The sequence below is a fragment of the Miniopterus schreibersii genome (genome assembly GCF_964146895.1).
Source record: "Miniopterus schreibersii genome assembly, chromosome: 2".
Taxonomy (NCBI): Eukaryota; Metazoa; Chordata; class Mammalia; order Chiroptera; family Miniopteridae; genus Miniopterus; species Miniopterus schreibersii.
Window position 1 is genome coordinate 21,362,892 of NC_138102.1, and position 144,179 is coordinate 21,507,070.

At 35.8% G+C, this 144,179-nt stretch overlaps 2 protein-coding genes across 4 annotated transcripts in view; both read left to right on the plus strand.

Annotated features, from left to right (window-relative positions):
• Positions 1 to 543: 543 nt before the first annotated feature.
• LOC308553267 (A disintegrin and metallopeptidase domain 3-like) lies at positions 544 to 99,828 on the plus strand. 3 transcript variants are annotated; one of them, XM_081129075.1, is made up of 21 exons: positions 544 to 724; positions 1,265 to 1,347; positions 3,413 to 3,468; positions 8,733 to 8,811; positions 18,196 to 18,272; positions 18,740 to 18,917; positions 28,398 to 28,463; positions 41,356 to 41,427; positions 41,654 to 41,820; positions 50,178 to 50,259; positions 57,429 to 57,565; positions 60,951 to 61,137; positions 69,936 to 70,034; positions 73,896 to 74,091; positions 74,832 to 74,922; positions 75,214 to 75,397; positions 84,812 to 84,898; positions 86,595 to 86,712; positions 94,050 to 94,215; positions 96,530 to 96,584; positions 99,657 to 99,828. In XM_081129075.1, exons 1-21 carry the CDS (start codon positions 667 to 669, stop codon positions 99,666 to 99,668), a joined length of 2,250 nt encoding a protein of 749 aa, XP_080985201.1. In that variant the 5' UTR covers positions 544 to 666; the 3' UTR covers positions 99,669 to 99,828. The 3 variants fall into 3 exon arrangements, with proteins under 3 accessions (XP_080985201.1, XP_080985202.1, XP_080985203.1); XM_081129076.1 differs by lacking the exon at positions 84,812 to 84,898 and having other exon boundaries at positions 99,657 to 99,817; XM_081129077.1 differs by lacking the exons at positions 73,896 to 74,091; positions 74,832 to 74,922; positions 75,214 to 75,397; positions 84,812 to 84,898 and having other exon boundaries at positions 99,657 to 99,817.
• An 11,113-nt stretch (positions 99,829 to 110,941) lies between these two features.
• LOC308553269 (A disintegrin and metallopeptidase domain 3-like) overlaps positions 110,942 to 144,179 on the plus strand; it is a 98,638-nt gene continuing 65,400 nt past the window's right edge. Inside the window, exons 1-7 of the mRNA XM_081129086.1 lie at positions 110,942 to 111,117; positions 111,658 to 111,740; positions 113,804 to 113,859; positions 127,086 to 127,164; positions 136,436 to 136,512; positions 136,983 to 137,160; positions 142,324 to 142,389. Coding sequence (XP_080985212.1) covers positions 111,060 to 111,117; positions 111,658 to 111,740; positions 113,804 to 113,859; positions 127,086 to 127,164; positions 136,436 to 136,512; positions 136,983 to 137,160; positions 142,324 to 142,389 — 597 coding nt within the window. The 5' untranslated portion in view covers positions 110,942 to 111,059. The remainder of the gene's footprint in view (positions 111,118 to 111,657; positions 111,741 to 113,803; positions 113,860 to 127,085; positions 127,165 to 136,435; positions 136,513 to 136,982; positions 137,161 to 142,323; positions 142,390 to 144,179) is intronic.

Genomic DNA, 144,179 nt, shown 5'->3' on the forward strand with positions numbered 1-144,179 from the left:
ACAAGGAAGAAATAATGAGAATGTAAAGTTGTATTTACAGGATCACTTCATACTTGTGACTTTTTCTGCTTGATCCTTACATTGTAACTTCATAGTGAGGGATTCAAACAAATACATACACTCATTTCATATTTAGTTTTTTACTTAGTTTGACCAAATATCTTTCTAAGAAACGAATTTACTGGCAATTGAAGAATTCATTTATATATGTTTTAACAACACCTCTTTATGTTCGTGGGTGCGTGTGTACTTGTTTAGACCCGAGACTTAAGCAGAAATCTGGGAGTAGATATGATTACAATAGGCAGTTGTCTGCTACTAAATCTAGCTTGAATTTCTACTGTCTTTTTCCTTCACTACAGTAATTCAGCTATTGTATGAGAAAGCTATGACGTGAACTCTTACAGTTGCCAAGAAATCCCGTCAAGAGCTGCTTCCAGAGAAAGCGGCTTCAGAGCCTAACGGAGGCACCTGGCGGGAGGCGGGCCACCGCCCCCCAGGAGCTCGGTGCGCGCGCAGCGGGCCGGCTGGGCGGGCGGCCTGCGGTGGGCGGGGCCGAGCAGCGGCGTCCCGCGCCCGCCGCCAGTCCTGCGCCGCCGCCCCGCGCGAGGCGCCACGGTTACCCCGCCAACCGCCCTCTCCGCGGGGAGGCTCAGCGGCCTCGCAATGCTGTTTCTCTTGCTGATCCTCTCAGGCCTAGGCCGGCTGACCTCCGCGGACCACTGTAAGTGGGGAACCGGCCCGGTGAGGGCGGCCAGGCGCAGTGTCCCTGGACGAGGCCAGTGTCGCCCCTGTTGCTGCAGAACCTCGGGCCAGGGGGGGATTGCCCCGGGTGCTGCTGCCACAGCCGCCTGGTTTCAGGGTCCTGGCGCGCCGGGTGGTTGGAGGGCTCAGAGCAGGCCTGGGACAGCTGGTCCTCACTCACCTGTCTCTGCGCTGGCGGGAGAGGGCGCCCTGCTCCTTGCGTGGTGGGGACCCAGCGAGCTGGATGGGCCCTGGGACCAGCCCTTCTTCACCTAGTCAGGGCTGAGGTGGGCGAGGCCCAAGTGCCTGTGCGCGGTGGTGGGTGATGCTCTCGCGGGAGGAGTGTCTTCCTGGAATCGCACCAAGTATGCGTGTGTGAGTGTGAGTGTGAGTGTGCGTGCGCGTGCGCGCACGGTGGGGCCTGGGGGTTCAGAGCGACGTGATAGGAGAGGTCATGTCAGCGAAGAGGAAGGATGCTCTGCACCCTGGGAATGCTCACACATGTGTTTTTTTACTGCAGACTCTGAAGCATCTCATCTGCAACTTACAGTGCCACGGAAGCTGCGAACCAACACCAATAATGGGGATCTGTCAGAAACACATGTAATTAAGAAATGACTTTTTTTTTTTTTTTTAAATGAGTAATTCTATTTTTCCTGGACTGCATGACACAAGTTAATTCATGAATAGCCCTTTGTGAAAAATTGTGTTCTAATTACTGTGTTTAAGAGCCATTTTGTCTGAATGAGAACGTGTGTTGATTGTCGTAATTTGTCAAGTGATATGTGAACATTATGACACTATAAAGATACTCGGTGATCTGACAGGAATTCAAGGATTGGAACCTCAGTAGCAGTGGCAGAGAGGAACATTGAATTGCCAGCTGGAAAACTATTAGGCACTGATATGAGGCAGGTGTTCCACACTGAATGCTCTACCTGATTGTCTCACTTTATGGCACCAGAAAAATATCTAGTGATTGTGTGTTTATAAAAGCTACTACACTAAAAATCTAAGTATCCAGAGAGGCTAAAGTTTTAGGAAAGTTTAGCATATACTGGGATAATGGAAACAAAAAGAAAACATGAGTATCCACAATAATAACAGAAAAAGAAAGCATTTACTACACTCAAACAAACTTAATACACTCAACACACACAACATTATGAGGGATAAGCATTATTAAAATATTAAATTAACTAGGAAGAGATAACAATTATAAATTTCTACAAATGTAATAAATGCCCTCAGCACATATAAAATAAAAACTGATAGAGGGAGAAATTTTCGAATCCATTTCATAGTGAGTCCATAGAACGTTTTCCTCTTAGCATGATACCCTCTTAAGTCCATCCATGTTGTCACAAATGGTAAGATTTCATTCTTTTTGATGGCTGAGTAATATTCCAGTGCCTCCCAAATCATACGCATTTCATGATGCGTTTTCATGATGCATTTCATGAGGCGTTTTGTGACTATATTTGTATATATAAAAATTATGTAGAAAAACAATAGATTTGAGTACTACTTCTTTTAGTGTCCTATCTTTATTTCATTGTTTGAGAATAAGCCCTGTATAACTTGTCTGCTACGTTGTGGAAAATAGATAATGTGCGAAACCCTGGAAATTGCAACTTGCTTTTATCTTTCAGAAAGCATCTCTAAATTTTAGATGGATATGTAAAATTAAAAAATAAGTTATTTCATCAAAGTAGATCAAAAGGTAAAATAAAATAGTGAAAACATCAAAAGTAAGTTGTTGCAACTATACTAATATCAGAGTAGAATTGAAAGTAAGAAGCACTTCTAGAAGTAAAAGCTACGTTATTATTGATAAAAGAATCAGTTTATCGTGAAGATATCAACATGTTAAATCTGTTTGCACCCACCAACAAAGCTCCAAAAAATGCAAGACAGAAAACCTACAGATTAAAAGAAGAAAGAAACAATGTCACAATAATCTTGGAAATGCCAACACACCTTTTTCAATAGGCTACAGAAGACTGAACACTAACAGGTTGAAAATGACATATACAGAAAAGTGCACCCAATGACAAACTTCATGTTCTTTGCAAACTTGGAATGTTTAACAGAACTGAGTATGTGCTACCCCATAAAAGGGCCTATGTTTTCTGATGATGTTCCCGATTGGGTTCTTTGAGCTGCGATCCCTGAGGGGATTTGTGTAAATTAGGGTATGTCCTTGTGATGGGCCCTGTGGAAGGGGAGGGGAAAAAACAGATGCTTCTGACAACTATGGATACTTCCTTCAACCTTAAAAGGGGACCTGAATTGTTTCATTTGAATTTTCAATTTATTTGTGCTAGAAACTGCAAAGTTAGAAAAAGGATAATAAAATTTAAGTTTTTTCAAAGGTTCCTCAGCATTTCCAAATGTAACCATTTTAAATTAAAACTTGATTATGATATGTAATAAATGCCAGTGACTAGTGTTCTTAATTTGAAATAGATTTAGACTTCTTGAATTTCTATCATACATTCCACGATTAAAGAAAGATAGCAATATACGTCTATGTGTACATATAATTTTGACACATGCATAATACAGTCTTTGTTTATATAAAAGAGTCAATTTTAAAAATTATGTCTTGACTTTTAAGAATTTTACATTTCTAATAATTACTTTCTTTCTGAATACTTTGCTGTAGGTCATTTATACCATCCAAATTAACAGGAAAACATACACTCTCCATCTTGAAAAACAGTAAGTGGCCATTCTTTTATTCATACAGTTGTTTCTGGTTTCTTAAATTAGTACAGTCACTCCCCTAAATTGAGACTAAACAAAAGCATGAATATTACATTTATTTCACGTTATATCTTCTTCCTGATTCATGTCAGATGAGAATTTCATTCTTGCTTTTGAGATTTGAAATTTAACTTTCAAGCCAAATTCTGACTTGATGTAAATATTGAGGTATTTTAGATAGATTAAAACTACTCTGCATAACTCCTTAAAATGTAATCACAGTTGCAACAAGGAAGGGAATAGTTTTATTTGACTATGTTTAGCTTTGTTTGTCCTCATGTTATTTCATATATTTAAATTATTTTAAGCATTTTACTTGATAGTCTATAATATTTTTCTCACTTTGCTATAGTATTTGTAATGTCTTAAATGCTCAGTTTTCTATCTTCACTCTAGAAGATCAATATTAATAACTTTGTGTGTATCTTTTCCCAATTTTCCAGTTAAATTTCACCCTTCTTTTAAATAAAACCTACCCCAAATTTTGTTTTTACAAAAATGGGTGTTGCAACTGACAGGTCTTATTAAATAATGGTGCTTGTTTTCTTGCTCTTTGTATATGTTGTAACTCATCCTTTAATAGATAACATTCCACAGTGTGTAATATTGATAGGTAATGAGGTTCTCTCCAAGGATTGTCACTATTGAGTCCTGCAATGAACATGCTTGTATGTATATTTTTATGTAATATAGATTTTGTTTTGTAGCCTTGATATCAAGAAATAGGTTTCTGGATCAAGAAGTATGAATAATGTAATAGTGATAATAATAAAAAACAACAAAAGTAATTGACATTTATTGAACACATACCATTTGCTGGGCATATTTCTAAGCAATTTGCATGTAGTCACTGATTTAATACTCACATTTTGTAGTATATTAAGATTTTGAGAGACATTCCCAGTGTCTTTCTGAAAAGATGGTAGCAATTTAGATTTCCAAAAGCCTGCATGATGTGCTAAAATATTCTGTTTCATCTGAACATCAATTTGTATTTCCCTCAATAATTACTCTAAACATTTATTGGCTATTTGCATTTACCTGTATGAGGCTTGCCTATTCATATAGTTTTCTCATTATTTATTATTTTAATTATACTTTATTTTGTAGAGCAGTTTTAGTTTTACAGCAAAATTGACTGGAATGTACAGAGATTTCCCATATGCTCCCTACCCCCCACATATGTATAGCTTCCCTGTTATCAACAACCCCCATCAAAATGATATATTGTTAAAATTGATAATCCTAAATTGACACATCATTATCGCCCAAAGTCCATAGCTTACATTAGTTCAATATTTTTTATGCTGGCTTTTTTCTTTTGAATGATAAAAAATAAAATGGATAATTCTGAGAATAATTTAAACAGTTAGTGACACACATATAAGCGTTGTGCCTACACTGTTTTAAAAGAAGTGTATTGTCCATGGCCTGTAATACCGAAATCTGTTATTTGCATAACCAGACCTATTAATCTCTCTCACTCCCCATTGCTAATCACAATTATAATATTGACACATGTTCTTCTGTCATATTTTTATCTTCATTCATTTATATGTCGAGAGAGCAATAAGAATCATGTTTTCAGTATTTCTTAATAGTTGTAAAGACTCAATACTGTATATTCCATCAATTTATTTATCTTAATATGGTGGGCCACAAAAGTGACCCCAACACTACCTTTTCCTATATCTTCACTCTTTGCCATGTAACTAACTCTGTGTGTGTATCATCAAGAGGTAGGATAAATACGTTTCCTTCAGTCCCTCTACTCTCCAGCCCTTGGATCTGAATTTACGTTTGCAAGGCGAACTTCATGATGTGTGCTCTCACAGGGCCTCATGGTTGGAAGGGCCCTGCGCTTGGTTTAATGCTCTGCTGTTGCTGTCCTGAGATTCTTAGTACTTTTGGGCAAGAGACCTCGCATCTTTATTTTACCTGGGGGTCCCACAAATTGTGTAGCCCATTTTGTGGCTATGTGACTTCTTTGGCTAAAAAGATACTACCTGTCTTGATTCAAACAGAGGTTTGAAAAAGCTCTCATGCTTTTCTGCCTTCTACCTTGTTTGTTTATATCTTGTATGAGAATATGCTTAGGCCAGCTTGCTGAAAGATAGATACATGTGGAGTACACCCAAGGTGCTCTAATCATTCCTAAATAGGGCAACATTCAGCTAAATCCAGGACCATTGATCAAGCCTAGTCAATCAGCAGAACTACCATGGCTCCCCACATGTGACCCAGAAGTGTGAGCAATAGATACTTATTAGTCTGTTGTATGTGGTTGTGGTTTGGTGGTTGTTTTTAATGCAACACTTTGCATAATGTTATTTTTTTGAGATTCATATTGCTGTGTGCAAAATAAATTTTTTAAATACATATGCAGCCATCAAATGAATATATCTCACTTATTAATTATCCACCCATGTTTATAGCAAGGAAAGCTGGTATCCCTGGCCACAACTGCCTGGGCACCAGTGACACTGATGGGTTATATGTAAGAAAATTCTTATGTGCCATATATATATATAGCAAATTTTTTACTTCAAAGGGTTATACCAGTTTTCACTCACACCAGCAATCCAAAAGGTTTTCTGTACTCTACACTGTGAACAAAATGAGTATCTTTACTCATTTATTTTGCTAACTAATGGGTGAGAAATGCTATTTTATTGTTGTTTTGATATGCACTTCACTGGTTATTAATAACTTGTAGTATCTTTTCAGATGTTTCCCAACCGTTCTAACTGAATTGCCTCTCCCAAGATTTTGTTTTTTCTTTTGGATTTTTATTTTTATTCATTTGCCTTGTGTATTTATTTTCAGTCTGTGGCTCATCATTCTGCTTTTTTTCTTCTACTATGATCAGTTTTTGGGAACTTGTGTTTACTATAGGTATTAACCCTTTATCTGTTCTATATGTTGCAAATATGCCATCCAGCCTATTGCTTGTGTTCTTCCTTTGTTTGTGGTATGTATTGCTATAAAAATGAAATTTTTATATAATCATTATATTCATATTTTCCTTTCTAGGTCCTCAGATTCCTCCCTTTTGCCTCTCACATTCACTATAGGAGTACTATAATATTCCTATAGTATTTTTAAAATTCTATTTACATTTAAGATGCCAATCCAGTGCTTTCTGTTACTTAAATGTCTTGCATTAGTCCAGTTTTATCAGTGCTTCATTTTTTTCTTTTATTGCAATTTTATGCTGACTCAAGGAATGTTTAATTAGAATACTTTCACATTATATGCTTTAGATAGAATATGCAGATGGAAAGCTTTCCGAATCTGCATATCTGCAAAGGTCTCTTGTTTTCCTCATTGAGTAACATCTTCGCACTGTGTAGTATTTGTGAGACATATTCCTTTGCTATAAATTTTTATACTTTGATATAGTCCATTGTAAGTGAATTTTCCAGTATGTTCTCTCTGTGTGTGGTGTTATATTAATCCTCCCTGATATATCATAAGTTCCTTGATTTTTTAATTTTATTTTTAAGTTCCTACACATTACTTATTCCACGGGAAATCTGTGGTTTCTTCCTGGGTCATTTTGTTCTGCCCTGTGTATCATAGTTTTTTCTATAACTGTTTCAAAATCTTTGTTTTTGCCGTGTATTTTACCAGGATCTGTTCTCTTTATTGGCTGGGCCTCTTGTCTATTCTCAGTAACCAAATTCTCTTTGGCGCATTTATTAAATTAGTCAGCTTTGCCTGTCATGTATTTTAGAGTCAGAGTGTTCTTTTTTTTTCCTTCTTCAACTGATATTCTTTGACAGCTTGTTAACTTTTCTTGAAAATATGATTATTTTCTTCAATTCATGCTACTTCATTAGGAACTAACTTTCAAGTGTTGCTTTCTTCTGTTTTGTTGTTCATTTTCCTTACAATGGGTCTCGTTTTTCTTTGAATGGTCGTTTGTGTCTTTATTTCTTCACTGATTAAGCTGGACTGTTTTGTTGTTTCACGTAGAAGCAAAAAGTATATTTTGAGCGCCCAGGGTGAAGAAATTTGCAAACTAAAGCTTTATCCTTTTAATTATGTTTGTAAGATATCTGTTAAGTTTTTCCCCTCTGATTTCTTTTTCTTGGGGACTGCTTGGATTCCCATTTCCACCACCTCCGTGGAGATGCCTACAGATATTAACATGGCACTCTGCCTTGGCCCAGAGTTCATGCTCCAGGCACTTGCACCTGAACCAGCCCAGGCCATTCAGTTTTTCCTTAAGTGTGTGTGTGTGAACTGATAAATATCTGTCTTTCTTGGGGGAAGCTCTCTAGTTCTGTTATTTGAATGGAGGAAAAGGAAAAGTTATCAGGAATGAGAGACAATGAAGCAGATACAGAAAGAGAAGTCCTGGTGACAGAAAGTATGATGTGACTGCTTTAGTCTCTTTGGATTCTGGCCTTGAAATGCCTTTTGGTGTTTGGAATCCTTGAGAAATTCCAGTCTCCCTACAATAAATAATGCTGTTAGATTGTTCCATGATCATCACTTTTTTCCTGGTAAGAAGATTAAACTTCTGTTTATATTGGTTGGTCTACAGGGATCCTTTAGGTTAGCTTAGGAAATGTGAGCAGAACACTAGTATCCCGCTTCTAAACAAAGGCTTCACGAACTGTTGAGCACTTCTACAATTTTTTTCTCTTTCTGCCACAAGAAAGGCGAGTTCCTAGGAGGGGTCATGTCTTTTCCTGGGTTCCAGAACGAAGGTAGTGTGGAGCTGAACCTGCAGTCAACTGGCAAAGAACATCCATTGCTGTTTTAAGGCAATAAGAATATTGGCATTCCTTTTTACCACAGCATAACTTCATGAAAACTAATGATAAAAACATACATTTTTTGGTCTTCATCAGTTGAGGGCTACTTGTTAGAAAATTTTAACTAGCATGTTTAAGCTATTAGATTTATTGATGGTTAAATCTAAAATAAAACTTTGTTGTGGGAACCTGGAAACTCTTGTTTTTCTACAGATAAAGCTGTGTCATTACAGCATTCATACTGGTATCTGGTTATAGTGATTACTGTTGTCTCCTGTATACACATTATGCTATCAGAAAGCAAAGTAGATAATGGAGAGATGAGTCCATTTAATTTTTTGGATATTTGAGCTTGTATAATTGAAAATAAATTTTGTTTAATTTAATGATTCTGAAAGTTACTTTTGTTAATGAAGTTATTACAATGAAGTATCATTATCTTGGTTGAATTAGGTCATTTTTAGACCCTCATTTCCTGGTATATGCATACAACAAATCAGGAACATTGTATCCAGATTCTTCATTTAGAAAGGTAAGTTTTGCTTTTACTCCGTGTAGATTATATTTTGTATGTGGTTAAAGTGCCATTGTTGGAAAGAAAAATTACGTGTTTTTTAATCCTCACCCAAGAATATTTTCCCATTGCTTTTTCAGAGAAAGGGGAAGGGTGAAAGAGAGACAGAAACACCTATGTGAGAGGGACACATCTATTGGTTGACTCCCGCACGCAACCCGGCAGGGGTAGGGATCAAGCCTGCAACCATGTTATGTGCCCTTGACCGGAATCGGTCCCGAGACCCTTCAGTCCATGGGCCAAAGCTCTAACCACTGAGCTTTCAGCTAGGGTGAAAAATAATGTTTTATACTCCACAGAATTATTAGGGAAACAGGTCACAAGTCCAAATATAATGTGGCAATTAACAATGAAGTCTTATTGAATAGAACAACTACTTTAAAAATAATTTTTTTTCTTAAATATATCTATTGATTTCAAAGAGAGAAAGGGAGTGGGAGAGGGAGAGTTAGAAACATCGATGATGGGAGAGAGTCACTGATCGGCTGCCTCCTGGACGCCCCCTACTGGGATTGAGGCTGCAACCCAGGCATGTGCCCTGACTGAGAATGGAACCAAGATCTCCTGGATCATAGTTAGATGCTCAACCACTGAGCCACGCAGTCTGGGCAAGAACAACTACTTTTTAGATTTAAAATTCAGGAACCACTTGTCCAAGAAGGACATTTAAACTATCGGGAAGTATCGATAGGAGTTTGAAAGGAAACGAACAAAAAAAAAAAGTGAAAGAACTAAAAAAACCCTAAACACATTGAGTAGTTTAAATTGATATATCCTAGGACCTCAGTGGTGGGGGTAACCTTGGAAATTATAGGTGAACTACTGGGAAAGTCAGGACACAAAAGTATACTGGGTACAGAAAATGAATATGTTCACATGGGAAATGTAGGAATTTCAACTGTATCCCAAAATGCAGGTAGGAGTCAAGAAATTTTTAAAAGCATGTGAGAAAGTTAGCTTTTAGTCGGTAAGGTTCTCATTTTGCCAGAAACTACGATTAGGAAGAAGCCAGTGTTCGACAAGCCCAGCTTGGGGTTTAGACCCCAGAGTTCTCAGTGGGACCCCCATAGCTGAGGTATGTGTCTGGAACTTCAGCTGCTGCTTGTGGGAGCCTGGCCAGCCCTCTCGCTCTTCCACACTTCCTACCAATCTGTACTTTGCATTCTTGGTTATAAGGGTTCTCTCCAGCTAGTCTTCAGTTGATTATTCAGGATGGGTTTTCTATATTTTAGTTGTAATTCAAGTTTGGTTCTGGGAGTGTCAGTGTAGCTTCCACTTAACCCACCACCATCTTGGAATCTCTTCAAAAGTAGGTATAATTCACACCAGATGGCTACTGTTGTGTTGGCTGTTGTCATTTTTTTATTTGACAACCTAAGGGAAAAGAGGTCAGTGCCCCTGACTAAATTGTCAGGTATTACATGTTTAAAAAATTCTTGCATCATACTGTTTGAAAATCATTGCTCTAGGTCAAACAGTGTTGAGAGATAATGGATTTCTCAGTCCAGGCAGCATAGTGTGACCAGGCATTCAGCTGAGACCAGAAAGGCTAATCCTTAGGAGAAAAGATCTAGAGTAAGAGATATTTTTATCACCCCATGGCCTGAAGCCCAGCAATGAGATGAGTAAGGAGGGTTACCATTAAATTATTTGCTTTCCTATACAAAATGCAATACTCTATAAAGGGTTACAACATTGTAGAGGAAGACAATAATGCACATAAGGGCAGAAATCAATGAGATAGAAAAAGGAAAAAGAATGGGAACAATCAAAGCCCGGAAATTATTTCCTTTTTAAAGGGACTAAAAATTAACAACCTTAGTAAGACTTCTTGAGAATGAAAACTAATTCCATGAATATTAGGGATGAAAGGAGATATTACTAGTCACAGAGAAAAATAAATATTTGGGAGTATTATAAAAGCTTTACACCAATAAATCTGATAGATTAAATGAAAAGTAAAATTTTACTTCTCTGGAATACATACCCAGGTAAACGACTGGCAGGCCAAATTGTAAGTGTATGTTTATATTTTACAAGAAATTACCAAATATTTGTCAGAGTGATGTACTATCTTACATTTCCACCGGCAATGTCTAAGAGATGAGTATGTGCGTTCTTAAGTCTGTTTGATTGCTACTCAGGATTTAAAAAAGAATTACCCGTGTGATAGATGTATAGTGGTGTCTCCTGTGATTCTGATTTGCATTTTCCAATGACTAATGATGTTGAACATAATTTCATGTGCTTCTTTGTGCCATTTTTGTGAAATATCTATTAAATGTCTTTTACCCATTTTCTAGTTTGACTGGTTGGTTTTTGTATTGTTAATTTTTGAGCAATTTATGTATTCTAAATACAGATATGTATTACGCAAATATGTATTCTGCCAGATGTGTGTATGCAAATATTTCCTCCCGTGTTGTAATGTGTCTGCTCATCCTTTTCATAAGGTCTCTCACTGATTAGTAATGTTTGCATTGTTGTCTTGGCCTCAGTGAGCATGTTCATGAGAGTTCATTTTAATTCTCTGTCAGGTAAACCATTTAACGTCATTTCATTAGGGTCAGTTTTGGAGATTTATCCTATTTCTTTTTTTGGACATCTTTTCCTGATTACTTTGTTTATTTATTTATTTTTTGGTGTCTGCATATTAGAAGACTCTCCCAGTCTTCACTTTGTAGGAGTATACAGAAGACGATTTCACAAAACATCCTGGAAAGTGATTTTGGGGGCCTCTACTAACACTTTTCCCTCTCCAGGGAAAAGCAGGCATCTATTTTTTTCCTGCTTTCTCTTGTGCTGGTCAGGAGAAAGAATCAGTGGCATTTACCATCCCAAGCTGCTGCCTCTATTCTTTCCCTGATAATTAGATCGTGCCAGACCCTTCAGTGCTCCAGGACTGGTGAGAAAGACACTAATTCTTTGAGCAATTTGGGGGAAGTGGAGGAACTGCCTGCTTGGATCAACTCTTTCCTACCCCAGGAGGAAGCAGAGAGCTGGGATTTTTTATCCACTCACTCTGTGCAGAGTTGGGGTGGGGATGAATCAATGGTGTATAGTAAGCACCACCTGGATTGCTGCCTCAGGGGCTTGACTGTGCTCACTGGACTTGTGAGCAACCACTTTCCTCCCCTGAGTCAAGGTGAGAACTAGAGGGATTCTTTCTGGTTATATGTCAGTGCTCTGGAGCAGAATCTCTGGTGAAGCCTATTCCAGACCTGCCTACTGGCTTTGGTAGGTCGGATTTTGCATTCTTTCAGGGCGTGCAGGAGGTTTTCAGTTAGTTCCTGGTTTCTCACAAAGGGAATTTGTCTGTGAATTATTGCTGAATTGTTGTGTTCATTGGGGTATGGAGGAGCCAGGACTTCCTACTGTACCGTCTTCCTGACCAGAATTTCATTTCATTTTTTCATTGAAACAAATTTTCATAGCTGTTTTAAAATCTTTGATAGTTTCAGCATGTGGCTCATCTCAATATTGACATCAGTGTTTACCTTTTCTCATTTTTTGCTGTGATTTCCTTGGTTGTTGGTATAGTGTGTGGTTTTTAGTTGCATGCTTCACATTTAAATAATCTAAATTTGAAAGCAATCACCCAGTTTAAGTGTCGATTTAGTGTGTTCTATTGTTCTAATGAGTAGTTAGCTTTTTGGGGTCTTTTGCTATTATTTTATTGTGCTCTGCTGGAACTTCAGCTGGATTTCTCCCGATAGTGCAACCTATAGTGGTAAAAGGTACTTTGCTGGGCCAACTTGTATTGCTAGGTGGAGTTGGGTGCTGAAGAACCCATGATATGGAGAGCATTTTCTTTGGCTGTTCTCCAGCCACTGGATGTCAGTGTGTTTCTCATTTGATCTCTGCCAGTGTATCTTAGTTAAGAAAAATCCTAACTGAGAAATCTCTCATGAGGATCCTTTTCTCTGTTTGGATGCAAGACCAGGCGTTGAGAATCTGAATTGCCCTCTGCTGCTGTGTATAGTTTGGGAAACTCTCTACTTTGTGAAGGGCTTGTAGCTACAATGGCTGCTGGCACCTGTACTGGCATGTGGAGATAGCTCCAACTGTTGCTTAGCATGGAGCAGGGTATGTTCAGCTGCTGTCAGTGGGTGGGGGATAGTGGTTAAGGCTAGTTTTGAGAAAAAGCAAATGGTTACTGATGGAGATGTATCTCTGGGAATTTAAAACGCATAAGCAAATTCATAGAAGAGAACTGGATACTAGTAAAGTTTTAATACCACAAGACTGACAAAGGAACAGGTCTGATTCTAGATATCACTAGACTTTTAAGGGAAGAAAAGGTAATATTTACTGAAAGAGAATATTGGGGGAGAACCTGGGGAGATTATTGCTATGAAAGTCCGTAGAGATGAGAACTTGAACTAAGGATGATCAAAAGGTGAAATATTAAAGACAAAAATCATTAGGAAATGTCAGTTAAGGTACTTTTGAGCACCTTAGAAAAACCAAGTGAGATGTTCACATTTGAAATCAAACTAATGTTAATTACATGCAGTTAGCAGTTATAGATCATACATTGAAGAAATGCAGCTGAGAGTCCTGATTTGCTTCTGGACTCTGGGTTTGGAAAAGTAGGCCTTGGAGCGTATCTTGGTGTTGCCCAAACACAGTCAGCCCTACCAGAGCAACCACAAGCTGTGGAGTGCAGAAATATTCAAGCCAGTCACAAACAGCTTCTGAATTGCCCTGCACCAGAGACCATCCAAAAGACTGGTAGTCCTAGCAGATCTACCTAATGCATAGAAACAAATACAAACAGGCAGCCAAATGGGGAGACACAAAAACAAGCCCAAAATGAAAGAACAAAAAAATTCTCCAGATACAGAGTTCAGAATACTGATCATAAGGACGCTGAACAGTATAAGAAAAGGAATGGAAACGCTGAAGGAAATTAAGAATGACATAGTAAAAAAAAAAATTGGAAGGAATAAACAGCAGAGTAGTGGAAGCTGAGAATCAGGTCAGCAAATGAGAAGACAGGGTAGAAAAAATAACCCAATCAGAGAACCAAAAAGAAAAAAAAAATTAAAAAACAGGAGGACAGTTTAAGGGACCTGTGGAACAACATGAAATGTAACAATATTCACATCGTCGGACTGCCAGAAAATGTAGAAAGGAAGCAAGGGTTAGAGAAACTGTTTGAAGAAATAATGGCAGGAAACTTCCCTAACCTGGTGAAGGAAAAAGTCACACAAGTTCAGGAGGCACAGGGAGTCCCAAGCAAGAATCCAAAGAGGCCCATGCCCAGACATATCATAATTAGAATGCCAAAAATTAAAGAGAAAGAATTTTAAAGGCAGTAAGAGAAAAGCAATATGTTACCTACAAAGGAGCCCCCATAAGGTTGTCATCTGACTTCTCATCAGAAACTCTTCAGGTCAGAAGGGAATGGCATGAAGTATTCAAGGTAATGAAAAGCAAGGATGTGAAACCAAGACTACTCTGTCCAGCAAGGCTATCATTTAAAATAGATGGTGAAATAAAGAGCTTCCCAGACAAAAAAAGGATAAAGGAGTTTATCACCACCAAACCAGCTTTACAAGAAATATTAAAGGGACTGCTGTAAAAACAAGTTGAAATAGAATGTGAAACATAGGGATAAAGGAATGACATCGCAATAGATAAGTATCCATCTATAATAACCTTAAATATAAATGGATTAAATGCCCCAATCAAAACATAGGGTAGCTGAATGGATAAAAAAACAAGACCCAAACAAATGTTGTTTACAAGAGACCCACTTCTGATCAAAAGTTTCACATAGGCTGAAGAAAAAAAAAACCCCACAGAAAACTCTGGAGGACTTAAAGGAGAGATAGACAGCAATACAGTCACAGTAGGGGACTTTAACACCCCACTGACTTTACTGGATGGATATTCCAGACATAAAATCAACAAGGATACAGTGATTCTAAATGACAAACTAGATCAGATGAATTAAATTCGTATTCACAAAACATTTCACCCCAAAGCTGCAGAATATGCATTCTCCTCAAATGAAGATGGGACATTCTCAAGGACAGACAACACATGAGGACACAAAACAAGCCTACAAATTCAAGAAGATTGAAATCATATCAAGAATCTTCTCAGACATTTATACCTTGGAATACTATGCATCTGTAAAAACGAGGGATCCCTTCCCCTTTGAGACAGCATGGTGGGTCCTGGAGAGTATTATGCTAAGCAAAATATGCTAGTTGTAGAAAGACAAGTATCACATGATGTTACTCATATGTGGAACCTAATGAACAAAGTAAACCAATGAACAAGATAGATCCAGAGACATAGAAGCATGGAACAGACTGATGAATCTCAGAGGGAAGGCAGGTGTGAGTGGGTGGGGAGAAATTAACTTAAAAACTTACGTGCGTATATGCATAACACATGGACACACAATAGTGTGGTGAAGGCCTGGTGACAAGTGAAGGGGGGAGGGGATCAATGGGGGAAAAGGGAGGACATTTGTAATACTTTCAACAATAAGTATAAAATTTGAAAAAAGAAATGCCAGTGAGGAAGAAAACATAAGAAAGCTTATGCTAAAATATTTTATTTTATTAATTAATTAATTAATTTATTTATTTATTCATTCATTCATTCATTCACTCATTTATTTAGGCCGGTATTGATATAAACACTTGAGTACAAATTTTTATTAGAAAGCATGCTTTCAATTCCTTGGGTATATGCTTAGAAATAGAATTTCTGGATCATATGGTTATTCTAAGTTTGTCTTTATGAGGAACCTCCAAACTTTTTTCTAAACCAGTTGCATTTAATATTCCCTTCTGCAATGTTCAAGAGTTCCAAGCACTACTAATGATTTTTCTTTTTTTAAATGTATCTTTATTGTTGAAAGTGTTACAGATGTCCCCCTTTTTTTTCCCATTGACCTCCTCCTTCCCACTCCCTTCCTCTCCCCAGGACTTCACTGCACCATTGTCTGTGTCCATCATATGCATATAAATTCTTTGGTTAATCTCTTCCCACTTTCCCCCTGCTCCCTTCCTTCTGAGAATCATCAGTCTGTTGCATGCTTCCATGTCTCTGGATGTATTTTTTTTTGGTCAGTTTATTTTGTTCATTAGATTCCACATATAAGTGAGATCATCTGATATCTGTCTTTCTCTGACTGGGGAACTGCCTTTTGACCCATTGATCCCACTTTTAGGAATTTATCCTAAGAAGACTGAAACACCAGATAGAATATACGCACCCCTATGTTCATAGCAGCATACTTGACAACAGCTAATATGTGGAAACAGCCCAAGCGCTCATCAGTGGATGAGCATATAAAAAAGCTGTTGTGCATTTACACAATGGAGTACTGTGCAGCTGTAAAAAGGAAGTATCTCTTATCCTTTGAGACAGCATGGAGGGACCTGGAAAGTAGTATGCTAAGCAAAATACTATTTTTCATTTTAATTGATTAGTGTAGTGAATATGAAGTGGTAACTCACTTTGGTTTTTACTTGCATTTCCCTAATGATTGATGTTTGATATCTTTTCAAGTCTTTCTGTTGGCCATTTTCATATGTACTTTGGAGGAATGTTGACTTAAGTCTTCTGCATGTTTTTGACTATGTTATTTGTCTTTTTGATGTTAAGTTGGACACTAGACCCTTATCAGTTATACGATTTGCAAATATTTTCTCCCATTTCTTGTGTTGCCTCTTTCTAGACAATGGCCTTTGATGTGCATACTTGTTTCTAATTTTAAGGAACTCCAGTTTATTTTTTGTTGTTTGTGCTTTCGGTGTCAGATCTCAGAAATGATTACCCATTGCCATATTCAAATTTTTGAAGATTTACCCCTATAATTTCTTGTAAGAGTTTTATAGTTACAGCTGTTATATTTGGATGTTTGATCCATTTGGACTTAATTTTTGTATATAATGTGAAGTCATGATCTGATATTATCTTTCGCATACAGATATTCAGTTTGCCTAGCACAATTGGTTGACAAGACTCTTCTGTCTACATTGAATAATCTCAGAAGTCTTGTAAAATATCTATTAACTATAGATGTATGAGGTTATTTCTTCACTCTTAATCTATTGCATTGGTCTATATATCTCTCCTAATACAGTACCACACTGTTTTGATTATTGTAGCTTTATAGTAAGTTTTTATTTTCAAAAAGTCTTAATCACTTTTAATTGGGTTATATATCTTTTTATTACTGAGTTGTATTATCTGTTTTTATATCTTTGATGCAAATTCTTTTTAAAAATGTATGCACTGTACCTATATACAAAACAGACATAAATACAGAACAGACTGATGCTTTCCAGAGGAGAGGAGGGTTTGTGATACTGGGCAGAAAAGGTGAAGGTATTAATATGCACAAATTGGTAATTACAGAATAATAACAGATATGTAGGGTACAGCATAGAAAATATAGTCAATAATATTGCAAAAGCTATGTATGGTGCCAGGTGGGTACTGAAAACAACAAGGGAAACACATTGTAAAGTATAACTACTATGCTCTTCACTGATACTGATACAAAATAATATTAATATAAACTGTAATTGAAAAATAAAATTTAAATTAAAAATAAATAATGAAATAAAATATGTGTATTGTGAACCATTTCATCTAGTCCATGGCTTGTTTTTTTATTTCCTCCATAATAGCTTTTAAAAAAGTAATAGACCTTATTAGTTTCAGCAATATTAGCTTTAAGAAAGATGAAGTGGAAAGTACAGAGTTCCCCTTCACCCTCCGAACTTCTTAGTTACCCTATTATTAATATCTTGTATTAGTATGGTATTTGAGTTACTATTTATAAGCCAATATTGATACATCACTATTAAATTAAATCTTATAGCTTACATTAGCTTTTATTTTTTCTGTTTCTGTTCTGCTTGTTTGCTTATTTTATTTTCTAGATTCAATTGATAGATAAATATTTATTGCCATTTTATTGTTCATATTATTTTTCTTTCTTTTCTTCTTTTTAAAGAAGAAGTATTACTTTCACGTATTACATTTCATGTAACACTGGTTTGGTGTTGACAAACTCCTTTAGCTTTTTCTTATCTGGGAAGCTCTTTATGTGTCCTTGGATTCTAAAAGCCTCTTTCACAATTATAGAATTTAGAATTATAGCAAGGATTATTTGGGGGGATTCATAGGCAGAAGAGGGTTAAGAGAAAGAAATTGTAGGTAGATCAAAAGGAAATGGGATATCTGGTGAATAATATTGGTTAATGGCTAAATGTGCATGTTTCATAATGTCTACGAAGTGAGTATAAAAACCAAAACTTTATTTACAAATCATTCATGAATGTACCTTTATGTACTCCTGTTTAGGGACACTGCTTTTATCAAGGATATGCTGCAGAAATTCCAAAATCAGCTGTGACACTTAACACCTGTTCTGGACTCAGGTAATGGCATATTCCAGATATGTGCATGATTGACAATCTTGTGTAGCCCCTTAATTTTTTGAAATTCCTTGAATGATAGAGTGAAAGCAAAGAAAATACAGGTTTGATTATATTTCTTCTCAGATATTTTCTTTTCCTCATCCTCCTCTTACATTTTTTATATATTTAGTTGTCTCTATCCTAGGCTTACTGTCATAAAATTTATTTAGAAAAGGTCCACTAGTATAAATAATATTCATATGTATTAGCCATACTAGAACCACAGTGACTTGTAAATGCTATAATAGACAGGAGGTATAAAATTGGGTTGAAAGTTAATTTGAGTAAAATGGGATGATTCTTAGATTAAATTAGACCTTAAAGACCACTATCAAATTTCTATAAAATGTTTTTATTTAGCATTGATTTATATTTCTCAGTGCGAAAAGTATATTAATTACCATATGTCTTTTTATATGCTTATTCAGGGGATTATTGCAATTGGAGAATATCAGTTATGGGATTGAACCATTGGAATCTGCAGCTAAGTATGAGCATGTTCTTTATCAAATAAAGAATAACAAAGTTGATTTTCTCCCCTTACAAGACAATTATCCTATGATTCAGTTGGGAGATCAGGCCTACAGGATTCTGGTGAAGTCAGAAGTAAGCAACCATTTTCTGAAATCTCCATTTTTGCTACTTTTGATAAACTTACATTGAAATTTGTTACATTTGGAAAACAAACAAACTGATATTAATTATATTAAAATCTTCTCTTATAAGATATTTATTTTAAATATTGTGTAAATATATGAATATGTTGACTCATATAAAATTTAGAAATGAAATGTAAGTCAACTTGAAGAATAGTGAATGAATGTAAAAACATTCAGATAAGACCATATGCATTTTCTGTGCTGTTTGTACCTGAGGTATATAACGTTTTTATTCCTGAATTTATTTAAAAAAACTGAAATGCACATAGCCAAGTCTTGAGATACAAGATTGAATGTGTATTTCTTAAAAATACAACTTTGTGTTGTACTTTGAAATAAATGCTTTTTTTCAAAAGCCAAAAAAAGAAAAAGTAATAGATATAAACACACATTCTTACATTTCCCTATTTGCAAGTATTGTTACTGAATTTGCATCTTACTAATAGAATGATACTCAAATTTGCTGATTATTACTTTTTCAATATTTTCCTTGCCAATACTTATTTTATCTTTGTAAAAAAGTAGTATTTTGACAGAAAATTTAAAAGCAGAAAAAATTCAAGATGTTGTGCCAAATATCATTATCTAGAGATAGTGCTTTTAGAATTTTGATCCAATTCTTTAAACATAGCTACTTATAAATGTGGATTTATAAATGTATACATTGTTTTAAACAAAAAATGACCTATGTATGTTTCTTTGAAATTTTCTTTTTGCTCTTAAGGGGACATGCAGTTTAAACATTTAATTATTTAAATTTAATAAAGTCCAATTTAATTATTATATTACTTTTGCACATATTTTAAATAATATTGGTTAACATTGATAAAAATATTAAATATATATATAAATAAGAAAAGTAAGAATGGGCCACAATGCCATTGCCTAGAGGTAAAAGTCATTGTGGAATGCACTGCAATCATTTTGATATATACTCTCTTATACAATTTTATATATTTATGCATAAACTTAAAATTTATATACTTAAAAAATTATATCATATTTTGCATATCTATAATTTTATTTAATCAATACATGGACTTCATGAATGTGCCAATTTTTTTTTTTTAATGTTCACCAACGGATATTTTTTCCATTGCTTTCCAGAGAGAGTAGAAGTGGGGGGTTGGGAGACATCGATGTGAGAGAGATACATCAACTGGTTGCCTCTAGCACAGGCACGTCCAGGGTGGGGATCAAGCCTACAACTGAGGTATGTGCCCTTGGCCAGAATCAAACCAAGGACTCTTCAGTCCGATGGCTGATACTCTAACCACTGAGGCAAAGGGCTAGGGCAATGTGACAAATTTTTTAAAACTAACACTTTGCCTATAAATAGTTGCATGTAAAAGTAGACATTATTTTCAAAGGTTTTTTGACTTCCTTTTTAACCTTCCTCCTTAAGAATATTTATACAATTTTTCATTTTACCGTTAGTGGTTAAATAAATCACATGTTCTCATCAAATTGGATCTCATGTTAAAGAGAAGCCAAACAAATAGCAATGAATAAAACGGGAATTTAATTTACGATAAACTGCCTCTCATTGTTGCTCTAATTTGCTTTTATTTATTTTGGCAAAGGTATTGGTTCCAGTACAATTAATAAAATGGTTGTTTCAGAAATCCATAAAAATGATGAAACTTAATCATATGTAGAGACAAAAGTTTCATTTTTAATGAAACTAAGATTTGACCCCAACCCTTATGGCAGCTCAGGAAAATACCTGCATGTTGCAATACAACACTGGACACAACTTAAGGCAATTATGCAACTGAAGTAGAGCTCTATCACATAAAGTAGTTAAAAAACCTTTGAAGGATTCTATGAAGACTCTTCTGTGGCAAAGGGAATACCTGAAGGGGGAACATGCTTTGGGAAAGACAAATAATACTTCTCTTGCAGCTACCCCACTCCAAAGAATCATCAATAAGAGAGGGATTGAAAGAGAGAGAGAGATATAACATATAGTCCCAGCTGCCATGGTTTGAAATCCCAGTCTGTCAGTCCATAGCCACATTAACTTGGGGAGTAAAAAAATCTTCCTGTGTTTACATTTTCATCTCTAAAAAGCCAATAAGGAAAATAATATCTAACTATTACAATTATTTCACAGGTCAAATAAGTTTATAAATGGAAATAACTTAGCATAACATGTGGAGAAAATAAGCAATCAATAAATGTCACTCCTACTACGATTAATATTTACTAGCCATATTTTCTAATGTAGTAGAGCAAAATAATTGGAAGTAATTAGAAGGGTTCAGATATAAAACTAAATGTAATCTTTAAATAAAAGAGAGACAAGAATTTCACAACCTAGACGAAACCAGGGATATCACTGCAGGAATGGAGATAATTAGGTGTTGGCATGTGTTTTTGAATTCGTTCTCACACAGGGGAACTCAATAGTTGCTTTTCATTCTGAATTTGATAGGCTTAAATGTATAGGCTTAATTCAGCATATTTTACATGCACTAGTGCTTTAAATAGCACAAATAAAATGAACATTTTTAATATAATAGGTTTTTTAAAGAAATAAAATAATATAAAAAGCTATATTTTAGGCACCTTTTACATTTATGAAAGGAAACACAAACTTAGAAACAGGGTGAATAATTTCATTATAACCACAATTAAAAATGGAATTGAAATCAAACAAAATGCAATAAAAGTATATTGGACACATGCGTTTACCACTGCCCTTAAAGCCCACTAAAGTAGAAAGGGATTTTTTAAATGGCATAAACATATAAACAGAAACAGAATAGGAGATGAGTAATAACACTGGAAGTTGAATATCAGAGGTAGCTAGCTGATTTAGGCCCCCAAAATTGGAATCATAAACTGGCAATTGGGATAAGCTATAGGAAACTTGATATATACTGCAGTACTACTGAAATATTTCTGGACTTGCATGTCCAGCTTCCTTAGGAAGTGATTTTAAAAGTGGACCTATGAAGAGAATTGGTTAAATATAAGTTCTGTAAGTATTTAGGGATCCTGATTTCTTCCCCTAATCAATGTCTCTGTTGTAGGCTGATAGGTAATTAAAGGCTGTTTCCTTTGGGGAGTCTGTGAAACAGGACACCAGGCAAAAATGTCCTATTGTATCTCACAACAGAGGAGAAATACCAATCTGAAACTAGTGTGACTAAATTCAACTTAGCACACTGGATGTTTGGACCCAGGCTTACACATTCTAAGAAGTGTATTGAAATTACCATTCCAGGAGGGATCACATCAGCCAAGGAATCAAAATTGACCACATTGAAAGCAGGGTTTTTCCAACATACAACACAGACAAATTATGCTCTGTGAAGACAACAGCTCCTAAACTCTGTATGTGGTCAAAGATGTTGGTAAAAGCTGGTAAATGCTCAATTCCTGATATGAAGGGGCAGCAGACATATGATGAAACAATTTAATGTGGAAGATAGAGACATGAAAAAAATAAAAATTTTAAAGGTTGAGACTCCAAAAAATGTAGAAGGTAAAAAAAAAAAAAGGAAAAAGGAAAATAAAAGATTCTTAGAGAGGTAAGGTAAAATATTTCATTATAAAATAATAACAGTATAAAATGACATTCAGCAGATAACAGTTCTTGGAAATTAAAAACATAATAATAGAAATGTACAAAGTCAATATAAAGTTCACAAGATAAAATTCTAGAGAGCACACAAAAGGTAAAGTACAAAGATAAGTGCAGGATCTGGAAATCTGATAGATAAGAAATTAAATTAAAATATAAATATGAGTGATATAGTAGGAGTTCCAGTCATACTGGAGAAAATTGATTTGAATAAATTAGAGAAAATTCACTTGAGAGATTAAAGATCGTGGCAGACTGAGTCAAAGCTAGACTGACACTCTCCCCGGGGCCAATCTGGATTTACAACTAAAATATAGACAAACCGTCCTGAATAATCAACTGCAACTGAAGATGAGCTGGAGAGCAACTTCATAACTAAGGAGGAAATGTGGAGACTGCATAGAGGCTGGTGGGAAGTGTGGATGTGAGAGGGCTGGCTGGGCTCCCACAGGCAGCAGCTGAAGGTCCAGAGGCATATCTCAGCTGTGAGAGGTTCCCAGTGAGGACTCTGAGGACTAAACCCCAGTCTGGGCTTCCCAGCCAAGAGCACCAGAACTGAGAAAGGTGCCCAAATAACATCTGGCTGTGAAAAGCAGCAGGGTTTCTATCAGCCAGGGAGAGGCAGCTGGAAATGCAGGCACCCTCTTAAAGAGCCAATGCACAAAGTTTCATGTGCAGCCACTCATCTTGGGGTCAGGCAGAGTGGACTGGAGCTATGTGAGGAGAATCTAGGGTTGTGGACTCTGGAGATAGAGCTCAGAGGGCACCCCTTTGGATTCCTGTGCAAAGTCATTTCCCCATTCTACAGAGGCAGACATTCACCTTCCAAGCAGCTTTTGCCTGAGGGAGAAGCAATTGTCCCACACTCTGGAAAGCCTCTTGCCCTCCTCCGTGGAGTTTCTACAGCCTGAGTCTCATTAAGAGACTGATAACAATCAGCTGCCCCACCCTATGGAGTGTCTACAGCCTGAGGCTCTTTAAGAGAATCATATTAATCATCCTGCAGGCAGAGGCAGAACTCAGAGTGGTTTGAATCTTTGCCTGATCTGCTTCTGGACCTGGGCGTTGGAAAAGGAGACTTTGGTGTGCATCTTGGGCCTGTCCAAACGCACCCAGCCCCAACAGAGGTTACCTCAAGCGATGGGTTGTTGGTAGCTCCAAACGGGACGGGGTACTCAAGGCCAATCACAAATAGTGTCTGACATTGGCCTGCACCAGAGACCATGCAAAAACACTGAGAGTCCTAGCAGGTCTGCCTAATACATAGAAACAAACCCAAATACCCAGTCAAAATGGGGAGACAAAAAAAAAAAGTTCCAAATTAAAGAACCAGAGAAGTCTCCAGAAAAAGAGCTAAATGAAATGGAGATAAATAACCTATCAGATATAGAGTTCAGAATACTGAATGTAAGGGTGCTCAACAACATGGAAAAAGATATGGAAAGTATGAAGGAAATGAAGAACAACATAGAAATAAAGAATACATTGGAAGAAATAAATAGCAGATTAGAGGAGGCTGAGGATCGGATCAGTGAATTAAAAGACCTGGTAGAAAAAATCAATCAGAGATCTGAAAAGAAAAAACAAAGGTCAGGAGGACAGTCTAAGGGAGCTGTGGGACAACATGAAATAGAACAATATTCACACCATAGGAGTGCCAGAGGAGGTCGAAAGTAAGCAAGGGTTAGAGAACCTGTTTGAAGAAATAATGCCAGAAAACTTCCCTAACCTGGTGAAGGAAAAGTCACACAAGTTCAGGAGGCACAGAGAGCCCCAAGCAGGAAGAATCCAAAGAGTCACGTGCCCAGACACATCATAATTAAAATGCCAAAAATTCATGACAGGGAGAATTGTAAAGGCAGCAAGAGAAAAGCAATCTGTTACTTCCAAAGGAGTTCCCATAAGGCTGTCAGCCGATTTCTCATCAGAAACTTTACAGGCCAGAAGGGAATGGCATGAAGTATTCAAGGTAATGCAAAACAAGGATCTGAAAGCAAGAGTACTCTATCCAGTAAGATTATCATTCAAGATAGATGGTGAAATAGAGCTTCCCAGACAAAAAAAAAAAAGGGTAAAGGAGTTTATCACCACCAAACCAGCACCGCAGGAGATGTTAAAGGAACTGCTGTAATTAGAAGTAGAAATAGAAGCATTGCAAGAAATGTTAAAGGGACTGCTGTAGTAAGAAGAAATAGAGAAATATAGGCATAAAGAATTAGAATGGCAATAAATAAGAACCTATCAATAATAACCTTAAGAACTTTAAGGGAGAGATCAACAACAATACAGTCATATTCATGGACTTCAACACCCCACTGTCTTCACTGGATAGGTCTTCCAGACAAAAAGTCAACACAAACAGTGATTAAATGGCACACTAGATCAGATAGATTTAATTGATATTTACAGAACATTTCACCCCAAAGCTGCAGAATATACATTCCTCTCAAGTGCACACGGGTCATTCTCAAAGATAGACCACATGTTAGGACACAAAACAAGTCTCTACAAGTTCAAGAATATTGAAATCATATCAAGCATCTCATATCACAAGGGCATGAAATTAGAAATCAACTACAGAAAAAACACTCAAAAACATTCAAACACATGGAGGCTAAATAGCATGTTATTAAACAATGAATGGGTTACCAATAAGATCACGAAAGAAATAAAAAACTTCCTGGAAACAAATGAAAATGAACACACAACAACCCAAAGTCTACAAGACACAGTGAAAGCAGTCCTAAGAGGGAAGTTCATAGCACTGCCGGCCTACCTCAAAAAGCAAGAAAAGTTTTTAGCAAACTCTCTGACGCTACAACTTAAGGAATTAGAAAGCTTCCCTATGAAGCCGTCTGGAGCAGGGCTTTTGTTTGCTGGGAGTTTTTTTTATTGCTGCTTTGATTTCATCAGTTGTTATTAGCCTATTCAGGTTTTCTGATTCTTCCTGATTCAGTTTTACATGATCTCACTCATATGTGGAATCTGTTAAACAAAACAGACTGAGGAACAAAATAGATCCAGAGACACAGGAGCATGGAACAGACTGATGAATCTCAGTGGGAAGGCGGGGTTTAGGGGCTAGGGAGAGATGAATCAAGGAACTTATATGCATATATGCATAATCCATGGACACAGAAAATAGTGTGGTGAAGGCCTGGGGTGTGGAGTGGATGCAGGATGGAGGGGACCAATTGGAGAAAAAAACAGATATGTGTAATATTTTCAACAATAAAGATAAAAAAAATTTCAGTAGAGTAAATCAGAAAACAATCCAAGAGGAATTCTCAGAATTATTTGAGTTTTTTGACTGATATAAAAAAACCTGGTTTCTTATACACGAATAAGATACAGAATGGCATGAAATTTCTCAGCAGCCATACTGGAAGCTAAAAGGCAGTATCTCTCCAATTCCTTAAAATGAGTCAAAGTAATTTCCAGCCTGTAATTCTGTACCCGGCCAGAACTACATAATTGCGATTTTTAATTTTTTATTTATTTTTAATTTTATTTTAAAAAATATATCTCTATTGATTTCAGAGAAAGGAAGGGAGAGGGAGAGAGAGAGATAGAAACATCAATGATGAGAGAGTCATTGATCTGCTGCAGCCTGCAACTCGGGCATGTTCCCTGACCGGGAATCGAACCCCGATCGCCTGGATCCTAGGTCCAGGCTCAACCACTGAGCCTCGCCTGGCTGGGCCATAATTGCAGTTTTTTAAAATTGAAACCACTCTTTCCTCCCTAATGTGAAATGTCTGTCCTTCCTAATGTATAAAACAAATAAACCACAGATAAACTTAAAAGTAAATATTCTAATGTCATCATGAAGGAGAGCAGTAGCCAGCCACAATCACAACCAAATTTACAAAGAATAGTTGCCAAATACAGTGAACTTTTAACCAAGTGAAAAGGTAGAACAACTGTGTAAGCAGCTGCCCTCAATCTGTATTGTTCATGAGAATCACTGTTGGGTCAAATACCACTACATTTTTAAGCAAACAATGTCCAGCCCTCAGTGTGTAACTTAAAGCTCATGTCTTTATTTTTAAATTTTTTTAAATATATCTTTATTGATTTCAGAGAGAGGAAAGGAGAGGGAGAGAGAGATAGAAAAATCAATGATGAGAGAGTCATTGATTGGCTGCCTCCTGCACGCCCCCAACTAGGGATTGAGACTGCAACCTGAGCATGTGCCCTGACCGGGAATCGAACCCCAATCGCCCAGATCCTAGGTCAATGCTCAACCACTAAGCCATGCCGGGGCGGGTGGCTCATGTCTTTTTAGTGCAGAGACCAAGGTGAATAAAATTCTGGTTGATTCCTTTCCTGGCTTTGACTCAAGGTCCCTAAGAGTTCCCCACTAGACTACATGAATGTAGTCAGAAGTAAAGGGAAAAGAGTAGTTCTCCACATTGATACATGTGAGCTAGGACAGCTGTTCTCATTGACATCTCTTCTCTTGGAGATGGAGCAAATATCATTCTTGGATAAGTGGCCATTTCTTATACTGTAACCCAAAGTATAATATGTCACTAATCTTTCTTTGTTCAAGGAAGGTTTGACTTGAAGGAACTCCATGTATTCTAAAATATAAACTATAATCAGAAGGAAATAAACATGGCCCATATGGATGAATATAAATTCAAACAATGTAGGAAAATACAGAATTTAAAGCGAATGAAAGCCAATGTTGATATTATTTTATATTCAAATACTGCCTGATAGGTGCCGCGTATTGTTTTAAGAGTTTTACATATAACCTGTTTTTCAAAATCTTTCAACGATTCTAGAATTAATACCATTACCAAATGTAGGCAACAATGTGAAACCATTGGCACTTAATTCTTGGTGAAAATGCAGAATGATCAAATGACTTTAGCAAACAATCTGGCACTTTCGGATCACTTTACACACCCACAATTGTTATATGACTCAGGTATTCCATTTCTAAGTACCAAGAAAAATGAAAGAAAAAACTGCACAAAGACTTGTATAAATATTAATATTTATAACAGCTTTATTTATAATAGCTAAACTGTCTGCATAAGCCAGATGATCAACAGGTAAATGTATAAACAAGTTGCAATGTATATCTTCAATAGCACACTACTTAGAGCAAAACTAATGAATTACTAATAATCACAACACATATGAATGCAGAATGAAAGAAACCAGATAGAAATGAGTACATGCCATATAATTCTATTTATATGAAATTCTAGAATAGATCGTTGTAACCTATGTTGAAAAAAGCAGATCATTGGTTTCCTTGAGCCATGTAGGCTATTGACTTGGAAGAGGGTAATGGGATCATTCTTTGTTTTACTTATGGAATAGTTACATGGCTGTATACATTAATACCAATGCATATAACTGTGTACTTAAACTGGATGCATTTTATTGGGTGTCAGCCACAATAAAGTTAATATAAATAATTAAAAGTATAAAAATAATGAGAAAATAGAGGCAGTGCTTGGTGGAAAGTTGATGGGAGTCTGTTAGCTTGAAGGTTGGGAGAGGAACCTAGAGGAACGTTTTGAGAGGAAGGAAATATGACTTCTCCCTCATTGCAGTAACTTTTTCTGAGGATTCTAATTATAAAAAATATAAAGTAAAAGCTTCTGACTTGTTCCTAAAATATTTGTTTGGAAGCTCACCTGCTTATTTAGTTAGCATCCATCCTCTTATTTTCCTGTTATCTGTATCTTTATGTATCTGTATTTATCTATCTATTCATCTATACCTCTCTGTGTGTATGTATGTAATGTACATAATTACAAACAATATAATAATTTTAAAAATGTTTTATTTAATTCATGTCCCGTTTCACAGAAAAAATCAGATGTTGCACTATTGAAAAGAACTCTGAAAATACAAGTCATTATGGATAAAGCCTTGGTACGCATTATTGATACGTTTCATCATATCTTTGTTTTGTGTTTAAATGCAGAGGGAATAAGAAAAAGAAACATGCTTTCTTTGCAGTACAGATATATTTTACTGTGTTCAAAATATGTACCTCAGTACAGCAGGGCATAAAGAAATGTCAATCTCCTCTTCATCGAAATAGGGGACCAGTATTTACGGTATTGACATCTAAATCAGTATAGAATTCTAGTAACAATGTATAACTTGTATGTCTGGAAGGCTTCTACTACACTATAATCTATTGGATTATAACTAGCTGCAGATATTTCTGAATCCACCACAAATTGTGGTGAAATTTTCTTTCTTAAATTGATTTCTGTTTTAAAACAAGCTATTTCATGTAATACTCAATTGGTGATCCTTGTTATTGAGTATTTTATAAGATTATTTTATGCTTTATAAACATTTGGGTTCCCCTGTGGAAGTTCTAGATGTGAATGACAGGAAGACTTATTCATAGGAATGTTCATTTAGTTATGGAAATTTTTCACAAAGTCATATGGATAGGAAGTAAAAACATCTGATTTGTCCATTTATCACTGACATTTTTCCATGAGATCTCTCAATGACTGCCATACTGTTCTATATTTTGTTCATAAAAGGAAATATTAAGAGCTTTAAATAATGTTTAATAAAAACAGTAATAGGGAAGAATAGATGGACAAAATAATGAAGAACAAGTAGGTATAATTTTATTTTCCAGGAGATAAATTACATGCATATGTTTTCCTCTTTTAATAATACACGCAGTGTGTATATTTTTGTACCTTTGCTTTATTTTATTTTTTAATCCTCACTCGAGGATATATTTTCCATTACTTTTTCTGAGAGAGAGAGAGAGAAACATTGATGTGAGAGAAACACACCAACTCGTTGCCTCCTGCACGCGCCCTGACTATGGCCAGGGAATGGAACTCAGGACCTTCAGTCCAGGGACCAGTGCTCCAACCTCTGAGCCAAACTTCCCAGGGCTCAAATACCTTTGTTTTATACATGCTATTTTGTAAACTATTTTATGCGTTATTGATGTGTTACTTCAATTTAATATTAATGTTTATATATTGTCCAATCAATATATTTAATATAATTTAATCTGTTTTATGAGCTAACCCCCTTTGAAGGCATTTAGATTTTTTTGTTGTTGTTACATGGGAATAATACTATTTGGCACCCAAACCAGGATCATAGGCATTGGAATTATGCTATACCACAGCCACCCCAAGAGGTTGCTAAAATTAAATCTAGACAGCTTACTTTCCTGTTTCCAGTAGGTATATGCCTTCTTACTGTTCCAATAACAAGAGAAGGCATTTTGAATGCAAATATTATCCTGCAAAAAAACCTCTGAAGAGTTTTGTGTTTGTTTTTTTAAAATAATATCCCTCTTTTTGTGTTCAAGTTATCTGTCTTTAATTTTAAAGTATGATTCTGTAAACAGCCTATTGATAGGTATTTTTTCTCTACCCCATCAGATAATCCCTGCCTTTTCATTAGAAGATTTAGTTGACTTATGTTTATTAAAAGTGCTGATACCTATGGGTATAGGTGAAGTACTACTCTCCTACTAGTGTTCTCTTTGTTCAATCCATTGTTTACTACTTTGTTCCTCCTTTGCTACACTTGGATTAGTGGGTTATTTTAGCATTTATTTTTCTCTCTTGTTTGTTTTCTACTAAAGCTTTTCATTCCCACCCCTCAAACCAGTGGGTTCTCTACAGCAGGAGTGGGGAACTTCCAGCCCACGGGCCATATAGGGACCACAAAATCATTTCATCTGGCCCTGCCAAGGCAACTGCAGATGGGACTCAAAATTCACTAAATCTAGGAGTAAATGATGTTAAAATATCCAGATGGCCCTTGGCAGAAAAAAGGTTCCCTATCCCTGCTCTAGAGGTTCCAATGAATATTCCTTACTTATCATGATGTAGAATTAATGTTACAACCCTTCATATATAATGTAAAGCCTTTACAACAATAAAGTTCCATTTAGCACCTTTGTGATGTTATTATATTTTACTCCTCCATGCATTATATACCACAAAATAAATTACTTGAAATTGAACTTTCAGTCGTGGCATGTATAAAAAATTTAAGGAAATAAAAAAAGTATTTCATTTTTTTTCACATATTTACCATTTCCAAAACAATTTATTTTTCTTCTGGTTCTTTGTTTCTGATATTTCCGTGTAGCCTGTTGAATTATCTTCAGCTTTTGTTCATCTAAGTTATCTTTATCTTCACTTTTAAGAGGTTAAAAAGTTACAAAGATTAGATTAACACAAAGAACACCTATATTCTCTCTACTTAGATTTATAAATATGGTATCCCATTATCACTTGTGCTCTCTCCATTTGCAAGTTGTAAATAGCATCATGGAGCTTAATTTTTTTCCAGTGTAAATTTATGTAGAACAAGATTATTATCTTATATCATCACAGTCTAGTTATCCTTCTAAGTAAAAATAACATTGTCAAAATACTTATCAAGTCTACTATAACTTAACTGCACTGTGGTGGAAAATGTGATCTACATGATACTATGTTTTATATCCAAAGACCTGTTTTTTGGCCTAATATGAGTCAGTAGTTATAAAACTTTCACGTATATTTGAAAACTATACATTTCCAATTGTTTAATTTAAGCTTTTATATATGTATATTATTTCCAAAGTTTGTTTGAGTTTCCCAATTACAGTTAACATACAATCTTACATTATTTTCATGTGTACAAAATAGTGATTAGACATTTATATAACGTACCAAGTAATCCCCTCTCATAAGTCAAGTACCCATGTGATACCATATATAATTATTACAATATTACTATGTTCCCTATGTCAACCAATGTTTTTTGGCATCAATTCAACACCAACTGGAATCCCCAATTTGGGGTGCAGTGAAGAAGAAAACTTTATTCAGTGCCAAACAGCTCAACTGTAGTACAGCACAGCTGTGAAAACAGCACAGCTTTGAGGCAGCCCTGGGGCCAGGCAGCCCTTGGGGCCAGGCCCCTCTCCAGCTTGTCGGCTCTTCTTTGCTCTGCTCCTTGCCAGTCTCATTGCACTGCACTGTGTTCCACTGGGCTTTGGTCTGCTGCATTCTGTGCCAGTCTGCTCTGGCCTATGCAAGTCGGCTCTGCTCCAGCAAGACATTTTAGGTTTTTCAGTTCAGCCAGGGAAACACAGTCTTCAGTCTTCCCTGGAAAAGGAATGTGCTTCCTGAGCCAGAGGGGAGCTGGCTTATGTAGACAGAAATGGTCTCCCTTGGTCCCTGATTATTCCATCCTCATGCAAATGAGGATTCCAAATCCTTGCAGTTTGATTGGTCCAAAAGGCATTGTGCTCATTGGTCAGAATAGAGCCACACTGGTTGGTCAGAGCTGCACAGCTCTGGGTTGAAAGGGGATTCCAAGAACTCCTTTATAAGGGCTGGCTCAGATGGTAGAATCACAATTCATGCAGGTTAAGTTCAGACTTCTCTCTGAAGTGCAGTTTGCATGAGAGGTCCCTGTGTAGAAATGGCTGCTAGGCTCTGTTTTTTAAAATCTGTGCCTAGTTAGCCAACAGGAACCCTTTTTAGTGCGTATCTTCTTTCTCAAGTTTCACACCTATGCGGTAGTTTATATCCCTATGGTTGCTGTTTTTTTAAGTGGCAATTTGTACATTGTAATCCCAACCCACTTTAAACTCATTTTTTCCCTCCCTCCAAACTGGCAACCATCAATTTCTTTTCTGTATCTAAGAGTGTGTTTCTGTTTTGTTTATTTATTTATTTTTTTAGATTCCACTTGTAAGTGAAATCATATGGTATTTGTATTTGTGTGAATTATTTCACTTATTTTTTAACATTTATTTATTCATCATTTTTGCTAATTAAAAATTTTTAATGTTGATATATTGCAGCTGTCCCCCATCCCTCTCTGTCTTTGCCAACCTCCACCTACCACTGTCTCCCCCCTCCCTTGGCCTTCAGTAAACTATTTTCTGTGTCCGTGCAGTATGCATCTATGTTCCTTAGTGAATCCCTTCACCTTCTTTATGTAGTCACACTCTCCTCCCTCCCCTCAGGCACCCGCCACTTTCCACAACACTTTCTAGGTCCACCCATGTTGTAGCAAATGGCAAGATTTTATTTTATATTTTTATTCCTGAGTAATATTCCATATTCCATTGTATATATGTAACTCATCGTTTTAAAAAAATTTTTATCTTTACTGTTGAAAGTATTACAGATGTCCCCCTTTTTTCCCATTGACCCCTTTTATTCCCACCCCCCCCAGGCCTTCACCACACTATTATCTGTGTCCAGGAGTTATGCATATAAATTCGTTGGTTAATCTCAAGCCACCCACCTACCCCCGCCTTCCCTGTGAGATTCGTGTCTGTTCCATGCTTCTATGTTACTGGTTCTATTTTGTTCATTAGTTTATTTTGTTCTTTAGATTCCACATATCTTTAATCATTTATTTGTCAATGGACACGTAGGTGCCTTCCATATCTTGGCTATTGTACATAATGTTGAAATGAACATAGGCATGCAAGTATATTTTCAAATTACTGTTTTGGATTTCTTTGGATCAGTATACCCAGAAGTGGAAATGATGACCATATGGTAATTCTATTATTTAATTTAATTTATTTTTTATTACATTTATTGGGGTGATATTGCTTAATAAAATTATATAGGTTTCAAGTGTACAATTCTATGATACATTATCTGTGTGTTGCATTGTGTGCCCACCACCCCAAGTCAAATCTTCTTCCATCACTATGTATTTTACCCCCTTTACTATACCCCCTTCCCTGTGGTAAACACCATAATGTTGCCTGTGTCTATGAATTTTTGTTTGTTTGTATTTCTTGTTTGTTCATTTGTTGCTTTCAGTTTTATATCGCACATGTGAGTGAAACTATATGGTTCTTTTTCTATTTGAGTAATTTCACTTAGCATGATACTGGCAAGACCCATGTATTTTTAATTTTTTGAGGAACCTCCAAACTGTTTTCCATTGTGTTGTTGATCTATTGATGTTGGCAGTTCTGACAGGTGTGAATTAATATCTCGTTATGGTTTTAATTTACATTTCCTTGATGATTAGTGACGCTGAGCATCTTTTCATGTGTCTATTGGCCATCTGTATGTCTCCTTTGGAGAAGTGTCTATTTAGGTCCTCTGCCCATTTTTAAATTGGATTTTTTGTGTGTGTTAAGTTGTGTGAATTTCTTATATATTTTGGATATTGACCCTTTATCAGGTCTTCATACATTCAGAAGGTTGATTTTCATTTTTTTTTTTTTTTCCTTCCTTTGTTGTGCAAAAACTCTTTAGTTTGATATAGTCCTATTTGTTTATTTTTTTATTTTGTTACCTTTGCTTGAGGGGATATTTCCGAAAGTATATTACTAAGAGTGATGTCAAATAGTTTACTGCCAATGTTAAGTTTAAGGTCTCAGATTTCAGTCTTTAATCCATTTTGAGTTTATTCTTGTACATATATGCTATAAGAAAGTGATCCAGTTTCATGTGTCTGTCCATTGATTCCAGATTATTTATTGAAGAGACTGTCTTTACCCCAATATATATTCTCGCCTCATTTGTCATAGATTAATTAATCATATAGGTGTGGGTTTATTTCTGGGCTCTCTATTCTGTTTCATTGATGTATGTGTCATGGAGTACAATGCTGTTTTTATTACTATAGCCTTGTAATATAGTTTAATATCAGGTAGCATGATACCTCCAATTTTGTTCTTTCTTAAGATTGCTTTGGCTATGAAGGGTCTTTCTCATTCCATATACATTTTGGGATTTTTCTAGTTCTCTGAAAATGCCATTGGTATTTGGGTAGGAATTGCATTGGATTTTTAGATTGTTGTGGGTAGTATGGACATTTTAAGATAATAATTCTTCCTGTGCATGAGCACGATATATCCTTCTAGTTATTTGTATCTTTTTCAATTTCTTTAATGTCGCATACTTTTCTGAGTACAGGTGTTTCACCTTCTTGGTTAAATTTATCCCCAAGGTACTTTATTCTTTTTTATGCAATTCTAAATGGGATTTTTTAAAAACTTCTCTTCCTGTTACTTTGTTATTGGTGTATAAAAATACAACCCATTTCTGAATATCGATACTGTATTTTGCTACTTTACTGAATTCACTTACTAGTTTTAAAACTTGTTGGTGGATTCTTTAAGGTTCTCCCTATATAGTATCATGTCATCTGAAAATAATGGTAGTTTTACTTCTTTCTTTCCAATTTGGATGCCTTTTATTTCTCTTTCTTGTCTGATTGCTGTGGCTATGTCTTCCAATACTATGTTGAATAAAAGTGGTGAAAGTGGACAACCTTATCTTGTTCCTGATCTTAAAGGAAAACTTTTCAGCTTTTCATGGTTGAGTTTGATGTGAGCTGTGTGTGTGTCATATATGGCCTTTATTATGTTGAGGTTTGTTTCCTCTGTCCTTGTTTTTCTGAGAGTTTTTATCATAAATGGATGTTGGGTTTTGTCAAATGATTTTTTTAAACTTTATTGATGTGATCATAAGATTTTTATCCTTCACTTTCTGCATGTGATGTATCACGTTATTTGATTTGCAAATATTAAACCAGGCTTGCATCCCCTGAAAAAATCCCACTTGATCATGGTATATGACCTTTTTAATGTATTAATTTATTTTGCTAATATTTTATTGAGGAGTTTTACATTGATGTTCATCGGGGATAAGATAGCCATTTTTTGGAATGTCTTTGATTTTATTATCAAACTAATGCTGGCCTAGTAAAATGAGTTTGGGAGCCTTCTTTCCTCCTGAATTCTTTTTGGAATATTTGAAAAGACTAGGTATTAATTATTTGAATGTTTGATAAATTCACCTGTGAAGCCATCTGGTCTAGGTCTTTTGTTTGTTGATAGTCTTTACTGCTGATTTGATTTCATTAGTAGTTATCTGTTCAGTTTTTCTGTTTCTTTCTGATCCAGCCTTGGAAGATTGCATGTTTGTAGGAATTTGTCTGTTTCTTCCAGGTTGTCCAGTTTGTTGGCATAGAATTGTTCATACTATTCTTATATAATCCTTTGTATTTACATGGTATCAGTTGTCACTTTCATTTCTGATTTTTTTAAAATTTGCACCTTCCCCCCCTCCATTCTCTCTCTCTAGATTTTGTCTAATTGCCCATAGATTTTGTTTATCTCTTCAAAGACCCTCCTTTTGGTTTCCTTGATCTTTCCTATTGTTTTTGTTAAGACTATTCTTTGTTTACTTTCACTGTGATCTTTAATATTTTCTTCATTTTACTCACTTTGGACTTTGTTCTTCTTTTTCTACTTGCTTGAGGTGTAGTTACATTGTTTACTTGAGATTATTCTTGTTTCGTGAGTTATGCCTCTATTGCTAGAAATTCCCCTCCTAGAACTACTTTGGCTGTGTACCATAGATTTGGGGTCATTTTGTTTTCATTTTCATTTATCTCAATGTATCTTTTTCTTTTTTTATCTCATTGTTAATTCACTTACTGTTTATTATCATGTCATTTATCCTTTATATGTTTTGTGTTTTTCAGTTTTTTCCTGTTGATTTTTAATTTCATACAGTTGTGATTGCAGAAGACGCTTGATGTGATTTTAGTCTTCTCAGTTTTCTTAAAAAGTCCTCACCTGAATATATGTTTTTATTGATTTTTAGAGAGAGAGTGATAGAGAGACATCAGTGAGAGAAATATCGATTGTTTGCCTCCCATATGGTCCCTGATCAAGGATTAACTCATAACCCTTTGGTGTACAGGATGATGTTCCACCAACTGAGCCACACAACCAGGGCCAGTCTTCTCAAATTTATTGAGACTTGTTTGTGGCCTAACATGTGGTCTGTTCTATGAAATTATCCTTGTGCACATTAGGGAAATGTACATTCTGCTGCCTTTGGGCAAAATATCCTAAAAATATCAATTAAGTTCATCGGATTAATGTGCTATTTAAGGGCACTTTTACCTCACTGATATCAATAATGTGTTAAAGTCCCCTACTATGACTGTATTACTTTCAATATCTCCCTTTATATCCATCAATATCTGCTTTATATATTTAGGTATTCCTATGTTCAGTGCATAGACATTTATGAAAGTTACATTCTCTTGTTGGATTGCTGTTTATTGTTATGAAATGTCTTTCTTTGTCTCTTGTTACAATCTTTGTTTTGAAGTGTGTTTTTTCTAATGTAAGTATTGCTATTCCAGCTTTTTAAAAATTTTCATTTGCAAGAAATAACTTTTTAAATCTCTACTTTCAGTCTGTATGTCTTTTGATCTGAAGTGGGTATTATATAGGCAGCATATATATGGGTCTTGTTTTTTTATCCATTCAGCCAAACTATATCTTTTGATTAGAGCATTTAGTCCAATTAAATTTAAAGTAGTTATTGATAGGTATATAGTTATTGACATTTTATTAATAGTTTTCTGTCTGTATTTCTTTTTTTTTTCTCTTGCTGTCTTCTCTTGTGTGTGGATTCTATAGTGTGTGTTTCGATTCCTTTCTCTTTATTTCTTGTATATCTCTTGCTGATTTTTTGGTTTTTGTTAAGTTGTGTTTCCTATATAGCAAGCTAAGTTTTGAGAAATCTATTTTAATTTCATGGTCGCTTAAGTTTGAAAACCTCCTAAATTCTCTACAATTTTACTCACCTCTCCAAGTTTATGTCTTTGTTACTATTTTTTTACTTCCTTTGTGCATGTATGTCTGTGTGTACACCTTAATTTCTTGTGATTACACATGATCTTCCTATTTTGGATTTTTAACTTTTGAGCTTTAACATTGGTTGAACCACTGCCTTTATTAAGTGTTTGCCCTTGTCATAGAGAATTTTTTTCTTTTATATATTTTCTTTCTTTTGCCAGACAAAAATAACCAAAATAATACATATATGTGTATTTGAATCTCATATGCATGAGAAAGTTAGAGATCCTACATGCAGAAGAGGTTCAGAGATAGAAAGGGGGATTCACATTTGACATTATGACATTTGAACTAGGGATGAGGTAATATGCCTTTGGGGTTTCGAAGGTCACTGCAGGATGATAGTAAGAGCAGGTGTTTAGTAAATAAAAGTTTTCCTTGCCATGTCAGTGAGCTAAAAGGTTATTACTGTTAATCTCTGATATTTATATTTTTGATCTTGTGTATTCTTCTTAAAGAAAACCTTTTAACATTTTTTGTAATGGTGGTTTAGAAGTGATGAACTTTTTTATTTTATTCTCGTCTAGGAAAGTCTTTATCTCTCCTTTGATTCTAAATAATACCTTTACTGGGTAGGGCAATCTTAGTTGTAGGTCTTCGTTTTTCATAACTGAATATTTTGTGCCAATCCCTCTGGCCTGCAAAGTTTCTGTTGAGAAATCAGCTGACAGTCTGATTTACTTTGTAAGTAACTAACTGCTTTTCTCTCGCTGCTTTTAGGATTCTCTCTCTGCCTTTAACATTGAGTATTTAATTAAGGTGTGTCTTGGTGTGGACCTCTTTGGGTTCATCTTGTTTGGAACCCTCTGCGCCTCCTGGATTTGTATGTCTACTTTCTTTACCAGGTTAGAGAACTTTTCTGTTATTTTTTTCCCCAAAAGCTTTTCAATCCTTGCTCTCTCTTTCTCTTTCTTCTGGTACCTCTACAATGTAAATGTTAGTATGCTTGATGTAGTCCCAGAGGGCTCTTAAACTACTTTTTTTTTTTCTTTTCTGTGCTGATTGGGTGTTTTCCCTGACCTTGTCTTCCAGACCACTTACTTGATCCTCTACTTCATCTAATCTATTGTTAATTCCCCTTAATGTATTCTTTATTTTCAGTTATTCTTCATTTCTTACTGATTCCTTTTATGTTTTCTATCTTTATTTTTTGTTTCTTATCTCTTTGTTGAAGTTTTCCCTGAGTTTATCTATTCTTCCTCTAATTCACTGAGCATTCTTATAACCAGTGTTTTGTACTCTTCATGTGGTAGATTGCTTTTCTCCATTTCATTTAGTTCTTTCTCTGGAGTTTTGTTCTGTTTTTTCTTTTGGGACATGTTTCGTGTCTCCTTGAATTAGCTAACTCCCTGTTTGTCCATGTTTTAGGTATTTCAGCTATGTCTCCTACTCGTAGAAAGCCTTTATCTAGTAGGTGTCTTGTAGTGTCTACTGACTAGTCTCCATGGTTACCTGAGCCAGGTGCTCCAGGGGTTTCTTTTTTGTGGGTTATGTGTGCCTCCTGTTGAAGTTAACCCTTGATTGCTGTTGGCATTTCAGTGCATGGTATTGACCTTTAGGCTGACTGACTTTGAGGAATGGTAATAATCTCAACAGATGAGCTTGTTCCAGGACTATCCCCACAAAGTGAGATTTGCTTTTGCAGGGCTCTGGTGCTTGCTGTGTCTGCCCTGTGGGTTTGTCTTTTTTGAACCTGATTGGGTGGTGTCCTGCTGTGATCTAAAGCCAGCCATTGGGTGTGTTGATTCTGGAGTCTCATGAGAGGGACTCTTGTGCAGGCTAATGTTTGCCACTTCCTGTGTCTTTTGGGGGCCACCTGGCAGGATGTACAAAGTGACCTGCAGTTGTTTGCCTGTGCTGTGCTTGGAGGCACCTGGGGGTGGCCAGGCTTAGAACTGAGGCTGAATTGGGGCCACTTAGCAAGATGTATATGGCATGCCCAAGGCCAGCTGCCAAGGAGGGAGGCTTGTTTGGAAAAGCTGTTGGGAGAGTTTCAGGCAGGATGTGTGAGTCTTGTGGGGTGGTGTTTCAGGGAATCACCAGCGTGGGATAAAGGGTGTTGGCCAATTTAATGGAGAAGTAAGATTTGGCACCTGTGTATACCTGCTGGGTGGGTAAAGAAAGAGCTCAACAAAGGAACAATAGTGTCTTCACTCTGAAGTTAGTTAATTCAGCTCCTCCTTGTAAGTTCCTGGCCCTTTGCAAGTTGCTGTCCTAGTGCTGGAGTTCAGAGAGGATGAATTTGAGAGTGATTGAGTCCGCTGCCAATCCCGTTAAAATCTGCAGCTTCTAGATCTCCAGCCATTTTCTGTTTCACTCAGTTGCAATTCACACTGGTTTTCACTGCCAAATGTCATGGGGACTTCTCTTTCTAGCCCCGGAGTCCTAGACCCGGAAGATTGTGTGATGCTGCAACCCTTTGCTCCTCAGAGGGGACCTCCTTAGCTGAGAAAACCCCCTCGTTTTGTAACTGCACACTGTGGGTGTGGCACCAGCCTGTTCAGCATCTCTGTTCCTCATACCACTTTTGTCATGGCTTCTTCTTTTTATCCTTAGTTATAGGACTTGTGTTCTGTTAGTCTTCAGGAGGTTCTCTTTGATGGTTGTTCTGTCATTTAGTTGTAATTTTGATGTGGTTGTGGGAAAAGGCATGCTCAGCACTTACCTAACCTGTCACCATGACAGCAAGTCAGCCTAGATTTATTGATTAAGGGAACTATTTAAAAATCCCTTACTCTGATAATTACTTTCTATTTATAATTCGGTTTATGTTATACATTTTGTTGCAATGCTATTAGTTACCAGCAAGTTTAAAACGCTGCCATATTTCTGATGAATTTAATATTTTATCAATATTCAATTATATTGATAAATATTATGTTTATTTTTGCTGTAAGCTTCCTTATATTAACCCTTTGCGGTCGTATTAAATTTGGACATGGGTGTCGTACTGGTTGGAATTAATTTCCATTGAAAGAGCAGTGATACATAACATGCAAGATTATGAAGGATAAACAAGAGAAATTATGAACTGATACATGAATGAATAGAGTTAAGATTCGTATGGTTCCTTGCTGTGGTGGCTGAGAGCAGACACACGACTGGAACGGTAAAAAAGCTTTGGTGGCTGAGAGTAGACAAATGACCGCAAAGGGTTAATGTAACTATTATATTAATATAACTATATATTATATGACATCTGCTTTATGTCTAGTAGTTTTCTGGTATATATTTTCATGCTTTTAATATTTCTATGTCTTTGTAATGTAGATGTTTTTAAATTTTTATTTGTACATAGTGGCTTTTTAATAGTCTTTATCACTTGGAGTATTGTGAATTTGTGATTATTGATGTATGCAGACTCATTTCCATAATCACATTTTTATTTCTTTTCCCTTGTTTTTCACATGTTTAACCTTACAAAGGATCACCTTCACTCATACCACACACATGCCACATTGGGTAAATTTACAATGTGATTTGTTGAGAAAGGAAATATACAGATAAATAGAAAAGTACAGACAGTCTCTATAGAGCTAGGAGAATAGCATCATCTTTTTTGTCTATATCAGAGAACTCTGACCATTGCATTTTATTTTCTGTCATTAATCTTCTACAGACTTGCTGGAGATTATTGAAAACCTCAAACTGCCAGTTCTTATCCTTTCCCCAAACACTTAGAAATAAATGTATGTGACCTCACAATAAGAAGGATTTCATGTAAAATATGATTTTTGTTCCTTTAAATAAAGAGATATTCTTAAAATTGTTCACTATTATGGTACTCAGAGCTCTATGTTAGACCAAAAGACTTAGTGGTTTTGTGAGAGATTTCATTTCTGGTTCTTATCTTTAGCATTTTTAACCATCTTGGAATCTTAACTTTTGACCCTTAATTTCTATATGTGTAAACAGGAAGATAATCATAACCCTGTCATTTTGATATTACTGATTAATATGTAAAGGCCCTAGATTTCTGCCTAAAACTTATTAAGTATTTGATAAGTTTTAACCTTCTGCTTTTGTCCTTTCACTTAAGCACTTATTGTAACATTTTTTATCTACTGAAAATGTGGTAACTTAGTAATTTTCACTAGTGATTAAGAAACAGAATTTGTCTTTCAGTATGATTATATGGGCTCTGAAGTGGCGGTTGCAACTGAGAAAGTTGTCCATATCTTTGGTCTTATCAACACTGTAAGTGTTCGTTTCATATTTCAAATAAGAACCATTCTATTAATGCAATAACATTCTATAAATAGCATTTACATTTTTATAAAATGTATAGTCCTACCAACCAGTTTCACCACCAATGGATTTCATCTCAAATAACAGTAAATTGAATATATTGGCATTATGTATAGAGATGTAATGTTATATTTGTGATTGCCTAAACTGTTTGTCATGCATTCTTTGTTTTCAGATGTTTTCCCAGCTGAAAGTGACTGCTATGTTAACATCTTTGGAACTCTGGTCAGATCAGAATAAGATTTTATCTACCGGGGATCCTAATGAAGTACTACAAAGATTTGTGTTATGGAAAGAAAAAGTTTTGTTTCAAAGGTCCCATGAGGTCACATTCTTATTAATGTAAGTACCTTATTCACATTGATAATGGGGTTTATCAAATTATTTGATATATTAGCTATCAAAACCACATAGAAAATGTTATGTATAATGATAAAGAGTGTATGAGTACAGTGTTGGCAAAGTACAAAATGAAAAGATCAGATAACAAGCTAACATAATAAATCACGGTAGGGCGTTATTCTCAAAGTGGGCTATTTACCTATGGAAATGTAATGAACTTGAAAATATAGGAAGTGTTGGGATAAACTTGGGCCTCTGAGGTTTTAAATGTTTTCTTAGATGCAAATAACTGAAACCACTTCTTTAACATTAAATAAAATACAATAAGTTAACAGAATGCAATAATTGCACATAAAGCTGGTTACAATTCAAAATATTAAAATGACAATGTTGTTACCCTCTATTATTCCTATATTAATCTAAGTAGTAGCTATTTAATTACTTGCAGTATACTTTCAAGAGTCTATATATAGTTTTTGTTTTAATAATTCAATTATTTTACATGAAAAATCCCCACAATTCTGAACACTTAAGCAATATTGGGTACATTTATAAATCTGTTGGTGGCACCTGTGGAATCTAAGGTCAGGTTTGGGAATTCACGAGCAATCTTTACTAAGCTAAAATGAGTGAGGACAGTTTGTACATCCTATCTTTTTTTTAGTGAGTTTACTGCATATTCTCTCTCTCTATTTGTCCTCCAATCCAACCTTTTCACATACTTAAAGATTTGCTATGTGCAAATCATGGCAGTACGTTATCTTGACTTTTATATCCTAGAGTTATATCCACCAAGTGGTGACAAAAGTGTTGATTAACTTTTTGGAAGGATTGGGTACTATTGGATATCAAATAATGTTAAAGAACCTTTTAGAACCTAACTTTGTAGAAACTATAGATTACCCAAACAAAAATGATTAAACACATTGGACTTGATATGTAGTATTCACATTTTAAAGCAAACATAGCTTGTCATTTTCCAAGATGGTGACAGATTGACTGGAAGCTACACTGACACTCTCCCAAGACCAAACTGGAATTACAATTAAAATATAGAAAAACTTTTCTTCATAATCAATTGCAACTAAAGACTAGCTGGACAGCCCCCTCATAACCAAGGACAAAAAGTGGAGATGGCATAGAGACTGGTAGGAAGTGTGGAGGTGGGAGAGGGGTGACTGGGCTCCCACAGGGAGCAGCTAAAGGTCCAGAAGGATATCTCAGGTATGGGGGGGAGTTCCCACTGAGAACTCTGTGGCCTAAACCTCAAGCTGGGCTTCCCAGCCCAGATCACCAGAACTGAGAAAGATGCCCACATTACATCTGGCTGTGAAAAGCAGTGGGGTTTCTGTCTGCCAGAGAGTCACAGCTGGAAATGCAGGCACCCTCCTAAAGGGCTAACACACAGTTTTGTGAGCAGCCACTCACCTTGGACTCTGGCAGAACAAAGGCAGAGTGGACTAGAGCTGTGTGAGAAGTATCCAGGCGAGATGGCTGGGGGAATAGAGTTCAGAGGATACCCATCGAGTCTCTGGTACTGAGTCATTCCTCCATACTGCAGAGGACATCTTTCTCAGGCAGACATTTACCTTCCAAGAAGCTTTTGCCTGGGTAGGATGCAATTGCCCTACCCTGCTGGAAAACCTCTCTCCTCACCCTGCAGAGTTCCTATAGCCTGAGACTCATTAAGCGACTGATAAAAATCAGCCGCCATCCTGTGGAGTTTGTACAGCCTGAGTTTCATTAAGAGACTGAATAACAACCTCTGCCTGCTTTGAGTCTTTGCCTGATTTGCTTTTGGACCCAAGCCTTCGAAAAGCAGACCTTGGTACACTCTTGGTACTGTCCAAACACACTCAGCCTCAATTGAGGAAACAGGCTGTGGAGTGTAGAAAACTTCAAACAGGGTACTCAAGGCTAGTCCCACACAACATCTGACATTGGCCTTCACCAGAGACAATCCAAAAGACTAGGAGTCCTAGCAGACCTAGCTAATACATAGAAACAAATACAAACAGGCAGCCAAGTGGGGAGACAGAAAAACAAGCCCCAAATGAAAGAACAGAAGAATTCTCCAGAAGAAGAGCTAAATGAAATGGAGATAAGCAATCCATCATACATAGAGTTCAGAATACTAATCATAAGGATGCTCAACAGCATGAGAAAATATATGGAAACTATGAAGGAAATTAAGAATGACATGGTCAAAATAAAATTTTAAAAAAGAAGGAATAAACAGCAGGTTAGCCGACGCTGAGGTTTGAATCAGCAACTTAGAAGACAGGGTAGAAAAAAAATAAGAGAACCAAAAAGAAAACCCAATAAAAAAATAGGAGGAGGATTTAAGGAAGCTGTGGGACAACATGAAATATAACAATATTTGCATCATAGGAGTACAAGAAGGGAAAGAATGTAATCAAGGATTAGAGAATCTGTTTGAAGAAATTATGACAGAATATTTTCCTAACCTGGTGAAGGAATAAGTCACACAAGTTTAGGACGCATAGAGAATCCCAAGCAGGAAGAACCCAAAGAGACCCATGCTCAGATAGCATAATTAAAATGCCAAAAATTCAAGACAAAGAGGGAATCTTAAAGGCAGCAAGAGAAAAGCAATCTGTTACCTACAAAGGAGCTCCTATAATGTTTCAACTGATTTCTCATCAGAAACTCTACAGGCCAGAGGGAATGGCATGAAGTTTTCAAGGTAATGCAAAACAAGGATTTGAAACCAAGAATACTCTATCCAGAAGGCTATCATTAAGAATACATGGTGAAATAAGGAGCTTTCCAGACAAAAAACAGCTCAAGGAATTTATGACCACCAAACAAACATTTTAAGAAATGTTAGAGTGACTCCTGAAATAAGTTGAAAGAGAGAGAATGAGAAACATAGGCATAAAGAAATAAAACAGCAATAGAGAAGTACCCATCAATAATAACCTTAAATATAAATAGATTAAATGTTCAAATGAAGAAGTATTGTAGGAGGAGATCCAAGATGGCGGCGGACTGCGTAGAAGCTACACTGACACTCTCCCGGGGCCAATGTGGATTTACAACTCAAACATAGAAAAAACATCCAGAAAACCAAGTGAAGACTAGCTGGAGAACACCCTCATCACCAAGGAGGAAAGGTGGAAAGTACATATGTTGCGGAACCGGAGACATTCACCTTATGGAAAGATCAAGCAGCAGTCAGAGGCTCAGGGTTCAGGTGGTGTTATTTTATGCCATTGGGCCCAGAGGAGTCCAACTACAAAGTATGAGCCCACAGCACAATCTGGCAAGGAGTTATATATCATACATGCTTCTGCCTATGTGGCAGCTATACCTTGCTTAGGGCAAGGAAAGGCCCTTTCTGGTTTGGCATGCATGGAAACATAGCAGGATGGCAACAGGGGAAGCCCCCGGGGGAGGAGGGGAACTGTCTGTCATTTTAGACCGAGTTTTCACTTCTCACAAAGCGATTGGTAGGAAGTGTGGACCCAAGAGGGCTGGCTGGGCTCCCAAAGGCAGCAGCTGAAGGTCCAGAGGGATATCTCAGCTGTGGGGATTCCCACTGAGAACTCTGGGTCCTAAACCCCAGGCTGGGCTTCCCAGCCAAGAGCCCCAGAACTGAGAAAGGTGCCTACATAACATCTGGCTGTGAAAAGCAACAGGGTTTCTGTCAGTCAGGGAGAAGTAGTGGGAACTGCAGGCACTCTCTTTAAAAGCCAACACAAAGTTTTTTGTGCAGCCACTCAGCTTGGGCTCTGATGGAGGGGGAGTGGAGCGAACTGGAGCTGTGTGGGGAGAGTCCGGGGTTGCGGGCTCTGGAGAGTGAGGTCAGGGGACTCTGGTCTAGATTCCTGTGACAAAAAATCAACAAGGAATCAGTAAACCTAAATGACACACTAGATCATTTAAGTGACATTTACAGAATATTCTACCCCAAAGCTGCAGAATACAGACTCTTCACAAGTGCATACGGGACAGTTCTCAAAGACAGGCCACATGTTAGGACACAAAAGGTGTCTCTACAAGTCCAAGAAGACTGAAATCATATCAAGTATCTTTTCAGACCACAGTGGCATGAAATTAGAAATCAATCACAATGAAAACACTAAAAAACATTTAAACAAATGGAGGCAAAAAGCCTGTTTTTAAACAATGAATGGATTACCAAAGAGATCAAACTAGAAATCAAAAAGTTCCTGGAAACAAGTGAAAATGAACACACAGCAACTCCAAATCTATGGGAGATAATGAAAGCAGTCCTGAGACGGAAGTTCATAGCACTACAAGCCTACCTCAAAAACAAGAAAAACTTCTAATAGACTCTCTAATCCTACAACTTAAAAACTTCGAAAGAGAACAAGAAGAAAAGCCCAGAGTAAGTGAAAGGAAACAAATAATAAAGATCAGAGCAGAAATAAATGACATTGAGACTAAAAAAACAGTACAAAAGATCAATGAAACCAATGGTTCTTTGAAAGGATAAACAAGATTGATGAACCTTTAGCCAGACTCATCAAGAAACAAAGAGAGAGGACACAAATAAACAAAATCAGAAATGAAAGAGAGGAAATCACAACTGACCCCACAGAAATACAGAGGATTATAAGAAAATACTATGAACAACTATATGCCTTCGAGTTGGACAACCTGGATGAAATGGACAAATTCCTAGGAAATGCAACCTTCCAAATTCAATCAGTAAGAGTCAGAAAGCCTGAATAGGCCAGTAACTGCTGGTGAATTTGAAGCAGTAACCAAAGGGCTCCCAGAACACAAAAGCCCTAGCCCCGATGGCTTCACAAGGGAATTTTACCAAACATTAAAAAAAAATTAACACCTACACTCCTCAAACTATTTCAAACAATCCAAGAGGAAGGAACACTTTCAAGCTCTTTTTACCAGGCCAGCATTAGTCTTATTCCAAAGCCAGATAAAGACACTACAAAGAAAGAGAATTACAGGCCAATATCCCTGATGAACATAGATGCTAAAATCCTGAACAAAATATTAGCAAATTGGATCCAGCAGTATATTAAAAAGATCATACACCACACCCAAGTGGGATTTATTCCAGGGATGCAAGGCTGGTACAGTACTCGCAAATCAATAAATGTGATACATCACATAAACAAATTGAAAGACAAAAATCACATGGTCATATCCATAGATGCAGAAAAAGCATTTGATAAAATCTAATACCCATTTTTGATAAAAACTCTCAGCAAAGTAGGAATAGAGGGATCATACCTGAACATAATGAAGGCCATATATGAAAAATCTACAACCAACATCATACTCAATGGCCCCTAAGAACAGGAACAAGATAGGGGTGTCCACTTTCACCACTCTTATTGAACATAGTACTGGAAGTCCTACCCACAGCTATCAGACAAGAAGAAAACATAAAAGTCATCCAAATTGGAAAGGAGGAAACAAAACTGTCATTATTTGAAGATGACATGATATTGTACCTAGAGAATTCTAAAGACTCCACCAAAAAACTACTTGATTTAATTAATGAATTTAGCAAGGTAGCAGGATAGAATATTAACACCCAGAAATCGATGGCATTTTTATACACCAATAATGAACTCTCAGAAAAAGAAACTAAAAAAAAAAAAAAAATTCCATTTACCATTGCAACTAAAAAAAAAACATACCTAGGAATAAAATTAACCAAAGACGTAAAAGACCTTTACTCAGAAAACTACAGGACACTGAAAAAAGAAATAGAGGAAGATATAAACAAATGGGAAAATATACTATGTTCGTTGATTGGAAGAATTAACATCATTAAACTGTCCATACTCCCCAAAGCAATCTGTAAATTCAATGCAATTCCTATTAAGATACCGCCAGCGTATTTCACAGATCTAGGACAAATATTTCAAAAATTTATATGGAACCAAAAAACACCCAAAATAGCCATGGCAATCCTGAGAAAGAAGAACAAAGTTGGGGGGATCACAATACTAGATATCAAGTTAGACTACAAAGCCACTGTAATCAAAACAGCCTCGTACTGGCACAAGAACAGACATATAGATCAGTGGAACAGAACAGAGAACCCAGAAATTGACCCACTCCATTATGGTCAATTAATATTTGACAAAGGAGGCAAGAACATACAATGGAGTAAACACAGTCTCTTCAATCAATGGTGTTGGGAAAATTGGACAGGTACATGCAAAAAAATGAAACTAGACCACCAACTTACACCAGACACGAAAGTAAATTTAAAATGGATAAAAGACTTAAATGTAAGACATGAAACCATAAAAATCCTAGAGGAAAACATAGGCAGCAAAATCTGAGACATCTTTCATAGCAATATGTTTGCTGATACATCTCCTAGGGCACGAGAAACCAAGGAGAAAATAAACAAATGGGACTGCATCAAAATAAGCTTCTGCACAGCATAAGAAACCATCAACAAAAATAAAAGGGAGCCCACTGTATGGGAGAACATATTTGCCAATGACACATCTTATAAAGGGTTAATATCCAAAATATATAGGGAACTCATACAACTTAACAAAAGGAAGACAAACAATCCAATTAAAAAATGGGCAAAGGACCTAAATAGACACTTCTCCAAAAATGACATAGAGATTGCCAAGAGACATATGAAATAGTGTTCAGTGTCGCTAATCACCAGAGAGATGCAAATAAAAACCACAATGAGGTATCACTTCACACCTGTCAGAATGGCTACCATCAACAAATCAATGAACTATAAGTGCTGGGGAGGGTGAGGAGAAAAGGGCACCCTGGTACACTGCTGGTGGGAATGCAGACTGGTGCAGCCACTATGGAAAGCAGTATGGAGGTTCCTCAAAAGATTAAAAATTGACCTGCCGTTTGACTCAGTGATCCCACTTCTAGGAATATATCCTAAGGAACCCAAAACACCAATCACAAAGAACATATGCACCCCTATGTTCGTAGCAGCACAATTTCAATGGCTAAGATCTGGAAACAGCCCAAGTGCCCATCAGTAGATGAGTGGATAAAAAAGCTGTGAGACTTTTACACCGTGGAATACTATGCAGTTGTATAAAAGAGGGATCTTTTATCATTTGGCCCAGCATGGAGGGAACTAGAAAGTATTATGCTAAGGGAAATAAGCCACTCAGAGAAAACCACATGATCTCACTTATATGTGGAATATAATACGTGAAATATACTGATGATCAAAATGGATCCAGAGACATAGAAGTATGGAACAGACTGCGGGATCTCAGAGGGAAGGTGGGGATGGGGGCGTGGGTGGGGAGAGATTAATCAAAGAACTTATATGTTTATATGAATAACCCATGGACACAGACAGTGTTCTGGGGAAGGCCTAGGGGTCAGGTGGATGCGGGTGGAAGGGACCAATCAATGGGTATAAAAGGGGACATCTGTAATATTTTCAACAATGTTCAAATAAACAAACAAAGAATTAAAAAAAGAGACATATTGTAGCTGAATGAATAAAACAAAACAAGTCCCAAATATATGCTGTCCCACCTCAGAACACAAACAGATCAAAAACAGAAACAAAAACTTCTGGAGGACATTAAAGGAGAGATAGACAGCAATACAGTCACAGTATGGGACTTTAACACCCCACAAACTTTAGTGGATGGATCTTCCAGACAAAAAATTAACAAGGAAAGAGTGACTCTAAATGATACACTAGACCAGATCAGATGGATTTACTTGAAATTTACAGAACATTCCACTGAAAAGTTGCAGAATATGCATTCTCCTCAAGTGCACATTGAACATTCTTAAAGACAGACCACATGTTAGGATACAAAAATAAGTCTCTACAAGTTCAAGAACATTGAAATCAGATCAAGCATCTTCTTGGTCATTTTCACTGTGGAATACTATACAGCTGGAGAAAAGAAAGATCCCTTACCCTATGACATAGCATGGTGGCACCTGGGGAGAATTATGCTAAAAGAAATAGGCCAGTCAGAAAAATACAACTTTCACATGATCTTACTCATATGTGGAATCTAATGAACTAAAAAGATCCAGAGACATAGAACCATGGAACAGACTGATGAATCTTAGAGGGAAGATGTGGGTGGGTGCATAGGGAGAGATTAACATAAGAACTTTTATGTATATATGCATAATCCCTGGAGACAGGCAATTATGTAGTGAAGACCTGGGGAGGGGAACAGGCTGGAGGGGATCAAGGCAGGAGGGGGGAGAGGGGACATTTGTAATACTTTCAACAATAGAGATGAATTAAAAAAATATAGCAAACATAATTCTATTGAGGAATCCAATTCTTCAAAAGCCATTAAGTTATTAATATTTATAAAGCACTTATCCTAAAGAAAAAATTTATTATTTAGTTATAGGGATTATACTACTTACGTGGGAGCAACATATCATGGAATGGCGTGTGATTCAAAGCTTGCTGTAGGAATTGCTCTGGTATGTATTTTATTCCCATCTCTTGAATAGTTACATACCCTATTGAAAGTTAGTATCCACTTCAAGAAGAGAAAGTACATATAGTGTATCTACCATACTGTTTTGACAGATTTTTAGAATGTGCTTTTTTATACATTTTGAAACTGAAATGGTGTAATTTTAAAAAGATTTTTATTATGGTAAAATACATATAAAATACATTACCTTAACTATTTTTAAGTATACAGTTTAGTAGTGTTAAGTGTATTTATGTTGTGTGAAACATATCTGCAGAGCTTTTCGTCTTGCATAACTGAAACTTTGTACCCTTTGAGAAAAATGGCCCTATTTCCCAAATCCTCTAGCCCCTGGCAACCACCATTCTATTCTCTGCTTTTGTGAGTATGACATTTTAACATTCCATGTATAAAGGAAATAATGTAATATTTGTCTTTGTCTGGCTTATTTCACTTAGCATTGTACCATCCAGCTACATCCATGTTGTTGCAAAAGACAGGATTTCCTTATTTTTATGGCTGAATAATATTCCATGTATGTATGTATGTGTGCATGTGTGCATGCAAGTGTGTTTGTGTGTGTAACATTTTCTCCATCCATCCATCCATCCATCCATCCATCCATCCATCCATCCATCCATCCATCCATCCATCGAAACTTAGGTTGTTTCCATTCCTTGGCTATTGTGAATAATTCTGCAATGAAATGGGAGTGCAGATATCTTCTATTTCAGTTATTTTGGATATATAACCAGAAGTGGGTTTGCTATGTAATATGGTAATTGTATTTTTAATAATTTGATGAACTATCATACTGCTTATACCATTTTATAATCCCAGCTGTTCACATTGCATTGTGAAAACATCACCAACACTTGTATGTCATTTTCTTTTCTTTTTTTTTTAATTCCCACTGAAGGATATGTTTATTGATTTTAGAGAAAGAGGAAGGAAGACAGAGAGAGGGAGAGGCAGCAAGAGAGAGAGAGTGAGGGAGAGACATTGATTGGTTGCCTCCCATTCGTGCCCCAACTGGGGATCAACCTGCAACCTAGGTATGTTCCCTGACTGGGAATGGAACCCACAACCTTTTGGTGTATGGTACAACACTCCAACCAACTGAGCGACCCAGCCAGTGCATTTTTTTGTGTTTTTAAATAGCAGTCATCCTAATTGATATGAGGTAATACCTCATTGTGATTTTGATTTGCATTCCTATGATTATTAGTGATGTTGAGCATCTTTTCATATGCGTTTTGACTTTTTGTATATTATCTCTGGAGAAATGTCTATTCAAATCCTTAGTCCATATTTTAACTGAGCGATTTGTCTTTTGTTGTCAAGTGGTAGGAGTTCTTTATATTATGGATATTAACCCGTATCAGATATATGATATGCAGATATTTTCTCCCATTCTGTAGGTTGCCTTTACACTGTTGGTTGTGCCCTTTGAAAAACAAAAAGTTTAAGTTTGATGTAGTCCTATTTTTCTATCTTTGCTTTTGTTGCCTGTGCTTTTGGCATTGTATCCAAGAAATTATTGACAAACTCAATGTTGTGAAGCTTTTCTTCTATGTTTTATTCCAGGTGTTTTGTAGTTCTGGGTCTTACCTTCAGATTTTTATCCATTTTGAGTTACCCTTTGCATATGGTGTAACATTAGGGTCCAAGGTTATTCTTTTCCACATGGATATTCAGTTTTCCCATCACCACTTATTCTTGTTGAACCAATTATCTTTTCCTCATTTTGTGGTCTTGGTAGCCTTCTCGTAGAACATTTGAACATATTTGTGAGGGTTAAATTATAGGCTCTCTATTCTATTTCAATAATCTATAGGGTGTTTTTTTAAGGCAATGCCGCACTGTTTTTATTACTTTAGCTTTGTACTATGTTTTGAAATCAGTAAATGTGAGTTGTTCTACTTTGTTCTTCTTTTTCAAAATTTTTATGGTTATTCAGGGTCCCTTGAGATTCCATATGAATTCTGAGATTATTTTTCTTTATACTTCTACCAACAAATGCTGTTGGGATTGCCGAAGGGATTGCATTGAATATTAAGATTGCCTTGGGTAGTAATGACATCTTAATAATATTATGTCTTCTATTCCTGGACATGTACTTTTCATTTATTTGTGTCATGCAGTTTCTTTCAGCAATATTTTGCAGTGTTCAATATACAAGTCTTTCATCTCCTTGTTTAAGTTTGTTCTTAAGTATCTCACTTTTTTTTACACTATTGCAACTCGAATTATTTCCTTTCTTTAAAAACAGAACATGATTATATTTTAATACACAACCAAGAAATAAAACATCACAGTAAAATAATATAAAAAAGGTATTTCATTTGCAATGCATGGCAAATGGTTAACATCTTTAGTTTTAATGAGTTTTTGGAAACCAAGATGCTAATAATCCCAATAAACTGGAAGAAAAGAAAATGAAATAATACAAATGACAATTAAGGATTAAGAATTTATGATGATTGAGCAGAACAATGACTAGAATAATTTCTCTGTAATATCACACTGTCAAAGAATAAAAAAACTGATATCTAATGTTTTTCAGTTTTGAACAGTTTTGTACAGTTTCAACTCTCTTAAGCAAACACTGGGAGACAGATTGAGGAGGAGGATCTACAATTAGTGGAAAAGCTACAGTTTTGACTCAAAATATAAATTTAGGATATCCTTAGCCCTAGGATTTCCAATTCATTGAAATTATTTCAACAAATTAGCTGAACAAATTGAATATGAGTTATATAACAGCCAATATAGCGACCCCAAAACACTACTTGCGTATCAGTCTGTTTATTAGCACAACCCAAAAGGATGTGCACAAACTCCATTAATCATAGACCACAGCCCAGGGAATACAGTCAATAAAATTATGATGACTATGTATGGTGCCAGGTGGGTACGAGAAAAATTGGGGGAACACTTTGTCAAGTATATGATTAATTAACCACTATGCTGTACACTTGAAACTAATACAAAATAATAATGAATGTAAACTGTAATTGAAAAATAAAAAGAGAGAGTATCTAACACTGGGGAGTTAAATTAAAAGGAAAAAAAATGGCACTTGAAGTAAAACTATATACTTAACAAATTTCTGTATCCTCTAAAATCTCAAAAAGATGATTTTCAATGAATACATTTTAAACTTACCCTATAGCAAGTGAGATTAAGGACATATGCACTTAGTACTCATGGGAGCACTGGAGTGAGGCTTGGCAATGACACGTCCTGGGCTTCTCTGTAATGACGTCTCCACCATTCCATCTCCTGGGATTCAGTCCAACAGCAAAACTGAAAACATTCAACATGCCTGGTTACAATTCTCCTCATGACACTTTAGGTCACTTTCAAACATGAGCTTTGTTAGCCTCATGTATCTGATCTGCAGGGAACATCCACTGCATTGCAGATTATTCATTGTAAGTGTATAGAAACACAATAAATTGTTTTGATTTTCTATCCTATAATTCATTTATTAGTTCTAAGAGTTTCTTTCATGTGGGGTCTTTTGTGTTTTCTATATATAGGATCATGTCAGCTGTGAACACTCATAATTTTGATTCTTCCTTTCCAAGTGAGATGTCATTTATTTTTTTTATTGCTTAATTGCTCTTGCTGGCTCTTCCAATGTTATATTAAATAGAATTGGTGAGAGAGAGAACATTCTGTCTTATTCTTGATCTTAGAGGAAAAACTTTCCGGAATTCAAGAGTGAGAATGTTAGTTGTGAGCTTTTCATACATGTAATTTATTGTGTTAAGGTAGTTTTCTCATATTCCCATTTTGTTGATTGTTGTTTACCACAAAAAGGTGTTGAATCTCATGAAATGTATTTTCTGCATTAACTGAGATGACCATGAGGATTTTACCCTTCATTCTGTGAAAATGGTATGTTACATTGATAGATTTTCCTATGTTAGTTAATTGATTCTTGTATTCCAGGGGGAAAAACCTCACTTCTGGCGTAAAGTCCTTTTAATGTGCTATTGAATTCAGTTTGCTACTATTTTGTTGAGGATTTTTGCATTAATATTCGTCAGGGATATTTGTCTCTAATTTTTTTCTTGTTGAGGGTTTTGGTGTCAGGTAATGCTGGCCTCATAAGATGGGTTTGTGAGTATCCCTTCTTCGATTCCATGGAAGAGTTTGAGGAGGATTGGCAGTAAATCTTTGTTAAATGTTTGGTAGAAATTACCAGGAAAACCATCAGGTCCTGGGTTTTTGTTGTTGTTTGAAGGTTTTTGATTACTTCTTGAATCTCCTTACTGGTTATTTGTCCCTTCAGATTTTCCCTTACTTCATGATTCAGTTTGATCAGTTGTGTGTATCCTTCCCTTTCTAGCTTATTAATAACCTGAATATAGTAAGGCATTGAAGCTTTGTCTCAAATGTAATGAATGCAATCATGTACCACATAAAGTTACTGAGGTCAACAATGGACCACTTCTATGATGGTGGTCCCAGAAGATTATAATGGAGGTGAAAAATTACCCTCACCTAGTAAGCTCATAGTTGTCATAACTTCATAGCGCAATACATTACTCATGTGTTTGTGGTGATGCTGGTGTACACATACCTACTGTGCTGCCAGTTATATAGATATAGAAGTATAGCAATACAGTTATATACAGTACATAATACTAGATAATGATCACAAATGACTATGTTACTGGTTTATGTAGTTACTATACTATGCTCTGTTATTATATTTGAGGGTACTCTTTCTACTTATAAAAAGAAATTTGCTGTAAAACATTATGCCGTGTTTTAGCACCAGCAGCCTCCTACATCTCGTCTTCACTGCATCTCTTGATTGCATCATTTTCTCTTGTGCTTGATCTCATCTCACGTTGTTTTGTTCATCATGGCCCCCAAGCATACAAAATCACTGTTGCATGTAAGCGGCCACTTTGAGTGACTGGTCTGGAAACAAAGGTAAAAGTGATTAAGTACAACAAAGGAGGAAAATCAGTGACGATTAGTGCTGGCCAGCCAGTCATATTTCATTCCACCCTAGCCAGATCTTCAAGAACAAGAACAAGGTGACAGAAGCTGTGAAAGGATCTCTTCATTGAAGGCAACAAAACTAACAAAATTCAAGAAGAGCCTGTATCAGACATGGAGGAAGTTCTAATGACCTGGAATGAAGAACAGACGCAGAAGTGTCTCTCTCTCTGCACTCTGGTGATCATGGCCAAAGCAGAAAGTTTCTTTGAGATGCTGAACAAAATATAGATATATATTTTTAAGAATATATATCCCATTCATTAAGTGATGCATGACTCTATGTGACAAGTCACTTTTCTCTGGCTGCTTTCAACATTCTCTGTCTTTGGCTTATGATAGTCTGATTATAATGTGTCTTTCTGTGATTGTCTTTGGGCTTACCCTAGTTGGAGTTTGTTGAACTGTTTGAATCTGTATATTCATTTCCTGCCTCAGGTTTCTGGCCTTTCTGGCCATTATTTATTCAGTTAAGCTCTCTGCCCCTTTCTGTAACCCTTTTCTTTAGGAGATCCTAGTACTCCATATATTGGTTTGCTTGCCAGTGCCCATAGGCTCTTTTTTTCTTCATTCTTTTTTTCTTTTTTCATCCTCTGACCCAGTGATTCCAAATGGCCTGTCTTTAGGACTGATTCTTTCTTCTGCCTGATTAAGTGTCTTTTGAATCCCTCCAGGGTATTTTTAATTTCATTTATTGTATTTTTTAGTGTAAGAATTAGAAAAAAATAGTTTATATCTTTTTGTTGATGTTTATACCTGGACATTATTTCAGATTTTTAAGGCTGGTTCATCATTTGAAAATCATTTAATGCAATCTATCCCATCAATAGAGTAGAGGAGAAAAATCATACGGTCATATCAATAGATCCTGAAAAACATTTGACAAAATCCAACACTATTTATGATTAAAAAAACACACAAAAACAAAACTATAGCAAACTAGGAATAGAGGGGAACTTCCTCACTTGAGGAAGAACATTCACAGAAAATCCTATAGCCACTATTACTACTTTTTGGTGAGAAACTAAATGCTTTCACACTAAGATCTGGAACAAGTCAAGGATATAGGTCGCCACTCCTATTCAGCATTGTACTGGAAGGGAAAAGCACAGCAGCATGTGCTGTGAGGATCTGAAGAAACAGAACCTCTCATTCATTGTCGATGGGAATGCAAAATGGTGCACTCATGTGGAAAACAATTTGCAATTTCTTAGAAAATTTGACACACTCTTACCATATGATTCAGATATTGTTCTCCTTGGCATTTACCGAAATGAGTTGGAAAATTAAACACACAAACTCGCACATGAACGTTTAGAGCAGCTTTATTCATAACTACCCCAAATTGGAAACAACCAAAATGTCCTTCAGTAGGCAAATGGGTAAACAAACTGGGGTAAATCCATATTAAGGAATATTATTTTGTGATTAAATAATGAGCGATCGAGTCACTAAAAGACACGGAGAGAACGTAAATCTTTAGTGAAAGAAGCCAATTGGAAATGGCTAAATACCATCTGATTCCAGCTTCATGACATTATGGAAAAGGAAAAACCATGCAGATAGTAAAAGACGGTTGTTAGGGGTGTATTTCTTCTGGAACTTATTGCTTCTCAAATTATTTTTGTTTTTTGTTTTTGTTTTGTTTTGTTTTGGAGACAAGAGAAATGCTACTTGCAAAGTGTGATAGTATTCTACCTTCAGAAAAAGTTAATTTGGCTTTCTTTCCTAAAATTATTGATGAACTGAAACTGATTGCCAATTCAACCCTTGAGAAGCTGTGTATTTTTTTTCTAAGTGTTCACTGGGAAAATAATATGGTCACTGAAACAATGCTTATTCTTCTCAAAAAAAATTAAAGTTATTTGGATTTAAATCAGTAACACATAATAAAAACATAAAATACATTAATTTTATTAGTTACTTGTCAATGCCATTTAGATTAAAAATACTATTTCTCAATTTAAAAAAACCCAAAACACCACACTGTACCAAATTTTTTTGTTTTCTATATTTCTAAGAAATTATTGAGCGTTGGAATACTATTTTCTTATTTTTGCATTTGCATTTAGATAGTATGTCCACAAATTATTTATTGAAATGATCAAAGTGGTGAAGAAATAACATAGGCAACATTGTTTTTGTTTTTAGTATCCAAAGACGATAACTTTAGAGGCATTCTCAGTTGTTATGGCACAGTTGCTTGGAATTAATCTGGGATTAACCTATGGTGACATCTATAATTGTTACTGTCCAGAAACTACATGCATTATGAATCCTCAAGCAATGTAAGATGTTGTTTTTTATCAAATCTATGACTTTTTTGGTGAAATGCTTGTAGTAGTTTTTGACATATGTCACTTGCAATATAACTTGAGTAAGAAGATTTTCATTAAATATATATGTGCTTATTTAAAGCCTATTAAATTAAATTAAATTAGGATTCAATATTGTAGAAAATGGGCTTAATATTTCTATATTCAGTGTTACAGTCTAGAGAGAAAGTGTTTGTTGATAGTGACTTTTGGGGGCTTACTAGACTTTTGAGGTGAAATTTATTCATTTAAAAAATATGTAACAAGCTTTGGCTGTGTTGCAGGGTTATGTGTATTTGCCTTACCAATGGCTGACAAGATAGATAAGTCATAAATAACTTATATTAGTCCTTTAGGGACAGGAAATTAAAAAGTGGCCATGGAATAAACATCTTATGAGAGGTGCCCAGAAGGAGGTAGATAGGGTATACATGGGGAGAGGTAACTGTCCAATAAAGTGGCCTAGGAAATAATTCTGTTGGGACCTGCAGAGAAGGAATGACTCTAGTCATATAAAAAATTCGTTGAATAGTTTTCAGGATAAGCAAGTGAGTGTTACTTGGATAGCAAGAAGCTTGAGAAACTGAACAGACTGGAGTAAGGAGACTGTGGGGAGCGGGGATAAAAATGAAAAAAGAAAAGAAATAGCTGGGACTATAAGGAAATATATACAAGGCATAAGGAAAAGAAAGTAAAATGTAAAGAACAATGAGTGAGGGGAAGAAGTCCAGGTGGTAGCTAACATAGAATATGTAGAAAAGAGCCCGATCATGTTATCATGTTGTAAGAGTTAGTATTTTATGATCAGTCTAGCAAACCACATTTTGAATTGATTTATGCCATATGGGTAATACAGATTACCTTAGAAATGAATGAATAATATATCAGAGGGAACAACAATATCGTAATATTTGGGAGATGATTCTCATAATAATTGCAGCAGTTTATTAAGGTTGAGAGGAAAGAAAATGGCAATAATTATATGTAGATTTTGGGATATCACAACTTATTAACAGATACTGTTAATAAGGCAAATATTTTAGGAAAGGAGAAAATGGGAAATCTTGAGGCAGTTTGTATATGTTATATTGGGGCCTCTGACTCATTCATTAGAGATAAGTACACAGTTATATAGATCAGGATCTCTGAGGACAAGGGATCTAGAATGTGTGAGCCATCAGCATATTGATGGGAATTAAAACCATGAACAGATCATTTCGAAAGAAGCTGAAAATAGTGGAACAGTTGCCCTAAGGTATAGCTTTGCATACTTGTCATAGAAAGGAAGACAATATTAGAATAAGAACCAAGATAGGATGGCTCCTTACCTAGGGAGAATTATATTTTAAGAAAAGGGAGAAGATAGAAGTCAGATAGATGGTAAAAGTATCAGCATTGTATTTTAGTCTCCCCCAATTCTCTGACAAAATAACGACGAGTAAAACTAGGAAACCAAACAAAAAAGCGAAAGCATTTTCTACATTCCCCAAACTGGAATGCACCAAAGATACCAGCAGGTGGGCCCAATCCACTGACAGAATAAGACCTGCATGAACTAAGTAGCTGTGTAGGAGGCAATAAAATGAACACAGTGGGGGCTGTACAAAACCTCACAGGCCTGGGAGCTCAGAAATCACTGACTGACCTATACACCCCAGACTTGTCCCCCACTGAGGCTGAAATATCAGGACGCTCATGCCATTACAGGCGCCCAAATTGGTGGGGATATTGCAAATTGTAGGTGAGAGCAAAGGCACGGAACATTTCTTAAGGTGTTGCTTATGGCCTTGGTCCCTGTGCTTTAAAAATCTAATAACAAGGATGTGTAGCACCCAGGTAATATTTTGGAAATACTATTCTCCACTAGAAGGACTTGGAGGGATGATTGATTCCAGGGCTATGGCAGAGAAAATACAAATGAGCCTGGAACATCTTGTGTCAAAATATGAGGTGGTGTTCAAAGAATTATGGTGATTTTTCAAAGGGACACCTTGACCAGTTTTAAGGGACTCCCTCTAGCCAAATATGTGGCCAACTGAATGTCATAAGTAATAATGATAGTAATGTATTATAACTCATTTAGTATAATAGGAAAACATGATTCCATAATCATGTAAATGCATGAATGAATAAATCGGAAAGTTAGAAATGGGATATTTACATAAAACCAAAGTACTTCTCTCCAAATGATTATTAACTGATAAAGAAAAAAAGTCATTTCAGAGTGAAGGCTGGCAGACACACCATTAATCAACTACTCAAAGTAATTTTTTTTATCAGTAATACAACAAATCAAAATCATGTGCCATTTATTAGGACACAGTGAAATAAACTCAGCAACATTCTTGTGATAAGCTTGCATAACCTCAGTCTAATTATCAGGAAACATTTCATAAACCGAAATTGAGGGACACATTACCAGATAATCAGCTTGTAATGACAAAACTTTGGGTGTCACAAAATCCAACAAAAAAAATAGGTGACTAGACTAAGGAAACATGAGAGCTAAATGCAATGATTGATTCTGAACTTGATCCTTTTGCAATCAAAGTTCCAGTATTCTGCAGAAGGAAAATTCTGAATGAAATTTTAGGACTAGGTGTTAATAATGTGTCATTATTTCCTGATTTTAAAGGATCTGTTTTAGGAGAATTCATTTCTATGTAAGATTATACATTAAAATATTTACAGTTATCAAAACATTCTAAGGCAACCTACTGTTAACTTTTTCTGAAAATAATTTATTCTTTGGACTTCATTTGTATCACTTCTCTAATTTGGAGAGAGAAAATTTAAAACAACCATTCAACAGTACACTTAGTAATATAGAACTTTTAAAATAAAAAATAATGTAATTTTATATATTTTATATACTTAATGTTCACATATTTTAATTGAATCTTACCAAGAAAAAATGTATTTATGATTTTTCACTAGCAATATCAACTATCTTTTATTCCTTCAGTTTTCCATATAAATTACCTAGCATATGTAATATTCTTAATGATAATTAGTGCTCCTTATAATTATTATCATTATGATGTTGACAGTAATAATGAAAATAATAAATGATGGGACATACTTAATTAGACCTTTTGTGTGCCAAACACTGTTGTGTTTTAACATATTCTAATTCATTGCACTTTAGCTTCTTCTACTTGCTAGATTTCTAGTATATTAAATTACAATATAAATGAACTCATTGCTTACATTTATGACTTGTATTAAGAATAAAGCACTCTCCCCTCCTTGGCTTTTCTGTAACTGATGTTGTAGAGAATTAATAGTGCTATATTGAAGAGTGTTACTTTGATAGTGATTTTACTGCATCTACCTGAAGAATATAATCTAATTTTAGACGTTCCCGAGGTGTAAAGGTTTTTAGCAGTTGCAGCGTGAATGAGTTTAAACGTGCAGTTTCACAGCCTGAATTTGAATGTCTTCAGAATCAAAACATTTCAAAAGTGGTTGTCCAAGGAAGAGAATCATCTTGTGGCGATGGAATTGTGGAAGGAGGAGAACAATGTGATTGTGGAAGTGCAGAGGTTAGTGACAAACATTAATAGCTTATGTAAAGATTTATTTTTTTGTTTCTCTTATAGTACTATAAATATAGATGTGATACAAAAGGGGAGGGCTTTTTGTCAAGTGCTGCACCATTTTATGAGATGTCTAAGATACGGGGATATGGCACATGTGAGAACTGACTCATCCTGAATTTCAAACATTTGAAGAATTGAAGTAGGAGTAAGTGTAGCATGGATTTAATAAGATTTTCCTCATTGTGTAACCATTAATAGCAACACCGACCTTTCTATATGATAAATACCAGCTCCATCAATAGTATAATCATCACCTAAATCATCTCCTGAATTCTTGCCAAGTGAGTACATTGGTTCCCTAAGTTACAAAATGTGAATTGTTTACCTCATCTCTTAATTTCAGTCCCTGCATCTGGGGAACTTCATTTATTTTAACTTGGGTTCACAGGATTGATTATAATCCATCATTTATTATTGCTATATTTAGTTTTTTTGCTACTATCATTTTTTTATTTGTATTTGGTAAGATAACTAATTAGTGAATTTTGTTGTGTCTGCCTTCATATACTTATGCATGGTGATGTTGTGAATGATAGAGATTTTCTAGAAAATATGAAAGCTCTCTAATTATTAGGAACAAAATTCTGTATAACGTGACTGCATTATAATTGTAAGTGAATGACTCACATCTTCTGTATTTTTATTAATTTGGATTGCTTGATCCCTCAGCACTTGAGAAATAATATTGATATCTCCAGCGATACAGTTGTATTTGCCAAAGTCTCACTATAGTTTACTCAATTCATTCTTTATATTTTGAAGCTGTTTTACGTGGTGCAAACTTCTTTGCAGTTGTTATACCTTCCTAGAAATTAACTTTTTATCTTCTCATAGTGAATCTTCTTATCCCAATGTTGCTTTCTGTTTTGAAGTCATTTGGTCTGACATATCGACCTCTAACTCCCTCTCCATCTCTGTCTCTATATCTGTCTCTGTCTCTGTGTCAATCTTTGTCTCTGTCTCTACATGTCTATGCACACATTAGCTTCTTTTCATTTAGTATTTCCCCAATATTTCTCTATCCTCACTTGGTTTTTGTGTTGTACCATTTACTTCAATATCTACATTGTTTTATTATTTGATCTATATTTGATCTATAAAATTATCACCTTAGACATTATTGTGATTAATATTTTTGCATATTTTAAAATTAACTGAAGTCTATAGTTTATTAAGATTTCCTTTGTTTTTACCTAATGGCTTCTTTCTGCCCCAGGATGTCTTTCAGGATACCTTATTGTATTAAGTTGATATGACTCCTTACACCCTTCTAGAATGAATATTTTTGTAAGTTTAGTTGTCTCAAAATTTTTATATTTTGTATGTGCATTTTGTCACATTTGTTTTCTTATTTAATTTTAGCTTATTTCTTTTGACCTGTGTTTTTCCCCCCACTATTTATTTTCAGTGATTTAGTAGATATGTTTTTCCCCCCATTAGTGATTATGTTTTCATCTTGACCTTGACTGTTCTTGCATGTCTGCAGCTGCACCTGTTGCCTGCATTTCTCAAGGGTCTATGCTGATAAGTGAATGTGCTATCACCTTTCATCATATTCTAGTACGATCCTTTGTATATCTGTGATGTCTGTGGTAACTTCTCTTTAATTTCTGATTTTGTTTATATGAGTCTTTTCTCTTTTTTTCTTCAGTGAGTCTAGCCAGGAGTTTGTCAATTTTATTAATCTTTTCAAAGAGCCAGCTTTTTAAATATTATTATTTTGTAAAGTCTTTTTCTTCTCTGTCATTCAATTCTGCTGTAATTTTTATTTCTTTCTGCTGACTTCGGGTTACTTTTGACCTTCCTTTTCTAGTTCTTTTTTCTTATTATTTTCTTTTATTAAAAATTTTTTATGGTGACACTATTGCAGATGTCCCCATCCATCCCCCTTTGCGTACCTCCACCGCCCCTCCCCGGCCTCCCTTGGCCTTCACCACACTATTGTTTGTGTCCATAGGCTATGCATATATGTTCTTTAGCTAATAACCTCACCTCTTTTACCCAATCTTTCCTAACCCCCTAGTTCTTTTAGTTCTTTTTAAAAAATTGATTTTAGATAGAGAGCAGAAGGGAGTGAGAGAGAGGGAAGAGGGGGAGACATTGATTTGTTGTTCCAAATTTTCATACATTTATTGGTTGATTCTTATATGTGCCCTGATTGGGGATCAAACCCACAAACTTGCCGTTATTAGGACGATGCTTTAACCAAGTGAGCTACCTGGCCAGGGCTCATTTTCTAATTCTTTAAGATGTAATGTTTGGTTGTTTACTTGGGATTTCTCTTGTTTCTTGAGATAGGCCTGTAATGATATAAACTTCCCTCTTTATTACTGCTTTCACTGCATCCCAGAAGTTTTGATATGTTGTATTTTCATTCTCATTTGTCTCTAGATATCTTTTGATGTCACCTTATATTTCTTTTTTGACCCAGTCATTGTTTTAGTAGTATGTTGTTTAATCTTCACATATTTGTGGGTTTCTGTACTTCCCTTTTGCTGCTGATTTCTAATTTCAGAGCATTGTGGTCACAGAATATGTTTGTTGTAATTTTAATCTCCCTGAATTTGTTGAAGTTACTTTGTGGTCTCTCCTTGAGAATGTTTCATGTGCACTGGAGAAGAAAGTATAATCTGATGTTCTGGTATGAAAGGCTCTGTAAATGTCAATTATGTCCATTTCGTCTGATGTGTCATTGAAGGGCAATCTTTCTTTGCTGATTTTCCGCTTGGATGATCCATCTAGAGCTATCAGTGGATTATTAAGGTTCCCAACTATGACTGCATTTTTGTCTGTTTCTCCCTTTAGTTCTGTTAGTAGTTGCTTTATATAATTTGGTGTTCCCTGATTGGGGGTATATGTATTAAGAAGTGTTATTTCTTCTTGATGTAGTGTCCCGTTTATCATTATAAAATGTACATCTTTGCCTCTAATTATCTTTGTTATCTGGAAATTTGTTTTGTCAGATATAAATATGGCTACACCTGCTTTTCTGTGGATGTTATTTGCTTGGCAAATCATTTTCCACCTTTTCGCTTTGAGTCTAACTTTGTCTTTGCAGCTGAAATGTGCCTCCTAAAGACAGCATATGTTTGGGGTTTGTTTTGATCCAATGTACTACTCTGTGACTCTTTGTTGGTGAATTTAAGCCATTTAGTTTTAGGGTAATTATTGATATATGAGTATTTCCTATAGTCCTTTTATATTTTTATTTTTGGCAGCTGTGTGTTTCCATTGGTTCTTTTCCTTTGTGTTTCTGTCTGTCTTTTTAGTTTGGTGGTATCCCATACTTCTTTCCTGTGTTGCTCTTTTTTAAAACTATGTGTCTAGGTTTTGTTTTTTGTGTGTGTTGTTACCATTAGGTTTATGAAAAAGAAAGTTTAATATATATACATACAGTAGTCCTTTTTCTTTTGAATGCATCTAATCATCCTCCCTTGCAAATTCAGGCGTTACCTCCCTCCCCTTTATGTTTTTGTTGTCACAAATTTTCCCACTTATGCTGTAAGATTGTTGGTGACCTTACTTGTAATTTTGTGACCTTTTGTGTTTTGTTTCAGGTATAATGACCCTCTTAAATATTTCGTGCAGTGGAGGTCTTCTGGTGATAAATTTCCTCAGTTTCTGTATGTCTGGAAAAGTCTTTATTTCTCTTTCATATCTAAAGGATAAGTTTGCTGGATTTTTTTCTTTGCTGGTAATTTCTCTCTTTCAGTAGTTTGAATATTTGATTCTACTCTCTTCTGGTTTGTAGAGTTTCTGCTGAGAAGTCCAAAGATAACCTAATGGGCTTTCCTTTATAGGTTACTTTCTTCTTTTCCCTGACTGCTTTGAGAATTCTTTCTTTGTCATTAATTTTTGACAGTTTTAATACAATATGAGGTCTCTTTGGATTGAATTAAATAGATGTTCTGCTTGCTTTTTGGATTCAAAGTTCTACTACTTTCCATATATTTGGGAAATTATCATCAACTGTTTGAATAAGCTCTCCATTCCCCCTCTCTTCCTTCTTCTGGTATGCCTATTATTCTTATATTGTTCTTTCTGGTGGTGTCAGTTCTCTTAGAATTCTCACTTTTTTTTTCTGTTCAAGTCTCTTCTTTCCTCTGCCTCATTTCTAGAATTCTGTCTTCAGTATCACTAATCCTTTTCTCCATCTGTTCTGCTCATTTCTTATCTTCACCAGTTCAGTCTTGATCTCGTTAAAAATTTTTAATTAATTTTTCTTGAGAGAAAGAAAGGGGAAGGGAGAGAGTGAGAAACCATCAATTTGAGAGTGATATAACCATCAACTGCCTCCTGCATGGCCTCTACTGGGGTCAAGCCCATAACCTGGGCATGTGCCTTGACTGTAATTGAACCAGCAACCTTACGGTGCACAGGAAAAGAACCAACCAACTTAGCCACACAAATTAGGGCCATTCTTGGTCTCTTTTATTGAGTTCTTCCTTTCCAGAATTTTTGTTTGATTCTTTTTTTAAAGTTTCAAACTCTTTGGGAAAGTACTCGTTTTGTTGGTTGATTTATTTCCTGATCTCATTAAATTGCCTGACTGTGTTTTCGCACATCTCTTTGAGTTTTTTCAGAACTGCAATCTTGAATTTTCTGTCATTTATATCACATATTTCCATGTCTCTAGTTTGCTTTTTTGGAGATTTTTTCATTTTCTTTCTGACCTCCTTGCTATCTTGGTTATGTAAGGTATTTGATGGATTCCTCTCTGTCTAAGCATCTGTGTATGAGTGGCATTTCTCTAGCAGATATATGAATAGGCCTTTTTGTTTTTTTCCAGTAGGTGGCACTGATTCACAAGTTTTTTAGCTCTGTGAAATGCCAGTGCTGTCCTCCACAGCCAAACTCAGCCATAAGTGTAGCAGTGATGTGTGGAGGTGGGGTGGGCTGGGGGAATCTTACAGCCTTTTATGCTGTCTTGCCCTCCTGGTAATGGAAACCTTGGACCTCTCTAGGGGTTTTCCCTGTTCCCTCACCCTGGGACCAGGTACAGGGTACACCCATTACTCCAGGAAAAAAGTTATACTTCTGTACAGTTTCAGGTTTCGAGATAATGTACTCAAAACCAGACACCAAGGGTGAAGGGAGGCAAGCTCCAGGAAGTTATGGGGTGGCAGGGCTCTATGGCTTTCTTTCTCTGTTTGAATGCCAGCCGCCCATCAACCGTCCCTGCACCCTATGCTGTGTCCTTTCCCAGATCCGTAGACTCAGTCGCAGCTCATTCTGCAGGAATATCTGCAGAATCTCTTTGCTTTGCCAAGCTGAAGGGAATGCCAGCCACAACTGGATTCTCCCATTTTCTGGCCTTAGCTGCGTCCCTTTATCTGCTCTCCCTCTGTAAGCTATTGACTGCAGGGCTTTGTCTGTGGCTTGTCTCAACCCTTCTCCCTTCTTTTGTTCCCTGTTTGCTCCCACTTGCCCACCTTTAGATATTTCAATGTGCATATTTGTGCTTTGAGCAGAGAATCCTCTGTTGATTCATAACTATTCAAATTGCTGAAGCTTCAAGGGCAGAGACTAAGGGGATCTCTCAAGCCGCCATTACTCTAATATCATTTCACCTGTAATTTATTTTCATATATACTATAAGAATATCAAATTTTTAAAAATCACAATTTATTTGAAGACTGTCCTTCCCTCAGTGCTATGAATCAACCTTGGTCATCAATCAAGTAATCATTTATGAGTTTTTGTTTTTTCTATTCTTATGGCCCTATCTTGAAACACTGTGAATTTTTATTAACTGGTGAAATATGATATTATATATCCTCCAGCATTATTATTCCAGTTCATGATTGTCTTGGGTAATCTTGGCCCTTTGCGTTTTAGGAAGACTATCTGATTTGTTTTTTTCAGTTTCTGCAAACAAAAAGACAGAAGAAATTTCATCGAATCTTTAGATAAATTTGAGGTTAGATGAAATGGAGATATATGCCTTTACTTTTTATTTCTTCTAATTTCTCTCAACAGTATTTCCTAATATTCAAGTCTTTTAGTGATAAACTTTAAAATTTTTATTTCTATGTTTTTAAATTTTTATGATAGTTTAAATCATATATTTAAAAATTTTGTTTTCTCTATTATTCAGACTTAAAAATGCACTAGATATTTGTAGTTTGAATATTTTACTGCAACTTTGCCAAATTCAGTTATTGATTCCATTCGAGTTTCTTTAGGTCAATGTAATCTGTTAGGAATATAATCTTAATCACACATGTATTTTGTATTTTCTAGTAGCCACATTTATAAAACAAAATGAAATAGGTGTGATTAATTTATATAACATATATTGACTTACTATGTCCAGTATAGTATTATTTCAACATGTAATGTGCATAAAATTATTGAGCATTTTTATTTTTTATAGTTATGTGTTAATATATTATATTAATATAATACATGTATGTTTTTGTGCATGCACACCAAATACACACACACACACAGTATATGAATAAGTATAGAAAGAGTGAGACATCACAGGAAATGGCTCACACAATAATGGAGATTTTGTTTTGGAGCTGAACACACTCTCACCAAGCCCTGGAGTCAGAAAAACTGCAGGAGGATCCAGGAGGAAGGAAGAACAATTGCAGACTTAACTGTTCCTTTACTCCACTGAGATGAGTCAGCAATCAGCACACTCCTTGAATGGATTTAAACGTTCCCTGCCAAACTGTCCCAGTTTCTCTGGAGACGTAAACGCAGGTGGTCTAACTCCCAATACGTGGCTATACCACCGTGAGGGTCGAGAGACACTTTAATTTAATAAGACCGAGCCAATAATTCAAGTTTCAAGAAGGGAGACAGAGACAAACATGAAGCAAATCACACAGGGTTTATTTACCAGTTCCCAATGGTTCTTGGCACCAGCAGGCCACCCGGAGGATCCGCTGAAAGACACACACAAGGTCTGGGGGTGCGGCCGCGACGGCGTCAGTCACTGCAGCCCTCTGGAAGCTCTCCTAGAGAGGTGCAGGGCAGAGCAAGGCAGGGTCAGCTTTCCCAGAGCTGGGGATGAAGTCTGTGGAGGGCAGACAAGCATCCAAAGATGTGGCCGAAAAGCCCCTGCTTTTAACAGCTGGGTTGAAGGTGTGGTGCGTCTTCAGTGTGTCTTATCAGGGTCCTACAGAGCGCGGGCCTGCTTGGAAGCCAGGGCTACAAAGTGTTAATCTTATCGTGGCACGCAGGCCTCACAATTACACTCGGTCACACAAGATGAAGTTACTTATTTCAAATCTAATACACACATCAAACTTATATTCCTGACTCTAATACACACACAAATCTATTTCTATAACACAAACAGACCGCAGTTTTTCTGAAAAGAACAATTCTCCTATCACAGCATGTGTAGATCCAGTACATTGGCCATCTGGGCAAAATCATTTCTACCGAGGCATTTGTAGCAACCTCAGCAGTATTTGGCTGATATGAGGTCAAGATCCAAGTCTTAAGAGACTGAAAGCAGGGATTACTAACATGAGAAAGATGTAAATGCAGGAAGGAACCCTGTAGGAGGGAATCAATATTCCGAGGAGTTCAAAGGAGCAGCTAATGATTTTCATCAAGTGGGCCAGCAATATGATAGATCCAGCAATCAGAGTAGAAGCTATGGGCCCTAGGAGAGTTTACAAGAGAGTTTTGTCTTTCTTTGGATAATAAAGGCAGACCCCCAGATGTAATAAATTATGGCTAAGGGGAATCATATCACTGTTCAAAAGTTTATCTTAGGCCAAAGCTGTCTACCTCCAAAGTGAACAAGTCTCAGATTAAAGTTTCCTGATAAAAAGTGGGTATCCAGTCCTTAGGTTAAGGGCAGTTGTGATAATCTGGAACAAGATCACAAAAGCATTCTGAATTATATTCATTTATGTTGTTTTCCTTCTGACTAGCTCAGTTTTTGAATTGTGTATCATTAATATACAAGTACTTACAAATATAGGAAATAAACAGAATACCTCAACCAAAATCAACACATAGAAATATATAAAGTAAACCAGAATGTGCATATGTGATAAATTTTCAACACGTTATTAGTAAAATTATTAAATTGAAATAGACATAAATGCTTAGTTATGTTTGCCTATAAACTTTACTAATTTTTAAATATTCTTATCATTCTAGAAAAACATCCCTCTTTCATAGAATAGACAAGTGTATAAAAAGAACAAAATCCTAGTATACTATTATAAAGAGCATGTACTATTTTTGTACTCCATGACTCCAAAAACTTTTTGAGTTAATCTTTAGTATATAATTTGGAGCTAAAATATAATAATGACAATTTCCTCTGAATCCTCTTTTACAGTACCAAAATATTATAATTTAGAAACCTCGATTTTGTCACTATCATAACTTGTTATATATTCCCAAAATTATTTCTTGAGAAGACTCAATAATATGGAAAGGTACTTAGAATTTATTCAATGAAAAAAATCTAAAAATTCATTGTGCATAAATATGTTTACAAAACTGAAGAGGATTGAAAGAAGTTGTATTAAATTATTAATAGTTCAATTTCTTAACCATGAAATCATGAATAATTTATTACAATTGATTTCTATACTGAAAATATATTAAGTTTAATGAAGCAGTGTTATAAATAATACAGAAGTAAAAATTACGCTGTAACTGTAATTAACTTAGAGACAAACTTTAGTATATTTTGAAAAATAAAATTATCTATTTGATTGAAAATTTCTATTATTTAACTTGATTGTATTTACTTTTAGGAGTGTTCTTTCAAAAAATGCTGTAACTTGGCAACTTGTGAACTGCGTCGCTCTGCAGAATGTGGCAGTGGACCATGCTGTAATAGTAAAAATTGTCGGGTAAACTTTCAAAATATTTCATTATTTTCCTTCATGTAATTTTTGTGTTCTTGGGCATTCTTTCTATTTTAGTTTTTTAAAAACTTGTGTTTACACATCTTTCAAATATGTTAGTTTATGTACCCGATTCATACACAGTTCGTTTTAGAATTTAATGGATGTCTAAAGGTGTTTTTCTTCCTGCTATTTAGCTCCATCACTCACTATATTGTTTCAATTTCTACTCAAGATCCATCTGTTTATTGCATTGAAACCAATTCCAGATTATTTGGGTGCTATATATTCCTCCTGGTCATGCCTGTTTGCCGCTCTGCATCATGAAACAACTTATGACAAAATGATAAATGAGTCACCCACCACACACTTGGCATGTGATGCTTGAATGAGAGAGTCATTTTTTTAAAATCTCATTTTGAAAATAACAGAAAAGGAACCTATGTAGTTTAGTCAGCAATATGTAGCATATAAAACAATGAGGTTTACCTTTGGCCAGGACTCCTGGCCTAGAAGTGGATTGAATTGACTTCCCTTGGGAAGCTTTCCATTCAGTTTTTCTCTGTAGCCACATCTGAGAGGAGATTGTTTAGGATTTGTCTTCTGTGGATTACATCATTGCAGCATCTCATTTAGTGTCACTTTCAGGAGTCTATGACAAATATAAAAGCTGATTAATGAGAAATTTTTCTTGCCAGATTCATTTTTTCTGTGTCAATGAAATCTCTCACAACATTATTCTACTTTGTTCAATATTTGTTCTTTACTCTGTGGGCTAGTAATTAGAACCAGTGGTCATTTGTTTTTAAGGCACATGAATGTAGAGGCCAGTGTAGGATTTCTATTTCTTAGCAGTAAATCTTGTTGTTTTTCCTTTCAGCAGAGCTCTCATCTTCACCTTTGTCTGTAAACCAGTGGGACTGAGCAGTAAGACTTTTCTAAAGAGTCCATTGCCCTTTACCTACATCCCAAAGTATATTTCTTTAAAATGGAGATAATCTGTTCATTTGGTTGACTGAAAATTCACAGTACAAGTTGCTAAGGAAGGCTTCAGGGCAAGAGATAAAGGCACTTTGTTAGTTTATATTAATTTTATTATGTGTTATAGCACAGAACTTGGCTTTTGATGTCATTTATGGCTGACAAGTGTCTTATACTCTGCTCTTTCATTATTGGCCATGGTGTAAAAGGCTTCCTTCCTGTTTTCTTCTCTGTCTACTTTCAGTTAGGCTAGTTTCCACCAATGCTTTTCCAAAATTTAACAATGTTATCCAGTATTTTAAAAATAACATTTCTGTTTAGAGAGGCACAAATCCAAGTGCAAAAATATGGAAGACAAGTTTAACCAGCTGTTTTACTGAAACATAACAGTGACTAACTTGTTTCTAACTAGTACTCAGACATTTCTATATGTAATTTTAAAAGTTTAATTGGTACGGTATAAGACCAATTATGTATTGGTCAGTTGTATCTTTTTTTTTAATTTGTACAAAATGATGTTTATTATGAATTCATTATACATGACTTTATGCGTGAAAATATTGAAAGATTTGATAGTTCTAACTATATTTAGACTTTAGATTCAAGCCTATTAAAAATTTGAAATAAAGTTTCCTGCTAATATTGTTTTCATTTCACCCTTTAGATATACTATAATTTTAGTGGCATAGTGAAACAGCAAAGGTGATAACTTCTAGATATTAGCTTTTGTTATTTAAATACCAAAAGTGACTAAAAAAACATTTGACATTACATAACTTCACTGTTTAGAAGAATAAGCTGAAGAGTTCTTTTTTCTAAAGAGTAGTTAAAATAAAAATATAAAAATATTCTAGAATTTGTTTTGTAAAGAACATAAATCAAAACACAGCCCACACTTACCTACTCAGTATTTTATTTCATTTTATTTTATTTCATTTTAATTATTGTTTGTTTCAGCCACAGTTTACATTCAATGCCATGCCACACCAGTTTCAGATAACAGCACTCTACAGAGTTGTCCCCCTGCTGCCCACCTGGCCCCATACCGTTTTCTTGACATTCTTGACTGTATTCTCCATGGTGCATACTGCGTCTCTGGCTCTTCTGCAGCTACCAATTTTTACTGCTTAATCGCTTCACCTTTTTCACCCAGCCCCCAACCCCCCTCCCCTCTGACAGCTGTCCTTCTGTTCTCTTTATGTCTGAGTCTGTTTTATTTTGCTTGTTTTTTTCATTTGTTCATTAGATTTCACTTATAAATATATGAAATCATATGGCATTTTCTTTCTCTAACTGGCTTATTTCACTTAGCATAATTCTCTCTAGGTCCACCCATGCTGTCCCAAAAGGTTGTATCTTGATGATAGCCAAGCAAAGGAAAACAGACACTTATGAGGCTTAGGTAAAAGATGAGTCTAACTTCATGCTCAGGCGAGCATTTCAAGCAGGAGCGATAGAGGTCTTATTCTATACATCCATTCAATAGCCTCACATTTTTGTTAACAGGTCTCAAACAAGGTTTCTGCATATATAATGCCGAGAGCTCACTGCACCTCCTGGCTTTTCTAGTTCATGGTACAATATTTCGGAAGAACAGAAAGATCCTTTCTTTCCCAACATCTGCCTCAGTGCTTGGTAATGGAGGAAAGCAAGACTGACCCTGCTGAGTTAAATTTCCACCACTGTTCCATTCACTGTCTAGGGAGAAGTGTTCTGATTATCATCCTGAGTCAGAAGCAGATTCATGATTTATAACCTCTTGTGGTAGAGGTGGAATAGGTCCTGAAAGAAAAATTACTTGACGTGAAAAAGAAGCCCATTAAGCAATATTTTAGAAATATGGTAAAGACTAGCCTCTGAGTTAGTGCAGCATTTCAGGTGTGCGGTTAGTCCCCAAGAGTCAAAAGTTGAAAAATAAATATGCATAGTTTGATATTAGATATTTTCTATTTATCTTGAAGTATTTAGTATAACCACAGCATTGTAACTATGAGATCTTTCACTAGACCCTTCTTAAAAAATGAGGTGAAAATTGATGGGTATTTGGGTTCTTTCCAGTCTACTTCTCTAGAAGTAAATTTATAATTTTCCTTAAGTATCTAAAAACGTAATAGAATCCAAATGAGAGTTACCAACACAATTCTCTTATTTAATCTTCTTACATTTTTGGTTAGTGCTTTACAAAAATATTTGTTTCAGAAAGATCAAAAAAAGAAATCAACAATGTCCTTTGTCTCAAACAGTCAGGTGCAATCACGAAACCTGAGCAACCTTGTGAAAAGACTTCGTCCTAGAACTGCTGCTTTGGTAGCAGCCCCCACTTTCAGTTTCCCTTTGTTCTTACGTTTGAAGTTATTAGGAACAATGAGAGAGAGTTCAACACTTTTTTAAAGGTAACATGACATTTTCTGATGAGAAAAAATAATGATGCTAACTTATGTGTTTAACATTTCCCCATCTTTCAGAAAATTACATGCATATTTGCCTCCAAATTTGGTGTTGGGTATGAGTACATGAACTGATGCCATTATGTTCATGTTCACTTAAACTTCATAATAGGTTAGCATATCGTAAATTATTTCAAAAGAAGGGTGCCGTGCTCAGTGGATACCATGCACAGGGGCTGTGCTTAATGTTAATAGCGTAAGTCAGGAACCTGAGTTGTACCTCTCCAGTACTGAAGTAGTGGATGATCTTTGACAAATCACTTAATCTCTCATCATTCTTAACTATAATGACAGTTGATCTAAACTATCATAGCTGATAGTAATACCTTGCTTGGAGTAGTAGTAAGACTTGATTAATTGTAATGTGTGAAGCACTTTAAGATCTTTGGATAAAATGTATTACCAAAAAACACACAATTTGTTTTTCTTTTTCTCACAGTTATTCCCAAGAGGACATATATGTCGGATAAGCCAAGATCCATGTGATTTTACAGAATATTGCACTGGAACATCTGAGTTTTGTGTAGACGATATGAAATCTCTTGATTTTGAACTATGTAATAATAAAACCGCCTTTTGCTATAAGGGAATATGCCGAGATCCGACTAAACAGTGTGTGAAGTTATTTGGAAAATGTAATAGTTGTGGGTTTTTTTCTGGGGTTCATTTTTTTAAACATATGTTTTTATTGATTTTTAGAGAGATGGGAAAGAAGAGGGATATAGAGAGAAACATGGATTATAGAGAAACGTCATTGATGGCAAGCTCTTGCATGCCCTGCCCTGCCCTCACCCCCACCCCCACCCCCACCCCAGGGTTCAAGCCCTCAAATTGGGCATGTGCCCTGACTAGGAATCAAACAAGTGACCTCTTGGTTCCTGGGTCGACGCTCAACCACTGAACCACACTGGCTGGGCTGGGGTTCATTTTTAAACTGTGTTTTTTTAAAATCAGTAATTCACCCTATAAGCCACAAGAAAAGGCATTGTTTATTTAAATCCAAATTTGAAAGTAAAATTGCAAATCAAAGTATGTGAATTATGTCAAGAAGCAAAGTTGGCTTCATAAGTATAGGACAAAGACAATAGGACATTAGTAAAATTTCAGGTGACTGGTCAAAGGAAGCAGATTATTAGAATTGTAGATAAGAGAGCAAATGACTGTGTTGTCATTTCTGCAAGATGATACCAAATTTTCTCAAGTGGGTAGTTTTTAGGGAGTGTTTCTCATTCTTGAAGAGCTACTAAGTAACATCAAAAATTTGTAGTAGATGGCACTGACTAGACATTGCTGCTGTCTAGATGTTTCTATATTAATGTATCACATTTTTAGTTTTATGTTTTTAAAATGACTAATTGTAATTTTATGTTTTTAGTTTCTAAAGGTTCTAGTTATTTATGTGCAGAAGAAATCAATTTTCTCGGAGATGACTTTGGAAACTGTTTTCCCCACCGCTGTGTTATAACGTGTGTATTTTAAAAACTTCATTTTCCAAATGCATGTGTGTTTGTGTGTGTGAGTATTTTTGTGTGTATGTGTTTTCTACAATGATTCACTTAATTCAAATGAGAGATGAATATAGTACATACAGATGAATTTATATGTTGTACTTCATAAGATGGTGTCTGCTCTGAATAGCTTTGTTGTTATGATCTGAGTAACATTTTGAATTATCTTCATATTTTGAATTGTTATTTACCTAATACATTGTGCCCCAGAGTGACATATGGGAAATTTTCTCTGCTTTATATTTCCAGACAGACCCTTTGTGCAAAGATAGTTTGTCACTGGACACATACAAAGATAGCATCAACCACAAGTTATGATATTCAGTACACTTACCTTGGCGGCCAAATATGTATGTCAGCATCTAAAAGAAGCAATACTCCAGGTCCAGATGAAAGCTTTGTAGAGGATGGTACTATATGTGATCAAAATATGGTAAATATAAATTTTACTTGATTCTATATATGGTGTGTGTGTTTGTGTGTGTGCCTGCGCACATGAGAGAAAGAGACAGAGAGAGGGGTTAAGATTTTTTATTTACAATTTTACTAACTGGCTCCTATATCTTAATATTCAAATATTAGACTTTCTGTTGATCAAAGGAACACTTGCTTTCCTATCATTTTTTATGAATTTTGCTGTAGATATTCAAACTGGTTTTCTCACACTTGAAAATTGAAGCCTCTTCATTAGGCTAGGATTTGGTCTGCAATAGTTTGTGTAAACAAACAACTAAAAAAGAATCAAATAATACACTAAAAAAGTGGAATAGAGCAATCTGAATAATAAGAACAGCAGTAACAAAAACAAACAAGTATTTAGTGTTACTGTAATTGATGAGAATTGTTTATAAGGAAAGTAAAACATTTATTTGCTTATTAGCCTACTCCCCTAATTCTTTCTCCAAAAGTATAGTATACTTGTTAAAAATTTGGCCCTCCCACAAGACACAATAATAAAATAGCATCTAAGCTTTATTTCATTTCTTTTTCTTAAAAAATATTAGAAACATAATAGATAAGTGATTTTGAAAGTATTACCACTAAAAATAGTTGACGAAAGATTATTAAAATTAAACGTGTATACTTATCTTACATTTTAATTAACATAATTTATATTGAAAACAGTATTTTAAGGAATGAAAAATAAGAAGAAAGGGGAATTGAGTAAACATTTCAGAATGGGAAAAGACATTTTTACGCAAAAATAATAAAGTAATCACAAAGGAACATACTGGTACTGACTACATTTTCCACAAAAGAATGTCCAATCTAAGAAAAATCTTACAAGAGTTTATTTGAACCAAACTCACAACAATTGCCAGGAAGCAAAATCTCAAAGGAAATGCTCTGGGGAATAGCAGTTTTATTGCTTATTTTATGTGTCAGAATCAAAGGAGAAACTATAAGTGTGGCTACCTCACATTCGTTGGTGGTAGTTTAGGGAAGCTGGAGAAAGCAAAGCTGGGAAATCTCTAAGACTGGATAAAAAGTAAAACAAATAGACACATACTTCTTATACAATGGTGGGTACAGGATAGTCAATAATGAACATTTACAGCACATAGAGATGGTGTGTGGGAATAAGGTAATGAGGGGTTCTGTGGTCTACTGCTCTGGTGCAGTGGCTGTGCCCTGAGGGGTCTGGAAGAGGAGATTACTCTGACATTCCATAGGTATGTTATTTTAGATGCAAAAAGACAATCTACAGGCTCAGTTAAAGACTGACTTTGTCAAGGAAGATAGCGTAGGTCATGAGTACCCACCATGACTTGCTTTTAGTTAGAAAGTTTTAGTTTCAGACCATTCTGTGTGGTTACTTTTGGCCTCTGAGTTTGTAAGATCCACCATGCAGGCCTCCCCCGAGCTTGTCAGGTTTAGTATATGGCCCCTTTTGTATCCACAACATCATAAAGTAATATGTCTTCCCTTTATATACACTCATATACATACCTATCTCTCATTATACATCAGTGCAAAAAAATCTCATGAAATTAAACATATATGACGAAGGAACATGAAACTGTTTCACCTAACTTGTGATTAAATAAATACGTCATTGAATATTGAGCTATTGTTTTAAAATTTTATATTTTAATAACAGTTGACTTTCAATAGTTTATTAGTTTCAGGTGTACAGCATAGTGATTAGACATATATAAAACTTATATAGGTGTTTTATAGGTGTAAGCTATTGTTTATGTGTTATGATTTGGGCATCGAAAATAATATTTGATGGTGAGAAGAATAACTTATTACCATCCTAAAGCAAGTATAAATTAGCAGATACTTTCTGGAAAGTGACTTAGAAATGTGTAAGGAGTCCAATATCATACTTTAAAAATCCATTTCTAATGGAATAATGTCAAATTAATTTTTAGATATTAGAAAAATACATTGGCATAAAGCAGTTATGATGCGAGTTAGAGAGAAATAATCAAGACATGTTAAATGACAATTATAGGCTGGTCAGATAAATTACAATATGTCCAATACTGTATTTCTTTCTAAAATAACTTGTAGAAGTACTTTTTAATAACATAGAAGTATATTAGCAAAATTACGGTGAGTGAGAAACCATGGCAAAACCTTGAAAATGTGCATTTCTGCTGTTTGGATTGCACATGGAAATTCTATGGGTAATTTCTGCTAAAGCAGAGGTCATGTCTTTGGCTTAAGTTGTCTTGTGAGACACCCCCAAGTCAAGATTGTAGCAACCCTGTGACTTTATGTCTTAGTTATTATAGCTTTATAACAAGTAACAAATAAAGTTTTTAGATGAAGCCTTAGCATCAAAATATTGTGGTTTTGATAGCATGCAAAAGCATCTAAAACCTATGATGATCTCAGGAAAGATAAGCAAGCAACCTCTACATTGACAACTATAAAACATTACTAGAGAAGCAAAGAAGATCTACATAAATGGAGGGATAAACCATATTCATTAATTAGAAGACTTATGTGTCTATGTTCTCAAAAAATCAATTGAGGAATATGATGCTATCAAGAATCAAAACCCCAGCAGGTGTTTTTGTGGAGGGGAAATGTGTTGTTGGGGGAAACTGAAGGACAGATTTAAAGGTTTATATGGAAATGCAAAAGGCTAAAATACCAAAATAGCCAATGTAATTTTAAAGAAAAAATGGAAACTGGACATTTGTACTAAATATTAAGAATTATTGTAAAGTTAAAGTAATTAAAACAATGGAGTATTGATACAGGGATAGATAAACTGGCCTATAGACTAAAATGGAAATTGTTATTTTGGAGGAATTAGAGATCAAAATGTTTTGATAAAGTCCTCAGAGAAAAAATAGGCATTGTTCCTGGTATAATTAAAGATTTCTTAAATGATATAAATAAAATCTATATAAAGAAGAATATAAGTGTATTACATTATGATTAAAAAACTACTAAATAGAGATTTGAAGTTACAGCAGGACAGGCTTTTTCCCATTCCTTCCACTATGTATAGCTAAAAACCCTGGATGTTATATAAACCTAAGAATATTTTGAAAGCTTGAATGAAAAAGCCAGACCAGCTAGGGACCTCAGAACCCAAGGAACAACATAGTAATGAGTTCCCTTTTCTTCTTCATATAACCCAAACTGAATACTAGAGAAGCCAGCAATTCAGAAATGCTAAATGGCATAGACCAAACATAGTCATCAGGTAAGCCTGACTTCTTTAGCCAAAGGAATGGCCTAGCAAAGCAGTACGCTTTTAAACGGTAACTGTTCTATTTCTGCTAAATCACAAAGAGAAACCACACCTCCATTCTTACCAGGAGAGTATGAGCAAAAGACTAGTGGAGAGCCTGTACTCTCCTGACTCTTGCAGTAATTAGGAACCCTTTCATCTCAGGTGTTAGTGGAACCTATACTTCTAAAGTTACCTGAGAATAATGAGGCAGTGTCCCTTTCCCCACCTCCAGAGCCCTGAGGAGAACTGCTAAAAGAGAAGGTTTAAGCAGGATTTAAAGTCTCATAACAAAATATTCAAAATATCGAGGTTTTAATCAAAAGTCACTCATAATTCCAAGAACCAGCAAAATCTCAATTTGAAAGAGCAGAAGAAAATCAACTAACGCTAAGTTGACATTGATGTTAGAAATACCCTCCAAAGAATTTAAAGTGACCATCGTTAACATGTTTCAATTAGCAGTTGTAAACATGCTTGAAACTAATGAAACAATAGAAAGTTCCAGCAAAGAGATAGAAGATATGAAGAAGAACCAACTAGTGGAGAGTGGGACAAAAGTAGGTTTACAGTTGTTTGGAAAATAATACAATGATTAATAAAACACAAAAAATAAACTCTGTGTTTCCTGTCTTCACAACTGTAAACATACTGGTGTCCCACCCTGTGTATTAAAACTCAGTGATGATGGTTTCAGAACTGAGTGGGGACAACAGAAATAATCAGTGAAGATAAAGATAGAACTCTAAAAGATAACCAGTTTGAACAATAGAGTGAAAATGGGGTGAAAAAATAAACAGATCCTCAGGGACATGTGGAGTTATAAGAAAAGGTATAATAAGCATGGCATTGCCATCCTAGATAATAGGAGAAAGACTTTAAGGATGGAAAAGTATTTGAAGAGACAATGCCTGGAAAGTTTCCAAATTTGGCAAAAGGCATAAACCCACAGATGAAAGAAGCTGAAAGAACATCAGATAGGATCAATCCAGTGAAATCCATGATAGGATACAGCATAATAAACATTTTGAAAATTAAAGACCTTAAAAGAAAGACCTTAAAAGTAGTGAGAGTGAAATTATATCTATGTACAGGAGTAACAGTTACAATAATGGAAATAAAACCATATGGGAACTGGACATATGAATGCTATAGAAGATTGCCATGCTAGTTAACTAGTTGTCTGTCATCTTACATAATAACGGAATTCAGCTAATGTTCTAGGGGAAATGAGCCATGCATTCAAAGCCCTCTGGTTTGTCACACCAGCCCTGGATGGCTTTACAGATTATTCATTTCTCTAGCAGTAATTCTCTGCATGGGAAAGTCTGGCCATTAGACCATGCCCAAATGGGCAATGTCCCCATGGAGGGAAAAGGGAAAGGAAAGGAAGGGAAGAAAAAAGGAAGGAAGGAAGATTTCAGAGAGGTCAGAAAGTTAAGATGTCTTTACCTCTCATTTAGTGTGGGTCCTATGTAAAAATTATCAATTTATTGATCTATTAATTGATGTATCCATGTATCTTGATTGATCAATTGGTTGATCAATACAAAAAGAGAGCAAAGTTATTTCTTATTTATCCACATGAAGAAAAGCATGTCTCCCTTATTATGTAATAGTAAGTCTAAATAAAACTCATAAATTTTCTTTTTTTAAAAATATATCTTTACTGATTACAGAGAGAGGAAAGGAGAGGAAGAGAGAGAGATAGAAACATCAATGATGAGAAAGTCATTGATCAGCTGCCTAGCCTGCAACCCGGGCATGTGCCCTGACCAGGAACCGAACCCGGATCGCCTGGATCCTAGGTGGACGCTCAACCACTGAGTGATGCCCGGACGGTCAAAACACTCATAAATTTAATTCTGTAATACTAAGTGAACAATAAGCTACATGGAGATAAGCATTATTCCAGCATTGCAAGTTTCCTTAATATTGATTGTGATAGAAAATGTCTTTGAATTTTTCATTTATAAGTCTTAGAACAGGAGAATAGTTTATCAAACTGATCCTAGACATGTGGGTATTCTAGAAGATATAAGCACTCCTCAGCACATGCATTTCAAATTTGAAAAATAATATGTTTGGGGCATGTAAATGTCTAAAAGTATGCAAGCTAATCAATTAATAAATAAAATTACACAGGACTATAAGAAAATATGCTTACATAAACAGGCATTTTCCATAGGAAATATGGTTTTAGTTATATAAGGATTTTTTTTTTTTTTAACTGTATGACTGTTTCTGGGACACTATTTGTGTCTCTTGTTCATCTTATATGCTAGTTTATATTCAAAATAAAGAGCTTCTGCACAGCAAAAGAAACCATCAACAAAATGAAAAGGGAGCCCATTGTATGGGAGAACATATTTGCCAATGACACATTGGATAAAGGGTTAATATCCAAAATATATAAGGAACTCACACAACTTAACACAAGGAAGACAAACAATCCAGTTAAAAAATGGGCAAAGGACCTAAATAGACACTTCTCTAAAGAGGACATACAGATGGCCAAGAGACATATGAAAAAATGCTCAACATCGATAATCTTCAGAGAGATGCAAATAAAAACCACAATGAGGTATCACTTCACACCTGTCAGAATGGCTACCATCAACAAATCAATGAACTACAAGTGCTTCAGGTGGGTGTGGAGAAAAGGGCACCCTGGTACACTGCTGGTGAGAATGCAGACTGCTGCAGCCACTTTGGAAAGCAGTATGGAGTTTCCTCAAAAGATTAAAAATTGACCTGCCATTTGACCCAGTGATCCCAATTCAGAAAGGAATATATCCTAAGGAACCCAAAAAACCAATCACAATGAATTTATGTTCATAGCAGTGCAATTTACAATTAGATCTGGAAACAGCCCAAGTGCCCATCAGTAGATGAGTGGATAAAAAAGCTGTGGCACGTTTACACCATGGAGTATTATGTGGCTGTAAGAAAGAGGGATATTTTATCCTTGGTACAGTACGGAGGGAACTAGAAAGTATTATGCTAAGTGAAATAAACCAGTCAGAGAAAGACAAATACCACATGATCTCATATGTGAAATATAATAAACAAAATAAACTGATGAACAAAATGGATCCAGAGACATAGAAGCATGGAACAGACTGAGGGATCTCAGAGGAAAGGCGGGAGGAGGGAGTGGGTGGGGAGACATTAATCAAAGAACTTATATGTTTATAAGCATAACCCATGGACACAGACATTGACATGGGGAAAGCCTGGGGGTGGAATGGATTAAAAGTGGATTGGATCAGTTCAGTGGGGATAAAAACAGGATGTCTGTAATATTTTCAATAATAAAAATAAAGAAACTTAAAAAAAAAAAGAAAAAACTAAGTAAAAATGCATAGAAAGTGCTAAGACAGTTCCTAGCTCATTACGAGTGATTGGTACAAGTTGGCTATTTTTGTGCTTATGCCAATTAGTATTAATAAACTCACAGCTCTGCTCCCTCAAGGGAAAAATAGTATCTGATTCTCAATATTTCATATTTGATCAAATAAGTTATTTTATTGAATGATGCCATAAAATCCAGATTCATATGTTTTTTCAATAGCATTTTCTTTTTATTGTTGACATCATTGCAAGTGTCCCCTACCCCCCACACTTGGCTAACCTCCAGCACCCAGCCCCTGCTTCCCCCTTTCTTGGCCTTTACCAAATTATTGTCCATGTCCATAGGGTATGCATATATATTCTTTAGCTATTTCCTTCCCCTTCTTTATCCAGTCACCTCCACCCCCACTGCCATTAGGCACCAGCCATTTTGTTCCGGTATTCATGCTTCTGGTTCCCTTTGTTCCTTAGTATATTTTGATTATTAGATTCGATGTATTAGTGAAATCATATGGTATTTGACTTTCTCTGACTGGCTTATTTCACTTAGCATAATACTCTCCAGGTCCATCCACGCTTTCTAAAGGGTAATAGATCCTTCTTTTTTACAGCTGCATAGTATTCCATTGTGTGAATATGCCACAGTTTTTTTAATGCACTGATTTGGAATGTATCCAGATTTTAGCTATTGTAAGTAATACTGCTCTGAACATAGGGATGCATATATTCTTTCTGATTGGTGTTTTGGGATTCTAAGGTATATTTCCAGAAATGCGATTGCTGGGTCAAAAGGCAGTTCCATTTCTCATTTTTGAAGGAAACTCTATACTGTTTTCTATTGTGGCTGCACCAGTCTGCATTTCCACCAGCAGTGCACAAGGGTTCTCTCGTCTCCACATCCTCGCCAGCAGTTGTTGTTTGTTGATTTATTGATAGTAGCCATTCTGGCAGGTGTGAGGTAATACCTCATTGTAGTTTTTATTTGCATCTCTTTGATAATTAGTGACCTTGAGCAATTTTTCATATGTCTGTTGGCCATCTGTATGTCCTCTTTGTAGAAGTGCCTATTCATGTCTTCACCCATTTTTTCATTGGATTGTTTGTTTTTCTGGTGTTGAGCTGTATAAGTTCTCTATGTAGTTTAAAAATTAACCTCTTCTTGGATGTATCATTGGTGAATATGTTTTCCCATACAGTTGGTTCTTTTTTCATCTTTTTTTGATGGTTTCTTTTGCTGTTCAGAAACTTTTTAGCTTGAGGTACTCCCATTTGTTTATCTTTCCTGAGTTTTTCTTGCCATTGGAGACATATTGGCAAAAATATTCCTGCAAGAGATTTCTGAGATTTTACTGCTTATGTTTTCTTTTAGGATGTTTATGGTTTCGTGACTTACATTTAAGTCTTTTATCCATTTTGAATTCATTTTTGTGTATGGTTTATGTTGATGGTGTGGTTTCATTATTTTTAAAATACCTATCCAATTTTCCCAGCACCATTGATTGAAGAGACTGTGTTTACTCCATTGTACGTTCTTGCCTCCTTTGTCAAATGTTATTTGATCATAAAGGCATGGGTTGATTCCTGGACTCTCTGTTGTGTTCATTGCTCTATATGCCTGTTCTTGTACCAGTACCAGGCTGTTTTGATTACAGTGGCCTTGACTACAAGTCAAGTATAGCTTGATATTGGTATTGGGATCTCTTCAACTTTGATTTTCTTTCTCAAGATTGCTGAGGCTATTTGGGATCTTTTTGGGTTCCATATATATGTTTGAAATATTTTGTGTAGTTCTGTGAAATATGCCATTGGTATTTTAATAGGAATTGCATTGAATCTATAGATTACTTTGGGTAGTATAGACATTTTAATGATGTTAAGTCTTCCAATTCATGAACATTGTATATGCATCCACTTGTTTGTATCTTCTTTAATTTTTTTTTTTTTTCATGTCATATAGTTCTGCAAGTACCATTCTTTTACCTCCTTGGTTAAGTTTATTCCTAGATACCTTTTTTTTTTTCTTTGTACCAACAGTAAATGGGGTTGTTTTCTTAGTTTTTCTTTCTGAAAGTTCATTATTAGTGTATAGGAATGCCTCTGATTTCTGAATATATTAATTTTGTATCCTGCAACTTTGTTGAATTTATTAGATCTAATAGTTTTTTTCATGAATTCTTTAGGGTTTCCTATATACAATATCATGTCACCTGCGTATAATGCCAATTTTACTTCTTCCGTTTCAATTTGAATGCCTTTATTTCTTCTTTTTGTCTGATCGCTATGGCTAGAACTTCCAGTACAATGTTGAGCAAATCAGATGCAGCAATACGTTAAAAAAATAATATACCATGATCAAGTGTGATTTATTCTGGGATGCAAGATTGGTACAATATACACAAATCAATAAATGTGATACATCACATAAACCAAATGAAAGATAAAAATCACATGATCATATCAATAGATGCAGAAAAAGCATTAGATATAATCCATCTCCTATTTATGATAAAAACTCTCAGTAAAGTGGGAATAGAGGGATCATACCACAACGTAATAAAGACCATGTACAAAAAACTTACAGACAACATCAGGCACAATAGGCAAAAACTAAATCTGTTTTCCTTAAGGTCAGGAACAAGGTAGTGATATCTGTTTTCACCACTTTTATTCAACAGATTACTATGTTTTACATATAGGTACCTACAAGTTTTGTGCATCTGTCTTGTACCAAGAACAATTGCTCAGCTCTTTACACTTAATGTTTTTCATCATTGTTGCTTGTTTCTAAAATTGTAGGTTTGTATGTCTCGAAAATGCGTACAAATTTCAAGCTTAATATCATCACGACCATGTAATTCGACATTACTGTGCGGTGGACATGGCGTACGTAATAATTACTCTATTTTTATGTATAGATATTTTTAAAAAATCATGTCAATAACGTTTCCAGGATAATAAATAAGGTTCAGAATTATTTGATGTGGAAATTTCTTATGGAAAATTGCACTCAAATAAGGAAAGCAGTTTCCATTTTTTTATACATATATACATGAATTATGTGTTTAATCAGAATTTTATGTCTCATGAGTTAAGCTTTGAACTTTAGAAAAATGCAAAATAAAACAAGGTATTATAAGATCAAGATTGTAAAATTTTGGGAATAGATTTATTAAACATAGTACATATGCAATTATATATACATATAAAATTGTTTATTATTGAGTGTTTGTTACTGAAATATATTTACACATGCACAATATATTTATATTACACATATTTTTTATAGTCTAATATTTTTGTGAAAGCAGAGTTTCTTGTCTATTCTGATCTTTTCCACCCTTTCATGGCTTCAATTTGTTGCCTGTATGTCTGTCCCACACTATATTTGAAGTCATTCACTACTGGAATTTGGTACAATGTTAATTTTTACTTAATTATTATAAATAGTAGTGCAATGGACATTGTTATACATTCATCTTTGCATATTTATATGATTTCCTAAATTGTTAACAATAAAATCTGATAGGCCAAATGTATGTACCATTAATATTTTCTGTAATATTGTATTGCCTTCAAGAAACAGTATACCAGTTTTTGCTCCCACTTTTCATGTATGAAAAGGTGCATTTCCTCTAATTCTGGCCAGACTAGTTTCTCTGTTCTTTAATCTCTTCTACCATGGTAAATCTATTGTTAATTTGCACTTATTTAATAATTAATGATACAGTTCTTAATTATGTTTGTATGGTCATATTTCCCATTTGCATTTCTATTTGCCCACCCAATGTGCAATTATCTACTAGGTTATAGAAATTTTGGAAACTTTGGAAGGTTTCCAAGCATGCCTTTGGCTTTACATGTGTGACTAGTGTCTTCCACCATATTGATGCTTCATATATTATATGAAGTAACCCAGGAAAGAGCGTGTCTGTGTGTCTTGATTCAAAATTTTCTCCCAGATAACTTAAATGTCCTATTATTTACAGTTTATTTTCTGATTCTTCTCTTCTTTATTTAATTTTATTTCAATTTTTGCATGACCCTACTTCTAGATTCTCTAGTCTGCTTCTGACCCTTCTTTCAATTCCTTCACCAGCTCACATTTATAGATATTTTCTAGCAAAATAATTTTTTGCTATTTATGTCTGTTTAAGCAAGTTCTTCCTTTAGTTTTTTTACTCCCATATTTTTTTTGCTAAAGGTTGGCTCTTCTCTTAACTATTTTTTTATCCACCACAATTCACAATAAATTTAAACTCCCACAATTTTATAACATCTAGCCTCATAATGTTATGCCCTTCTAGAATAAGATATTTCAGTTGTATCCAATATGTTACCTACTTTTATTTAAAAACACAAGAGACAAATAATAGAAAATCTCTGTGACATTTAAAAAGATGCTGCATGGACATTTACTTTATTAAACTTTATTTTAGAATTATTTGCACATTAAAATAAACACTATATGTAATATACTAAATTATAATATTTAATAATGTACACTGACTAACAATGACAAATAATGCATTTAATTTTTTATTGTATAATATTGTTATTTTTCATTTGGTTTTGGTTTTAGGTTTGCAACACTAACAACCATTGTCATTGTGACGCTGGATTTACTCCTCCATCTTGTGAGTTAATACCATCATCACCAGGAGGAAGCATTGATGATGGGTTTTGGCTTTTATCCGAAGGTTAGTATCTTGATCGGTGTGTTCCAACAGAACTTTCTGCACTTACAGAAATGTTCTACATCTCCTCTGTTGATGTGGCTGTTGAGCACCTAGCATGTGGAAAGTGCAACTAAGGAACTAAAATTTCCATTTTATTTTACTTTATTTAATTTAAACTTAAATAGCCATTTGTGGCTACTCTGTTACACAGTGCAGCTCTACTCTAAATGATACTGTCAATAAAAATTTTATATACACTTTTAATTCACATCTAGACGTGAACATTTTAATAGGTGTCTCCTTAATTTTAACCACGGTTACCCAAACATTTCTATTTATATGGCAGAGTTTTCTTGATTGGTGTTATTAAATTATAGAATAGGGGATAGTTTTGTTATATAGTTTATATTCCAAGGATCTTAACTATTATGATGTGCTAGTTCATAACTAAGTTGCATTTTTAAGTTAACCATTCTGTATGTAGAAAGGTAAAAATGCTCAAATCTTTCACACCCATAGCACATGGAGAGTAGATGGTATAAAACACTTTTCCATTTATTTGGTGAACATTCATGAGTAAATGTAGTGTATTTGGTTTTTCTAAACCTCACAATGTATAAATCTCATAAGAGTTTCATTCCATTAATATCTTGCAATCATCGGCACTTTTGTTTTATATTTCATTTATATATTATGTTATAAAACTGACGATGCATTATTATTTGCCTTAGGTAGCTAATAGAATGTTAAAGATTTTTAAATATAAATATTTACATTTGCCCACATATTTACTGTTTTTTAGGGCTTTTCAGCTCTTCCAGCAAATTCAGATTTCCATATGGGTCATTTCCTTTCAGCTTGAAAAACTTCCTTTTGTATTTCTCTTTTTTGTATCTATCTTGCAGTGACCATATGTTTCAGCCTTTGTTTGTCTTTATTTATTTATTTTTTAAATTTCAGCCTTTGTTTGTCTTTAAAATGTTTTTAGAATGTCTAAATTCATGAAGGGTATTTTCACTGGAAGTAGATTTCTAAGTTAGGAATTGTTACTCTCAGCAGTTCAAAGATGTAATCACATTGTATCCTGGCTTCCATTTTCTGATGAGAATACAGCTGTCATTCTTATTATACATTTCAATAATATAATTATTCTTTTATTCTTTGTCTGAGTTTCGGATTTATTTTCTATATTTCATTTTCTACAGTTTCACCATGATTGACCAAGATGTGTTTTTCTTTGAATTTATCCTGTTTGGGTTGGCTGAGATTCTTGAATCTGTAGGTTGATGTATTCTTGGAAATTTTGAAAAATGTTTTAGCCATTTTCTCTTTTTCAATATTTATTTTTTATTAAACATATTTGGCTTTTAAAAAAATGTATACACATTAAGATTTGTGGTATTCAATTCTATGGATATAGGAAAAATGAACAGACTTTTGTTCCCATCAATTGTCACATGATACACAATAGACCTATCAGTTCAAATCCTCCCTCTGGCTTTCCCTTTGCAGTGGTCCCCTAGTGTTAATTCCTAGGAAACAATGACCTGTTCTCTGTCCCTAGAGATTTCTCTTTTCCAGAATGTCATATGCATTTGAGATTCATTCCTGTTGTCATATGTTTTAATAGTTCATTTATTTTTATTTTTAACCTGCCTTGTATTGAAAAGATGTCCTCTAGTTTGCTTATAGACTCACCCATTAAAGGTTATTTGTGTTTTTTCAAGATTTTGGCAATTAAGAATAAAGCTGATATAAATGTGCATGTAGGATTTAATATAATTTATGTAATATACTTATAGAATATACATATATGTATAGAATATACATATATTCTCACTTTTTGATGGGTAAACACCTAGTAGTGAGATTGCTGGGTCATTTACTAAGTGTATTTTTTTTTTTTTTTAGTGCGTGGACTGTTAATTTTATAAGAAACAGCCAAGCTATATTCAAAACTGGCTGTACCATTTTTCCTTCCCCCCATTCATTAATGAGAGATACAGTTTTTCTGCATAGATATATGCCCTTCATAAACACTTGATGTTGTGGGTGTTATTGTTGTTTTGTTCAATTTTGTTTTTCCAGTTTTAGATGTGTAATGATGTCTAATTGGGCTTTTACTTAAATTTAAGTTAAAATAATGACAGATTCACAGTAAATTGCAAAGAAAGGTAGGAGGAAGTTCCGTGTACCCTTTAGTCAGCCTTCATCAATGGAAACACTTTCAAATTGGTGTAGTCACCACCACAATGAAGATGCAGAACTGTAGTTTAGTATCATCACTAAACTAGTATTATTCCTTTTTACAGCTACACTGACCTTTTTTTCTCCCCTTCCTAACTCTTGGCAACCATTAGACTTCTCTGTCTCCCTAAGTACGTTATTTAGAGAATGTTATATAAATGCATTCATACAGTTTGTGTCTCTTAAAGATTGGCTTTTTCTCTTGCATAAATTTCATGAACTGAATGTAAGTTGTTGCATATGTGAGTACTTCATTTTTTTTAAGTTGATAATTAGTATTTCTTTGTGTGGATGTATCAAAATTTAATTATTCACCCACTGAAGGACATTTGGCTGGCTGCCAATTTTTAACTATTATGAATAGATCTGCGATGAATACTTATGTGGAATATTCTGAATAAATGTAATTTTTTAAATTCAATGGGAAACATGCCCAAGAGTGAAATTGCTCGGTTGATACTAAGCCTTTTATAGTTACATTTATTTTTCATATTTTTATTGATTTTAGGGAGAGGGAGATAGAAACATCAATGATGAGAGAGAGTCATTGATCAGCTACCTCCTGTATGCCTCCCACTGGGGATTCAGCCCACAAACCCGGGCATGTGCCCTGACCAGGAATCGAACTGCACTCTCCTGGATCATCGGTTGATGCTCAGTCGTTGAGCCATACTGGCCGGGCACCTTTTATAATTTTAAAAGTAACTGCCAAACTGCTCCAGAGTGGCTGACCATTTGACATTTACATCAAAAATATCTGAATGACCAACTTTTGGCATTCCCACCACGTACTTTTAAGCCATTCAATTCGGTGTATAATAATACCTCATTGTGGTTTTAATTTGCACTTCCCTAATGGGTAATGATGTTAAATATATTTAATATGTTATTTTGGCATCTTTATATCCTTTTTTTAGCAAAAAGTCTCTTCTGCTCTCTCTTTCTCTACATTTGTCTGATTTTAAATTGTAAAATGTCTTCCTCCATCAATACTTTTTTCTTTATCACTATGGCAGTAAAATAAAATTTCTAAATTCTCAATTGTGTTCAATAGAAGCTAAAATAATGAAAGAATTGACTCCAAAGCTCTTTTGGACCTTCTTTGAAGCTATTATATTTCTTTGGGCAACAAAATCAGAAAACTGAAATTTTCCAATGGAATAAAATTGGGAACCCAGACATAAACCCTCATGTATGTGGACTAATGATTTTCCACATGATGCCATGTCCGTTCAGTGGGAAAAGGACAGTCTTTTCAGCAAATGGCATTGGGATGGTAAATAGCAACAAGCAAGAGAATAAGCTTGGACATTTACTTAAACCATGTAAAAAAATTAACTACAAATGGATCAGAAATTTGAATGTGAGAGCTAAAATTATGAAATTCTTTGAAGAAAACAGCAGAAATATGCAAAACTTTTTGGTTTTGCAATAATTTCTTGGACATGTCACCAAAAATAAAGAAAACAGAAGTAGATACATTTGAATTTACCATAATTAAAAACTGTTTCCAACAAAGAGCACTATCAACAAAGTGAAAAGGTAGACCAGGTAATGGGAGAAAATCTTTGCAATTATATATCTGATGAAATATTAATATCCATAATATGTAAAGAACTCCTATAACACAACAACAATGAAACAACCCCATTAAACAATTCAATTGTAAACATTTATCCAAAGAAGGTACCCATATGGCCAGCAAGGACATGAAAAGATGCTCAGTATCACTAATTGTTAGGGAATTTTGGGTCAAACCTACGAGATACTAATTAAAAACTAGTTGGATGGCTGTTGTCAAAAAATTGAGAAAATGCTAAGTGTTGAAGAGGATACAAAGAAATTGGAGCCCCTGTGTACCATTGGTGGAATATAAAGTTATTATTATGCAGCCTCTGTGGAAAATAGCGGAGTAGTTCATTAAAAGATTAAACACAGAATTACCTTATTATCCTGCAATTCCAGTGCTAGGTATATACCACAAAGTATCGAAACCATGACCTCAAACAGACACTTGTACAGCCACGTTCATACAGTCTTATTCACAATAGACAATTGGTGGAAACACCCAAATGCCCATTCACAGACACATGGGGAAACAAAATGTGTTATATTCATACAATGGAATATTACTTAACTTTAAAAAGGAATGAAATTCTGGCATAGGCTACAACATGGACGGAACTTGAAGATGTTATGCTAACTAAAAAGCCAGTCACACGCTGGATGTGATACTGAATGATTCTGCATTTATGAGGTCATTAGTCAAATTCAGAGAGAGAAAATAAAATGGCAGTTTTCAGGGGTGGTGGGGAGGGGAAAATGGCACATTAATGTTTAAAGGATGAAGAGTTTCAGTTTGAGGTAATAAAAAGGCTGAAGTTTTATGGTGGTAATGGATTTACAACAATGTTAATGTGCATAATGCCAATGAATGTACACTTAAAGATGTTTAAAATAATAAATTTTATTTGTTGTGCATTTTACCACAATAAAAATTCAATTAGAAGAATTCCATTTTGATATCACCAAAAATAATATAATATTTAGAAGTAATGTTATGCAAAGATGTATAAGATACACACTGAAAGCCAATTATATTATTAAAAGATCTAGATAAATGTAAAGACATCTAATGTATTGGAAGTCTCAATATTGTTAATGCAAAATTACTTCACAAATTGAGATAAATATTCAATACAATCATTAACAAACCCAAGTTGTCTTTTTTGCAAAAATTGACAAGCTGATCCCAGAAGGCAGGCAGAAATTCAAAACTAGGTTTTCAAGAAAATTTGAAAGTGAAAACGTATTTCTCAATTTCAAAACATATTACAGAGCAAAAAGAATTGGCAGTGTGGTACTGTCCTAAGAATAAGGATAACATATAGCTCAATGGAATAAAAAGCTGAGTCCAGAAATAAATAGTCATTAATTAAAATCATTAATTTTTGACAAGATGTCAAGTCAATTAAGTGGAGGATAGAATGGTCTTCTCAACAAGCAGTGTTGGGAAAAGTAGGTATCAACATGCAGAAAAAGAAGTTAGATTGATACATCACAACCTCACAAAAAAAATAACGAAATGGATCATAGATCCAAACAGAAGAGCTAAATTTATAAAACAGTACACACAAGTATAGTTTTGTGACCTTGGCATAGGCTATGTTATAGAAGACACCAAAGCACAAGCAAAGAAAGAAACAAGAGGTTGATTTAACTTCATTAAAATTAAGAACTTTTGTACTGCAAAGGATATAACCAAGAAAGTGAAAGACACTACAGAATGGGTGAAAATATTTGCAAATCTTTTATCTGCTATGCAACATTGTGTATCCAGAATACATAAATAACCCTTACAATCCATACAAAACAACCACCCAATTAAAAATGAGGAGTTTAAGTAAACATATCTCCATAGAAGATATAAAAATACCTCATAAAGCCATGAAAATGTGCTCAACATTTTAGGAAAATGTAAATCAAAACCACATGAGATACTCATTTGCCCTCCTTTGGTTGATTATAATAATAATACAGGCACCATGTTATTAGTGAGGATGTGGAGAAATTGGGATGTTCTCGGTGCTTTTTCCAGCACTGCTCAAGCTCTAGTATCTCATTTTCAATCTCAACTCAGCAGGAGCTGCAGTTTGGTTAGCTTCAGGTTGTATCTCTACCAAAGGACACCTGGGAGGCTATCACAACACTTCCGGGGTCCCTAATCTACAGAGCAATTGTCTCTCCAGTGCTGCACCCTGCAGATCCAGCCATTTCTGCTGCTGTGAACTCTGTCCTTTGCCTCCTTACCTCTGTGAAATGCTATACTTTGCCTAGGACTCTAATTGTCTGCTGAGATCAGCAAATTCTCCAAAGGTAGAACTGAATTTTCATAAAGTCAACATCAGATTTTCCTTCCTTCAGGTATAGTTTTGCATTTCCTGTTGACTTCCAGAAATCATTTCCTTCATGTAGATTGTCTTGTTTTATATTTTTATTGTAAGAGAGCTGGATTGGCACCATTTAATGGAAAAAGTCCATCATAGCTAAAGTGGAAGCCTTACCATTCTTCCTTAGGGTAATGGACATCTCTCAATTCAATAAGTAGGTGCAATTTCTTTAATTAGCCTTTAGTACATGAGAAGAAAGATCTACTTCCAATACGATATTTTGAACTTGGACTAATGGAGAACTGACCTTTTCTGATGGATGTAGCAGGGAAAGGAGAGTTTTAAAAGTCTTGAGTTCTACCATAGTGTAAGACTGCTGCCTATTTGCATGATTTCAATATTTTTGCATATACTTGACAATTTATTTCCTCTAATACATAAAACATTCTGAATCACTTTATTTCAGTTAAATCACTTCTTATCAACATGTAATTGGACTGTGTGTGTTTTAAAGTTATTGAACTTTTCTCCTACTTGGGGCATTAATTTTGTTTACATTTAATGTTATCACAGTTATGTTGGTGGTAATTCTGATTGCTTAATTTAGTTTTCTGTATTTTAATTGTCTAGATTATTTCTTTTGTTAAATTGGACCAAGTTTCCATAGATTTAAAAATTTTTCAGAAATGTCTTCTAACACCTAGGGAATATCTATTTTTCTAACATAATCAAAGTTAAGACAATATCACTTTATACAGATAATATGAAAACTTAACCTAGTTTACTATCATTAATTGTGCTTTACAATTCACCTTCAGTTATGTCAATAATTTTTCATTAAATCATTTTTTTAAATGGTTCTTTTGTATGTTCTATATTTTCAATAGAAGAAACTATTAGGTAGTAATATCAATTTCATATGTGCTCAGCAGCAGTTCACAGAAGGGAATATGATAAAATGTATTAGAATTAAAACAAAAATAAAAATTATACATGTAATGATTTAAAATAAAGTATGAGAGTGATATTGATATATGTAGAGTGACATAATTATGTAAAGCACTTTATGGCAAAGTTACAGAATATTGGAAAATACTATTAAACTTAATTTTATTCATTCCATGACTGCATTATTAGAATCACAAATTTTTATAAATTAAAATTCTAATATGCTTTGAATATAATTTTTGAAAATGTTAAATGGTACTCTCATGTTTTCAGGAAAAATTGTAAGCTTGCCTATAAAAGAACCACGTACTGCTGCTCAAAAAAATGGTCTCTTTATCAGTTTCTGCATTTTTCTAACTGGCCTTATGTTAATTGCCATCATTGCTCTTAAATGGAATAAAATGAAATTTTGGAAAAGAGAGGAAACAGTAAGTGAAGGGTAAGTAAACTTATTACTTCTCATGTTTATATTAAAATGCATTGTGAGAAGAATTCAAATGTAATTCAGGATATTACAAGCAGAAATTCTGGGATGGGTTGGATTGATTTGTCGAAATATTGAGTCTTAGTATATAATTTTATTTTTTCAGATTTCAGGCAGGTAGGTATCCTTCATGTGCACATGGGCCCAGGGACAACTGAAGCTACTCAGTAAATCCTCAGTGCCTTTCAAATAGAAAACTACTTGGCTATAATTGTTTTAGGAGGTTTTTTCTATTTTCCAAGCAACCCCACATTCTGGTATACCAAGGAGATCAATAGAGATACGGAAGCAAATTTTGTGTACAGTATATGTAGAAGTTAAGAAAAATACAAGATAGCACAGAATGAGGGAGATAACACAGGATACTGCCCAGTTTATACATAATTAATATTGCTCACGTGTTTCTGAAGTTAGAATTAAGGTACTTGCACAGCTTTTTTCTTTAACAGTAACACCAATACACACTGCAACTTGATTAGTGACTATTCAAGAAAATGAGAATGCAGCCTGGCCGGGCGAGGCTCAGCAGTTGAGCGTCGACCTAGGATCCAGGCCATAGGGGTTCGATTCCTGGTCAGGGCACATGCCCGGGTTGTGGGCTGCAGCCGATCAATGACTCTCACCATTGATGTTTCTACCTCTCTCCCCCCTTCTCCTTTCCTCTCTCTGAAATCAATAGATATATTTTTTAAAAAAAGAAAAGAAAAGAAAATGAGAATGCAGAATGAAATATAAATAAGTGGGTCTCTTTATTCCATGATAAAGGAAAGTGGTTCTCTTTCTTACTTTTGGAGAGATAAATAAAATAATGATAGAAAATCTTCGTCAACACGTCGATCTCCTAAGTTAGTTAATTTTATTTATAAACAAGTTAGAAGGAACTAGTTAAATTCAGTGTAGTATTCTGCCTGATTGATGTAGACATTTACATAATCATCAAATTATTATAAATTGACCTGAATGAATATCTGGCCTAAGTCTTCTTGTGTCTTACTTAAGACTTCTTGGACAAATCTGAATAGTTGCTGGAAGTAAACCTGACTTTTAAATGAGATGTTGTAATAGGGAATGACTGATCATAAATAACTAAAACTGGTCATGACAGTCTAAGTGTTAGAGCAACACTAGGTGGGTTCAGGGTTGCAAGGGTAAGAAATGATGTAGCCCGGCTGGGCGTAGCTCAGCGGTTGAACATCGACCTAGGATCTAGGTGATTGGGGTTCGATTCCCAGTCAGGGCACGTGCCCCGGTTACGGGCTCCATCAACGACTTTCTCATCACTGATGTTTCGATCTCTCTCTCTCCCTCTCTTTTCCTCTCTCTGAAATCAGTAAAGACATATTTAAAAAAAAAAAAAAGAAAGAAATGATGTAGAGCTGAAGCACCAATGGGCGGTATAATGAACTGCAGGTTCAGCAACTATGTCATTCCATCACTGTAAGGCTTTATGATTGACATCATCTCTTCTTGTGTCCATTACCTGAAAAATGACTGCTCTGTTTGCACATAGCAGAGGATAGCAATCTAAACTTTGTCTAGATTCGTTTTCAAGTAAAATACCAATAATCTGTTTCCAAACCAATGCCTTTTTATTTACATAATCAAGAGACAGGAGGAAGTGGGTGTGGAAGTGTGCCTAAAATCAACCTGTGTTCTGTCTGGATTTATAACCCTGAGTTAGGTGTTCCAACCTGACTTTATTACCCCATGGCCAAGGAACTGTAGTCACGTAGCAGAGACCTGGGCACCATGACATTTCTCTTCGACAGGAACTGTGTAGATATTGGAGTTTTCCAAAGAAAAAAATGAAGACTAAAATACCACCAAATGTAACTAAATGTAACTGAAAGACATAGAGGCCTCACTAATGACCTCATTAATGAAAGTGAGAAAGTTATTTACATAGTTTTTGATAGAAATATCATAACTGGAAAGGTAATAAGTTAAGAATTTGAGAATTTGCATGTAAATTACCTTTTTAACTTTGGAGGTACACTGTCATAGACATGTTAATATACCTATTGCCTTCCTTGTAGAGAAGATAGAGAAAATAGAGGATCATTTTTAGTTTAAAATTATATATGCTTAACATATTTAGTTGTTAGATCAACATTAGAAATATGGGATCACTGAGTGGAATATGGGAAGCAAAGCGGGTCTTGGTATAGATTGTTTGAGTAATTAGTATAAATATACCATTGTTACTTTTCTTGATTTTAAGATTACAAAGTTTCCTAAACATAAAACTAATGTTATTTCTCTTATACAGATCTATGTCAGAAGGCAGCAAGACTAACAGCAATGAGTCATACACAGAGTCAAAGGTGAAATGAAAGAATCAAACTATTGATAAAATAACATGCTGAAATAGTTTTTTTTTTAATCTTTAATAATACCTCAGTATGAGACCTATTTTTTCCGTTTCACCCTCATCACTCCTATTTGTCAATATCACATACTAAAACAAAAGCTAACTCAAGCATTGCTTTATACTCTTTAGAAATAGTTAATGTTAACAAGTATTAGAGATTTGTCAGCTGTTTATCTTCTTGAAATAGGAATGACTTTGGAGAGATTTAAATATATTCTTAAAATAGTTATGAGTTGTCATGTATCCTGCTCACTCACTTAAGGTTCCAGTTGGTAGAATTACATAGATTGTTTCCAAACATTTATATTTCTTCCTCATTAAGATTCCATGGTTATGGTTATTCTTGTTTCATAAATGAGAAAATAGACATAAGAATTTAAATAATTCCCCATGTGTATAGAATTTTAGGAATTCTTGGAGTTCGATTTTAAGACAATCAGACTCAAGGGTTCAAACTAATAATTCCACAATCTTGACTCATATAGCCTGATATGTGAATGCTACATGCACTCTCCAAGGCAGAAAGGCAATTATTTGCTATAAGATGGAATAAAGTAGGCATCTGCAAATATTTATCAAATTTTAACTTATATGTATAAAGAAACCATGATCTTTCACATATTAGACCTATCTCTTGGAGTACATAGAAGGATTCAAACATTCATCCAAGAGTGAGGTCAGAATTCATCCAGAAGCGTATGTGCCATTCTTCCGTATCTGAGTTTGAGAGAGTTAAGTCAATGGATCTGTTTCCTTATCTGCCACAGAGAACAAATTTATAACTCCTACCCTGAATGAAATTAATCTTATTTCTGACTAGACCTATCCCTACTTCTTCTTTAATTATTCTATGAAAATCCACATCTTAGGTGAGGATTTTGGCACTTGGGTCACTGTCTTCCTCTCACATCCTCCAGTCACAGTCCATCCTCATGCTGGGTTGTTTTCCCTTCAATTAATCGCTGCCACCCAACTTCAGTCATTTTATCCTAGAGCAATATACTTACTGATCTTGCCATTCCTCTGATTTCTTCAAACTCTTAAGTCATAAATGCAATAGTTTCCTTTGGTTTATATTTTTTTCTTGGTTTTTTTTTTTTTTTTTGCAGCCATCTTCTGCCACCACTACTTTATGGTTATTTTAAGATCTTGCCTCAAAAATTTGAAATAGTGGGTTAGGCAGTCAGTCCATAAGCAATAAACACATTTCATAAGTTGATCATATAGTGGATTGACATTGATTAATCAGATGGGAAAGATTAGGGCAGTAGGGGTAATTGGAAGAGTTGATGTTGATGAAGGAATTCGATAGTCATTTTTTTCTTAAATGGTTGACTAGGTAGGCCCAATTGAACAAGAAATATGTAAGCAAAGAATTGAAGGAGGTGAAAATATTTATCCAGTTTAGATATTAGAAAGACTCTCATGGACTTACAAGTTCATCTCACATGAGGCTTTAATTTAAATGCAAAGGATATGGCACAGCAAGAGAGAGTGCAGGCAAGTAATGGATGTCAGAGAGACACCTCATACACAAAGTCTCAAGGTTCCTTTTAAAAAGAATTTAAATAGCTGATCATCAATCTCACTGCCCTTATTTTGGCAAAGTGTGAAAGCAGACATCCATAAAGATAGAGCGTTTCCATTTCAGCTATAAATCAACGCTATATTACACAGGAATGCAGCTGGCAGAGCTATTCGTGCATATATCTGGGCAGGAGCTTTCCAAACAAGAATGATCCAATAGAAAAAAAGTCAAAATGTTTGATAAATAACAGTGATGCCAGTTTGTCTGGAGCAGAGTTAGCCAGAAGGCACATGACATACACTTTTAAAAGCTGTTTTATTGAAAGAAGCAAGGACAGAGACTAAAAGGAGAGAAACCAGTCAGTGAAGTACTACTGCAGTAACCCACGACAAAACAGAACGGCAGCTCAGAGAGCAATAGTAAAAATGGTTTTAGGAATAAATTCGTAAGGTGAACCAACAGAAGGCATTGACAGTTTGGATGCAAAGTGTAAAAAAAAGTACCTAAATGATGTTTATTGGTAAACATTGGAAGATAGGAATGCTAAGATGTAAACCCAGACCCGTTTCTAAATTTTACTCTTAATACATTTTAAAATTTATTTTAAAATTCATGAACATCGAGAGATAAAATCTACATAGGTAACCGTGAGCCAAGGCAAGTGTCTGGGGTGCCCTGATAAGGAGTTTACATTTCCTCATATATGAATGGGAACACGTCAGAGTATTTCCCAAGTGGTAGGAGAGGGATTTAGCATGGCATGGTGCTGGAATGAAGTAGGGGAAAGTTCAGTCAGATTCAGCCAGCACCGGAGATGAGCACAGCAGCTACGGGAGTAAGGAATACACAGGAAAGATGTGATGAGGGCAGGTTTGGAAGAGAAGATGAAAAAGTTTCGTGAGATGTAACAGAGGTAGAGTCAATTAAGTGGTGAGTGATGGATATATTTGGGGTAGAATAACAAAGGACTACAAAGACTTAGCCATTTCTGATACAGTGCATTAGCATCGCTTTTACTTATGACTGTATAGCAGGAAAGAGCCAGTTTGGTGCTGGAAGGACGCTGTGGAGGGGAGTGAAGGATGAGCTTGCTTTTGATCATGTGTATGTGGGTCACCTGCTGGAGAACTCTGGGAGTACTCCTCCTCTGTAGATAAAAATGGACCAATTACTCACAATTTATTTCTCACAGGTTTTTATTGTTCTTTTCCTCTCTGTTTCCTTGCTGGTGATTTTCTTTTTACCATGTGAAGCATAGAGACTATGTAAATGAGACACTTATAAATGCCAATGCATAATATATTTTTAATGTGTCTATCACAAAGGATGCAGGAAAAAGAAATGGGTTTACAAATTTCACAGAGCACAGACATAGGTTTTGGTGGTATAACCAGTGTCTTATTACACTAATTAAATGCTACCGTTGTAGGTGCATAGTAAAATTAGGCAGCTTTATTAAGTTACAACTTAACATTTCTGTTTTCTGTATTTCTTTAGATCAGTGACTAAGCAATAAGTCAAAAAGCCTTAGGTTGGAGAAAGGATATTACCAAGAAACTCACCATTAGCTGGTCTGATCCAAGAATGAAAAGAATCTGCTTTTCTCTCCTTTTGTTATGGCTTATGGCTTTCACTTTCACAAACCAAAATAAATCCTGTGAGCGAAAGTATGTAGGCCTGTGTCTGTTGATTCTTCTACAGGCTGTGACCCTTTAGTAGGAAATAAGCAGTTCAGCCTCTTTTGAACATGGGAGGCTGTTGCATCCCGAGGTGAGAACATTCCATTGTCCCCTGTGCTGCCGCCCTCAGGGCCTATGGCTGTGCTAACTGCTCCCATCTCAAAAGAGGACACCTACAGCCCTTACCTCCCCAGCAGCTTGTGATTCCCCTCCCTATCCATTGCAAGCTTTGGATTTGAAGTGTTGCTGGGTAAGGCCAGCCCCAAGCCCCCAGAGACTCACTAGCATCCCTTCTATCTTCAAGGAATTGCTCTAATTGAGTTTCTGGTCAAACATAATGTTCTGTCTCCAGGTGATACTTTCTTGACCTCATGTAACTTGCAGTCTAGGCTGTATTTTTTTCCTTTGCTGCACCCGGTTTTGCTGCTCTTTCTTTACTTGAAGCTGAGCTTTTCTGGGTAAGATTGTCTTGCTTTAGTGTCCCCTCTCCCCATCTTGCTCTTACTGAGATAGGTACACTTTTCCATACCTCAAACCAGTATACATGGATTAGAAATCCATCATCTTCCCTGGAGATAATTACGACCTGCAGATTTCCCATCAATACACAGAGATGCTCCTGAGTCAGGGGTGGGAGTACCTCACCACAGAGACTAAGAGTTTCCTTTTCTAAATGCCCACCAGTAAGAGGTAAGTGATGCTTTTGTCAGAGTAAGTTTAGAAAACTCTCAGAGATCAAACCTGTCTGCAATAAGCCATGAGGAAATGGTTTTACATTTTGACTTTTGTGAACTTACATCTATATAATTGTCCATTTTTTAATTGGGCTATTTCTTTTCTTGCTATTGACTTGATTTACTTATACGTTTTTTATATTAACCCCTTATCAGGTGTAAAATTTACAAATATTTCCTTGCATAACATAGTCTCTTCAGTGTGCTAATTATTCCTTTTGCTGTGCAGGAGCTTTTTAGTTTGATGCAATTCCGTGGTATATTTTTGCTTTTGCTGCCTGTGTTTTTGGGGATCATGGAAATACCACTGCCTCGGCCATAATCAGGAAGCTTTTACCTGAGCTTTCTCCTCAGCATTTTAGAGTTTCAGGTCTTATGTGTAAGTCTTTAATTCAGTTTGAGTTTATTTTGGGGTAGGATGTCAGATCAGGATCCAATTTCACTTCTCTGCACGTGAGTATATAGTTTTTGCAACACCATTCATTGAAAAGATTTTCCTTTCCCCTGTGTGTGTTCTTGGCAGTCTTGGGCTGCTCCCACCTTTTAACTATTGTGAATAATGCTACTGTAAACATGAGTGTACAAATACGTAATTGAGACCATGCCTTCAGTTCTTTTGTGTGTATACCCAGAAGTTGGGTTGTGCTGGTCCATAAGGTAATTCTATTTTTAATTTTTTGGAGTAACTTTTTCACAGTGGCTACACATTTTACATTCTCACCAAGAGTGCACAGAGGTTCCACATCTTTATACATCCATACTAACACTATTTTCTGGGGGTTTTGACAGTGCCCTTCCTCATGGGCATGAGGTGGTATGGCATTGTGGATTTTGATTTGCATTTTTCCCGATGATTACCGATGTGGAGAATCTTCTTTTTATGCTTCATGGCCATTTGTATATCTATTTGGAGAGGGGTCTGTTCAAGTTCCTTGTCAACTTTTGATTCAGATTATTTGGTGGTTTTTGTTGTTGAGTTTTAGCAGTTTCTATATACTCTGGATTTTAATCCCTTATGAGATTATGATTTGCAAACTGTGTGATTTGCAAATATATTCTTTTATTGTATGGGTTGCCTTTTTACTCTGTAGCGTCTTTTGATACACAAAAGGTTTTAATTTTCATGGAGTGCAGTTTGTTTGTGTTTTTCTTTTTTTTCTGTGCTTTTGGTGTCATATCCAAAAAAATCATTGCCACACCCAACCAACTTTGTGGTATTTTTTCCTGTTTTTTTTGAAGACTTTTATCATTTTAGTTCCTACATTTAAGTCTTCTATTTCTTTTGAGTCAATTTTTGTACATGGTGTTAAGAAAGGGTCTATTTTTTATTCTTTTGCATATGAAGATTCAGTTTTCTCAGCACCATTTGGTGAAAAGATTGTCCTCTCCCCATTGAATGATCTTGCTAAGTTTCCAGAAGATCATTGGACCATATACATAAATGTTTCTTTTTGGACTCTAATCTCATCCATTGGTCAATATGTCTGTCTTTATGTCAATATCATTCTTTTTTTATTTCTGTAGATTTGTAACTGGTTTTGAAATCAGGAAGTGTGAGTCTTCCAACTTTCTCCTTTTCAAGACTGGTTTGACTATGAGGGATTCCTAGTATTTTTTTGTTTAATAGTTTATTCATTTTTAGAGAGGGTATGGGAAAAGGGGAGAGAGAGAAACATCAATGTGAGACCACAACACTGACCGGTTGCCTCTTGCACGCTCCCCGCTGTGGATGGAACCTGCAACCCTGGTATGTGCCCTTGTCTGGAAATGGAACAGGCAACCTCTTGCTGCACAGGATGGTGCCTAACCAATTGAGCCACACTGGCCAGGGCAGTATTTCTTGAAATTTCACATAAATATTAGGATGGATTTTTCTATTTATTCAAAAAGTCATTCATAGTTTTATACATTGAACCTATAGATTGCTGAGGGTAGTACTGACATCTTAGTAATTATTGTATTCTAATTCATGAACATGGGATGTCTTTCTATTTATTTGTATGTTTTCATTGTACCGCTTTCAGCTTCTTTTAAAAATTTATTCTTTTTTATCTGTGTGTTTTTTTTGTTTTTTTTTTTAACATATCTTTAATGATTTCAGAGAGAGGAAGGAAGAGGGAAAGAGAAAGATAGAAAGAGAAACATCAATTGGTTGCCTCCAGTACATGACCCTACTGGGCATCGAACCCACAACCTGGTTATGTGCCCTGGCTTGGAATTGAACCCACCACCTTTGGTGCATGGGACTACGTCCAACTGAGCTACACTGGCCAGTACAAGAATTTACTTTTTATGATGACACTGTAAATAGAATAGTTTTCTTAATTTCTTTCTAGATTATACACTGTTAAATGTATGGAAATGTAACTTATTTTTGAGTGTTGACTTTGTATCTTCCTATTTTGTTGGATTCATTTATTAGGTCTAACAGATGTGTATCTATGTGTGTATGTAATTTTTAGAGCTTTTTCTGCATGCAAGATGATACCATCTGTGAAAAATAATTTACTTAATTCAATTTGGATGCCTCATTTTTTTCTGCATGATTTCCCTGCCTGGAATTTCCAGTACTCTTGAATAAGAGCGGCAAAATGGGCATCTTTGCTTTCTTCCTGATTTTTTACAAACTCTTTCCACCCTTTCACCATTGATTATGCTGTTAGCTATAGGGTTGTTCATATATCTTTTATTATTAAGAGGTTTTTACATTCTGTTCCTAGCTTGTTGAATATTTTTGTCATAAAAGGCTACTTAATTTTATGAAACCCTTTTTTTTTTTCTTTTATTGTTTTATTTAGATGATCGTCTTGTTTTTCCTTCATTCTGCTATTGTGGTGTACTACATTCATTGCTATTGTAGGTTAACTCCATGATGGATTTTATATCTGTATTTGCTACAAACTTTATAGAAAACAAACCAATGAGATATTTCCTTTAGTATCCTTCCTTTATCAATGTTTGAATACAAAAAGGTATAATTTGCCCTTCACATCCTGTATATCTTATAATGGCATCACCATATACCATTATTCAAGGCAGAAATCTGTTTCCACAGCATAATATAGACATATCTCATTAAGCTTTTTAAAAAAATTGTGCTGCTTGTGTACACTGTATGAAAGTGGTCTAACTTTCTTTCTTTCTTTCTTTCTTTCTTTCTTTCTTTCTTTCTTTCTTTCTTTCTTTCTTTCTTTCTTTCTTTCTTTCTTTCTTCTTTCTTTCTTCTTTCTTTTTCTACCTTACCTTACCTTACCTTACCTTACCTTACCTTACCTTACCTTACCTTACCTTACCTTACCTTACCTTACCTTACCTTACCTTACCTTACCTTTTACCTTACCTTACCTTACCTTACCTTACCTTACCTTACCTTACCTCACCTTACCTCACCTTACCTCACCTTACCTTACACCTTACCTTACACCTTACCTTACACCTTACCTTACACCTTACCTTACACCTTACCTTACCTTTTACCTTACCTTACCTTTTACCTTACCTTTTACCTTACCTTTTACCTTACCTTTTACCTTACCTTTTACCTTACCTTTTACCTTACCTTTTACCTTACCTTTTACCTTACCTTTTACCTTACCTTTTTTACCTTACCTTTTTTACCTTACCTTTTTTACCTTACCTTTTTTACCTTACCTTTTACCTTACCTTTTACCTTACCTTTTACCTTACCTTTTACCTTACCTTTTACCTTACCTTACCTTACCTTACCTTACCTTACCTTACCTCTTCTTTCTTTTGCTTCCTTCTCTTTCTCTTTTTTTCATGTATCTGTCCAATTTTCCCCAAACCATTTATTGAATAGACTATTTATTCAGTAGGCCATTGTATGTTTTTGCCTTTTTGTCAAATATTAATTGACTATAAAGGTGTGCATTTATTCTGGGGCTCTCTATTCTGTTCCATTGATCTATAAGTTGGTTTTAATGCCAGTACCATAATATTTTGATTACTATGGCCTTGTACTATAGTTTGATATCAAGTAGAGTAATTGCTCTAACTTTGTTCTTCTTTCTCAAGATCACTGTTGCTATTCAGGGTCTTTTGTGGTTCCATACATATTTTTGAAACATTTGTTCTACTTCTGTGAAATACTCCACTGGTATCTTGATAGGAATTGCATTGAATCTTTAGATTGCTTTGGGTGATATTTACATTAAGAATAAACTCAAAATGAATTAATGACTTAAAAGTTAGACTTGAAACCATAAAAATCCTAGATGAAAACAGGCAGTAATTTCTCATAGCAGTATTTTTTTCTGATATATCTCCTTGGGCAAGGGAAACAAAAGAAAGAATAAACAAATGGGATTACATCAAACTAAAGAGTTTTTGCATAAAAAAGGAAACCATCAACAAAGTGAAAAGACAGTTCATTGAATGGGAGAACATATTCACCAATGATACCTCTGATAAGTGATTAATCGCCAAAATTTATAAAGGACATAAAACTGAACACCAAAACAAAAACAAACACAAACACAAAAAACCAATCCAATTAAAAAATAGGCAAAAATCCTGAAGGGACATTTCTCCAAAGAGACATATGAAAAGATACTCAATGTCATTAATCACCAGAAAAATGCAAATTAAAACCACAATGAGACATCACATCACATCTGTCAGAATGGCTATCATCAATAAATCAAACAAGTGTTGACAAAGATGTGGAGAAAAGGGAACCCTGGTTCACTCTTGGTGGAAATGCAGATTGGTGGAGCCACTGTGAAAAGCAGTGTGCAGTTACCTTAAAAATTTGAAAATGGCACTGCCTTACTACCCAATGATTTCCCTTCTGGAAATTTATCCAAAGAAACCAAAACCACTGATTTGAAAGAATACATGCATCCCTGGGTTCATTGCAGTGTTATTTACAGTAGATCAAGATTTGAAAGCAGTCCAAGTGTCCATCAGATGAGTGAATAAAAAAGCTGTAGTACATTTACACAGTGGAATACTACTCTGCCATAAAAAGGAAGAAAATTATCCACTTTGTAACAGCATGGGATGGACCTGGACATTATGCTAAGTGAAATAAACCAGTCAGAGAAAGACAAGTACCATATGATTTCACTCATATGTGTAATTTAATGAACAACCTGAACTACCAAACAAAATAGAGAGAGACTCATAGAGAGCAGGTAGAAAGCTCAAGGGTGGGGGTGTGGGGGACGGGGGGAGATGGACAGATTGAGCAAAAAAGAAAAAACAACTCATGGACATGGGCAATAGTGTGATGATTGCAGGGTTGGAAGGGTATGGGTGGAGGTGGAAGAGGGCATAAAGGGGGATAAAGGATGATGGAAAAATTTTTAAAATGTGCTTCACTTTATTGCACTTCACAGATATTGTATTACTTCCAAGGTGAGAATTTGTAGCAACCCTGTATTAAGCAAGTTTATCAGTGCCATTTTTCCAACAGCATTTACTTTTTGTCTCTGTGCCCAATTTTGCTAATTCTCACAATATTTCAAACGTTTCCTCGTATTTTTTATGGTGATCTGTGATGTTACAATTGCAATTGTTTGGGGCTAGAAATGATTAAGCTTAGTGAGGAAGATGTCTAAAGCTGAGATAGACCCAAAGCTAGGCCTCTTCTGCCAAGAGTTATCATAAAATTTGTTTTATGATAATTTTTGTTGCAGTAAAATACACTTAAAATAAAATGTAACATCTTAAGCCATTTTTAAGTGTTCAGTTCATTGCTATTATGTATATTTATATCGTTATGAAAACATCACCACCAGACACCTGGAGGACATTTTTGTTTTTGCAAAACTGAAACTCTATGCCCATGAAACAACTTCCCATTTCTCCCTTTGCTAAACCCTTGCAACTACCTTCTACTTTCTCTAAGAATTTGACCACTCTCCATACTCCTTACAAGTGGAACTACACTATTTGTCTTTTGTGGCTGGCTTCTTTCACTTAGCATAATGTCCTTAAGGTCCATCTGTTTTGTAGCATTGGTCAGAATTTCCTTCCTTTTCAAGGCTGAGTAATATTCGTGTTTAAATACCACATTTTGTGTATCCAGTCATCTCTGGATGGACACACATCTTTTGATATCTAATTTGCTTCCATCTTTTACCTATTTTGAATAAAGCTGTGATGAACATCAGTGTGCAAATATCTCATCAAGACCCTCTTTGCTATTACTTTGGATATATAACCAGAATATTAACACAGTAAAAAGGCAACCAAAGAAACTGGACAGAATATTTGCCAATTATATACCTGATAAGGAATGAATATCTAGAATACATATAGAGGGGTTACAACTCAACAACAAATAAAAAACCCTATTCAATAATGGCCAAAGGACTTGAATAGACATTTCTCCAAAGAAGATACACAAATGGCTTATGAACTCAAGAACAGATGCTCAACACCAACTAGTCATTAAGGGCATGCAAATAAAAAGCACTATGTACTACCACCTCACACCAATTAGGATGAATACTATTAAACAAACAAACAGAGAATAAAGTGTTTTCAAGTGTGTGAAGAAATTGGTACCCTTGTCCACTGTAAGTGGGATGTAAAATGGTACAGGCTCTTGGAAATACAATATGGCAAGTCTTCAAAAATTTAAAAATAGAATTCCCTAATTTCCATTTTGAAAGAATTTTTTTGCATTACATTTTAAAATATTTCACTTATGGAAATTGTGCTTGTATACCTTACAATTTATAGTCAAAATAAAAAATTTATTGCTTTTCTTGTTTGTAAACAGAAAAAAGTTATAGTTTTTAAAAATTTCTTTTCCATGTTTTTTTTTTTTGGAAATATTTGTTTGAGTAAGAGTTAATAATTAACATAAGAACATATAACCCCAAAATATTCACATCTGTTTATTTTACTAATTTATTTGCTTAACATTGCTTTTGTTATACATATGATATCACTGGTGATATACATATGATATATATGCCATATATTGATACATATATAAAACATTGATACATGATATATATTGATTATATATCACACATTTTATATACGATCTATATATATCAATTATATATAGTTTAAATATACATAATTTAATATACATCAATAGAAATTGATGATATATATTATTGAGTCTTTGTTTTCCTCCAGAGTAACTAGTACTTTCTTTGGATGGCCATGGATAATGCTGAGTGTCTCACTGAGAAATGAAAATTCCACCTTCCCTCTTTCGGTCACAGCTGAAGAAAACAATAAACTGAGTGTGGAACAGTTTGCGTGCCTGTCTGTTTTTCTCTCTCCTCCACCCCTGAGCCTGCACTTCTGTCCTTCCAGGGCCCTTACCTGAAGGTGGTCATCTTAAGCAGGACATTTCCACCTACACTCAACTCCTGAGCTCTTCTCCCCGGCTCTCCCACCACCCACTTGGGTTTACTGTGGGGTTAGCACCTACTGCTCTTGTTCAGGAAGGGCTCTGGGTGGTGGGCCGTGTTCCTCCTCCTGGTCCTTCTCATCAGACTTGGCTGACTGGGTGCAGCCTCATAAATCCAGCTATTTGCCCACCTGACCCTCCCCGCGACCCTGAACCAGGCTTCTGTGAGAGGCTGTGTTCGCTTTGGAGGCTGCACTTTATTTAACTCCAGGCCTCTTGCTTTACCCACCACCTTTCTCTTGCCCCTCTGCTGGGTGACCCATAGGGCAAGTCAGTGATCAAACTAAAGGGGTTCACTTGCCTGCGTGCAGCAAAATCCAATGCACACAAACAGGAGTTTGCAGCAAAGAAAGTAAAGGTTTATTTAAGGAATGATGCCAAGCTGGGAGACAGTCAGGTCTAAGACCTGGCTCCCCAGTGGCCTCCAGAGGATAGATTATATAGGGAAATAACCATTAGTCATGGTGGTGAAGGGAATTGAGGTCATGAGTTCTACTGATTGGTTGGGTTCGGGGTAGGCATAGTTGATCTTTGCATCTGGTCCTGATGTCAGCCATGTCATTGTTCTTCCTGGTTTCGTGAGGGTGTGGTCAGTAGGGCCATTCAGCTTTCATGGGCCTGGGGCTGAAACAAAACTGAAGTGAAGATATCTTTATTTTGAGCAAAACTCTGTTCCCTTGATCAGCAGATCTGAAGCTTTATTCTTAAGAGATTTGAATGGACCAGAATGGACCAGTTGAATAGACTGAGGTCGTAAGGGAGGTGCAGGCCAAAGTCTGCTTGTGTTCTGCCCAGGACTATCCAGCCTGAGCTACGAAGAGATCCAACTCCTCCAATATTCTATATACCTACTACTCATAAAACACCTCCAATTCAACATATTTTTAACTGAGCTCATTATCTCTCATTCCCTGATTCAATCTGCTGCTTGTAACATTGGTTCCCTCCTTTCATCCCAGTTGCTTAGTCATCTTAACAACTTCATCATTCTCCATATCTAATAATTCAACAAACCTATTTTTCTTTCAAAATATCTCTCAGGTATCATTACTACTTTACCCCCCCCCCCACCCCCCTTTAGACCTGAGGAGGTAGACAGTACTGGCCTAACCTATAGAAAATTCCTCTTAATGAAGTTATTGCTTCCAGTCCTCATCATTTCAATCCCACCACCCTTAGACTATTACAAGTTATCAATCTAACACAAAAATCTATCATTCATTTGCACTTAAATTTTTGTATAGTTTAAAATTATTTAAAAAAAATTTCTAAAATGCACTAACATCCATACAAGTCATTCACTCATCCAAATATAGCTCGGATCAAATGTCACATCTACTCTTTAGCTTCACTTGATATCTGTATAGAAAACAAAATTATCTTGGCTGTGCTCCCAGAGAACTTTGAACATCCCTCTAACAAGGATTTTTTACTTCTAGCTGTGGCATCTCTTGTACATATCTAGTTATCTGCTAGTCTCTAATGTACTTGGAAATAAGGAGAGTGTCACACGTATTTTGATATCAGCATAGTCCCAGGCTTCCAGGAAACATGTAAAAAGTACTTGTTCTTATAAACACATATGATTTAAATGCCTATAAGTCATGCATATTAAAAGCTGAGCCTTTATTACCAATCATGAAAAAAAAAGTAATGAATATAAATAACAAATACATATTTCACCTTTCTAACTTGATTGAACCACAGAAATTGTAAGTAGAAGCATGACCAGCCTTTTTTTAATACTCATCGTGCCTTCAGTGATGTATAGTAGGCGATAAAATTTTGATCAGGTTTTAGACAATCAGAAAGCATTTTATTTTAAGAGCAGCATAATTAACTTTGGTATATGAGATAAATAGTCATACAATTTGACATAAAGATAAAATACTAATTTTTATAATATATAAAAGTATTCAAATAAATGAGTATGGTATACAGCATGCATTGCAACAAAACTAAATAATTAGGCTGTAAATATGTTAGTGAAATACTGTATACAGAACCGGCTATTTAGAAGTAGAATTTTCTTGTGCTATTATTTGGTACTTGTACAATTTTTTTGGTAAATCACACTTAAACGATTTAAGAAAAGCATGAATAAAGACATATTTTCATTGTTCTATTTTGTCTCATTTTACACATTGGGAAAACACAATCATTTGATTTTGTGTATAAATATTGCATGTAAGGAGTGCAAACACAAGTATTCCATGGGGGAGCAACTTAAGAACTCTCTGGCAAAAAAGTCCTTGCAAAATTGAAATCACTAACAAGTCACTAACGTGCATATTAAGCCATCAAATGAAAGCTCTTTCCAAGTTAACTCCATTGCCTTTCTATGTGTGAACTCCACAGTGATGGGAGGAAAATTTATATTTAACTTTTATTAGTCTGCTTAGCCACAGAAACCAAATTATACACAAGGAAGAAATAATGAGAATGTAAAGTTGTATTTACAGGATCACTTCATACTTGTGACTTTTTCTGCTTGATCCTTACATTGTAACTTCATAGTGAGGGATTCAAACAAATACATACACTCATTTCATATTTAGTTTTTTACTTAGTTTGACCAAATATCTTTCTAAGAAACGAATTTACTGGCAATTGAAGAATTCATTTATATATGTTTTAACAACACCTCTTTATGTTCGTGGGTGCGTGTGTACTTGTTTAGACCCGAGACTTAAGCAGAAATCTGGGAGTAGATATGATTACAATAGGCAGTTGTCTGCTACTAAATCTAGCTTGAATTTCTACTGTCTTTTTCCTTCACTACAGTAATTCAGCTATTGTATGAGAAAGCTATGACGTGAACTCTTACAGTTGCCAAGAAATCCCGTCAAGAGCTGCTTCCAGAGAAAGCGGCTTCAGAGCCTAACGGAGGCACCTGGCGGGAGGCGGGCCACCGCCCCCCAGGAGCTCGGTGCGCGCGCAGCGGGCCGGCTGGGCGGGCGGCCTGCGGTGGGCGGGGCCGAGCAGCGGCGTCCCGCGCCCGCCGCCAGTCCTGCGCCGCCGCCCCGCGCGAGGCGCCACGGTTACCCCGCCAACCGCCCTCTCCGCGGGGAGGCTCAGCGGCCTCGCAATGCTGTTTCTCTTGCTGATCCTCTCAGGCCTAGGCCGGCTGACCTCCGCGGACCACTGTAAGTGGGGAACCGGCCCGGTGAGGGCGGCCAGGCGCAGTGTCCCTGGACGAGGCCAGTGTCGCCCCTGTTGCTGCAGAACCTCGGGCCAGGGGGGGATTGCCCCGGGTGCTGCTGCCACAGCCGCCTGGTTTCAGGGTCCTGGCGCGCCGGGTGGTTGGAGGGCTCAGAGCAGGCCTGGGACAGCTGGTCCTCACTCACCTGTCTCTGCGCTGGCGGGAGAGGGCGCCCTGCTCCTTGCGTGGTGGGGACCCAGCGAGCTGGATGGGCCCTGGGACCAGCCCTTCTTCACCTAGTCAGGGCTGAGGTGGGCGAGGCCCAAGTGCCTGTGCGCGGTGGTGGGTGATGCTCTCGCGGGAGGAGTGTCTTCCTGGAATCGCACCAAGTATGCGTGTGTGAGTGTGAGTGTGAGTGTGCGTGCGCGTGCGCGCACGGTGGGGCCTGGGGGTTCAGAGCGACGTGATAGGAGAGGTCATGTCAGCGAAGAGGAAGGATGCTCTGCACCCTGGGAATGCTCACACATGTGTTTTTTTACTGCAGACTCTGAAGCATCTCATCTGCAACTTACAGTGCCACGGAAGCTGCGAACCAACACCAATAATGGGGATCTGTCAGAAACACATGTAATTAAGAAATGACTTTTTTTTTTTTTTTTAAATGAGTAATTCTATTTTTCCTGGACTGCATGACACAAGTTAATTCATGAATAGCCCTTTGTGAAAAATTGTGTTCTAATTACTGTGTTTAAGAGCCATTTTGTCTGAATGAGAACGTGTGTTGATTGTCGTAATTTGTCAAGTGATATGTGAACATTATGACACTATAAAGATACTCGGTGATCTGACAGGAATTCAAGGATTGGAACCTCAGTAGCAGTGGCAGAGAGGAACATTGAATTGCCAGCTGGAAAACTATTAGGCACTGATATGAGGCAGGTGTTCCACACTGAATGCTCTACCTGATTGTCTCACTTTATGGCACCAGAAAAATATCTAGTGATTGTGTGTTTATAAAAGCTACTACACTAAAAATCTAAGTATCCAGAGAGGCTAAAGTTTTAGGAAAGTTTAGCATATACTGGGATAATGGAAACAAAAAGAAAACATGAGTATCCACAATAATAACAGAAAAAGAAAGCATTTACTACACTCAAACAAACTTAATACACTCAACACACACAACATTATGAGGGATAAGCATTATTAAAATATTAAATTAACTAGGAAGAGATAACAATTATAAATTTCTACAAATGTAATAAATGCCCTCAGCACATATAAAATAAAAACTGATAGAGGGAGAAATTTTCGAATCCATTTCATAGTGAGTCCATAGAACGTTTTCCTCTTAGCATGATACCCTCTTAAGTCCATCCATGTTGTCACAAATGGTAAGATTTCATTCTTTTTGATGGCTGAGTAATATTCCAGTGCCTCCCAAATCATACGCATTTCATGATGCGTTTTCATGATGCATTTCATGAGGCGTTTTGTGACTATATTTGTATATATAAAAATTATGTAGAAAAACAATAGATTTGAGTACTACTTCTTTTAGTGTCCTATCTTTATTTCATTGTTTGAGAATAAGCCCTGTATAACTTGTCTGCTACGTTGTGGAAAATAGATAATGTGCGAAACCCTGGAAATTGCAACTTGCTTTTATCTTTCAGAAAGCATCTCTAAATTTTAGATGGATATGTAAAATTAAAAAATAAGTTATTTCATCAAAGTAGATCAAAAGGTAAAATAAAATAGTGAAAACATCAAAAGTAAGTTGTTGCAACTATACTAATATCAGAGTAGAATTGAAAGTAAGAAGCACTTCTAGAAGTAAAAGCTACGTTATTATTGATAAAAGAATCAGTTTATCGTGAAGATATCAACATGTTAAATCTGTTTGCACCCACCAACAAAGCTCCAAAAAATGCAAGACAGAAAACCTACAGATTAAAAGAAGAAAGAAACAATGTCACAATAATCTTGGAAATGCCAACACACCTTTTTCAATAGGCTACAGAAGACTGAACACTAACAGGTTGAAAATGACATACAGAAAAGTGCACCCAATGACAAACTTCATGTTCTTTGCAAACTTGGAATGTTTAACAGAACTGAGTATGTGCTACCCCATAAAAGGGCCTATGTTTTCTGATGATGTTCCCGATTGGGTTCTTTGAGCTGCGATCTCTGAGGGGATTTGTGTAAATTAGGGTATGTCCTTGTGATGGGCCCTGTGGAAGGGGAGGGGAAAAAACAGATGCTTCTGACAACTATGGATACTTCCTTCAACCTTAAAAGGGGACCTGAATTGTTTCATTTGAATTTTCAATTTATTTGTGCTAGAAACTGCAAAGTTAGAAAAAGGATAATAAAATTTAAGTTTTTTCAAAGGTTCCTCAGCATTTCCAAATGTAACCATTTTAAATTAAAACTTGATTATGATATGTAATAAATGCCAGTGACTAGTGTTCTTAATTTGAAATAGATTTAGACTTCTTGAATTTCTATCATACATTCCACGATTAAAGAAAGATAGCAATATACGTCTATGTGTACATATAATTTTGACACATGCATAATACAGTCTTTGTTTATATAAAAGAGTCAATTTTAAAAATTATGTCTTGACTTTTAAGAATTTTACATTTCTAATAATTACTTTCTTTCTGAATACTTTGCTGTAGGTCATTTATACCATCCAAATTAACAGGAAAACATACACTCTCCATCTTGAAAAACAGTAAGTGGCCATTCTTTTATTCATACAGTTGTTTCTGGTTTCTTAAATTAGTACAGTCACTCCCCTAAATTGAGACTAAACAAAAGCATGAATATTACATTTATTTCACGTTATATCTTCTTCCTGATTCATGTCAGATGAGAATTTCATTCTTGCTTTTGAGATTTGAAATTTAACTTTCAAGCCAAATTCTGACTTGATGTAAATATTGAGGTATTTTAGATAGATTAAAACTACTCTGCATAACTCCTTAAAATGTAATCACAGTTGCAACAAGGAAGGGAATAGTTTTATTTGACTATGTTTAGCTTTGTTTGTCCTCATGTTATTTCATATATTTAAATTATTTTAAGCATTTTACTTGATAGTCTATAATATTTTTCTCACTTTGCTATAGTATTTGTAATGTCTTAAATGCTCAGTTTTCTATCTTCACTCTAGAAGATCAATATTAATAACTTTGTGCGTATCTTTTCCCAATTTTCCAGTTAAATTTCACCCTTCTTTTAAATAAAACCTACCCCAAATTTTGTTTTTACAAAAATGGGTGTTGCAACTGACAGGTCTTATTAAATAATGGTGCTTGTTTTCTTGCTCTTTGTATATGTTGTAACTCATCCTTTAATAGATAACATTCCACAGTGTGTAATATTGATAGGTAATGAGGTTCTCTCCAAGGATTGTCACTATTGAGTCCTGCAATGAACATGCTTGTATGTATATTTTTATGTAATATAGATTTTGTTTTGTAGCCTTGATATCAAGAAATAGGTTTCTGGATCAAGAAGTATGAATAATGTAATAGTGATAATAATAAAAAACAACAAAAGTAATTGACATTTATTGAACACATACCATTTGCTGGGCATATTTCTAAGCAATTTGCATGTAGTCACTGATTTAATACTCACATTTTGTAGTATATTAAGATTTTGAGAGACATTCCCAGTGTCTTTCTGAAAAGATGGTAGCAATTTAGATTTCCAAAAGCCTGCATGATGTGCTAAAATATTCTGTTTCATCTGAACATCAATTTGTATTTCCCTCAATAATTACTCTAAACATTTATTGGCTATTTGCATTTACCTGTATGAGGCTTGCCTATTCATATAGTTTTCTCATTATTTATTATTTTAATTATACTTTATTTTGTAGAGCAGTTTTAGTTTTACAGCAAAATTGACTGGAATGTACAGAGATTTCCCATATGCTCCCTACCCCCCACATATGTATAGCTTCCCTGTTATCAACAACCCCCATCAAAATGATATATTGTTAAAATTGATAATCCTAAATTGACACATCATTATCGCCCAAAGTCCATAGCTTACATTAGTTCAATATTTTTTATGCTGGCTTTTTTCTTTTGAATGATAAAAAATAAAATGGATAATTCTGAGAATAATTTAAACAGTTAGTGACACACATATAAGCGTTGTGCCTACACTGTTTTAAAAGAAGTGTATTGTCCATGGCCTGTAATACCGAAATCTGTTATTTGCATAACCAGACCTATTAATCTCTCTCACTCCCCATTGCTAATCACAATTATAATATTGACACATGTTCTTCTGTCATATTTTTATCTTCATTCATTTATATGTCGAGAGAGCAATAAGAATCATGTTTTCAGTATTTCTTAATAGTTGTAAAGACTCAATACTGTATATTCCATCAATTTATTTATCTTAATATGGTGGGCCACAAAAGTGACCCCAACACTACCTTTTCCTATATCTTCACTCTTTGCCATGTAACTAACTCTGTGTGTGTATCATCAAGAGGTAGGATAAATACGTTTCCTTCAGTCCCTCTACTCTCCAGCCCTTGGATCTGAATTTACGTTTGCAAGGCGAACTTCATGATGTGTGCTCTCACAGGGCCTCATGGTTGGAAGGGCCCTGCGCTTGGTTTAATGCTCTGCTGTTGCTGTCCTGAGATTCTTAGTACTTTTGGGCAAGAGACCTCGCATCTTTATTTTACCTGGGGGTCCCACAAATTGTGTAGCCCATTTTGTGGCTATGTGACTTCTTTGGCTAAAAAGATACTACCTGTCTTGATTCAAACAGAGGTTTGAAAAAGCTCTCATGCTTTTCTGCCTTCTACCTTGTTTGTTTATATCTTGTATGAGAATATGCTTAGGCCAGCTTGCTGAAAGATAGATACATGTGGAGTACACCCAAGGTGCTCTAATCATTCCTAAATAGGGCAACATTCAGCTAAATCCAGGACCATTGATCAAGCCTAGTCAATCAGCAGAACTACCATGGCTCCCCACATGTGACCCAGAAGTGTGAGCAATAGATACTTATTAGTCTGTTGTATGTGGTTGTGGTTTGGTGGTTGTTTTTAATGCAACACTTTGCATAATGTTATTTTTTTGAGATTCATATTGCTGTGTGCAAAATAAATTTTTTAAATACATATGCAGCCATCAAATGAATATATCTCACTTATTAATTATCCACCCATGTTTATAGCAAGGAAAGCTGGTATCCCTGGCCACAACTACCTGGGCACCAGTGACACTGATGGGTTATATGTAGGAAAATTCTTTTTTATTTTTGTATTTTTATTTTTGTTTAAAGTATTGCAGATGTCCCTTTTTCTCCCCAATGACCCGTTCCCCCCGTTCCTTCCCCCTCCCCAGTCCCTCTCCCCACCATTGTCCGTGTCCTTGGGTTGTGCATATATGCATATAAATTCTTTGGTTACTCTCTCCCCCTCCACCCCTCCGCCCCCCTCCATCCCTCTGACATTGGTCAGTCTCAACTATGCTTCCATGTCATTGAATCTATTCTGCTCATCAGTTTATTAAGTTCTTTAGATTCCACATATAAGCGAGATCATGTGATATTTGTCTTTTGCTGCCTGGCTTATTTCACTCAGCATAATATTCTCCAGGACCATCCATACTGTCCCAAAGGGTATGAGACTATTCTTCTTTACAGCTGCGTAGTACTCCATGGTGTAAATGTCCCACAGCTTTTTAATCCACTCATCTGCTGATGGGCACTTGGGCTGTTTCCACAGCTTAGATATTGTAAACTGTGCTGCTATGAACATCAGGGTACATATATCCTTTCTGATGAATGTTTCAGGATTCTTAGGATACATTCCTAGGAGTGGAATCACTGGGTCAAACGGCAGCTCCATTTTTAATTTTTTGAGGAACCTCCATACTGTTTTCCATAGTGGTTGCACCAGTCTGCATTCCCACCAGCAGTGTACTAGGGTTCCCCTTTCTCCACACCCTCGCCAGCACATGTCATTTGTTGTTTTTTTGATGGCAGCCATTCTGACAGGTGTGAAGTGATACCTCATTGTGGTTTTAATTTGCATCTCTCTGATGATTAGCGACGTCGAGCATTTTCTCATGTGTCTCTTGGCCATCCGTATGTCCACTTTGGAGAACTGTCTATTTAAGTCCTTTGCCCATTTCTTAATTGGGTTGTTTGTCTTCCTCTTGCTGAGTGCTGTGAGTTCTTTGTACACTTTGGAAATTAACCCCTTATCAGATTCATCCTTGGCAAATATGTTTTACCACACCGTGTGGTTCCTTTGTATTTTGAGGCTGTTTTCTTTTGCTGTGCAGAAGCTTTTTAGTTTGATGTAGTCCCATATGTTTATTTTTTCCTTTGTTTCTCTTGCCCTAGGAGTTGTATCAGTGAAAAGTCCACTACGTGGGATGTCTGTGACTTTACTGCCTATGTTTTCTTCCAGGATTTTTATGGTTTCGTGACTTACAGTTAAGTCTTTTATCCAGTTTGAGTTTATTTTTGTGTATGGTGAAAGTTGGTGGTCTAGTTTCATTTTTTTGCATGTATCTGTCCAATTTTCCCAGCACCACTTATTGAAGAGACTGTCCTTACTCCATTGGATACTCTTGCCTCCTTTGTCATATATTAACTGACCATAATGGCGTGGGTCTATTTCTGGGGTCTCTGTTCTGTTCCATTGATCTATATGCCTGTTGTTGTACCAATACCAGGCCGTTTTGATTACAGTGGCTTTGTAATACAGTTTGAAGTCTGGTAATGTGATCCCTCCCACTCTGTTCTTTTTTCTCAAGATGGCTGCAGCTATTTGGGGCCTTTTTTGGTTCCATATAAATTTTAGAAATGTTTGTTCTAGGTCTGTGAAATATGCTGTTGGTATTTTCATAGGAATTGCATGAAATTTTAAATTGCTTTGGGTAGTATAGACATTTTAATGATATTAATTCTTCCAATCCATGAGCATGGTATCTTCTTTCACTTGTTTAAATCTTCCTCTATTTATTTTTTCAGTATCAGGTAGTTTTCTGAGTACAGGTCTTTTACATCCTTGGTTGTTTATTCCTAGGTATCTTATTTTTTTAGTTGCAGTGGTAAATGGTATTGCTTTTTTAGTTTCTCTCTCTGAAAGTTCATTGTTGGTGTATAAGAATGCCATTGATTTCCAGATGTTGATTTTGTATCCAGTTACCTTGCCAAATTCGTTTATCAAATCTAGTAGTACTTTGATGGAGTCTCTAGGGTTTTGTATGTACAGTATCATGTCATTTGCAAATAATGACAGTTTTACTTCCTCCTTTCCAATTTGGATACCTTTTATGTTTTCTTCCTGTCTGATGGCTATGGCAAGGACTTCCAGTACTATGTTGAATAAGAGTGGTGAAAGTGGACATCCCTGCCTTGTTCCGGTTTTTAATGGAAATGGTTTTAGTTTTTGCCCATTGAGTATGATGTTGGCTGTAGGTCTGTCGTATATGGCCTTTATTATGTTGAGGTATGATCCCTCTATTCCCACTTTGCTGAAAGTTTTTATCAGAAATGGGTGCTGGATTTTGTCAAATGCTTTTTCTGCGCCTATTGATATGATCATATGATTTTTGTCCTTCATTTTGTTTATGTGGTGTATCACATTTATTGATTTGTGGATGTTGTACCAGCCTTGCATCCCTGGAATAAATCCCACTTGGTCATGATGTATGATCTTTTTAATGTATTGCTGGATCTTGTTTGCTAGTATCTTAGTGAGGATTTTAGTATCTATATTCATCAGGGATATTGGCCTGTAATTTTCTTTCTTTGTAGTATCTTTATCTGGTTTTGGGATTAGGATGATGCTGGCCTCATAAAAAGAGTTTGGGAGTTTTCCCTTCTCTTGAATTTTCTGGAATAGTTTGAATAGAATAGGTGTTAATTCTTTGAATGTTTGGTAGAACTCGCCTGTAAATCCATCTGGTCCAGGACTTTTGTTTGCTGGGAGTTTTTTGATTACTGCTTCAATTTCATTATTTGTTATTGGCCTATTGAGGTTTTCTGCCTCTTCTTGATTCAGCTTTGGAAGGTTGTATGCTTCTAGGAATTTGTCCATTTCACCCATGTTGTCCAATTTGTTTGCATATAGTTGCTCATAATATTTTCTTAGCATCCTTTGTATTTCTGTTGGGTCAGTTGTTATATCCCCTCTTTCATTTCTGATTTTATTTATTTGCGCCTTCTCTTTTTGTTTTTTAGTGAATCTGGCTAAAGGTGCATCAATCTTATTTACCTTTTCAAAGAACCAGCTTTTAGTTTCATTGATTTTTTGTATTGTTTTTTTAGTCTCTGTGTCATTAATTTCTGCTCTGATCTTTATTATTTCCTTCCTTCTACTTCCTTGGGGATTTTCTTGCTTTTCTTGTTCTAGTTCTTTTAGTTGTTGTGTTAGATGGTTCATTAACTCTTTTTCTTGTTTTTTGAGATAGGCCTGTAATGCTATGAATTTTCCTCTCAGGACTGCTTTTGCTGTGTCCCATAGGTTTTGGGTTGTTGTCTGTTCATTTTCGTTGCTTTCCATGAAGTGTTTGATTTCTTCCTTGAACTCCTTGGTAACCCATTCATTGTTTAATAACATGCTATTTAGCCTCCATGTGCTTGAATATTTTTGAGTTTTTTTATAGTGGTTGATTTCTAGTTTCATGGCATTGTGATCCGAGAAGATGCTTGATATGATTTCAGTCTTCTTATATTTGTAGAGACTTGCCTTGTGCCCTAACATGTGGTCTGTTTTTGAGAATGTTCCATGTGCACTTGAGAAGAATGTGTATTCTGCTGCTTTGGGGTGAAATGTTCTGTAAATGTCAATTAAATTCATTAGGTCTAGTGATTCATTTAAGGTCTGCGTTTCCCTGTTGATTTTTTGTCTTGATGATCTGTCCAATGCTGACAGTGGGGTGTTAAAGTCCCCCACTATGATTGTGTTGCTGTCAATCTCCCCTTTAAAGTCCCCCAAGAAATTTTTTATATATTTAGGTGCTCCTGTATTGAGTGCATAAATGTTTATAAGGGTTATTTCCTCCTGTTGGATTGATCCCTTTAGTAATATGTAGTGACCATCTTTGTCTCTTGTTATGGTCTTTATTTTGAAGTCTGTTTTGTCTGAAATAAGAATTGCTTCTCCAGCTTTCCTTTCCTTTCCATTTCATGGAATATTTTATTCCATCCCTTCACTTTTAGCCTGTGTGAGTCTTTTGGTCTCAGGTGGGTCTCTTGTAGACAGCATATATTTGGGTCCTGTTTTCTTATCCATTCAGCTACCCTATGTCTTTTGATTGGACCGTTTATTCCATTTACATTTAAGGTTACTATTGATATCAACTTATTTACTGCCATTTTTCCCCTTTATGCTGATGTACCATTCTCTCATTATTCTTTCTGTTTCTTAAAGCAGTCCTTTTAGTATTTCTTGCAATGCTGGTTTAGTGGAACTGAACTCCTTTACCCTTTTTTTTGTCTGGGAAGCTTTTTATTTCACCTTCAAATTTAAATGATAGCCTTTCTGGATAAAGCAATCTTGGTTGCATGTTCTTGCTTTTCATTACTTGCAGAACTTCATGCCACTCCCTTCTGGTCTGAAGAGTCCCTGTTGAGAAATCAACTGTCATCCTTATGGGGATTCCCTTGTAGGTCACTGCTTGTCTCTTTCTTGCAGCCCTTAATATTTTCTCTTTGTCCTTGCCATTTGCCATTTTAATTATGATGTGTCCTGGAGTGGGTCTCTTGGGATCCCTCTTGTTTGGACCCTCTGTGCTTCCTGAATTGGTGTGGCTTTCTCCTTCGCCAGCCTAGGGAAGTTTTCTATCATTATTTCCTCCACCAAGTTCTCTATCCCTTACTCTCTTTCCTCCCCCTCTGGCCCTCCTATAATGCAAATGTTGTTTCGCTTAATGTTGTCCCAAAGCTTCCTTAGACTGTCCTCATGTTTTTTAAGTGTTTTTTCTTTTTGCTGCTCTGATTGTGTGATTTGTTCTACCTTGTCTTCTAAGTCACTTATTCTATCCTCTGCTTCACTGAGCCTGCTTTTAATTCCTTCCAGTGCATTCTTGATATCAGATACAGCATTCTTTATCTGTCTGAGTTTTATTTATGGTATATATCTCTTTTTTCATATTTTCACTAAGGTCCTCGATCTTATCATCTAGAGTCTTCTTAAGTTCCTTGAACATCTTCATCATCCATACTCTGAACTCCATTTCTGATAGCTTGCTTAACTCCGTCTCATCAAAGTCTTTTTCTGGTGATGTTACCTTGTCTTTAATTTGGGGGTTGTTTCTTTGTCTCCCCATTTTGGTAGGTCTTAGTGTTTGTATCTATATATTAGATATACTTGCTGACCCCCAGTCTTGTGGGATGGGATTTTGTCTTGTGGGTCCAGTGGAGCCCAGAGGTGTGTTTTCCTTATACCTCTGAGCTCTTTAGTCTAGTCGTGTGCCTCTTGTGGGTGTCCCTTTTTTGGTTTCTTTATGTTCTCCTGTTGTGGTTGGGTCTAGATTGTTGTTGATCAGTCCTTGGGAGGAGCCTTCTCTCAGGTTGGTTAACTGTGTCTCAGCCCCAACCTCATCGTGTAAGCTGTTGTATGGGTGCTGGCAAGGCAGGCCAATGCACAACTAAAATGCCAGGAAACAAGAGGTATTTTACAAAATATCTTGACAATAACAATGAAAACAATTCACGTGAAAATAGAACTGGGAGAGTGAAGGGAGAACACAACACACCCACACACACACATACAGAGAAAAAAAAAGAAGAAGAAGAAAAAAAAAAGATGCTTAACAAAAACGAAAAAGAAAAGTAACGCTTAGAGAGAGAGAGATGTATATAGTTGTTAATACTGGTGAAAATTTGGAAACTAATAATAAACTAAAATGTAAAAAATAGAGAAGCTACTGGGAGGTAACAGAAGCAGAGAAAAGATTCTGAAAGAAGGGCCAGCAAAGAATAAAGGGAGAGAATAGAAATAGGATAGTAGTTGAAACTGAGAAAACAAAAATACAATAAAGAGAATCGGAGAAACTAACAATCAGACAGGAAGACAGAGGGAGCATAATGAAAGAATGAAAGAAAAGTAGAAAAAGAAACAAAAGAAAAAAGTTATATTAATGGATTGAGAGGAGAGAGAGAGATAAAGCCCTGGCAGGGAGGGAGTCCAGTAAGAGATTTGGGGGAAACTATAGAGGGAAGCAGTAAACTTGGATATAATGATAAAGTCTCAGTCGTTGAGCAGGGATATCAAGAAAGTCTTGATATTAGAAGCAAGGATACAAGAAAACAAAGCAACTATCCAAAACAAAACTAAAAGACAAGCAAAGCAAAACAAAATTCTTTTATAAAAAGGAGAAAAAAAAAATTTAGTTAAAAAAATGTAGAAAAAAATTTATTATAAAATTTAAAAAAGAAGAAAAAACAAAGGAAAAAAATAGAAAAAATAAACAAGCCCACAAACAAAAAACAAACAAAAAAATTCCCAAAACCAAAAAAACCACAAAACCATACAAAAGGAAGAAACAGCAGGAAAAAAAAGGTAGTTGATCAGGTGAGTTTTATCTGGGCAACTTATGTTGTCTAAGGGTCACTGTTTTTTGTGATTTCCGTTCTCCTGGGAGGTGCTTGTGTATCAGCCAATGTGAGGAGCGTCTGGGTTTGGCTCTGGTGTCCTTAGGTAGATGGTTGATCTGAGGCTCTCCATGGACCACCTCCTCTTGTCAGCTATTGTGCAACCTTGTAGTCGCCTGGTCTTACTCCAGTCTTCTGTAGAGTCTTTAGGGTGCAGGGTGGCTAGTGTAGCTCAGGGTATCACTCCCTCTAGAGGTTTCGCTGTCAGGCGCTCACTCTGCGGGAGTTAGTCTCTGTTCCAACGTCAGCTCCTCAGTCCCTACCCTGTCCTCTGATTCTAGTTCCCTAGGCTCTGTCCTGCTGCAGCTTCAGATTGATTTCAGCCTGTTGCCTTTTCTGTATGGGCCGTTTCAGCAGCCTGGGCTCAGTGGATCCGATTAAAAACACCTTCTGGTGAGCCCTTTGCCTGCCCTGCCCCCAGCAGGGGTTTTCAGCGTTTCCTCCAGTTCCCAAACAACAGTCCCTGAGAGTCTTATTCTTATAAATTCCTCCTGTGAGCTGCTCTCCCTTCCCCCTCAGGACTGTGCCCTGGGGGATGTCTGGGGCTTCAGTGAGCGGGGCCACCCCTTTCCTATGGGGGGGTTGCTCCCAGCTGCAGGAGATGCCGGTGGGCTCCACCCCTCCCTGCTCAGTTCTGGTTGGCTGGTCGCAGCTGGCCCGCCCCTCAGACCGTCTCCAGTGCAGGCCCCAACCCCAGCCTCTGCTCATCTGTCCCTGTGGTGCCAGCCAGCCGGGAAGGTGGGAACAGTTCCCCAGTCAAACTTGCAAATGCACAAAGCAACACACAGGCAGAGAGTCCGCCCTGCAGGGTCTCGCCACCCTCGCTCCAAGGCACCTAGAGGGAGGGGACCCAAAGTCAGCTCCAAGCAGCTCCCTGCACTGCTGGTCTCAGCAAAGCTGGAGTGGCTTCAGGCCCCACCAAGGCGCCCCTCAGGGCTGGGTGCAGGTCTCAGCCTCCCGGCACATGGAGCTCAGGGCAGGGAGGGCTCCTCCTCTTCCCCGCACCACGCAGATTCCCCGCTTTTGGGGCTCAACACAATGCCCCTCAGGGAGGCATAGGGTCCCCGTGTGCGGCTGCTCAGCCCAGACCTCTGGTCCCTTACCACTTGGGTGCCACAGCCCTTGGGACAGCCTTCCCTATGGTCAGCACCCCGAGCACCAGACGCTGGTCACAGCCACCAGTAGAGGCTTTGTTTCCTAGGAAGGTGCCGTCCCCTCCCAGACTCACCGCTCCCCTGGGATCCTCTGCCCTGTGCGTGGGGCGCTCCTTCTCCTCGTTGCTCTAGGTGTGGGGTCCCCGCTATTAGATGCAGTCCGCACTCTCGAGGGGAGGGAGCTTTGCAGCCTCCAAGCCTCCAGGCTCGGAGCCCAGCACAGGCTTCAGGGGGTCTCCCCCTTCCTACGGTCCCCCATTCTTACCGGACTCCGTGATGTGTCTTTAGTGCTCCCCACTCGCACTCTGTCCATTCAGGTGTGTTTCTCTGATTTTTTCAAGCTGGTTATGTAGGATTTTAGGAGTAAATGGAGTCCGTGGCTGGGAGCGGGGACGCTCTGCTGCTTCTCACAGCACCGCCATCTTCAGGTCTCCAAGAAAATTCTTATGTGCTATATATATATATATTGCAAATTTTTTGCTTCAAAAAGTTATACCAGTTTTCAATCACACCAGCAATCCAAAAGGTTTTCTGTACTCTACACTGCCAACAAAATGAGTATCTTTACTCATTTATTTTGCTAACTAATGGGTGAGAAATGCTATTTTATTGTTGTTTTGATATGCACTTCACTGGTTATTAATAACATGTAGTATCTTTTCAGATGTTTACCGACCATTCTAATTGAATTGCCTCTCCCAAGATTTTGTTTTTTCTTTTGGATTTTTATTTTTATTTATTTGCCTTGTGTATTTATTTTTAGTCTATGGCTCATCAGTCTGCCTTTTTTCTTCTACTATGATCAGTTTTGGGGAACTTGTGTTTACTATAGGTATTAACCCTTTATCTGTTCTATATGTTGCAAATATGCCACCCAGCCTATTGCTTGTGATCTTCCTTTGTTTGTGGGATGTAAAAATGAAATTTTTATATAATCATTATATTCATATTTTCCTTTCTAGGTCCTCAGATTCCTCCCTTTTGCCTCTCACATTCACTATAGGAGTACTATAATATTCCTATAGTATTTTTAAAATTCTATTTACATTTAAGATGCCAATCCAATGCTTTCTGTTACTTAAATGTCTTGCATTAGTCCAGTTTTATCACTGCTTCATTTTTTTTCTTTTATTGCAATTTTATGCTGACTCAAGTAACGTTTAGTTAGAATACTTTCACATTATATGCTTTAGATAGAATATGCAGATGGAAAGCTTTCTGAATCTGCATATCTGCAAAGGTCTCTTGTTTTCCTCATTGACTAACATCTTTGCACTGTGTAGTATTTGTGAGACATATTCCTTTGCTATAAATTTTTATAATTTGATATAGTCCATTGTAAGTGAATTTTCCAGTATGTTCTCTCTGTATGTGGTGTTATATTAATCCTCCCTGATATATCATAAGTTCCTTGATTTTTTAAATTTTATTTTTAAGTCCCTACACATTACTTACTCCACGGAAAATCTGTGGTTTCTTCCTGGGTCATTTTGTTCTGCCCTGTATATCATAGTTTTTTCTATAACTGTTTCAAAATCTTTGTTTTTGCTGTGTATTTTACCAGGATCTGTTCTCTTTATTGGCTGGGCCTCTTGTCTAGTCTCAGTAACCAAATTCTCTTTGGCGCATTTATTAAATTAGTCAACTTTGCCTGTCATGTATTTTAGAGTCAGAGTGTTCTTTTTTTTTCCTTCTTCAACTGATATTCTTTGACAGCTTGTTAACTTTTCTTGAAAATATGATTATTTTCTTCAATTCATGCTACTTCATTAGGAACTAACTTTCAGGTGTTGCTTTCTTCTGTTTTGTTGTTCATTTTCCTTACAGTGGGTCTCGTTTTTCTTTGAATGGTCGTTTGTGTCTTTATTTCTTCACTGATTAAGCTGGACTGTTTTGTTGTTTCACGTAGACGCAAAAAGTATATTTTGAGGGCCCAGGGTGAAGAAACTTGCAAACTAAAGCTTTATCCTTTTAATTATGTTTGTAAGATATCTGTTAAGTTTTTCCCCTCTGATTTCTTTTTCCTGGGGACTGCTTGGATTCCCATTTCCACCACCTCCGTGGAGATGCCTACAGATATTAACATGGCACTCTGCCTTGGCCCAGAGTTCATGCTCCAGGCACTTGCACCTGAACCAGCCCAGGCCATTCAGTTTTTCCTTAAGTGTGTGTGTGTGAACTGATAAATATCTGTCTTTCTTGGGGGAAGCTCTCTAGTTCTGTTATTTGAATGGAGGAAAAGGAAAAGTTATCAGGAATGAGAGACAATGAAGCAGATACAGAAAGAGAAGTCCTGGTGACAGAAAGTATGATGTGACTGCTTTAGTCTCTTTGGATTCTGGCCTTGAAATGCCTTTTGGTGTTTGGAATCCTTGAGAAATTCCAGTCTCCCTACAATAAATAATGCTGTTAGATTGTTCCATGATCATCACTTTTTTCCTGGTAAGAAGATTAAACTTCTGTTTATATTAGTTGGTCTACAGGGATCCTTTAGGTTAGCTTAGGAAATGTGAGCAGAACACTAGTATCCCGCTTCTAAACAAAGGCTTCACGAACTGTTGAGCACTTCTACAATTTTTTTCTCTTTCTGCCACAAGAAAGGCGTGTTCCTAGGAGGGGTCATGTCTTTTCCTGGGTTCCAGAACGAAGGTAGTGTGGAGCTGAACCTGCAGTCAACTGGCAAAGAACATCCATTGCTGTTTTAAGGCAATAAGAATATTGGCATTCCTTTTTACCACAGCATAACTTCATGAAAACTAATGATAAAAACATACATTTTTTGGTCTTCATCAGTTGAGGGCTACTTGTTAGAAAATTTTAACTAGCATGTTTAAGCTATTAGATTTATTGATGGTTAAATCTAAAATAAAACTTTGTTGTGGGAACCTGGAAACTCTTGTTTTTACTACAGATAAAGCTGTGTCATTACAGCATTCATACTGGTATCTGGTTATAGTGATTACTATTGTCTCCTGTATACACATTATGCTATCAGAAAGCAAAGTAGATAATGGAGAGATGAGTCCATTTAATTTTTTGGATATTTGAGCTTGTATAATTGAAAATAAATTTTGTTTAATTTAATGATTCTGAAAGTTACTTTTGTTAATGAAATTATTACAATGAAGTATCATTATCTTGGTTGAATTAGGTCATTTTTAGACCCTCATTTCCTGGTATATGCATACAACAAATCAGGAACATTGTATCCAGATTCTTCATTTAGAAAGGTAAGTTTTGCTTTTACTCCGTGTAGATTATATTTTGTATGTGGTTAAAGTGCCATTGTTGGAAAGAAAAATTACGTGTTTTTTAATCCTCACCCAAGAATATTTTCCCATTGCTTTTTCAGAGAAAGGGGAAGGGTGAAAGAGAGACAGAAACACCTATGTGAGAGGGACACATCTATTGGTTGACTCCCGCACGCAACCCGGCAGGGGTAGGGATCAAGCCTGCAACCATGTTATGTGCCCTTGACCGGAATCGGTCCCGAGACCCTTCAGTCCATGGGCCAAAGCTCTAACCACTGAGCTTTCAGCTAGGGTGAAAAATAATGTTTTATACTCCACAGAATTATTAGGGAAACAGGTCACAAGTCCAAATATAATGTGGCAATTAACAATGAAGTCTTATTGAATAGAACAACTATTTTAAAAATAATTTTTTTTCTTAAATATATCTATTGATTTCAAAGAGAGAAAGGGAGTGGGAGAGGGAGAGTTAGAAACATCGATGATGGGAGAGAGTCACTGATCGGCTGCCTCCTGGACGCCCCCTACTGGGATTGAGGCTGCAACCCAGGCATGTGCCCTGACTGAGAATGGAACCAAGATCTCCTGGATCATAGTTAGATGCTCAACCACTGAGCCACGCAGTCTGGGCAAGAACAACTACTTTTTAGATTTAAAATTCAGGAACCACTTGTCCAAGAAGGACATTTAAACTATCGGGAAGTATCGATAGGAGTTTGAAAGGAAACGAACAAAAAAAAAAAGTGAAAGAACTAAAAAAACCCTAAACACATTGAGTAGTTTAAATTGATATATCCTAGGACCTCAGTGGTGGGGGTAACCTTGGAAATTATAGGTGAACTACTGGGAAAGTCAGGACACAAAAGTATACTGGGTACAGAAAATGAATATGTTCACATGGGAAATGTAGGAATTTCAACTGTATCCCAAAATGCAGGTAGGAGTCAAGAAATTTTTAAAAGCATGTGAGAAAGTTAGCTTTTAGTCGGTAAGGTTCTCATTTTGCCAGAAACTACGATTAGGAAGAAGCCAGTGTTCGACAAGCCCAGCTTGGGGTTTAGACCCCAGAGTTCTCAGTGGGACCCCCATAGCTGAGGTATGTGTCTGGAACTTCAGCTGCTGCTTGTGGGAGCCTGGCCAGCCCTCTCGCTCTTCCACACTTCCTACCAATCTGTACTTTGCATTCTTGGTTATAAGGGTTCTCTCCAGCTAGTCTTCAGTTGATTATTCAGGATGGGTTTTCTATATTTTAGTTGTAATTCAAGTTTGGTTCTGGGAGTGTCAGTGTAGCTTCCACTTAACCCACCACCATCTTGGAATCTCTTCAAAAGTAGGTATAATTCACACCAGATGGCTACTGTTGTGTTGGCTGTTGTCATTTTTTTATTTGACAACCTAAGGGAAAAGAGGTCAGTGCCCCTGACTAAATTGTCAGGTATTACATGTTTAAAAAATTCTTGCATCATACTGTTTGAAAATCATTGCTCTAGGTCAAACAGTATTGAGAGATAATGGATTTCTCAGTCCAGGCAGCATAGTGTGACCAGGCATTCAGCTGAGACCAGAAAGGCTAATCCTTAGGAGAAAAGATCTAGAGTAAGAGATATTTTTATCACCCCATGGCCTGAAGCCCAGCAATGAGATGAGTAAGGAGGGTTACCATTAAATTATTTGCTTTCCTATACAAAATGCAATACTCTATAAAGGGTTACAACATTGTAGAGGAAGACAATAATGCACATAAGGGCAGAAATCAATGAGATAGAAAAAGGAAAAAGAATGGGAACAATCAAAGCCCGGAAATTATTTCCTTTTTAAAGGGACTAAAAATTAACAACCTTAGTAAGACTTCTTGAGAATGAAAACTAATTCCATGAATATTAGGGATGAAAGGAGATATTACTAGTCACAGAGAAAAATAAATATTTGGGAGTATTATAAAAGCTTTACACCAATAAATCTGATAGATTAAATGAAAAGTAAAATTTTACTTCTCTGGAATACATACCCAGGTAAACGACTGGCAGGCCAAATTGTAAGTGTATGTTTATATTTTACAAGAAATTACCAAATATTTGTCAGAGTGATGTACTATCTTACATTTCCACCGGCAATGTCTAAGAGATGAGTATGTGCGTTCTTAAGTCTGTTTGATTGCTACTCAGGATTTAAAAAAGAATTACCCGTGTGATAGATGTGTAGTGGTGTCTCCTGTGATTCTGATTTGCATTTTCCAATGACTAATGATGTTGAACATAATTTCATGTGCTTCTTTGTGCCATTTTTGTGAAATATCTATTAAATGTCTTTTACCCATTTTCTAGTTTGACTGGTTGGTTTTTGTATTGTTAACTTTTGAGCAATTTATGTATTCTAAATACAGATATGTATTACGCAAATATGTATTCTGCCAGATGTGTGTATGCAAATATTTCCTCCCGTGTTGTAATGTGTCTGCTCATCCTTTTCATAAGGTCTCTCACTGATTAGTAATGTTTGCATTGTTGTCTGGCCTCAGTGAGCATGTTCATGAGAGTTCATTTTAATTCTCTGTCAGGTAAACCATTTAACGTCATTTCATTAGGGTCAGTTTTGGAGATTTATCCTATTTCTTTTTTTGGACATCTTTTCCTGATTACTTTGTTTATTTATTTATTTTTTGGTGTCTGCATATTAGAAGACTCTCCCAGTCTTCACTTTGTAGGAGTATACAGAAGACGATTTCACAAAACATCCTGGAAAGTGATTTTGGGGGCCTCTACTAACACTTTTCCCTCTCCAGGGAAAAGCAGGCATCTATTTTTTTCCTGCTTTCTCTTGTGCTGGTCAGGAGAAAGAATCAGTGGCATTTACCATCCCAAGCTGCTGCCTCTATTCTTTCCCTGATAATTAGATCGTGCCAGACCCTTCAGTGCTCCAGGACTGGTGAGAAAGACACTAATTCTTTGAGCAATTTGGGGGAAGTGGAGGAACTGCCTGCTTGGATCAACTCTTTCCTACCCCAGGAGGAAGCAGAGAGCTGGGATTTTTTATCCACTCACTCTGTGCAGAGTTGGGGTGGGGATGAATCAATGGTGTATAGTAAGCACCACCTGGATTGCTGCCTCAGGGGCTTGACTGTGCTCACTGGACTTGTGAGCAACCACTTTCCTCCCCTGAGTCAAGGTGAGAACTAGAGGGATTCTTTCTGGTTATATGTCAGTGCTCTGGAGCAGAATCTCTGGTGAAGCCTATTCCAGACCTGCCTACTGGCTTTGGTAGGTCGGATTTTGCATTCTTTCAGGGCGTGCAGGAGGTTTTCAGTTAGTTCCTGGTTTCTCACAAAGGGAATTTGTCTGTGAATTATTGCTGAATTGTTGTGTTCATTGGGGTATGGAGGAGCCAGGACTTCCTACTGTACCGTCTTCCTGACCAGAATTTCATTTCATTTTTTCATTGAAACAAATTTTCATAGCTGTTTTAAAATCTTTGATAGTTTCAGCATGTGGCTCATCTCAATATTGACATCAGTGTTTACCTTTTCTCATTTTTTGCTGTGATTTCCTTGGTTGTTGGTATAGTGTGTGGTTTTTAGTTGCATGCTTCACATTTAAATAATCTAAATTTGAAAGCAATCACCCAGTTTAAGTGTCGATTTAGTGTGTTCTATTGTTCTAATGAGTAGTTAGCTTTTTGGGGTCTTTTGCTATTATTTTATTGTGCTCTGCTGGAACTTCAGCTGGATTTCTCCCGATAGTGCAACCTATAGTGGTAAAAGGTACTTTGCTGGGCCAACTTGTATTGCTAGGTGGAGTTGGGTGCTGAAGAACCCATGATATGGAGAGCATTTTCTTTGGCTGTTCTCCAGCCACTGGATGTCAGTGTGTTTCTCATTTGATCTCTGCCAGTGTATCTTAGTTAAGAAAAATCCTAACTGAGAAATCTCTCATGAGGATCCTTTTCTCTGTTTGGATGCAAGACCAGGCGTTGAGAATCTGAATTGCCCTCTGCTGCTGTGTATAGTTTGGGAAACTCTCTACTTTGTGAAGGGCTTGTAGCTACAATGGCTGCTGGCACCTGTACTGGCATGTGGAGATAGCTCCAACTGTTGCTTAGCATGGAGCAGGGTATGTTCAGCTGCTGTCAGTGGGTGGGGGATAGTGGTTAAGGCTAGTTTTGAGAAAAAGCAAATGGTTACTGATGGAGATGTATCTCTGGGAATTTAAAACGCATAAGCAAATTCATAGAAGAGAACTGGATACTAGTAAAGTTTTAATACCACAAGACTGACAAAGGAACAGGTCTGATTCTAGATATCACTAGACTTTTAAGGGAAGAAAAGGTAATATTTACTGAAAGAGAATATTGGGGGAGAACCTGGGGAGATTATTGCTATGAAAGTCCGTAGAGATGAGAACTTGAACTAAGGATGATCAAAAGGTGAAATATTAAAGACAAAAATCATTAGGAAATGTCAGTTAAGGTACTTTTGAGCACCTTAGAAAAACCAAGTGAGATGTTCACATTTGAAATCAAACTAATGTTAATTACATGCAGTTAGCAGTTATAGATCATACATTGAAGAAATGCAGCTGAGAGTCCTGATTTGCTTCTGGACTCTGGGTTTGGAAAAGTAGGCCTTGGAGCGTATCTTGGTGTTGCCCAAACACAGTCAGCCCTACCAGAGCAACCACAAGCTGTGGAGTGCAGAAATATTCAAGCCAGTCACAAACAGCTTCTGAATTGCCCTGCACCAGAGACCATCCAAAAGACTGGTAGTCCTAGCAGATCTACCTAATGCATAGAAACAAATACAAACAGGCAGCCAAATGGGGAGACACAAAAACAAGCCCAAAATGAAAGAACAAAAAAATTCTCCAGATACAGAGTTCAGAATACTGATCATAAGGATGCTGAACAGTATAAGAAAAGGAATGGAAACGCTGATGGAAATTAAGAATGACATAGTAAAAAAAAAATTGGAAGGAATAAACAGCAGAGTAGTGGAAGCTGAGAATCAGGTCAGCAAATGAGAAGACAGGGTAGAAAAAATAACCCAATCAGAGAACCAAAAAGAAAAAATAAAATTAAAAAACAGGAGGACAGTTTAAGGGACCTGTGGGACAACATGAATTGTAACAATATTCACATCGTCGGACTGCCAGAAAATGTAGAAAGGAAGCAAGGGTTAGAGAAACTGTTTGAAGAAATAATGGCAGGAAACTTCCCTAATCTGGTGAAGGAAAAAGTCACAGAAGTTTAGGAGACACAGGGAGTCCCAAGCAAGAAGCATCCAAAGAAGCCCACACCCAGACATATAATTAAAATGCTAAAAATTCAAGAGAAAGAGAGAATCGTAAGAGAAAAGCAATCTGTTACGTACAAAGGAGCCCCCGTAAGGCTGTCATCTGACTTCTCATCAGAAACCCTTCAGGCCAGAAGGGAATGGCATGAAGTATTCAAGGTAATGAAAAGCAAGGATGTGTAACCAAGACTACTCTATCCAGCAAGGCTATCATTTAAAATAGATGGTGAAATAAAGAGCTTCCCAGACAAAAAAAGGCTAAGGGAGTTTATCACCACCAAACCAGCTTTGCAAGAAATGTTAAAGGGATTGCTGTAAAAAAAAGTTGAAATAGAGAGAATGTGAAACATAGGGATAAAGAAATAAAATGGCAACATATAAGTACCTATCCAAAATAACCTTAAATATAAATGGATTAAATGCCCCAATCAAAACATAGGGTAGCTGAATGGATAAAAAAACAAGACCCAAACATATGTTGTTTACTAGAGACCCACCTCAGATCAAAAGATTCACACAGGCTGAAGAAACTCACAAAAAACTCTGGAGGACTTAAAGGAGAGATAGACAGCAATACAGTCACAGTAGGGGACTTTAACACCCCACTGACTTTACTGGATGGATATTCCAGACAAAAAATCAATAAGGATACTGATACACTAGATCAGGTGAATTAAATTGGTATTCACAAAACATTTCACCCCAAAGCTGCAGAATATGTATTCTCCTCAAATGAACATGGGACATTCTCAAGGACAGACAACACATGAGGACACAAAACAAGCCTACAAATTCAAGAAGACTGAAATCATATCAAGAATCTTCTCGGACATTTATGCCTCGGAATACTGTGCAGCTGTAAAAATGAAGGTTCCCTTCCCCTTTGAAACAGCATGGTGCGACCTGGAGAGTATTATGCTAAGCAAAATATGCTTAGTCGTAGAAAGACAAGTATCACATGATGTTACTCATATGTGGAATCTAATGAACAGAGTAAACCAATGAACAAAATAGATCCAGAGACATAGAAGCATGGGACAGACTGATGAATCTCAGAGGGAAGGCAGGTGTGAGTGGGTGGGGAGACATTAAGCTAAAAACTTACGTGCATATATGCATAACACATGGAAACACACAATAGTGTGGTGAAGGCCTAGTGGGGGAGGGATGAAGAAGGAGGGGATCAATGGGGGAAAAAGGAGGACATTTGTAATACTTTCAACAATAAATATAAATTTTAAAAAAAGAAATACCAGTGTGAAAGAAAATATAAGGTAGCTTATGCAAAATTTTTATTATTTATTTATTTATTTACTTATTATTTATTTGCACTAGTATTGATATAACTACTTGTGTACAAATTTTTATTAGAAAACATGCTTTCAATTCCTTGGGGTTATGCTTAGAAATAGAATATCTGGATCTTATGGTTATTCTAAGTTTAACTTTATGAGGAACCTCCAAACTGTTTTCCAAACCAGTTGCACCATTTAACATTCCCTTCTGCAATATTCAGTAGTTCCAAGCACTACTAATTATGTTTCCTTTTTTTAAATATATCTTTATTGTTGAAAGTATTACAGATGTCCCCCTATTTTCCCCCATTGACCTCCTCCTTCCCACTCCCTTCTTCTCCCCAGGTCTTTACTGCACTATTGTCTGTGTCCATCATATGCATATAAATTTTTCCCCCTGCATTCTTCCCTCTGAAAATCATCATTTTGTTGCATGCTTCCATGTCTCTGGATCTATTTTTTTGTCAGTTTATTTTGTTCATTAGATTCCACATATAAGTCAGATCATCTGATATCTGTCTTTCTCTGACTGGGGAACTGCCTTTTGACCCATTGATCCCACTTTTGGGAATATATCCTAAGAAGACCGAAACACCAGTTAGAATATATGCACCCCTATGTTCATAGGAGCATACTTGACAACAGTTAAGATGTGGAAACAGCCCAAGTGCTCATCAGTTGATGAGTGTATAAAAGAGGTCTTGAGCTTTTACACAATGGAATACCATGCATCTGTAAAAAAGAAGGATCTCTTATCCTTTGAGACAGCATGGAGGGACCTGGAAAGTAGTATGCTAAGCAAAATATTATTTTTCACTTTAATTGATTAGTGTAGTGAATATGAAGTGGTAACTCAGTTTGGTTTTTACTTGCATTTCCCTAATGATTGATGTTTGGTAACTTTTCAGTTGTTTCTGTTGGGCATTTTTATATGTTCTTTGGAGAAATGTTGACTTAAGTCTTCTGCATGTTTTTGACTATGTTATTTGTTTTTTTGATGTTGAATTGGACACTAAACCCTTATCAGTTATACAATTTGCAAATATTTTCTTCCATTTCATGAGTTGTGTCTTTCTAGACAATGGCTTTTGATGTGCATACTTTTTTCTAATTTTAAGGAACTCCAGTTTATTTTTTGTTGTTGTTTGTGCTTTCGCTGTCAGATCTCAGCAATGATTGCCCAATGCCATATCCAAATTTATGAAGATTTACCCCTATAATTTCTTGTAACAGTTTTATAGTTGCAGCTGTTATATTTGGATGTTTGGTCTATTTGGACTTAATTTTTGTATATAATGTGAAGTAATGATCTGATACTATCTTTGCATATAGATATTCAGTTTACCCAGCACAATTTGTTGACAAGACTCTTCTGTCTACATTGAATAATCTCAGAAGTCTTGTAAAATATCTACTAACTATAGATGTATGAATTTATTTATTAACCCTTATTTCTATTGCATTGGTCTATATATCTCTCCTAATACAGTAGCACAGTGTTTTGATTATTGTAGCTTTATAGTAAGTTTTTATTTTCAAAAAGTCTTAATCACTTTTAATTGGGTTATATATCTTTTTATTACTGAGTTGTATTATCTGTTTTTATATCTTTGATGCAAATTCTTTTTTAAAATGTATGCGCTATACCTACATACAAAACAGACATAAATACAGAACAGACTAATGCTTTCCAGAGGGGAGGAGGGTTTGTGATACTGGACAGAAAAGGTGAAGGGATTAATATGTACAAATTGATAATTACAGAACAATAACAGATATGTAGAGTACAGCATAGAAAATATAGTCAATAATATTGCAAAAGCTATGTATGGTTCCAAGTGGGTACTGAAAACAACAAGGGAAACACATTGTAAAGTATAACTACTATGCTCTTCACTGATACCAATACAAAATAATGTTAATATAAACTGTAATTGAAAAATAAAATTTAAATTAAAAAATAAATAATGAAATAAAATATGTGTATTGTGAACCATTTCATCTGGTCCATGGCTTCCTTTTTTTATTTCCTCCATAATAGTTTTTAAAAAAGTAATAGACCTTATTAGTTTCAGCAAATTTAGCTTTAAGAAAGATGAAGTAGAAAGTACAGAGTTCCCCTTCACCTTCCCAACTTCTTAGTTACCCCATTATTAACATCTTGTATTAGTATGGTGTTTGAATTACTATTTATAAGCCAATATTGATACATCACTATTAATTAAATCTTATAGCTTCCATTAGGTTTCATTTTCTCTGTTTCTCGTCTGCTTGTTTGCTTATTTTTTTTTCTAGATTCAATTGATAAATATTTATTGCCATTTTATTGTTCATATTATTTTTCTTTTTTTCCTTCTTCTTAAAGAAGAAGTACTACTTTAATGTATTACATTTCATGTAATACTGGTTTGGTGTTGACAAACTCCTTTAGCTTTTTCTTATCTGGGAAGCTCTTTATATGTCCTTGGATTTTAAAAGCTTCTATCAAAATTATAGAATTTAGAATTATAGCAAGAAATTGTAGGTAGATCAAAAGGAAATGGGATATCTGGTGAATAATATTGGTTAATGGCTAAATGTGCATGTTTCATAATGTCTACGAAGTGAGTATAAAAACCAAAACTTTATTTACAAATCATTCATGAATGTACCTTTATGTACTCCTGTTTAGGGACACTGCTTTTATCAAGGATATGCTGCAGAGATTCCAAAATCAGCTGTGACACTTAACACCTGTTCTGGACTCAGGTAATGGCATATTCCAGATATGTGCATGATTGACAATCTTGTGTAACCCCTTAATTTTTAGAAATTCCTTGAATGATAGAGTGAAAGCAAAGAAAATACAGGTTTGATTATATTTCTTCTCAGATATTTTCTTTTCCTCATCCTCCTCTTACATTTTTTATATTTAGTTGTCTCTATCCTAGGCTTACTGTCATAAAATTTATTTAGAAAAGGTCCACTAGTATAAATAATATTCATATGTATTAGCCATACTAGAACCATAGTGACTTGTAAATGCTATAATAGACAGGAGGTATAAAATTGGGTTGAAAGTTAATTTGAGTAAAATGGGATGATTCTTAGATTAAATTAGACCTTAAAGACCACTGTCAAATTTCTATAAAATGTTTTTATTTAGCATTGACTTATATTTCTCAGTGCGAAAAGTATATTAATTACCATTATGTGTTTTTATATGTTTAAATATTCAGGGGATTATTGCAGTTGGAGAATATCAGTTACGGGATTGAACCATTGGAATCTGCAGCTGATTATGAGCATGTTCTTTATCAAATAAAGAATAATGAAGTTGATTTTCTCCCCTTACAAGATAATCATCCTATGATTCAACTGGGAGATCAGGCCTACAGGATTCTGGTGAAGTCAGAAGTAAGCAACCATTTTCTGAAATCTCCATTTTTGCTACTTTTGATAAACTTACATTGAAATTTGTTACATTTGGAAAACAAACAAACTGATATTAATTATATTAAAATCTTCTCTTGTAAGATATTTATTTTAAATATGCGAATATATGAATTAAAATATGTTAATTCATATAAAATTTAGAAATGAAATGTAAGTCAACTTGAAGAATAGTGAATGAATGTAAAAACATTCAGATAAGACCATATGCATTTTCTGTGCTGTTTGTACCTGAGGTATATAACGTTTTTATTCCTGAATTTATTTAAAAAAACTGAAATGCACATAGCCAAGTCTTGAGATACAAGATTGAATGTGTATTTCATAAAAATACAACTTCGTGTTGTACTTTGAAATAAATGATGCTTTCTTTCAAAAGCCAAAAAAAAAAGTAATAGATATAAACACATATTCTTACATTTCCCTATTTGCAAGTATTGTTACTGAATTTGCATCGTACTAATAGAATGATACTCAGATTTGCTGATTATTACTTTGTCAGTATTTTCCTTGCCAATACTTATTTTTTCTTTGTAAAAAAGTAGTATTTTGACAGAAAATTTAAAAGCAGAAAAAGTCAAGATGTTGTACCAAATATCATTATCTAGAGATAGTGCTTTTAGAATGTTGGTCCAATTCTTTGAACATATCTACTTATAAATGTGGATTTATAAATGTATAGATTTTTTTAAACAAAAAATAGCCTATGTGTGTTTCTTTGAAATTTCCTTTTTGCTCTTAAGAGGACAATGCATTTTTAAAATTTAATTATTTGAATTTAATAAAATGTAATTTAATTATTAAATTACCTTTGCATACATTATTTTAAATAATATTGGCTAACATTGATAAAAATATTAAATATATGTATAAATAAGAAAAGTAAGAATGGACCACAGTGCCATTGCCTAGAGGTAAAAGTCGTTGTGGAATCCACTGCAATCATTTTGATGTATATTCTGTTACACAAGTTTATATATTTATGCATAAACTTAAAATTTATATACTTAAAAAATTGTCATATTTTGCATATCTATAATTTTATTTAGTCAATACATGGACTTCGTGAATGTGTCATTTTTTTAAATGTTCACCAAAGGTTATTTTTTCTATTCCTTTTCAGATAGAGTAGAAGTGAGGGGTGGGGAGACATCGATGTGAGAGAGACACATCAATTGGTTGCCTCTAGCACAGGCTCGTCCAGGGTGGGGATCAAGCCTACAACTGAGGTATGTGCCCTTGACCAGAATCAAACCAGGGACTCTTCAGTCCATGGGCTGATGCTCTAACCAGTGAGCAAAAGGGCTGGGGCATTGTGCCAAATTTTTGAGCACTAACACTTTGCTTATAAATACTTGCATGTAAAAGTGGGCATTATTTTCAAAGGTTTTTTTACTTCCTTTTTTACCTTCCTCCTTAAGAATATTTATACAATTTTTCATTTTAACATTATTGGTTAAATAAATCAATCTCTGTCCACATGTTCTCATCAAATTGGATTTTTGTTAAAGAGAAGTCAAACAAATAGCAATGAATAAAACTGAAATTTAATTTACGATAAACTGCCTCTCATTGTTACTCTAATTTGCTTTTATTTATTTTGGCAAGGTATTGGTTCCAGTACAATTAATAAAATGGTTGTTTCAGAAATCCATAAAAATGATAAAACATAAACATATATAGAGACAAAAGTTTCATTTTTAATGAAACTAGGATTTGACCCCAACCTTTATGGCAGCTCAGGAAAACACCTGCATGTTGCAATACAACACTGGACACAACTTAAGGCAATTGTGCAACTAAAGTAGAGCTCTATCACATAAAGTAGTTAAAAAACCTTTGAAGGATTCTATGAAGACTCTTCTGTGGCAAAGGGAATACCTGAAGGGGGAACATGCTTTGGGAAAGACAAATAATACTTCTCATGCAGCCAACCCATTCCGAAGAATCATCAATAAGAGAGGGATTGAAAGAGATAGAGAGATAATATATAGTCCCAGCTGCCATGGTTTGAAATCCCAGTCTGTCAGTCCATAGCCACATTAACTTGGGGAGTAAAAAAATCTTCCTGTGTTTACATTTTCATCTCTAAAGAGCCAATAAGGAAAATAATATCTAACTATTAGAATTATTTCACAGGTCAAATAAGTTTATAAATGGAAATAACTTAGCATAACATGTGGAGAAAATAAGCAATCAATAAATGTCACTCCTACTACAATTAATATTTACTAACCATATTTTCTAATGTAGTAGAGCAAAATAATTGGAAGTAATTAGAAGGGTTCAGATATAAAACTAAATGTAATCATAAAATAAAAGAGAGACAAAAATTTCAGAACCTAGAAGAAACCAGGGATATCACTGCAGGAATGGAGATAATTAGGTGTTGGCATGTGTTTTTGAATTTGTTCTTACACAGACAAACAAGCCCCAAATGAAAGAACCAGAGAAATCTCCAGAAAGAGAACTAAATGAAATGGAGAGAAACAATCTATCAGATACAGAGTTCAGAATACTGATTGTAAGGATGCTGAACAACATGAGAAAAAAGAAAACTATGAAGGAAATGAAGAACGACATAAAAATAAAGAATACATTGAAAGAAATAAATAGCAGATTAGAGGAAGCTGAGGATCGGATCAGTGAATTAAAAGACCTGGTAGAAAAAAATCAATCAGAGATCCAAAAAGAAAAAACAAAGAACAAAAGGAATAAGGGAGCTGTGGGACAACATGAAATGGAACAATATTCACACCATAGGAGTGCCAGAAGAGGTCAAAAGTAAGGAAGGGTTAGAGAACCTGTTTGAAGAAATAATGCCAGAAAACTTCCCTAACCTGGTGAAGGAAAAAGTTACACAAGTTCAGAAGACACAGAGAGCCCCAAGCAGGAAGAATCCAAAGACTCCCACGCCCAGACACATCATAATTAAAATGCCAAAAATTCATGACAGATCGAATCTTAAAGGCAGCAAAAGAAAAGCAATCTGTTACTTCCAAGGGATTTCCCATTAGGCTGTCAGCTGATTTCTTATCAGAAACTCTACAGGCCAGAAGGGACTGGCATGAAGTATTCAAGGTAATGCAAAACAAGGATCTGAAAGCAAGAGTACTCTATCCAGCAAGATTATCATTCAAGACAGATGGTGAAATAGAGCTTCCCACACTCAAAAAAAGGGTAAAGCTGTTTATCACCACCAAACCAACATTGCAGGAGATGTTAAAGGAACTGCTGTAATTAGAAGTAGAAATAGAAGCATTGCAAGAAATGTTAAAGGGACTGCTGTAATAATAAGAAATAGAGAGAGAAACATAGGCATAAAGAATTAGAATGGCAATAAATAGGACCTATCAATAATAACCTTAAGAACTTTAAGGGAGATATCAATAATACAGTCACATTCATGGACTTGAACACCCAACTGTCTCCACTGGATAGATCTTCTAGACAAAAAGTCAACGAAGAAACAATGATTAAATGGCACACTAAATCAGATGGATTTAATTGATATTTACTGAACATTTCACCCCAAAGCTACAGAATATACACTCCTCTCAAGTGCACATGGGTCATTCTCAAAGATATACCACATGTTAGGACACAAAACCAGTCTCTACAAGAGACTATAATTTCAAGAATATTGAAATTATATCAAGCATCTCAGATCACAAGGGCATGAAACTAGAAATCAACTACAGAAAAAAACACTCAAAAACATTCAAACACCTGGAGGCTAAATAGCATGTTATTAAACAATGAATGGGTTACCAATAAGATCAAGAAAGAAATCAAAAACTTCTTGGAAACAAATGAAAATGAACACACAACAACCCAAAGTCTACAGGACACAGTGAAAGCAGTCCTAAGAGGGAAGTTCATAGCACTGCCGGCATACCTTAAAAAGGCAAGAAAAGTTTTTAGTAAACTCTCTGACGCTACAACTTAAGGAAAATACAAAATTTAAAGGGAATGAAAGCCAATGTTGATATTATTTTATATTCTCATACTGCCTGATAGGTGCCGTGTATTGTTTTAAGAGTTTTACATATAACCTGCTTTTCAAAATCTTTCATCGATTCTAGAATTAATACCATTACCAAATGTAGGCAACAATGTGAAACCATTGGCACTTAATTCTTGGTGAAAATGCAGAATGATCAAATGACTTTAGCAAACAATCTGGCACTTTCGGATCACTTTACACACCCACAATTGTTATATGACTCAGGTATTCCATTTCTAAGTACCAAGAAAAATGAAAGAAAAAACTGCACAAAGACCTGTATAAATATTAATATTTATAACAGCTTTATTTATAATAGCTAAACTGTCTGCATAAGCCAGATGATCAACAGGTAAATGTATAAACAAGTTGCAATGTATATCTTCAATGGCACACTACTTAGAGCAAAACTAATGAATTACTAATAATCATAACACATATGAATGCAGAATGAAAGAAACCAGATAGAAATGAGTACATGCCATATAATTCTATTTATATGAAATTCTAGAATAGATCGTTGTAACCTATGTTGAAAAAAGCAGATCATTGGTTTCCTTGAGCCATGTAGGCTATTGACTTGGAAGAGGGTAATGGGATCATTCTTTGTCTTACTTATGGAATAGTTACATGGCTGTATACATTAATACCAATGCATATAACTGTGTACTTAAACTGGATGCATTTTATTGGGTGTCAGCCACAATAAAGTTAATATAAATAATTAAAAGTATAAAAATAATGAGAAAATAGAGGCAGTGCTTGGTGGAAAGTTGATGGGAGTCTGTTAGCTTGAAGGTTGGGAGAGGATCCTAGAGGAACGTTTTGAGAGGAAGGAAATATGACTTCTCCCTCATTGCAGTAACTTTTTCTGAGGATTCTAATTATAAAAAATATAAAGTAAAAGCTTCTGACTTGTTCCTAAAATATTTGTTTGGAAGCTCACCTGCTTATTTACTTAGCATCCATCCTCTTATTTTCCTATTATCTGTATCTTTATGTATCTGTATTTATCTATCTATTCATCTATATTTCTCTGTGTGTACGTATGTAATGTACATAATTACAAACAATATAATAATTTTAAAAATGTTTTATTTAATTCATGTCCCGTTTCACAGAAAAAATCAGATGTTGCACTATTGAAAAGAACTCTGAAAATACAAGTCATTATGGATAAAGCCTTGGTACGCATTATTGATACGTTTCATCATATCTTTGTTTTGTGTTTAAATGCAGAGGGAATAAGAAAAAGAAACATGCTTTCTTTGCAGTACAGATATATTTTACTGTGTTCAAAATATGTACCTCAGTACAGCAGGGCATAAAGAAATGTCAATCTCCTCTTCATCGAAATAGGGGACCAGTATTTACGGTATTGACATCTAAATCAGTATAGAATTCTAGTAACAATGTATAACTTGTATGTCTGGAAGGCTTCTACTACACTATAATCTATTGGATTATAACTAGCTGCAGATATTTCTGAATCCACCACAAATTGTGGTGAAATTTTCTTTCTTAAATTGATTTCTGTTTTAAAACAAGCTATTTCATGTAATACTCAATTGGTGATCCTTGTTATTGAGTATTTTCTTTTATAAGATTATTTTATGCTTTATAAACATTTGGGTTCCCCTGTGGAAGTTCTAGATGTGAATGACAGGAAGACTCATTCATAGGAATGTTCATTTAGTTATGGAAATTTTTCACAAAGTCATATGGATAGGAAGTAAAAACATCTGATCTGTCCATTTATCACTGATATTTTTCCATGAGATCTCTCAATGACTGCCATACTGTTCTATATTTTGTTCATAAAAGGAAATATTAAGAGCTTTAAATAATGTTTAATAAAAACAGTAATAGGGAAGAATAGATGGACAAAATAATGAAGAACAAGTAGGTATAATTTTATTTTCCAGGAGATAAATTACATGCATATGTTTTCCTCTTTTAATAATACACGCAGTGTGTATATTTTTGTACCTTTGCTTTATTTTATTTTTTAATCCTCACTCGAGGATATATTTTCCATTACTTTTTCTGAGAGAGAGAGAGAGAGAGAAACATTGATGTGAGAGAAACACACCAACTCGTTGCCTCCTGCACGCGCCCTGACTATGGCCAGGGAATGGAACTCAGGACCCTTCAGTCCAGGGACCAGTGCTCCAACCTCTGAGCCAAACTTCCCAGGGCTCAAATACCTTTGTTTTATACATGCTATTTTGTAAACTATTTTATGCGTTATTGATGTGTTACTTCAATTTAATATTAATGTTTATATATTGTCCAATCAATATATTTAATATAATTTAATCTGTTTTATGAGCTAACCCCCTTTGAAGGCATTTAGATTTTTATTGTTGTTGTTACATGGGAATAATACTATTTGGCACCCAAACCAGGATCATAGGCATTGGAATTATGCTATACCACAGCCACCCCAAGAGGTTGCTAAAATTAAATCTAGACAGCTTACTTTCCTGTTTCCAGTAGGTATATGCCTTCTTACTGTTCCAATAACAAGAGAAGGCATTTTGAATGCAAATATTATCCTGCAAAAAAACCTCTGAAGAGTTTTGTGTTTGTTTTTTTAAAATAATATCCCTCTTTTTGTGTTCAAGTTATCTGTCTTTAATTTTAAAGTATGATTCTGTAAACAGCCTATTGATAGGTATTTTTTCTCTACCCCATCAGATAATCCCTGCCTTTTCATTAGAAGATTTAGTTGATTTATGTTTATTAAAAGTGCTGATACCTATGGGTATAGGTGAAGTACTACTCTCCTACTAGTGTTCTCTTTGTTCAATCCATTGTTTACTACTTTGTTCCTCCTTTGCTACACTTGGATTAGTGGGTTATTTTAGCATTTATTTTTCTCTCTTGTTTGTTTTCTACTAAAGCTTTTCATTCCCACCCCTCAAACCAGTGGGTTCTCTACAGCAGGAGTGGGGAACTTCCAGCCCACGGGCCA

Bases quoted from the DNA above. Each gene is read 5' to 3' on its own strand.
- LOC308553267 (XM_081129075.1), top strand. From the start codon at position 667: ATGCTGTTTCTCTTGCTGATCCTCTCAGGCCTAGGCCGGCTGACCTCC. The intron at 725-1,264 runs GTAAGTGGGGAA...TTTTTACTGCAG, and splicing joins GCTGACCTCCGCGGACCACT to ACTCTGAAGCATCTCATCTG. The intron at 3,469-8,732 runs GTAAGTGGCCAT...TGGTTGAATTAG, and splicing joins ACTCTCCATCTTGAAAAACA to GTCATTTTTAGACCCTCATT.